Source organism: Lepisma saccharinum, chromosome 2 (assembly GCF_977018435.1).
Source record: "Lepisma saccharinum chromosome 2, izLepSacc3.1, whole genome shotgun sequence".
Classification (NCBI taxonomy): domain Eukaryota; kingdom Metazoa; phylum Arthropoda; class Insecta; order Zygentoma; family Lepismatidae; genus Lepisma; species Lepisma saccharinum.
The window spans coordinates 167,117,491-167,236,393 of record NC_139230.1 but is presented as its reverse complement, the minus strand read 5'-3'; the positions used below and the strand labels follow the sequence as shown (position 1 = coordinate 167,236,393).

The following is a 118,903-nucleotide window of genomic DNA, read 5'->3' as shown; positions in this document are numbered from 1 at the left end:
AATGACATAGCGGTTCTTCTCACATGCACTCAACCCTCCTGCTAATGACCTGCGAAGCGGTCGGTTCATCTGTTGATTTGGTGGACAGTTGATATCTGTCAGATAGTTTGAAGTAGGGTTTGTGGTCCGAGATGTGTAAACTTCTGTAAACGCGAGAAGATAGCATCACGAATTGCACTTTATACCTAAAACCACGGAAAAGGGTTTTATCTACTACTCAATTTTCTTCGAGCAAATTTACAAATCTAAAGATTAATAACATTGTTCTTGGTGTATCAGCCATTAAGCTAATGAGTTTATTCTGCATTTAGTTTACCTAATAATGGCTGTGGATTTCGCGAGAGTATATCCGTAGACTGTTGTGGGCTACAGAAGAAAATGATGTTCCTTTCCAATTTATTGATTGATTGAGTTGGTGTCCACTTTATACACAGTAAGGCTAATCGGGACTGGTTCTACAGTGTAAAGTAGGATCCGAACCACTATGAGCATCCACCGGGTATCGAACCCGGAACCCCTTGATTACAAGGCGACGATCCTGCCATGCGCCACCGAGGAGGCCCTTGCTCCTTTTTTTTCCAAGACTAATATATATATATACATACATACACACACACACACACACACATACATATATAATGTATGTATTATATATATATAGGCCTATATGGTGTATAAATAGTTTGTTAATTTATAATAGTTTGATAGAAAAAATCTTACGTTTGCCCCCCCCCCCCCCAACTGATCAACCTAGCTACGTCCCTGCCTGTTCGTATTTCTATACGTAGGAAAAATGAAAGGTGTATTTCTATTCGTATGGAAAAGTGACGTGTTTTTCTATTCGCAGGGAAAGTGAAAGGTTTAGTTCTATTCGCAGGGAAAGTGTAGTTCTATTCTATTCGTATGGAAAAGTAACAGGAGCTTTTCTATTGGCTTACCCTATTCTATTCGTAGAAAAAATGAGTAGAACAGGTAAAGGCGTGTAAGTGAGGTTGGCAACACTTAACGCAAAATCCATTCCGGCGCAAATTCTACGCGACTCAAATTCCACGGGCGCAAAATCCCCCCACCCTCTTGTCCTCTGCAGATACTATAAAAGCCGAACCCCACCAAATTGTTCATATTCAGGACTAAGCACTCGCAAGTGTTCAAAATTGTCTGTCATAGCTTCCGCAGTCTTGTCATATATCGGCACGAAGCAGAGGAGTCTTCTCGAGTACAGATGGATCGCGAAACAATTAATGCACAGTGAAAACCCTTCCGTTTCCAACACATATAATGTTTCGTCTCCCAATATGTCAAATGCTTAGTCATTTATCTCCGGTGACGTGCCCAAGGGAGGGTTGGTGGGGTCATAACCAGTGTCGTACCCAAGGGAGGGTTGGTGGGGGTTATAACCCCCTTTAGCCCAGTATTCCTAAAAAACGAACGTCAAAAGCAGGAAAAAAAGGCAAAATGTGGGCAGAGTACTAAAAAATATATATACGTAACCCCTCCCTTTCAAAATACCTGGGCACGCCACTGGTCATAACCCCATTTGACCAAGTACTCCTTAAAAACAGAACGTCAAAGACAGGAAAAGATGGCAAAATGAGGACTGACCTCCAAAAATAGTATGCGTAACCCCTCTCCCTTTCGAAAATCCTGGGCACGCCACTCTTTATTTTGGACACATTTTCTAAAATCAACTTACCAGACATTTTTATCATTTCATATTGGAGACTGAAGTAAGATGCGTTCTTCCTGCAGGTTTGAATATTATCCTTTAGGGTGCTGTCGCCTGCCTTTGCACCTAACCTTAACAAAGCCCTAAATATCCATCCTTGTGACTTGGATCTTAAAGACTTAGGAAGATTTCAAACTGAAGGGACATGCGATACATGTCGTTTGGAACGAGACACACAAAATGCAGCACAAACCTACGTTTGTGAAATCCTCAGACGACATGGTGTGAAATCTCCCTTAGTAGGCCACTGTAATCGTCACCTCGAAGCAGCAGCTCATGTTGACTACAGAAGTAAAATGTCTCTTGAACCGGTGGGAATGCCGCTCAGTTTTCTTCTTTCTCCTTTATATTCTGTGCTTGTTCGTTATACAGGCAACATATTACGATTTGACATACACAGGACATGTACTATGTATACATTTTAGCGAAAAATCAGTCGAAGTTAAGGGTGGCTCGGTGGTTCAGTTGGTAGAGCAATGGCACTGTATGCCAGAGCCCTTATTCGGGTCCTGGTAGAGCCAGCAATTTCCGCTAAAATATGCAACATCTTCTTGCTTTCTCTTCTCGACATTCATGAAATTTTCGGCTATCCCTTTATTGTAGTTAAGTGTCTGAGTGTGTGTCGAATTCAGTAGGCTTAATCAAAAGTTTTTTTTTATACCATGAAATTCTCCGACTGCATACACGAAATTTGGTCCGGGCACAACTATATCATCATCACTCAAAACTTTGATTTTCAGTTGATCTATGCACCTTATTTCTTTTTTAATAAACCGCTCCAATACGCGGTACTACTGAAATATTCACTTTAGCGAGAGATACCTTCGATCTCTTCGGCCCTCGACCTGAACTAGCACTACACTGAGGCTCCGGAAGTTCCGCTGTTGTCAATGTCTTCAGATTTGGACCCGAACTGGAACTAGTAGAAGACTGTTACTTTATGGTATTTAGTCCTTTTCATTTTAGAATCACTAGATCTTATAAAGCTACCAATGGACACTGTCTGATCACTAATCGACTGTATGAACTGTCACACTTGCCCCTGAAGTATCATTAACCGATTCTGTTGTAGTACATTGTAGTACATCATGTTGTAGCCATGAAATTGAAGGCGCTTATTTATATCTTCATTATATTCTAGAACGTTCGGTAGATAAAACGATTCGTTAATATTGCCAGTAATTCGACTCCTTTTCTTATTCAAGAACGTTCCCTCTCGCGCTATCCAGAGATTAAAAATTACAACGAATCGTCCTACTTGTGGCGATACCTTTGTTGTGCAGCTTCCAAATGCTGACAAGTCTTTACATAGCGCATAAGTTCGCTGCGACAACACCGAAAGCGCAAGAGAAGTTTACGTGCAACAAAAGGGTTATAGAACATTCTTCGTCTTGTCTTTATAATTATTCCTCTCCTTAAATTATCGTCACATTATTCAAGGAGACAAAAACATAATATTATGTAGTGTAAACTGAAATATTTCCTGGGTGGGCTCCAGCCCCTGATCTCCACCTTGGATACGTGCTATTAACAATAATAGGGTTATAGAACATTCTCCGTCTTGCCTCGATAATTATTTATCTCCTTAAATTATCGACACATTATTCAAAAAGCCAAAAACCTAAATTTATCTAGCGTAAACTCAAAAATTTCCTGGGGGCTCAAGCCCCCTGATCCCCACCTTGGATACGTGCTATTAACAATAACAAGGTGATAGGACATTTTCAGTCTTGCCTCTAATTATTCCTCTCAAAATTATTATCATGTTATTGAAGAACCAAAAACCTAATTTTATTTAGTGTAAACCGAAAAGTTTCGGGGGGGGGGGGGGCTCGAGCCCCATTAGATACGTGCCTGACTGGACCAGTGTACACTGTGTTTCTGAGAGACATCCTCCCCGAGTTATTGGAACATGTCCCACTTCTCGTTCGTCAACGCATGTGGTTTCAGCATGATGGGGCCCCAGCCCACTTCGTAGCTGGTGCTCGTGATATTCTGACGCAGACCTTCCCACAGCGGTGGATAGGGAGAGGCGGACCTTGGCCTGCCCGTTCACCTGATCTGACCCACTTAATTTTTTTTTGTGGGGCCATGTCAAAAGTGTTGTCTACGAGACACCTGTGAGTAATGTAGAGGAACTCTTGACAAGAATCCTTGCAGCCTGTGATCTGGTCGTCCGAACGACTTCTGGGATATTAGAGTGGATGCAACAGAGCTTATTGCGACGCTGTCATGCCTATATCGAGGCAGGGGAGCGTCACTTTGAACAACTGCTGTAATCAGTGTTTCTTTCAGAAAATTACTCCGGGGGCCATTCCAGAGAACCGGGAGGGCGTTGTGAATCTCATCTGCGAAATACGTACAACAGACTGTATGTGCGTTTAACATTGAGAATTGCCAGTGGTCGTTCGCGGTTCGTCAATGAATTTGACGCTGAGCGTTACGGGTGACCTAAGTATACTTAGTAATTCAATGTGGAAAGACATAGATTTTTCTTTTCATTTGTCTCTGTTTCTTTTTAATTGTCTGTTGTCTAACAATTACAAATATTATATTGTCAATTAGCATTACAATAGTAAATAGTAAATTATCACCTACTTTTACATTTAATCATCCAGAACAAATTCCACAATGGTGAACAAGGAAAAATATTACAATTATTAAACTCAATATAACACATCATGCAAAGCTTAACATGGCATGAAGAATTTACAGCAATCTTATCCTGCGAGCTTTCTTCGTGGCATATACATCTACTGGTTTCTCCATCATCATCATCAGTTGGAATCTTAGGTCCCTCAATGCTTATTATCATGCAATGCATTAGAGTTCCTGGTAGCATTCTACTTCTTGTCCTAGTTAGTATCCTATTCATAGCACTGAAAGACCTTTCTACGCCGGCTGTCGTTACGGGAATGGTTTGAAGGAATTCACAGAGTTTTTTTCAACTCGCAATATCCCACGTCAGCTTCTAAGATTTTCAACAATGGATTGTCAGCTTCTGTATATATTCCATTATCAAGCATCGACTTGACAAAAAAATTGTAGGACTTGAGAAAGCCTTGCACCTTAAGCATGGGAAATTTAGCACAAAACCTTTTGACTTCGGTGCCTTGCAAGTCTACTACTGACTGAAAGGTTTCAAACTGACTTGAGAATCTCATGGTATCAACAGATTGATCGTTGAACCTGTTTTCCATTTCTTCAATTACACTTTCCGCGTATTCCTTCATCCCACAGAAAGTTTTCCTAGCATCTTCATCAGCAACCAGGTGCGCTTCAGATCCGATATTCTTCAGTTCGGTCCGAATATTCTTTGCAGATCACTGTTGATGTTTTCACACTGATTTGCAATATCCTGCAAATGCAATTTGGTTGAAGTAATTAGAGGGATTTAATTAGAGTAATTAATTTAGCCAGACTCAAATGCTTCTTTTGCAAAGCGTTGCTGAGGATAGAAAGTGCACTGAGGATTTCATTCATCACATTGCAAGTAATAATGAAACAATCATTCGAGATGGGAGAGAGGAGATAAGGCTAATGCGGTTGCCAGTTTTATTCTGCTTCTTCTGTAAGATTGGACAAGTGTGGGCGTTGTTATTTACAGAGGGAAATATAAAGGCAAAAATATTCGCCACACAAAGTAATGCGGTCCGATGCGAGGGAAACAACGGTAGCAGTAAAGTTTTATACTTTGGTTTGTTGTACAATTTTGTCCGGGGGTGGTAGACTAGGTGCCTGAAAGAAACATTGGCTGTAATGATGGCTGCATTTACTACTCGTTAAAGCCACTACAGTGATTCTTCTGTTTGTTTTCCACTCCCCCTCCGCGTTGTGAGTGGTTGTTTGCCCTTGCAAATTTTCACTGGGGCATTTCCGGACCAGGGATCCCTTTTATTATTCGCAATATTGAAAGTAAACGCCTATTATCTCTCTCTCATTTAGTGCCATTTTGCCTGCCCATTTCGGCAGTATTTTGTGCCTCGAATCCAGTGTCGATACTCTATCTCAGGAGTCTTTGGAGCAAGCGGACGAAAACAAGTCCTCTGCGTAAACAGCAACTCGAGAGGAGTCGGCCAATGAACGTGTGAGAGGGGCAGGGCTTGAATGAAGGGGCAACGCGACTGTAGCTACCATCTCCGCCCACTTGCTTTCTTCCCTTCTCTATCGTTAATAGGCCGTTGCTCCACAGACTCTTGGGACGCAGTGTAGTAATCAATGCATTGTCTATTGTGGTGCAAGCCTCCCTTCTGTAAAGCAAGTAGCGTTCGAGGTTAGTTCGAGTCGCTACCTATGTCTATAGTATTCATCGCAGAGTTTAGACAAGATGTAACCATATTACTATTATTATATTTATTCGATTGTCTTGCATACCTATTTCTGTAATGGATCAGGAAACTTCGACAAGCACCAAATTGTCTGTTTTTCAAAGTATTCCATGTGTGTGTGCAGGCAGGCATCGCTGCCATCCATCTTTGTGGAAGTTCCTTGATTGCTTTGGTGTAGAAAGTTCAGTGCATCTGTCTTGAACTGCTTCCCTCCCTGATGCTCTTTAATGGGCCCAAATAAATTGTAATTACTGGGGGCTAGATCTGGACTGTAAGAGACATGGGACACAACATCCAAGAGCATTTCGGCCAGAGTTGTTGCTGCGAAATTGGCCGTGTGGGGTCGAACATTGTCGTGGAGAAGAATGGAATTTTCAGACAACACCCCAGGTCGTTTCTTCCGACAGGCGTTCCGTACAGCACCCTTCATCAGTGTTCAATAATACTGGGCAATGATTGTGGCCCCCATCTCCCCAAACAATCCACATGAAACACCTTGCATTTCCCAGAAGGCAGCGCCCAAGGTCTTGCCGGCAGACAGGTGCGCTTTGCTTTTCTTGTCGGCCGGGAACCCTTATTTCGCCACTCCATGCTGCTTCTTTTGGTCTTTCGGGTGAAATGGTGCATCCGTGTTCCATCACATGTGATGAGTAACTGCAAAAATTCAGTCGCTTCTGCTATGTGCTCTTCACAGATCGTCATGTTCTGATCAAATGGCAGCTGAAGAGAGACTTTGCGGAAGAGTAAATGCTCGTGAATGATTGTCTCCACACTGCCGACCATGGATTCTGCTGTAGCTAGACTTCTGCAATCCGTGCGCAGAAATTTCTAGCTACAGCTGTGAGTAAAACAATAAAGAAATATTACTATTTATATTTTTTAATGGTTAGAAATCTCAGAAACTACTAACATGAAATTTGGTCTGCAGATAGTTTGATATTTGTGCATTAATGAGGGAAAAAGCCTCAATGGGAAATTATTTTTTCCAGCACATTATTCTTTTTTCTTAAAAAATTCATAGGAGTGACTATGCTTGCAGCTAACGTAAGGGATAGTCGTAAATAAAGTGACCCGTTGTTCACTATATGCATCTCTGCATTCAGCTATCGCGTCCCCGCCCTCGTTAGTGACGTACGATGACGTCAAATGGCACAAGTGTTTCAGTCATGGCTGTGTTCCAGATATAGTGTAATGTTATTTCATAATGCAGATTAGAAGCCGTAAGATTATATCCGAGTTCTGAGCTAACAGGGGTCACATGTGTTTCCATCCTTGCCGTAATTCTAATAAGCATATCGTTTATAGTTGTTGCCCAACGTAGTGTGTGTGAAAAAGTTATCTATACATGTATTTTTGTATCCAACTTGATAATATTAATGATTAATAAAGAATGTCAGTGGGTTAAAAGTTAAAGACACGTTTCATTTCAAGTTATTTCCCAAAGTAAGTACGTAATTGATTAGCTAGACAATAAACACCCACTCAGACACAGGGGTGCGAGAGACTTTAATAATGGTTTATGTGATTAGTAACCAGCTCCATATTCACATATTCTGGTGAATCAGATGTTCTTTCTAGGGAAACTGAGTCAAAAGGAGAGGGGTTATAGTTGCCAACAACGCTCCTTGGGCACACCACTATTATTTGATCCAAATGCACTTTCTTCGATAAAAGACTCCACAAAGGCGTCATATTGGAATCTCTTTCAGTTTTGGGAACAAAACGAAGATATTCAGGACCAGATCTGGAGAGTGCGGAGGATACTCCGCTGTGGTTATAGAGACCAACGACACTTGACTTGGTTTTGATTGATTGTTTTGGTTCATTTTACTTCTCTTTTCTGACACATTTTGATAATCGCGAAGACGAGAATGAGTGATGATATGATGAAGGGAAATTCACAAAAAAAAGTCAAGTCCAGGCCGGGATTCGATGACGACGCTACCACTGCGCCACCGGGGAGACTCGCATAGTAGTTCAGTGAAGTGGTATACAGGGAGCCTCCCTGGTGGCGTAGTGGTAACAACGTCGCCTTGCCTTGTAATCAAGACGTCCCGGGCTCGATACCCGGTGGAGGCACATAGTGTTTCGGATCCCACTTTCACTGTAGGTCCAGTTTCGATTAGCCTATCTGTGCATAAAGTGGACTTGAAACAAAACTTCAAAAAAGTGGCATACAGTGTTTTGCAGTGAGAAGACGTCTTGTGATCAGGACGACCCTCAATCCCAATCACTACTGGAAATATCTGAAGAAATAGTTTCCGTTGTACAATTTTGGGAGAAGCAAATACAACTAAAATGTGCCAACAACCGTGGAAAATGAGTTAAGGAAGCCTTTAAAAAATTGCTTGAGAATGCAATAAATAATGAAAAATGACCAATAAGGCGAAAGGAATATAGCAATGATAATGATGGGTTTCTAAGTAATATTAATGTGTAATGACGATAGTAATTTTAATTATGACTATTACTGAATAAATTTTAAATCAACGACCTGACTTTCCACCAACAAAAATTTCTGGCCTAATAGAAACATTCTGACTCTTCTGATGATAGGGGATTATTGTTCCTCCCTTAAAAAATTCCTGAGGACGCCCTTCCAACGTTATTCTTCTTCATGTACATTAAGTAACACGTACGGTCCAAATATTGATACGAGACCGGAACTTGTCTCGGAAAATGTGTTCACTTTTTTGCTTGCTTGCACGATTTGGTTTCTTTTACTTAGCTTCTCGGCCAATTTTGGCTAATAGCGGATGAGGATGAGTGATGCTACTGTATAATGGAACTGATGAAGACACACCCATGCCCAGTCGGACTTCTGGCCTCAAAGCGCGCTGTGTTAACCACTCCGCCTCGGAGATCGGCTAAACTCACGATGACATTCACTGTCGTATCGTAAAGGTGGACTTAGCAATGAGAGCGTCCGGAAGACTCAAAAGTTGGATTGTGTGAAGTCTTCCATTCTCTACAATGGTTTGCAATTGCAACCCCCGTTTTGGTACACTCGGGAGCTGCAGGCAGGGTAAATCTGGAGTTCTTAACTCATGTCTGGAGATTCGCTCCATAGGCATAACTTGGCGGGGCCAAGGGGGCACTTGCCCAACAATTTTTTTTTACGTTTATTAAAATTTACAAGTTAATGGTATTTTCGTTAACCTCCTGCGTCCTGAGGAACACAAAGAGTGATTTTTATGAATTTTCAAGTGCAACAAGTTATTTAGCAAAATAGTCCTCGGCGCCATTTTTCTGGGATGGCAAACTTTTCGGTTATGCCCCCGAAAAATTAAACCCTAAGTTCGATTCTGCCCCCTCCTTCCCCCCCCCCCCCCCGAAGTTACTCCCCTGATTCGCTCGATTGAGGATCGTGTAAATATGCCCATTTCTCACAATGAATTCCTACTTCTCCGAGATCTCGATGTAATATCGGACGGGCGTGTGAAAGAGGAGCTAAATACCACAGAAGTTGCATGCATATAAGTGAACAATACTAGCACGTTTCGTTGAAAAAAAAGAGAGAACAAAGTTATCCGTCCAAAAGCCAAGACACGCCAGATTAAGTCGTTAATCCGCCATTGAACACATAGTATTCACGGCACTCTTATCTGACCTCCATGGAATGTGTACGGATGTTGAAAACGGGGCATCTAACACGGACGTCACCACGAAAGTGTTGCGTAATCACCACTGGGTGAATCGAGGTGGGTCAAGAAGCACGAAGGTCAAGTCGGGGAAGGTCTATGCTTTATGATATGTACAGAAAAAGAGAAGATAGGCTAATGGAAAGTCGTTGCTGGGGAAGAACATCAACTCCACGAGTAAGAATCTTTAATTACAATAGGTTTCTCCCTTCCTCCCTCTCTATACATACGTAATCACAAAAAGGTGCCACGTTGACCAGTGAAAAGAGGCCACGTGTTGATTGTTTCATTGAGCATGCGCAGGAGCAGATTTCACGCAGACGGCAAATTCTTCAAAAAGGGTCTACATATGAATCCTTCCTGATAACAAGTGGTGGTGACTATACAGGGAAGCAGCTTATAATGTGAGGATTCTGGCGAAAGCCGAGGAAAGACAGGCGTGTCACACAGTGCTCGAAGTGAGGGGGGATGATTTCTTTCAATTTGGATAATTTATATATATTAGCCTCCACCCACTTACTGCATTGTCTCCATGTTTATCCATACAAGCATCCCCAGCCATTGGCGTCTGCAGGATTTTTTCCAGGGAGGAGAAAGTAAGGTATTTTTTCCAGGGGGGGGGGGGCAAGCAAGCACATATTCCCCTACAATAGTGTTGATCCTCTCAAAAAACATTGCTTCAGTTTAAAGTTATCATGTTCCTGCAATGCTCTTTCAATAAATAACATATATTACTGTGATTGAAATGAAATTATTATGCGAGAAATATATAATTTTTGGTTGACTTTCATTTTCCGGGGGGAGGGGGGTGGCCTTCCCTTCTCGACGTTCATGCCCCCCACTAGGTATTGCTACTTTATTGTTACAACAATCCAGTCATGGGATTTGTACTCTCACTTGTTGGTTACTGTTGGTGTGGATTTTTTGACCTCTTGCTTGCCTACATTCAAACAAAACAGAAGCTCATTCTTTGTACTGATAAGAATCCCCACCCTCCTACTAGGTGATTGATTTGGTTATTTTACTTTGCTTTTCTGCCACTTTTGGCTAACTGCAAAGATGAGGATGAGTGATGATGAAATTCATGAAGGGACACTCGCAAAGAACACCCATGCCCATGCTGATATTTGAACCTTTTTTTATCAAACCCTGTAACTATAGCAAAAATGAAGTGTGCTCTTAACATGGCTAGACCTCGGATTTTAGGTTTTTAACCCTATTTTTTCCTTTACAGATATGTAACAAAGAATAAGTTACGTCAGCGTTTCATTAACAAATGCAACAACTGAGAAGTTCTATAGTGCCTAAAAACCTATTTTGCTTGTTAGAACCTATTTTTGGTTTATGCGCCTAAATCAAAGTGTACATTTTTATTGACTGTGACTATACCTAATCAGCATTTTTCAGGAATTTTGAACTATTTTAAGTTTTTTGAACTTATTTCAGGATTTTTCGAGCCTAACTTAAGATTTTTAGGATTTTTAGAACCTATTTTAGGAACCTGAAAGCACACTTTTTAGAACCTCAAACACCAAGGTCTACTCATGGCATCATAGCATGCTGTGCTAACCACTCTGCTCCTAGGTGATAGTTTGGCTCCTAAGCACATTACTATGGAGCCTGGTCCTAGATATGAAAGGATGGGTGGGGCAATGTGCTTAATGAGGAAAAGTTGGAAAAATAAACATCTAAGACCACCATGAGAGTATTGGTATGGTAAGGTAAAGTTCCCCGTGCAATGAATGCACTAGCGGATTCTCAATCTCTACCATTCTGGAGGTGATGCAACATGCTCTGGCCACCTTTATCCCCCAGGGTTGACCCCAGGTACCCATTGATTTCAAACTGAATGAGCCCTAGAGCTGCTTTATGCAGGGACAAAGCTGTAAAAATTCTGACCTTAGATCACACACACACACACACACACACACACACACACACACACCGGGAATCAAAATGCCTGGGTCACCCACATGGCAGTCAGATTCCCTACTGACTAGTTGGATACCTAAAACATTAATATTCAATCATTTAAATATGTTGTTAATGATTTGGTACATAGAGTACTAAATAATTACTAATAAAATTAGCAAGACAGTTTTGAAATTTCAAGAAGTCAAAATGAGGAGTGTGTGTATGGTGTTTGATGAAATGATCATGAAATTGGTACGAGACAAAAATATTTTAATTAATTAATATTGTCAATTAAGAAATAATACTTTGTCCCATACATTTATTTTTCAAGGATGTTTTATTAAAAATACTGTGGTATTAATGGTTCTCTGCTTGCTGCAATAATCATACTCATGGTAATGCATATTTTTTTTAAAAAAATACATAATAATGTCAAATACATATTTGAAAATTTGGTAACAGTAGTATAAGCCGGAGACACGTTAAACTCGTTTATTTTAAATAAAAATCATTGCTACTTACCTCATATGCATACCGGAACATTTTTCAAGCTGGAGATCACTTTTTTTCCATGAAAAAAGCATTATTTTTAACATTATAATCATTTATTGGTCGTTGCTAATAAGGCAGGCAAATTTTGACTCACATTGTCTGTCGTCAGCTGATATGCAGTATCGTCAGCTGATGTGCAGTGTTTCCAAACTTATGAACCGATAAATGCCGCACAAACTATTCACAAAAGGTTTTTAAGCGAAAATTGAGGCTAGACTCTACTTTACGTCCTTATCTGCATGGTGATTGCTTCTTTGCATTCGTGGTGCGGCACCCGGCATCTCTTCGGGTAAGTACCCTTTTCTGTTTACACTTTCTGTTCACGATAGCCCCACTATCCATTCACGGGGTAGAGGTATGCCTATGAGGTTAGGTTAGGCCTGTTAGGTTAGGTTCCATTAGCACTAATTTCACCCCTAAATATGTGCTTAATCATCTAAAAAATTCCTCACTACGTTCAATTACGCATATCCGGACATCGGTTTTTCTCGATTCACTCCTTCAGGAAATTTCTCCTCACTTTGGGATTTACGTTGTTGAATTCCTTATAAAATAAGCTTTCCAATGATATATGTCACGTATTCCTTAGGAAAAGGACGTAAACTAGTCTTACCTTAAATTGAAAAAAAACACAAAAAAAAAACGCTCACATGTCATCTTGTAAAACTACCGCGTGGTTGCTACACTGACAGGGGGTTACATGATCGAATGCACGGAACATTTGATTCATGTAGTCGATGGTAATGGCAGCACGAGCTATCGTACAACGGAGATGCATGAATGACGAAAAATACCTTACTTACAGGCCAAATAAGTTGCACGATTCGAAAAAACAATTTCCCCGGCTTCAGAAAGGCCCCAAGAACGCAATTCCGTAAGTACTTTCTCATCTTTTCTCCAGTAAATTTTAAGAAATCCATCTCTGGCTTATACTATCGTTACCGAAAATTTTTATCACTGGGTAGTTTTTACTTTAAAAAATGAAAGAATTTTGTGTTAAGAGTACACTTCATTTTTGCTATAGTTACAGGGTTGGATAAAAAAAAAGTGTAAACTAGAAGGATAACAGCAGTTGCCACAAACAACAGCACAGGGCAGGGGATGCCAAATTCCATCCCCTGGCCTTGACTTTGTTCTGGTCCCACAAAACTACAACAACGCAACTGTGTGCATGCAGAGGCCCACCCACACAAAAGGCTTACTGTAAAACAAACAAGATTGGTTTGATTTGGTGTTTTAAGTCCACTTTATGCACAGTAAGGCTAATCGGGACTGGACCTACAGTTTAAAGTGGGATCCGAACCACTATGTGCCTCCACTGGGTATCGAACCCGGGACCCTACAAGGCAACGATGCTACCACTGCACCATCGGGGAGGCTAAAACAAACAAGAAACTGCCCTACTTGAAAATTAAATTCCAAATACACCACTGATGGTGTCTCACAAAAAAGACAAGTGCTTATATGTATTCACACATCCACCTAAAGCAGATACAGAGTGGCCACTCTAGGGCCATAATAAAATTCAAGTAAATTCCCGGTTTTCAAGGTGATATATATTTGAACAACTATTTTTTTCTTTTTTTAAAGAGCATTCACTTCCCCATGGTCTCCATAGCTTCTATACCAAGTTTCACTGCAATCTGTTTCTTTGATCGGGCTCTGAGGAGGGCACAGATTGTGGCCACACAGATCTGGTCTCCGTGAGTATATACAGGTTTTCAGTGAAATTTGTATACTATGTTACTGTAACAACTTTTGAGAGATTTCAAAGTCTTGGTACAGGGTTCACACAAGAACTCTGAATGTATTTTTCTCGAGTTTTCCAGAATCTTCTAAATTTTTTACAATTACTTTTTATACATACAGTGTGAGCTATCAGCTATCAGAGTGTGGAGGGTGTCCAGTGGCATGGACATACTCAGAAAATACCACAGATACCCATCGACAGCCTTGTGTCCTGGCGAATAAACACGACCATAAAAGTGTTTGCCCCCACTGCCTTGTGGGCTTGGAGGGATCCAGAAAGACATAAGAAAGAAGCAAGCCAGACTGGAAATTGGGAGACGACACGGGTTACGAATAGGGACATTGAATATTGGAACACTGACAGGAAGGACTGAAGAAATTGTGGATCTAATGGAGAGAAGAGGGATCAACATCTTTGAAATGAACGAAACGAAATGGAAAGGAAGAGGAGAAATGACATTGAGGAAAGACTATAAACTGTACTGGGCAGGGACTGAAGAGGGCAGTCGAAGTGGGGTTAGATTTGTAGTCAGAAGTGGAATAAGTGAGGAAGTAGAAAGGGTAAATGACAGAATTATGAAACTAAAAATGAATGTAAGAGGGAAAGTAATATAATTAATTCAAGTGTATGTCCCACAAACAGGGTGTACAAGGGAGGAGAAAGAAGAAATTGAAGGAAGACTTGGAAGAACACAGGAAAGGAATGGCAAATTGTGATAAGTGATTTGAATGCACAAGTGGGAAGAGACAGGAAAGGGTATAGGGAAGTACTTGGATCAGATGAATGGGGACAGAGGAATGAGGAGGGGTGGAGGATACTGAACGTTTGTACGAGAAATGGACTGTTAGTAGATAATAGCTGGTTTAAGAAGAAATATGACAGCCATAAGATTCCAAGATACACTTGGAATAATGAGGTCTGTAATAGATTATATATTGGTAAACAAGGAAGTCAAGAAGATAATTAACAACATTAAAGTAATGTCCAGTGAGAACTTAGACAGTGATCACAGGCTACTAGTAGGATATGATGAGATGGAAAATAAAAGAGAGAAGGGATGAACAAACAAGAAGGATAAGTGTGGAAATTGAAGGATAAGGTGATAAAAGAGAAATATCAAAAAATATTGCATACTAAAGTGCCAAGAGATGAACCCAAAGGAGTAGAAACAGAATGGATAAGATTTAAAATAGAATTAGTAGAGGTAGCCGAAAGGGTATGTGGAAGGACAAGCAAGAAAAGAAAGAAGAAAGAAACACCACGTTTTAATAAAACAACAAAAAAGGGAGTGAAAAACAAAAATGATGCATTTAGAAAATGGTTTATAGTTAAATCACAAAATGCACAAAAAGAGTATGTGTAGAAGTAGTAAAGAGGCAAGAACAGTAGTAAAGGAGGAGGAAAGTGGATGGAAGATTGGGCCAAAGTGCTAGAAGATGTAAATGTGAACAGGAAAGTATTGTATAGATTAGTGAGAGAAAGGAGAAGAGAAAGAGGAGACAGCTGTAAGCTAAGGGATGAAAGGGGAAACATCGCAGAAGAGGATGAAGAAATAAGGAGAATGTGGAGAAATCATTGAGAAACTGCTGAACGTGAAAAAAGGAAATGAACATGGAAAAGTGAAGGAAAAAGAAAACAGGAAAGAAAAAGTGAATCTCGCATGGAAAGAGTGGAGGAAGCTCTGAAGAGAATGAAGAGAGGTAGAGCACCTGGAGTAGATGAAGTGCCAATGGAAACGATATTAGGAGCAGGAATGATTGGTGTACAGTGTGTTGAAAGTCCGCAGTCGAGAAAGTATGGAGGGTAACCCTGAATTCAACAATTCAATACTGTATATGGCAACGAGCTCTTACTGTGTTTTGACAAGCCCCCATTCTGTTGGTAATAATAACATATCACGCATTTCTCTCTGTATGTACAGTTTTATTTACACCTCTACCCTTCACCGTATATACATCTTTTTCATTACATTCTATTAACAACCTCCCCAGGTTGACTTTTTCCCCATCACAGAGAAATGCACTTATCAGGACTTCACTCTACGAGTGCACTATTTAGCATGGCGCTAACCCGCCCCCACAGTTTATCACGCAGAGGTCCCTATACATATGGCGCTCACTCTCTGTGTGCATCTCTATGCATTCATCTGGCTCAGTAAAAAACTGACTCAATCCATCGGGCCTTGTATTGGAGTATCTGAGAGCGGTGAGCACGTAACTGAGAGCGGTGAGCACGTAACAAGTCGGAACCCAGTATTTATACCTTTGACAAACGGACCACCCCCAACCACTGGGGCAAGGCCCTATTGTTGCCTTTCAAACAGGAAAGCCATTGAGGGAAAACAATGGTTGGGTTCCCTGGCTACTGGGCAAAAGGCAACCTAGGTATGAGCATTTACAAACATTCAAGCTTTTACACATATACTTTCCATTTTCCAGCTGTGTGCATAAAAACCACACAGCAGGTATAACACTTATGTGCCACTCAGCAAAGGTGTATGAGAAAATATTAGAGAAAAGAATAAGAGAAGTAACTGAGCTGAACATGAGAGAGGAACAGTATGGATTTAGGAGAGGCAGATCAACAGTAGCTCTGATATTTACCATAAGGCAAATGCAGGAAATGCACTACAAGTATGGAAATGATTTGATTATGGCATTCCTAGATATAGAAAAGGCACACGATAGCATGGACAAAACAAAGATTTGGAAGATTCTAAGAGAGAAAGGAGTTGAGGAAGGGATAGTGTGTAGTGTGCAGAACACATACAAGGCCAACCAGAGCTGTGTGAAGACACCAGTGGGAAGAATGGAGTGGTTCAGTATAAGTAATGGACTAAAACAGGGAAGTGCTCTTTCCCCCCTGCTCTTCGTAATTACAATGGATGAAATTAATAGAGGTGGGGAAGAAGATAGAAGACAGCTTGATAGTTGAAATGAGGAAATCAGAAGAGCAGGAATGAAATTCAGTGCAGAAAAAAGCGAGGTGCTAATAACAAGAAGAAACAGAGCCAGAAATGAACCAAGAATAAAGATGGACACGGAAGAGTTGAGGGTAGTAGAGAGTTTCAAATATCTAGGGAGTATAATTGAGAGAAGTGGAAGAATAGATGATGAGGTAAACAGAAGAAGACAAAAGGGTGGTGGACTATATCAAACTATTTGAAGATTAATATGGAAAATGAAATGCAAGAATATAACACATACTATGTGCCAATAATTACGTATGGAGTAGAAACTTGGACAATGACAGAGTCAAAATAAAAATGCATGCATTGGAGATGAAATGTTTAAGGAGTATATTGGGGGAAGACTAGAAGGGACAGAATAAGGAATGAGGAATGAGGAGATCCGACAGACTGTGGGGGTGGTGAAGCTTCAGGACAGGATAGATGAGATGTTTTGGACACATGAGAGGATGGATGCAGAAAGGCTACCAGTAAGAGATTACCATGTACAAGGAGTGAGAATAAGGCCAAGAGGGAGACCAAGATGTTGGTGGAAAGAGCAGATAGCGGAGAGTGTTAGGAGAAGAGGACAAGATTTTAATACTGTGGAAAGAAAGGAATGGTGGAAGACCAGAAAAAAATGGAGGCGCTTGACTTCTATGATGACCCAGCCAGAGGCAGGAAACTCTGAAAGAAGATGATGATGACATATTTTACAATGGTCTTTCCAATTTTCCCTCCTAGACATAACATCCTCAACTGCTTCACTATTATTAGTGATTGGACAGATTAATCGATACTCTCATCAGTATTGGCCAATGTGTACATGTGGTGTATCAGTTCTATTAATATTACCAATCTGGTATATTTATAAATATCTGCCATTTTTATTATTTTTATGAATAAAAACATAATATCGACCTCTGTAGCAGAGTGATTATCACAAAACACCAGGGATCTTGGGTTTGAATGCCAGTGCATGCATGGATGTTCCTTGTGATTCTCCCTTCGTCAATTTTATATCATCACTCATCCTCATTTTTGTGATTACCCAAAAGTGGCACAAAAGCGAAGTAAAATAAACCAAGTCAATCAATAAAAAACTAATTATTTTGGCATGGTTTTGTGGAATAAATACAGTGGATTCTCTTTAATTCAAACTTGAAGGGGCTACGAAAAAATTCGAATTAACCAGAATATAAAAAAAAACACCAACACACTGTATTAAACATAAAACTACATTAATACACAAACAGTACACCTTACCTGACAACTGCTATGTTTTATCCATATCTCCAACCAGGAACAGTACACTTATTGGAATATTTGCATCACGTGATTGTTTGAACCACTTTAAAACACACACGTCAATATCGGGGAAGTCGGCGCCTCTAACACGCACATCAACTTTCTTATCTAATGTTAAGCTACTGTACGCACCACATTTCGACATTGTGACTCCACTAAAACCAGTGGCGAAGCCTGACATTTTTACGTAGTCATCACAAGACTTGCGAAACATCAGGGTCAATCTTTCAACCCAGGAAGGGGGAGGGGGCATTCCTACATTAATAACGATGATAACAGTGTTCGTACATAACGTGTGAAGTAGAGATGGCTAAATCTATTCTTTAAAAAAATGGAAAATTTGTTAAACTTCTCTCTCCGAAATTTAGATTGCTTCCGAAATCCGGGTAGTAGCATTTTTAAATCAAGATTTTTAGATTTTCCGGAATCCTGATATTTTTGGCCATCCCTGGTGTCAAAGTAAGATATGTTAGGTTCTGTTTGAGTAAGTATGTCTATCGCCTCGAGAACAAAAATCTTGATCAATCTTATCATTTGTAAGCATAGCAAACACAAAACAGCAGGAAGTACTTAATGTTTTGTAAACCAAGAACATTCCCCCCCCCCAGAAATCGATATTTGAACCGCAGGATAAAAAAAATTAAAAGAAGAAATACTATGAAGAAAATAGAATGGATCCAGAACTGCTTCAATATGTTTTTTTTTCTCTCAAAAAACAAGAGCATTGCATGCTTTACAGTGCTGGACATTCCGATAAGTTTTATCTTCATGTCACAGAAACCCTGCCGTGTTTGTAAACAAGGAGGCTGAAAAAAAAAGGTCTCTTATGACCAGACCTTCAAAAGTGGGGGAAAAGCTGTTGAAGGACCTTGAATTCGCAGACCTGCTGCGATGAGCTGGCCTGCCTGACACCATTGCACTCAACAGAAATGCAGCAGGACAGATGGGCATGGGGGGAGGGGGTGTAGAACTGGTCTCTCCTTTCGATGCGCTAAACTTAGCGAATCTCTTGCGTATTTCTAGCCGTTTAATGGTGTTACTTGACTAATTTGCTCAAATATGTGAATATTCAGATTTATTTTTTCTTCTTCTCTAAAATATTTAAAAAGCAATATTTTTATTATTTTGCTTTGTCATCGCTGTATCTCCCGATGACCAGACGCCTCGCCTCTGACTAAAACACAGACAAATGACCCCTTCTGTTCGGCTATCTGCTCCACTTTCAACTTTTTTCTAAGGGGGTGAAGGTCACATTCCTACAAACAAAATCTCTGGGGATTCCCGCTGCCCTCTCTTATCTGCTGTCAGCACATCTGTTAACCATAAAAACAACCTTTTCAAGAAGAAAAGGGGGACGAGTCATCTGTTGGAATTTCTTATGTAGCAACCACTTTGGTCTTTCTTGGGAAAGATTTATGTTAAATTATTGGAAACCTGACTTCGAATTATCCAAATTTAACATTCAAAATTCGAATTAAGTATTCATTTTTAACATTGTTTTAGATAGGGGTTTCAAGGGAAATGTGCTTTTGTTCGAATTAAAGAGAGCGCACTGTATCTAAGTACACAATTCCTTTTCAAACTCTTTTCGCTCGCTTTTTACATTAATTAAGAGGGTAAATGAACCATTCATTTTCTTCAAGGAACATTTGCTATTTCATATTGCTTCAACAGAATATCAGTTATTGGTGTCGGTAGTTTATTGGTACTGGCAAAAAAATTTGTATCAGTTCACTTTCTGATACCAATAACAAAACTAATAATTGCACATAATTGTTCTTGTATATCACGATCAGCAGCGTATACTCTGGGTCATCTAGTTAATCAGAGATGACCCGACCCGGCAATATATTTTTAAAAATATATATTTCTTCACAATATTCTTCCAAAACAATTTCGATGCAATACATTTCTTTGCTTCCAACATGCGAATGCTTCCAACTGTTTGCCACTGAATGTCCGGAAACCTTTCTCCAGCTGGTGGAATCTCACCTGCTCCATTTTAACCCTTGGCGAGGAGAGAGGGGAAGGAAACACTGCTTCTCAGGCATGATGATTCCATGGCCAGGGTAACCTCCTTCTGGAGAGTCTCCACCAGTCCCACTCTCCACCCCAGAGCCTTTGTAGTTTCCTCTGCTGATGACTATTGATCTCCTAAAACCCTCCTCCACAATTCTCTCCTGAAGGCTTTCGTGTCGTCGCTAAACGTAGAAGCTGTGTTTTTATGGCAGGTAAATTTCTCATGAACGGGAATTTTGGGTTCACAAATTGCCTACTGTAAGGGAAAACATACCCAGTAGAATGCGAAGAACAGGAAAATATGAATAACATTGGCAAACCAATTCTATGCTAATTTTCACTTTACATTTGCTTCTGTCTTGCTGATTTCTGTTATTTGAACAGAAATTTATCAAAAGGAAAAAGCTTAAATATTGAAGATGAAGCAAACTAAATTAAAATTCAAAGCTTAACCCTTAGTTCGCCGCCGTAACACATATGTTACAAAAAAAGTATGTCCCTTGTAGCCGCTGTAACACATATGTTACAAACAGCTTTAGATACAATTATCGAGGGTTTGCCACACTTATATTTGTATATTGAGGTTGAAACACTGACAGTTCGTTCGGGAACTTGTTTTGCAATCTTGTTTCGAAAATTTCAAATTCCCCCCCCCCCTCCTTTCTCGGAATATGTCACGTGTTTGGGCTCACCCAAACACGTGTTCGCTCTTCAGTTGACAGACACAATAAATGCTTGGTATTTACGATGCTGTTTTCCTCCAAGCTTCCAACACTGTGATTTAGTACTGATAAGGCACACATTCTTCTTTCTGGTGATCCAGCTGAAGTAGTGGCGGGGGGGGGGGGGCAAGGAGAGAGGGGATTGGATGAGGTTTGGCAGGTGTCAGCTTTCTGTCGCCTCTCTGTTAGAAATGCAATGAAGCTTGACGATAGCCAGAGGCCAGAAGCATGAGTCTAAAGCGTGCGTCTATCCAGAAGTATAGACAAAACAAACTATTGCAAAGGCTCCCTTCCCTCCTCTGTTAGGAAAGGCCTCACCATAAAACAGTTCGTATCATATAACAGCTCATCGATTTCCCTAACGCACAATCCTTTCCTTCCGGACATATTTCCACAAAGAGCCGAGTCAACAGGGAAGAAAGATTCACAGTAGCTACACAAGATGCAAGTACGAACGAAAAAAAGCAAAAGTTCGGGTTTTCTCCCCAAAGTAGCTGGAGAAGAGGGGGCAAAGTCCACATTTTTATGATTTTTTCATTGAAATTCAGGGGATGCAGCCCCCGCCCGTAACCCCCCCCCCCAATGGTTGGGGCATCCAAATTTTACATGGTTGCATGCACTGATCTTCTGCCTGCAAAACAAAAGTTATCCGAAGTAGATTGGTCCCATGGTATCAGTTATAACAATTTTATGAATAATATGCAAATTGGCTAAAATTTGATCGAGTTTTAAGTTTTGCCTTTATTATTCAAATTGTATTGCACCCACGAACATGAATCAAGTTTCATTCTGTTACGGAAGGTCTATTCTTTGAAGAAAAAAAAGCAAAAGTTCCGGTTTTCTCCCCAAAGTAGCTGGAGAAGAGGGGGCAAACTCCACATTTTTATGTTTTTTCATTGAAATTCGGGGGATGCAGCCCCCGCCCGTAACCCCCCTACGGTTGGGGCATCCAAATTTTACATGGTTGCATGCACCGATGTATTGCCTGCAAACAAAAGTTATCCGAAGTAGATTGGTCCCATAGTGCCAGAGTTATTACGATTTTTCTCCATTATGTATACGAATTCAAATTTCCCGCTCAAAGCCTCGGCGACACTGGGCTTACTTTCGTCAGACCGCGCGGCGTACTAAGGGTTAAGCAATTAACACACTTATATGCTGACTTCCCCCATTCTTGTATTTAAAAATATATGTGATTTGTTTCTTTGCTCTAATCTTCAAAAGCAGCGAGTGTACTTCTTTCACAGAACTGAATATTTTTTAAATGGAAAGATATCAAAAATAAATTATATAAAGTTGCTATTCCGCCTCTTTAGATTTAATAGTGAAGATGATGAACAAATTAAAAATATAAGAAACAAACACATCAGGCACGTAGTCAGGTGGAGGGCTTGGTGGGCAGAACCCCCCCCCCCTCTCCTCAAAAATCCTACATATATTTAATTTAAAAAGTGTACAGTGGTGCAGGGTTAAACACCTTGCATAATATGTTGTATAAAGGTGTTGATTTCAAAGAATTTGCGACATCTACCATGGCTAGGGTTACTAGATCGCTGTAAGGGAAATGTAGGACATGCTGTCCCAAAATGTAGGACACAAAACATTCTCAATAAATAATACATATTTCTATAGAGCACGTTAGAAAGTAGTTGAAAAATTACCATTTTCAGTTTTAAAAAAATGAATTCTTAATGAATTTTTAAATGCAAAATTTCAAGACTTGCAATCATACTAATCAATGCACCTCTTACTACATTATTTAAGTGGTACTTCTCTGAGGAGACAATTTTTATCAAAATTTCTGGTTTAGTCAAACTATCTTTATGTTAGATGGACAGTTAAACTCTTTGAAATTATAGGGACCAGTAACAGACATTTTACAGACTTTATGAAAAAATAATTTCTCTCGTTAGTCTGTTGAGCTGATGGTAATAAAAGTACTCTCTGAACATTTGAATTCTGACCTGCAATGTTAAACAAATATTCAGCAATTACCGTAATTTAAAATTCGAGAAGTTTTCTTTTGGGTAGTCTTTAGTTCAATAAGAGGGTGTCTACCAAAATAACACATCCAGAATTCTTGACTTTTTCTGGAATTTTCTAGACCTTTTCCCATCTTTCTTAACGTTTATTTATCCGACCCCTACTTAGGTAAAATTGGAAATTAGTAATTAAGAAAATATATATTTATTTATTGAAAACCCCTACCAAAGGGCCAGTTAAGATGAAAACTGAAGCTGAATTTAAGAAGAGAATTAGATCTGCTTTCTCGTATTAATGCATCCTGAACTGTGTTTGGCAGACGAGCAAGACTTTGGCGTCTGGACTCAAGCCAGTATAATCTTATGTGGGGCTTGTGTTGGTTGTCCCTATATGTTTGTGACTGTCCCTTCATCCATCTTACCTTACCGTCATTCATTATCATTTTCGCAATTAACCAAAGGGACAGAAAAAGTGAAGTAAAATAAACTAAATCAACCAATCAGTTATTATGATAGCAAAAATTCTTGACCACAAGAATAATTTATTGCCTTTGTATTGACTTTTGACCTATTTGTTGATTTCTTTACTTTTTCTTGACTACCATGACTTTCTTGACTGGTAGACACCCTGAATAACTTTGTTCTCTATACCCCAGTTTTACAATCAAATTATATTGAATAAGAATGGCAATACCTTGTTCCATTAGTATAATCCCTAAGGCAAAAGATTCTGCTCAGGCATTGAACAATAACGTTATCAGAAAGTGGCCGCAAAATTTTGATCATTATGTGCTTCCGTTTTTCCATATTTTTCATAGCAGGACAAACTTTTTTCTTTTTTGGCAATGATTGAATCAAAATAAATTTCACCATTGAGTTTGGAAGTGCAGTCCATAGACTTGTAACTTGCATGTTCTTTTTCTGTTACCTACTTTCCTAATTAATATTATGTGACGCTCAAAATGTAGGACATTTATGATATTTTTCAAATTCCTCCCGGACGCCGGACATAAGGCTAAAATGTAGGACATGTCCGGGAAAATCCAGACGTCTGGTAACCCTAACCATGGCTCGTGGTGAGCAGCAAGTTTTTAACAATAAGTAAGAATATGTGATATGCTTACTTTGATTCGAGTTTCATGAGAGAATTCAGAAATAAACAGTAATTTTTAACTGCTGTACTCTTAGTTGTTACATGGTAGTGGAGAAGTGAAGTTCTGTCGATCAGCATTCTGAACCATTCCGAAACGCAAATATGTTTTTACAGGGTGTCTACAAAAATAACAAACCAAAAATTATTGACTTTTTCCTTTACCTTAACATTCCAAAAGAACACTAGACCGCAGTGGAAGACATTCTGCTATCCCTAAAATCTGAAAATGGACCGGTACTTTTCTGTCGCCTCATTTGAGGATCTTCTTGTGAGCTGACTGCTGTACTCCTCTATTGACATAATACCTAAGCCAATGACATGAAGAGAATATAAAAGTAACACTTATATTAGGTGAAAGAGACTGCAAATAGTGACACTGCCAGAACTCACCTTACAAGAAAACAAAAAATCTTCATAAAACCAGAACAAGAGCATTCTGTATCACTCAACGTTCACAGTTGGCTCTGCCTGCCTTCCCATACATGTGTGTGCTGGTGCCAATAGTGCACCTAATGGAGGACAGAAAATGAAGGGGGCAAAATTATGTGCAGGGATTGTTGCAATGATTTATTATTTTAAGAAAAAAGATCATAGTAAGTTCCATAAAATTTATTCCAAAGTTTATGTACTAATATGCACAAAATAAAAATAAATTAAACAAAAGGAAAAATAAATGTTAGCCTTCACCAGAAAAAGAAATATTTGTTCCCCCTCTATGTAACAATTCACACGGCTAGAATAGACTAAAATAAAAATTCATATCAATTCAAAACAATTCAGGAACAAATGGCATTCACTTATTACACTTGTGGTTTGATGTAAAATTTATATATAAAAATTCACTTCACAAAATTGAAAATATAGTTTTAATTTAATCACATGAATAATTCAGCCTTGATAACCTAAATAAAAGAAAATACTTCCAAAAATTACTTTAAAGCAGTTTTAACAGACATACCAATAAATTACACAACAAAAATACATGCCAGTTATTAGATTAGTTCAATACAACTCATTTCACGATCATCTCATAATTGCAATATAAATGTCATATTCAAAAATGTCCAAAGAAAGTGTAGAAACTAACTTGTATGTCTCATGAAGAAAAATTTAAAAACTTTGATCCACGATTTACATGTATTTGTTTTTACTCTTTATTTCGTATTAACCAACTGCAGTTTCATTCCGCAAGTAGATTTTTATCCACTCTTGCAAATGTAAATATACATCTTTAGACCTAAAACTATTTTTCCTTAATATTTCATTGTCTTGACCAATGCTGGAAATACTGATGTATAAACTGTCATTTGATTATGTCATTCTCAATATAAAATATACAGTAATAATAAAAAGAGAAAACTAAGATTGCATTATGTAGTCAAATTTATCAATTTACAAACATGAAGCTGTAGTAATTACAATTAGAATTTATACAAATTATTTTAACATTAATTACAGATGTATAACCAAAATTATGTCACTTCTTTTTATGCAGTATCAACAGCTTCAGTAACATGAAAAAAATCAACAATTCAAAACTAAGTTATAACACATTGTTCTAACAGCAAGGAGGGAGAACGATTATAGTGGAATGATTTAGTTTGTTCTCAACTGGTAGTCTCCATTCTGCGTTATATACCTTACCCATGGTAGAGCTTGATAACCACTCTTTTCAATGATTTTCAAGTACCGTACCTGAAAAATAAATCAATCAATAAATAAATACAAACACACACATCAGAGCTTGGATACAACAAAAAGTACTCTAGTAGTCCCTGCAATCAGAGAAAGATCAGCTTTGGTGGGAACCAGGTATGTTATACACTTCAGGTACCTGTTCAGATAAGTCAACTTGACACCATGTGCAGAGTTTTGTGTACTACCTGAAACAAAGGAAGAGGTCTCCATGGTAATGCTTACATAGAGTAAAAATTAATGTGCTAGTGTGACTCGCAAAGTGATACAAATGTTGGGATAAAATGTGTAAAAATGTATTTGAAAAACACTGTAGCGGGATTGTTCCACTTGTTTGATCAAAAGCCATGCTTTTCACTTGGGAAGATGAAGGTAGTGCCTCAATTGTTTCAGATCACAGAAAAAAGTATTCCCATCCTGTAATGGCTTCAAGGGGTAGATAGGTAGACTCTCTTGAACATGAGTCTTTAAAATAGTACATGGGTTAAATCTTATTACCTTGAAAGCAAAAAATTCCCAGTGGGAACACAAATTGTTATAATTGTATTGTTAAAATTCTACTTGCCTTCTGTCTGTGCTTTTGCATAGGTTTTTTTTTTTTTTACAAAGAATGTGTATTTTAAAATGTTTCAATAGGTAATTCATATTTAACATATTTATGTATTGTACGAGTTACTCACTGTATAATATAATCAATACAAAATTTGTATAAAATAGTCTTTCTTACGTGAGTGAAATGATATGCAGCTCACTCGCAACCTTTAATTTTAGGTAACATGGAAAAACGTATTCTTATTTTAACTGATAATCTACACATTGAAGTATAATAAATATTCTACAAATGATTAAATACGTGTTCTTGTTCAAGAATGAACATATTTTTCGAGGCAAAAAGTCCCATTTATCTGACACTGTGTTAACAGATCCCCCTTCCCCCCTCCTCTCTCAGAATGACAGCGCCAAAGTTATACAAGAGTGTGAGAGATTCGTTTCAGTAAATTCAAGCCTTTTCGTTTTATTGCTTCCTCTTCCACCAAATTATTGCCCAACATTGTTGACATGTAGAGTATTGATTTCTCCTTTGTGCAACAAATATACCACCAGTTTTAGCAGAAGCTAAACAAAAATAGCCGAGGAATAAAAAGAGATTGTTTTATCTTTCTCTCGGATTCTCGTGCACAAGAAAACAAGACTACTATAATAAGCACATTATTTACGTACGTCTCGTGCAAGTAATGTATTTTCTTATCTTGATTCAGCAGTTCCTTTTTGAACTTGAGGCATTTTCGGCGCTAGACATCATCCTGTCAGAGTACGGTCTGTCAAATTTGCTTCCCAAAAAGGAACTCAACGTGGCACAAGAGGCGATTTAATGCCAACTGCTAAAATTGGGGAGATCGTCATCGATCATCACTATCAACATCTTCCCCACAGTGGACAGGATGGCTCTTTCATTGAAAGAATACGAAAGCACCTCGCTTTGTATTGCACTTATCTCAAAATCGGTGTACTTGTTTATACGAGCAACAACGTGTTTTTTTTTCGCGGGACTCACAACTTGACCGGTCGTTTTCCTTTCTTTCATCACACCGAAAACACAAAGATGCAGACACACAATTACACTTGGACACCAACTTCACTGCTTGCTCAGGATAGCACCGACACAACGTCACATAAACGTTAAGAACAACCTGCTTCTTGCCACTTTTCAAATGGCTGTATTTCCGAAAGACTACTCTAAAAACACGGGAGACCTTCCTGCATGCATGGAAGTCGCCATGTTCGAAACTGGCGCTATTTTCTTGCTGTTCACGTGATAGATTGTAATTTATACAATAATCACGTATTATTATAAACAGAAACCTTTAATGAAAATATATTTTAAAATGTATAATCCAATGTAATTTACACGTTTTTCTTCCATTAGCGTACTTTCATAGAACGGACTACATGATGCAGAAGAAATCCATTATTAGGCTGTTACCAACCTCAATACTTCTCACTAAGTCAAGTACAGAAATGGAAGTGGTATGTCGAATGTCGGCATATGATAGTGTGATTTCACATTGTCAGTGATGATCCTCCGGGGATGGGGGAGGGGGTGGGGTGCAGGAGTCCATCTATAATCCAGAGGTGTCCACCATCCGGAAGGTGACATCCTCACAATGCGGAATACTTTTGCGGGTGAAGGAGGGCAGGCCGTAGGGTGAGGGAGGTTGATTTGAAATGAACACCTCACAACAAAAGAGAAGAAAAATGTGACAATATTTAAAAATTTACCCCCAAATAGTGTTGCCCACAAGACGAGACTTTGGCCTGTCTCGTCTCATGGAAGTCTCGTGGAAATGCTGTCTCGTCTCGAAAATATTCGTTTGTCTCATGACACATGGTCAATCTCGTCTCGTCTCGAATTTTTAAAAGCCTGTCCCTTCTCGTCCCGTGGACAACACTACCCCCAAATATGCATTTTATTTTATATGTAGCTTACAATAAAATGTGACTGCCTCAAAATATTTTTGTATTCTACAGTCTTCTTTCCACACTTTTATGCTTCTCTAAGTTGCCGTTTAGTTTCCCTTGGTGCTGCATAATCCAGCATTTTTGAACGGGATGAAAAGGACATACGAGTGTGTTTTTGGATGAAGTAACTTTAGAGATGTTGAAGTACACTCTGGAGGATACTGGAATGTGTGACATTGATCGACCACGTTGTGACACGCACATTTGTCATTAGTTACGAGACGATGAGGGATAGGTAATATTTGAATTCCAAATTAGTTAGCCGCCCCGTGACGGAGTGGTTAGCACATCGTGCTACGACGCCAGGGGTCCCGGGTTCGAATCGTGGCCTGGGCATGGATTATTTGTGAATGTCCATTCATCGATTTCATCATATCATCATCATTCATCCCCATCTTCACAAATTAGCCATAAGTGGCACAAGAGGGGAAGTAAAATAAAGCAAATCAATCAAACCAAATGAGTTATTTCCAATATTTTTATCTAATTAATATTATTAATTTAGTCAATCAAATCATATGTATTAGCTTACTTTCATTATCTATAATAATAAATCATAACACTTTCAAACATCAAATAAATTTAATGAAGAAACTCCGGTTTCAAAACTTAGTTTATCTCAAAATGTCACATTCTTCTAGCAAGTTTTTTTTTTAGTAAAATATGAGAAAATTTATTGTTTGTGACGGAACCGTCTTACTCCTGGGGGATAAGATGATTGTATTGTATGATTTTTTTTAAATTTAGCGTTGCTTTTCTTCCACTTTTGGCTAATCCCGACGATGAGAATGAGTGATCATCAGATGAAATTGATGAAGGGACACTCACAAATAACACCGATGCCGAGATTCGAGCCAGGAACTTCGGTGATTAATCTGAAAGTCTGCCACCAGGAAAGATGTACATTTTTAATTTTTTTTTTTTTTTTTTTATACATACATTCAATAACTTTGAACAGGTCATCAGTGATACAGTGCTTATTCCGCATCTGTTGACAAATGGAATGTTTTTACACCTTGTAGGCTATGTGGATTATTTTTTTTCATAAGTTTGCAACACTGTTAGGGTACACGTGCTTTTGTTTACAGAAGGTCTTAATTTCTATGATTCTCACTTTAGATTAAAAGGTTTGGTTAAAAAACACTTGTTAAAAACAGGTCAATGTTCCTTTAAAAATGCCCAGTTAAAAATCCTGCTTTAAGGTGTTCCCCATTCTCCGTAAGACCTCTTTTCCCAGGATCCTATTAGATTGACTAAACACATTCTGTTGTTCTGCTTGCTCTGACAGTCTACTCCAAGACGTTTCAAAATTCTGTACTCACTCACGTAAGACTATTTTATACAAATTTTGTATTGATTATAATTCATATTTAATTCTTAAATGAGGCTGCTTTTGATTAATGATGAAAGAGAAAAAAAAATATTTTGATGCTAGAAAAAGAGAAAATCATCACACGTTAGTGTGAGAGAAAGTACTGGTGGAGAAAAGTGAGAAAATGCATTAACCTTTAGCCAATGGCTGGTTTCAAACTAAACCATCCAAATTAGGCACTTTGATATGACCGGGTGAGTTCTGGAAAGGTTACCAAGCTTTTGAGAGCTAATGTCACTCATTTTCAGTGTACAAGTGCAATGCTGAAACTTGGTTTATATGTATTTGGGGTGGTAGGTTCCTGGTGCAAGTAATATAGTAAACTCCAAGTATCTTCACTCCTAAATTATCCTTGGGATTGTGTAGTAGGATCCTGATCTTCGGTGTTTTATGAATGTTTATTATATTCTGTTTGGCAAGGATGTGGTTTATAATTCAAGAGAAGTTTCTGGTGTAGAGTAGGATGACTATTTTCTGGTCCTCTGCTTTGAGTTATCCCAACATGTTCAAATCTACACCGGGATCCTCCCACCCAAAATGCATATAAACCAGGTTGGTGTTCAGAACTTCTGTTCGAATTAAGAGAGAGTCAGTCCACTGTATAACCCAGATCTAAAATAGGTATGATAATTTGTGTGATGTACAGATGTGTTAGAAACAAGAATAGACCGCATGATACACTTTTGTACTATAATGTTAATTACATATGGTGATAGTCCTCCATGTTTGTAAAACACATAAAATTGGTAAAGATCACAACTTGGAGGAAACCATTCACATGTCAGAGACCATACAATTTAATCAAGACATAACTGATATTATATCAGCCAATGCCAGTGCTATCAGTGTCAAAAAGTATCAGTTGAAATGTACATACAGAGAACGGCTGAACTTGTTTCAAGTAAAATATTGCTTCTGCTACAAAATTGGATTAGTTTTAATAGTCTGATTATCATCTAAGTGGATTTGAGAATGTTTTACTCCTGTTACATTGATTAAATAATTAAATAATAATGTAATAAAACAAAAAGTTCTTATAATTTAGTCATTTACGTTTTCCAAATTAAGTTATATGATGTTAATCTCATATTTGGAACAAATTCAAATTATTTCAACACAGATTCTACCAGTCTAAAATAGTTAAATCTACAATATGACATCAGACTTGATTTTCGTTGATATGACCCCGAGTAGTGAGACGGGCATGATAGGATGCCATTTTATTTTAATTAGGCTACACTTTATCCTATTTTTGGCATTTCCAACGAACTCAATGCAGGAAACATAATGCACGGTGCTTAGAATAACGTGGAGACGCAACGACAATAAGGCATCGTTCTTCGCACGGACATTGCTCCTTCTCAGTCGTGATCCCTTGTCCCCTCCCTGGAATGCAGACGCTGCACTCTTGCATCGACGTGTGCCAGATAAGCAGTTGTGCACGCAGCGGCAACGACCCTAAAGAACAAGCAAGAAGGAAACCAATATTCAAATACAAATCTCACGCTCCAAAATTTTATTTTATCTCTTCATGAATAGCAATCAGTGTGGTCACAGAATGCGGCCTTCTTTTGGGCTCCCTGCTCTGGTATGCCAGACTGGGGTTCAGGACTTGTGAGTTGGGTTCTGTGAGTTTGATGAAGAAAATAATCTTGCATATCAAACCGCTCTGGAATGCTGGAACGGAATCCACTGCGACTCTGAGATTATGCATGCCTGTCTCACTGCCCAGGAAACGTTATCGAGAATGTTATTGAAGATGTTCTTCATGTTGTTGTTAAAAATAATAATATTAATGTTGTTAATACTGTCCTACCATGTAAACATAAGAGTCGAAATTAGAAACAGTACAATAATGGAAAATGTTATATTCACACTATTCACAATTGGTTTTTTTAACAAAAAAAAAAAAAAAATGTGTACATGTACTGTAATCTCACTCACGAGGTTCATGTCCTCTGTTCTGCATCCCAGAACAGAAATAATATCACATAAAGTATTGTATACATCAATTATGTCATGTATATATTCCTTGTATAGCATTACAATTTATTATTATACCTATTTTAAAATGCAATCAAATAATAATAAATAGAGGAAATAACCATCAAATTCAGAGCAACTGACATCCTGGTATATTTTTAGGAACCAGGACAATAAGACCATACCCTCGAATGTAGGCGGGAGGAGGCGGGCTTACTTCGGGGGTTCCCCCCTTATTACATGTATTGAATAGCTGTAATACGTGTATATTGGTTGCTTATAGTTGATTATTGTCTAAATTATATGATAATGCAAATTCAATATGTAATGTAATATAATAATGTAATAAAGGGAATTATTATTATTAATATTGTAACTTTAATAGATTACATAGCAAGGTTGTCACATTAATACTTATATTATAATACTGGCCACGTAAAACTGGCCCATGTGCATTTCCACGCAGAACAGTTGGGCCAGTTTTATGTGGGACACCTAGTATATCTATTATGAATACCACTTCAGTGGCCGAGGTTTGAATCCTGGCCTGGGCACAAGTTTTCTTTGCATCCAAACATCATTCATCATCAAAAGTGTCAGAAATGGTATGTGATAAAAAAAATTACACCATTCAGTAAAAACAGAAATCTGTACAAATATTTTTTTTAAATTAGGGCTGAAATTACATACAAAAATATTGTTATTTTCATAATCTTACATACCTGAATTCCTGATGTTGTAAAGTATGGAATTTCAAATCTCACTTGTATTGGAGGTTTGCCTTCTGAATCTTCTCCTTCAACACTTGGTAAACCAAAGTGAGCTCGCATCAAGTACTCTTTACCTCCCTATAAATTCAATAGACAAAAATTTAACACGACTTAGCATATGTAAAGGAGAGATTCTAACAAATAAACATATTCTATGATAGTATTTCAGATGGATATAAAGAATACAGACACACGATGTATTAAGTTATTTATTAATATCTATACTGAAAATTTGTATTACTCACAGGGAATGATTTAATGGTCCATATGATAGCATTCTGTTCAGGAGCATATTTTACACTTCCAATTGTAGTTTTAAACTTGGGTGAATCTGCATCTGCAGGCACAGGAATAACAATCTCAACATTATTTGCTGTTGACCTCCTTTTAAATTGAGACTTTGCCTTGATCATGTACTCAACTCTGCTGTGAGCATGGCGTTCAATTACTGACTCAATCCATATAAGAGGTTTCACCTAAATAGAAACAAAGATGTTTTGAGATCAACATGATAATGAACCCTTTCACTGCTGAATCCATAATAATACACTGTGTGAAATGTGTTGAATTCATTGATTGAATTGTTGCAAGTCCTGCTTTAAGTCCACTTTATGCACAGAAAGACTAATTGAGACTGGACCTACAGTTTAAAGTGGGATCCGAACCACTGTACATGTGCATCCACCAGGTATCGAACCCAGGACCCCTTGATTACAAGGCTATGCCATCAGGGAGGCCCTCTGTGAAATGTGTGCCCACCATGCTGAACCCAAAGATTTCACATAGTACATAATCAATCCATTTTTTTTTAATTGAAAATACAGTGCAACCTTGATTTTACATTCCTGGATTTTAAAATTTCCCGTATTATGCATCTAATCTTGATGTTCCCAACATAGGAAAATATTATAAAATTATCCTCAATTTTACATTTTTCTGCATTTTAAGCTTGGTCCCCTGAAAAACATAAAATTGAGGTTCCACTATATTATTTAAGAATATTCAAACTTTGCAGGCATATAGAGACATCTCTTATGAACTGAACAGAATTAATTTTAAACTGGTTCCTTCCCTTCAGTGGCACCTAGAGAGAAAAAACTGAAGGGGTGCAAGTTATTACTGCTATTAGACCTCACTAACCATGTGAGTACAAGAATTCCAGGGTTGTCAAAGATGGTATCTCCCAGTAAGTTCTGTTATCTGTGCTACCTAACAGAAGCACAAATGGAAGAATTACTAACTACAAACGAATCCGTTGATTAACATTCTGATTATGATAAATTTAGTTCTCAAAACAAAGATTCACATGATGCTGACGTACAAATACTGGGACACCCCTTACAAGTATAATATGCACTTCACTTTAATTAATTCTTTGCGAGAAAAGCTGATCTTCAAGACATCTCGATATTATTACATCTTCAACACATCATCTAAGGCATTTTATTATATTAAACTTATTAATTGCAAAAAAATATTCAACACAGAGCATTGTCACAGAAATATATATTCAGCAGTGACTGGATTAAGTAGTTTTCTAATTCTAATAATTGAACACAGCAATTAATTTTATAAGGTGCAAAATATGAACTCATCATCCTTGATTTACCAAGGCTATGGAGGCTGGCAGCCAACAAGAAAAACAAATATCAACAAATATTAAGTCACAACATGCAAAATGTGGTAACAATTACATGCATGTGAAATGTTAAGAATCTAGTACACTTACATGGGTATTTAGACGATATGACATGAGCTCAAATTCTCCATCAGGTGGTATAAAAGATATTGTACGGTCATTTTCAAATCTGTAAAAAAATATAAAAACAAAACTATAAAAACAATGTGTGAAGATAGAAGTTCATGCTCACTCATCCAACCTCAATCAACTATACAACTATAAATGACCAAATGTAAGATATAACCTAACTCATATAGTTGCAGAATACCATTGTATATTATTGCAAGGTGTGTTTGAAGGAGAGGAGCGTAAGTATAGTTCGATGTTCTGTGTGAATTTCTGAACAGTCTTATTCATGGGAATGAGAATAGACCAGACAGTAGAGTACTGCATTGAACCACTTTCGCTCGCTCAAACTCGAGCGTGATTCGCTCGAATATATAGAATATCAAATATCATTTCAATTGACAAATATATATGTAAAATTCGTGCTGGTAGTTTCAGCCTATAATCATCTATTCATTTTCATATATTGCTAGGTATTGGTAAGATAAGACTAAATTAAAATTTAACATGGAGATGATGACTAAGTTTCAATTTCACTGAGTCTTTCACTTCACGAAGCATACTAGAAGACCCACTACCACAGACAAATTACGGTTATACGTGAACTACTGGGCTTCGAGCGTTATTCGCTCGAGCAAAGAAACAGTAAATTCTGTGCGAACTATTAACCGATTGAGCAAAAAAGCCTCAATGCAACACTCTACCAGACAGCCTTATTGAGGCCAGGCAGCAAATTTGCATTCAGAGCAGCAGATATGTTGATTGATATAATATACAAGGTGTACACGATGAACCTCCAGGGTTTCTATGCAATGTTAAAAATCAGAAAATAAAGTTACGACAATCCAGTCTTTTGTATTTGGTGCCATATATGCTCAAGTTTGCATGTTGTTTTTTTTTAGTTTGCACACATCATGCTTGGCAGCGTTGTTGCTTTTGTGAAAATTGAGTCTTCTCAAGAGAAAGCACATGCTATTGTATGGTTTGCGGAGTCAAAATCAATTGTTACCGTGCAGCGTAAGTTTCGGCGTGTCCTTAACAAAATGCTGCCAATGAACAAGAGCATTGTACAGATGTTTTCTGGAAATGGGGAGTGTGTTGAAGAAGCCAGGGGGAGGAACGCCATGTCTCTGATGAGACAGTTGAGCAAGTTCGTGGCTATCCCCTGACCACCGCGTATCCCAGATATCACTCCTCTGGACTTCTTCCTCTGGGGGCATATTAAGGATGCAGTTTACTCAATGAAGGTGACAAACATGAATGCTTTGCGTGACAGAATTGTTGCTGCCACTGATACCATCCCTGATGACGTGCTGCAGTATGAAGTAGAATACCGGCTGAACATTCTTCGTGTCACTAATTTTGTGTGGTAATTCTTTGTAAGAAATGTTTTGATTTGCTCTTTGCAATAAAATTACCAAAAAATGTGCAGGTGTGTTCGTTTTAACTTCCCATCAGTTCAAAACCCTGGAGGTTCAGTGTGTACACCCTGTAGTTTCCATGTTAACATTTATAAATAATCTGAGCAACTTCATGTAACAATGTTTAGGTACTGGTATCAGTAAGAGAATTACCATCAGAATCAGTTCAGCCCTAGTAACTATCAAAAACCAGTCTAGATATTTTTAGAGCAGCATATCCTGGTGTCGTCCTCCTCCGTAGTCGAGCGGGTTAAGGCGTTCACTCGTCTTGAGATCGTTCGCTGCGGGACGGCATAGGTTCGAATCCGGCTCTGGTCGGAATTTATTCGGCCTACGTATAGGGCCGGTGGCAACCCACCATCGTGAGGAAATTGGGGAGCTCCGAATGAGTGATTGTAATCCGGTCGAGAAGGCCTACTATAACGGCTGGGGATACATCGGGCTGACCCCCCGACTATTCCAATACTGGTTGAAGATCTCCACGCTTAGAGGTGACGCACGTCAAGCGTGGGAGGGAGACTGGCAGTCGGTAGGTATGCCTTGGCCCTTCATGGGCTGTTGTGCAACGGATTATTATTATTATTATTATTATATCCTGGTGTCATGGTCATTATGAAAAATTGGAATAGAGAATTTAAAATTGGCCAATTTTTGTCAGAACGGATGGAACTGGATAACCAATACTGAAGGATTAGCAGATTATGTTGGTCTTAATATTTGTTGTTGAGTTACTAAGGCAAAGGAATAGCCATCGTTTTTATATTCACATCTCTTTTCTGGTACTTTCGGCTAACTGTGATGATGAGGATATGATGATAATTAGATGAACTTGATGGAGAGATGCTTACAAAGAACATGTTCAGACTGGGATTCAAAAGTCAACCACTTAACCAGGTATCCTACATCCATGCATGGTTTTTAAGTGGACAACTGAGTTGTTCTCAAAGAGGTCTGGTTGACTTTCTTGGTGTAGTAAGTGAGGGCATGGATGGCTAAAAACTGTTAGTAACTTTGATATGAATCTTCATCTCCAATGGGGTTTGCTGGAGATGTAAACTGTATATTTGGCAGAATGAGGGACCGTGATTCAGGATGTGAATCAAGACACACACACACACAATACAGAAACATCTACATCCCATACTCAAAATTATAACAGTGTTTGTTGAATGTTATCTGCAAATTCAATCACCAAATTCTAAAAAAGCCATCATAAGATTGAGAACTAAATACAGCTGAATATTTGTCTATTTTACTTAAATAATGGTGAAAAATCCTTTGCATTGCTACATTAAGCAGAATTAAATATTTTCCCAAGTCATAAACATATATTTAAACACAAACAGACTACTAAAGCCATTTTAAATCTATGCAAATCATAGATTTATTTTGTTTCTGCACCAAAAGTAATGGGTAAATCTAAATATTACAACAAACTTACACAAATAATGTGTGTGTGTGTGTGTGTGTGTGTGTGTGTGTGTGTGTATATATATATATATATATATATATATATATCATACCACATGTCCCCGATATGTTGGAACAAAAATAACTTTAAGATAATTTCTTACCTAATCAGGGGCTCAACAGGGAAATAAATAAAAAAAATCAGCTTTAGTAACAGCATGTAACATAAGTATGGTACAAACCAACTTTATTTCTGATCATGAAGACATTAGTGCCAAGACCAAAAGGTACGAATATGTCTTTGCAAGATATGAACATGTGACCTCACTACGCAACAGAGGAAATGATTTGACACAATTATATTATATTAAAATACTCTAGAATTATGTATTTACACTCTTTAAAAAATGTTGACCTTGAATTTGAAGAAATTTTAGATGATTTTCCATTGTATTTTTTTTTCTTTAGAAAGTATTAAAAATAAGTTTCACGTACCTTGACAGCCTAACACACTGATGGAATTTCACATCTTCAAGTTCAACTGATTTAGATTTACCTCGACCTGTACTCTCAAACAATACTTTGTCATTTAGACCTAATCTCAACTCTGGCATTCCAGACAGATAAACACGCATCTTTATCGCACCAACTATTTCACTTCGCAGGACATTTCCATTTGCATTTGCCTTAAAGATAGAAAAAGGAAAGAATTAGATCATTTTGCAAATAACTTAAAGGAGCTGCAGGAAATAACAACAGTAACCAATATTCTATGGTTGACATGGTTGTACAAAGAAAAGAAAGACCATGGCGAACTTGTAAACTAAATTCGACAATCAAGTGTTCACTCCTCTCAGAGTAACTCATTTTGCTTGTGCTTCAGTGCCCCCATGTTGCCAAATTTATAACTTTCCTTCTTCATTTCATTGTCAAAAAATTCAGCATCATTAAATGTTACATTTCTGCTTACGCTGTGTACAGTTTTCCCCTTCATGATACAAACACTTGTTGCTGAATACAGGTGACAATGATGTGTAAAGAATGCCACACATGTTGGCAACATAGGGACAGAATTACATGCTCCCTTAGCTTGCTTAGTGTTGAAAAATTAATGACAGCTCCAATGGGTTTTTCTCTTCTTGGTAGCAGTACATTCTGATGAAAGGCAAATCAATATACAGTTAACATAATCATGTTTATAAAATGAACAATATCTCACATCATATCTTAAATTTTGTGTGGGCTATCAATGACTGTTTTCAACAAAACTGTATCTAAGCCTAGAGTTGCCTGATGACTACTCCACATAAAATCATCAGCATGGTAGCATTGAGCCATATTCTGATGGGAACAAACTCCCATCACCTCCACAAACAACAAAACCTGCCACGGGTGTGACTAGCATCTGACTGGCCTTCAACCCAGGTCCACTTCTTTCCTATTTGCAGTGCTACCTTATTGGAAATTGAGGGAAAAGTCACTGCCCTCTGCCAAACAGGAAAAACGGAATGCTTCTAATAAGGTTTACAACTGGCAGATGTTGCACTTACCTCAGATTAGGTATTATCCTTAATTTTTGGACAACAGTGTATGTAGTAGATGAAAGGAAGGGCCAGAAGGGCTCCCATAAAAAATGAGATGGAAACAGGTAACACTCGTCAGACACTGAAAATGTTTAAATTTTCACAGTGGTGGGCTGCATCTTCAAATATAGCAACATAGTAACATTCCTAAACAAATCCCATCTCCAATCCTCCCCCCTTCTCACACACACTAACCACTCATCCATTTCAACAAGCATGGTGAGAACACCACATTTGTCCATGCCAACTGGACCTGGAAACCTTGCAGGTCCAACACTGTACTTCCCTTCTGCCGTATTTCATATACATCTGAAGATGTGGCCAGTGACTGAGAAAATTTCAATACTTTCAGTGTCTGGTGAGTATTTACTATTTCCTTCTCATTACACACACACACAATCAAAATATAATGTAGGGAACACGCCTGCAATAAAAGATTTGCATTAAATATCAAAACTGTGGAACACAACTCCATAACAAAGTTACTCTCCCTCACACATACAGAAAAAAAAATATCAGCAGAAATAAATGGGTGTACAAACTATGTTCATAACCACTTTCATACTTTTTATCATGTGTTCAATTTGAATGTTAATTTAGTTTTGTTATGATATGAAGTAGATATATCATTTGTGATTAAAATTGTGTTGTACAACAACTTTAAAACTATTCTCACTTACAAAACAAAAATAACAATAACTGTTTCATTTCATAGTACAGTCACGAGAAAATTGCCACTGTTGTGAAATCATTAAACACACCTTAAATTCATGTTACAGTCAACTCTCGATACAACGACCTTTCACAATTCCCGGAAAAAGGGACGTTATTTCGAAGGAGTCGTTATTGGAATTTGCACCAATTTTCAGTTTAAACGGAGCTCAAACGGACACCATTTATCCTGGTAGTTATATAACCAGCCATACACAGAACACGTGTTGTGAGAAGGAAAATTGAAAACGTTTTCACAGAAAAGGATTTAAAATAATGTTATTTTCTTTTATTGTGCATAGTCGTTGCTCTTCCACAAAATTTTTACAATTCTAGTTCATGAGAAACCCGTTTGCACTGAGACCTACAGAAAGGAAAACAATCTAGTTTATTGCAAGCGAAACTCGAATAATCTTGACACCAGTCACACTGGCACCAACAAAAGTCGGGAGATAATCGGCCAGAATGAATGTTGGATTTTAATGGGTCTACTAGAGCATTGTGTTTTACAAGATTAACTTGTAAGGTAAGATCTGTGTAAAATACATCGTAAAAAATGTCACATTTTCTTTTCTTTCAACCAACTTCATATTCATCCCACTCCCCCATTTTAGGGAGCAGTCCAAACTCTTTCTCGACTTGCATTGTAATCCAGCGTGAAAAAGGAAACATGCAAGCAATCTGTTTGCTCCCAATGTGTATTCTAGGACCCATTAAACAGCGTTGCACTCGATAATCATTCGGGTTTGGAATTGGATTTCACTTTAAACTGCATATTTAGTCCCGATTAGCCCATCAGCATAAAATGAACTCAAAACAAGCTTTATGAAACCTGCACATTTTCACATATCTAAATGGTAGATCGTTATTTACTCTCACGGTAATCGACCATTTAATGTTGGATTAGGAGTATTCTCGATGTCAAACACCCGCTCCTACAAAAGTTTTTCCATTGAATAATGTCTTTTTAATCATTTTCAGCAACCATTCCTACATTGAGCACTTTTTTTTCTCACATGAATGGTTCTGAAGAAAAGCGGATGCAAATTAAATTTACAGTTTTGCTTATCAGAAGGTGCAGAACATGAAGTTGTTTTAACTCTTGTTTTCATTTCTGGAGATCAAATTTCGTTATCGTCAAATCAAAACAGCTTTGTGAGATTCAAAATAATAACTTTTTCCTTCACGCTGGATGAGTCATTGCTGTTATCGGCAAGCAAGAGCTTTGCAGACACCAGACAAAACACTGGCGCAAGCTGCAACGTAAAAACAAGGAGACCGGTTGTAAGTTCGAGCAACAGGTGGTGGAAGAGAAAAATCAAAGCATTTTAAAGATAACGCAACTGTCGAAGACGGAACTTTTAACAGCAGTGTGAAGAAGAAAGAAATGACCCTTGCTTTATGTTTTACCATACAACAGACAATAATACGGGCAATATTTCCTATGCAGACAACAGCATAAAAAAAATATAGAACCTGAATTCTGCAATTATCAACATTGCCGTGCACACCAGTGGCGGAGAATGGGCTGGGAAAAGAAGGGGTCACTTTTTTTTTACTTGTTCTATGATTTTTGTTTGTTTTCAAGAATATATCTAGAACAGGTTGCCCCATTTTAGACGTCAAAGGAAAGGAAGAGGGGTGGGTCCACTTCCACCCTCGCCTGTAATCAGCCCATGTGCACACACGAGCAAGAAAATCGTGGCTGAAACAATCTGCATCGCCCCTCCCCTACCCCACATTTGTTGACAGGAAAAGGGGGGGAGAAGTAAGTCAGTGTACGGAACACTTTTTTGGCAAATATTATGACATCAACACAATTAGGAAAACGTATGAAGTGGAAAACAGGAGTTACGATGCACATAAGATCGAAGTAAACTTTTGTGGAAACCTGGATGACAATGCATTAAGCGGGTTGACGATCTTTAGTTGGCCTATGTGGTTTTGATTATTTCTAACAGTTTTACTTTTTTTATGAAGTGTTACAGGGAACAAAGAACACGTTATGAATGAAAGCGGTTACCGGAAGTTGTAGGCTACAAGGCCAAGAGTTGCTCACTCACAGGAACCTGCTGAACTCTAGGTCAGAGCTGGACAGATGGGCCAGACTTTCAGGCGTCACGCGTCTGTATTTTGGAACATTCCTGTGATCTTATCTCTCATGATGGTGTATTTATCGATGAAAGAGCTTGACCTGCCATACACATTGGCAAAGACTACAAGTCCAGCAGTCATTTTGGGCTGCTCCCCCCATCTTTTCCTCGTGAGTTGTCAGCAGCTCTTAGAATAAACAAACAAGTCAAGGTCGATTTAAAATAACATCCAAGCATATTCGATCTTCTCTTCTCACGTATCCAAGAGCAAGCGTGGCAAAACAAGCCTGGCACGTTGGGTAGCAGCCATCAGGTGCAGGGTATCATTGGTGCATTTGAGGGAGGGGAGGGCAGAGGTCAAGTGCTATTAGATATCACTCAAACATGGTGTGGTGGTGTCTATTTTTAATTCAGACCCAATTATGAGCGGTAGAGGGCTCGTGAAGAGAATGAGTGAAAAAAAACGTATTTTTTGGCCAATTTCCTTCATGTTTTCAACTTTTTTTTCCAAATTTTTAAACTTTTTTCTAAATTTTTCATGGTTCCCGGGGAAAGGGTCATTACTTTGAGAGGGTCATAGAATCGAGAGTTGACTGTATTTATATTCCATCTTGGTACATTGGTCACATAATGGGCAAAATATGATTAAAGTTTTTTTGGGGGATAGATAGACGTTGTAGCAATTTCACATTGTTACAACAATGTAGAGAACAAAATGAAACATAAGCACAGATAGAGAGTCCATTGACCTCCAACATCATTATCAGTTGTTATAATTATGGAACAAAAAAAGGAAAAATTACACAGATCTTCTATTTTTCTATTGGGCCTCCTCGATGGCGCAGTGGTCGCGCCTTTGCCTTGTAATCAAGGGGTCCCAGGTTTGATACCCGGTGGAGGCACATAGTGGTTCGGATCCCACTATAAACTGTACGTCATGTCCCGATTAGCCTTACTGTGCACAAAGTGAACTTAAAACACCAAATCAATCGATCAATATTTTTCTATTATTTATCATGCATCCAATATTACTCTTCTTTGTGGATAAAAAGGTAATTTTAATTGCTGCTGCATTCATTTGTTTATTTTTGGGTAGCATTTGGTCACATTAAAGTCAGACTATATATCAAGCAAATTCTGGAAAGAGTACTTGAAAATAATCTGTAGCTGAATATGTGAATTTACATACTTACACCTTCCCACCAAATGTTCATCTTGAAATTTGAAGGTACTTCTTGAAACTGCAATCAAGTGAGATAAAATCTGAACATTGTGAAGTGGACATTATGGGTAGAAGGAACAGTTGAATGTAGTAATATAATTGTTTCCAATAAAACACACATCACAAAACAATGTTAGATACCTCATTTGAAAATTACATTAATAGTTATGATTGTATAACGTATATATTTTGAAAAAACAAAAAGGCTTAAAATAGCTACCAGCTGTTTCTTTTGTGTAGGCTGGCACTGAAAACAGCTTTTATTTTCAAGTTTATTACTAAGGGAATATATTCTGATCCCCCCCTTTCACCAGCTTCATCCCACATATTGCAACATGGTGCCTAGATGTATTTTCTTTTACATATATTTTTATAAAAATATCTGCTGGTGAAGTTGATATTATTTTAAGGAAGCTCTCTGTCGAATAATGTTCATGGCACAATGCATGCCATTATCCCAACCCTGTATCTGACCAATACTACTAAGCTGCTCAAGGTATTAACATTTCAGTGGTCATTGTGTTCATGCTGAAGCAATTTTATCTAAACGACTAAATGTATGGCAGTTGCAGTCATCACACAATTTCTTCCCATGAAAGGTATTGCTTTTACAATCTGTTCCCCACATACATACTATACATGCCTTATTTATGTATGTGCATATAATTATTAATATTATTTTATAATAATTTATTATTTATTAGATATGCATTTCTGACAAATGGCGATAAATAAATTAACCAATCATTGATTGATTGAGTTGGAATTTTAAGTCCACTTTATGCACAGTAAGGCTAATTGGGACTGGACCTACAGTTTAAAGTGGGATCCAAACCACTATGTGCCTCCACCGGGAATCAAACCAAGGACCCCTTAAAATAACCAATCAATTGATAAATAAATCTGTGTTTTGGCAGGTACTATTGTATCATGAAAGTTTCCATGTTTCTATCCACGACTGGTGGGTTACGTTTTTTTTACTACTCTAGCTTCTGGCCTTTCTTTTTGTATCATTCTTTTTAATAACTCTGTATTATTTCAAAAGTAAAATTTATCTGTAGTAAAATGTGGTCCCCTAGGGAGATTTCAGACCAAAGTGGCAAGCAACACATGTCACTTGGAAGTGCAATCAATGCAATCTTTTGGACCAAAGCAACATGACAAGCTGCACATCTTGCTTGTGACTTAGGCGTCACTCAGACTGTTTTTTTTTCAAAGGCGTGCATTGTGTTGCCTCACTCTGTGAAGGGGCCCATGCCACTTGTCACTTTGGTGTGAACCTCTGCTGTCGCTTGGTCTGAAATCTCCCTTACACTAAAACAGGTATATAAACTTTACGAGTTTTCAAAATAAAATCCTTAGAAAAAATAAATAAGAAATAGAGTTACATAATACTGAAATGAATAATCTGTATCTCCTAAAATTATTACAATAAATGACTAAAGAAGACTTCAATGAGCACGCAATGTGGCATATGTGCAAGAGTAAAGAGGAGTTTACATGATCCGTGTTGGGAAACCTTCCAAGAAAAATGGATTGACAATGTCGAGATGGGCCTGAACCAAACTGGTAAGCATGGTCAAAGATTGAACTGGTCTTGCCCAGGATAGGGACAGGTGAAGCTGTGGTAATAAAACATCTATATTTAGGAATGCAAAAGAGTGAGTTCGTTAATACAGTGGAACCTCGATTTTACGTTTTCAGGGGATCAAGCAAATTCAAGAATTTAATCGTGAAAAGTACCACTTTTAAACATAAAGATATCCATAAATATACCTGGTCTTCTCCAGATGGTAAAACTCATAATCAGATAGATCATATTCTCATTGATAAGAGAAGGCATACTAGTATAATTGACGTTCGTACACATAGAGGTGCTGACTGTGCCAGTGACCATTATTTAGTAATTGCTAAATTAAGAGAAAGACTCTCAGTGATAAATCATAAGCAACAAAATCTAAAAATTATAAAATTTGATACAGGAAAGTTTGCTGATGAAAGAATTAAGAAAGATTACCAAATTAAACTGTCAAATAGATTTGAGGTTTTGCAGGATTTTAATGATGATGAAAATATAAATGAAACAGACGTAAATAAGAATTGGGAGCACATACGTAATGCAATAGAATCAGCAGCTAAAGAAACTATAGGATACCATAAACCGAGAAAAAGTAAGCCATGGTTTGATAATGAATGTCATAATCTAATAGAAATAAGAAATCAGGCTAGACTTAGGTGGTTAAATAACTCGGATGATACAAATCTAAGCAATTATAATACAATAAAGCGAGAAGTTAACCGCACGTTTAGAAGTAAAAAAAGAGATTACTTGAAAAGCAAAATTAACGAAATTGAAACAAACAGCAAAAATAAAAATATCAGAGATTTATATAAAGGTGTAAATGAATTTAGAAAGGGGTGGCAACCTAAAGTAAACTTGATAAAAGATAAAGACGGTGATTTTCTAGCTGACCCAAGCGATATTCTAAATAGATGGAAGAACTACTTTAATGACCTTTTAAATGTCCATGTAGGAGATAAATCAGAAGTAAATGAAGTACACACAGCAGAACCTTTAGTTCCAGAACCTAACTTGACTGAAGTTAAAGATGCTATTAAAAGGCTTAAGAATAACAAAGCACCTGGCATTGATTTAATACCAGCTGAGTTAATTAAATATGGTGGAAATTCATTAATATGTCAAATTCATAAATTAATTTGTTTAATATGGAATAAAGAAGAAATCCCTCAACAGTGGAAAGAATCCATAATTGTTCCTGTGTTTAAAAAAGGTGATAAAATGAACTGCAATAATTACCGTGGAATTTCTCTACTCTCAACAACATACAAAATATTGTCTAACATTCTTTTAACAAGACTAACCCCATATGCTAATGAAATTATAGGTGATTATCAATGTGGATTTAAACGTAACAGATCAACTACAGATCAAATTTTTCACATCAGACAGACACTTGAAAAAAAGTGGGAATATAATCAAAATGTCCATCAGGTATTCATTGATTTCAAAAAAGCATATGATTCGGTCAAAAGAGATAAATTATATAATATATTAGTAGAGTTTGGAATACCTAAGAAGCTTGTTAGTATGATAAAAATATGCACCAGTGAAACAGAAAGTAAAATTCGTGTGGGTAATAATATGTCTGACAAATTTATAATTCACGATGGGTTAAAACAAGGAGATGCATTATCTCCATTGCTCTTTAATTTTGCCTTAGAATATGCTGTAAGGAAGGTAAAAGAAACTAAAGAAGGACTAAAATTAAATGGTGTGACTCAGTTGTTAGCATATGCAGATGATGTAGACTTACTGGGGGATGATATAAATACGATTAAGAATAATGCTAAAATATTTTTCAAAACTGCTAAAGAGATAGGTTTGGAAGTTAACAAAGAGAAAACTAAATATATGCTTACAGGCCGAAACCAAGTGTTAGGTAATAATCAAAATCTAATTATTGATAACAACTCGTTTGAACCAGTTTCCAAATTCAAATACTTAGGAGTAATATTAACAAATGAAAATTATATTAAGGAGGAAATAAAAAGTAGGCTTAATTCAGGAAATGCATGTTACTTCTCTCTTCATAAACTTTTGTCTTCTCGTTTAATATCTAAGAAACTAAAAGTTAAAATATACAAAACAGTAATTTTGCCTGTAGTATTATATGGATGTGAAACTTGGTCCCTTACATTGAAAGAGGAACATAAATTGAGAGTATTTGAAAATAAGATCCTTAGGAAAATATTTGGACCTAAAAGGGATGAGGAGACAGGTGAGTGGAGAAGGTTACATAATTTAGAACTACATAATTTGTATTCATGTCCAGATATTATTAGAATAATTAAATCAAGAAGACTTAGGTGGGCAGGCCATGTGGCACGAATGGGAGAGGAAAGAGGAGTTTACAGGATTCTTGTTGGGAAACCAGATGGTAAGAGACCTGTAGGAAGGCCAAGACGAAGATGGAGGGACAACGTTGAGATGGACCTAAAGGAAATCGGTAGGGATGGAAAAGAGTATATAGATCTTGCTCAAGATAGGGAAAGATGGAAGGCCTGTGTTGCTGCAGCCATGAACCTTCGGGTTTAAGAAGGCTAGAGAGTTAGTTAGTTAGTTAGTTAGTTAGGGGATCAAGCTGAAAAAACTTAAAATGCGGGAAAATGTAAAATCCAGGAACATAAAATCGGGGTTCCACTGTATTAATTCAATGTAAAAACTGGAAATATCAAGTTATAGCTGTTAGCAACATCATGATGTATTTAGGTACTACTTAAGTTTTGTTAGGGAACTTACCAAAAGATTAACAGATTCTATCACATCAAGGAATACTTCATTTTTTCTGTACTTGATTCCTTCTGATCTCCAAGACACAGCATTGGTGACTGCCATGGGCGGACGAGGTTGTATTTCTAATTTGTGACCCTCTTGAGTAATATACCTACATTGAAGACATGACTATGATTATTTGCAAATATACCAAATTTCTCTTTCCTACTTGGTAATATAATATATACATACATACATATATGCTAAAAGAAAACAATTGCGACTAATGAAGCTGATTTTACCTCATGTACTGCCATACATCACTAACATTTTTAATCTTTCTCTGCGCTGTGGTATTTTTCCAGATAAGTGGAAAATTGCACATGTTCTTCCTCTAGCCAAGACTGACACCGGCACTTCCGTTGACAACATCCGACCTATCAGTATTCTTCCCACGTTATCGAAAGCATTAGAATACATTGCTCACGACCAAATCAGCAGACATACAAATGAAGTTCTGGTTAATTTTCAATCAGGATTTAGCACTAGCACTAGCACAGCCATGACTCGCATAACCGACGACGTCAGACAAGCGATGGACTGCAGACATGCGACAGTTTTATAGTTTTATTAATAATCCTTTGCGCAACAGCCCTAAAGGGCCAAGGCTTACCTACTGACTGCCAGTCTCCATCCCACGCTTTCCTTCGTCACCTCTAAGCGTGGAGATCTGCAACCAATAGTCCAGGGGTCCGCCCAACATATCCCCCGCCCTTGTAGTAGGTTTCCGGGACCGGATTACGCTTACTCATTTAGTTTTATTGGGCTACACAAAAGCGTTCCAGTCACTCGACCATGATATTCTCATTTCCAAGCTGAAATAGTTTTTTTTATTTTTTTTTTTAATTTCACCTCCTCTGCAACCGACTGGGTCAAATCCTACTTAACTGGAAGTAAACAAAGGGTGGTTTATGATGGCAAGTACTCGGTGCTATCTGAGCTCAGTTGTGGCGTTCCGCAAGGAAGTGTACTCGGCATTTTATTATTTTCTTTATACATCAATGACCTGCCAAATATCTTAAAACACTGCCATTACCACCTGTATGCCGATGACCTCCAGTTATACTATTCTGCACCCCCAGTAATGTTAAACGATGTAATTTCCAAGGTTAATGAAGATGAAGAGAAGATTGTTAACTGGTCGCTAAACAATGGGATGTATACTAACCCTAATAAATCACAAGCTATTTTGATTGCTTCTGATACACTGAAACGTTACATAGATCTTAACACTCAACCTTCCATTCTTGTAGATTTGACTCGCATTCCATTTCAACAAACTGTTCAAGATCTGGGAATTGTATTAGATGGAAATTTATCATGGTTACATCACACAAGTTCCGCGTGTAGGAAAGCCTTCGCATCTCAGTATTCTATAAGATGCATGGGTAAGTTCCTCCCCACCTCTATCAAAACCAAACTGTCAGTCCCTAGTTTTATGTTATTTAGATTATTGTGACATAGAGTATTCCAGCTTAACAGGTTAGTCAGCAAAATGCCTGCGTACGATACATTTTTAATTTAAAATATTGGGACCACTTATCATCTTATTTTCTCAAATTGGGGTGGCTACGCATGCAAGGAGACAAACGTTGCACTCTCTGATTTTACTTTACAAAGTTCTCAACCTCAAGTCACCTTCCTATCTCCTCTCTCGCTTCCAATTTCTTCACGAATTTCACGATCGCAACAACAGATCACGCAGCTCCTCATCTCTCTTTATCCCCACCCACAGATCAAACTTCTTCTCCAACTCTTTCTTCGTATCCGCTGTAAGGCTGTGGAACCAGTTGCCAGAAAGCACTAGAGCAGTAAGCTTTCTTTAGCAGATGTGTTCGACACGTCATGCAGAATGACTAATGTGAAACGTTGGTCAGCTTGAATTGCTTCATCAATCTTTGTCTTCAAGACCTCTGAAGGTGGAGTTTGCTATGTGCTACAGTCGAATGTTCCTTCTTTCCAGTAAGCACTTTGCCATGGCTGATGCACTGAGATATGCTGTCACTACATGGTAGAATACATTGGCGGCAACCGAGTACGATGACTGTATCAACAAACTGGTATCATGCTATGATAAGTGCTTGAATGGGTATGGCAAGGTATGTAGTTCCTGTACCATAAATTTTTTGCACACACCATTTGTTGTTTGTGTTTTACACCAAAATGTTTTTTTTTTCTGGATGACACTCACATTTTTAGTAACAAATAAACAGACAAATAAAAAATGACAGTGAACTCTAATTTTATGTTTTTGTTGTTTTTTTGCATGATAGCTTGAACTGTCCTGTTAACAACACTATTTCAGAAGTTCACACTGAACTTAGTGCAAATCCATGATAGGTTTGTTTAGGATATGGGTTAATTCATGTGATTAAAATGAGTTGATGTGTGTTCATATACAGTATAATGGAAGGTCAACTATCAATTAAAATAAATACCATATATCATTTTTAACTTACTCTTGTAGGATTTTGCTGTCAGTAGTTTGTGGATATCCAAAGTCGATAAACTCATCCAGCAATTCATAAATTACAACAAAGTTGTCACGAATACTTTCCTCCTCCAATTCCTTGAAGTATTCTATCATGACCTGCAAAACAAGCACTCATTTAAAAAAGTATCCACATGTACTACATGTTCAGAAACTAAGTGCAAGGTGGTTGCAGCCAAATCTGGAACTAACAGTCAGGAATGAGAAATTGTTTGGAACATGTAACAATGACACTTCGCATTTACAACACACATGGCATGCCACATTAGAGTAGACATGTGAGAATGAGTTAGCACAGAAGTCTAGCTCCGAGTTGCAGACCTCAGAAGTCTATTTCAGCCTGTAAAATAAAATAGTGGGAAACAGCAGACAGGTTTATAAGTTTGCAATATTGCCAATAACTTTCATCACAAAATTTCAACTGAGCTAAATTGGTTAAGAAAATGGGGAAGTGGTAAGAAGGTGGCCGAATTGTCTAAAAACCACAGGTTTGAATCTTGTGTGCCAACCTCTGTGGCACAGTGCTCTACAAGACCAGGGGTTCTGGATTCAAATCACAGCCTGGGCATGTGTTTTCTTCGTGAGTGTCCATTCATCAATTTCATTATATCATCACTCATCATCAACAAAATTAGCCATAAGTGGCAAAAAAAAAGTGACGTAAAGTAACCTAACTCAATCGAATCTTGTGCAAAACCAACTATTCCTTTGCCTTCCTATAAGTGAGGTGGGTAGTAGAATTAATATATTGTAGACATTTATTAGAGACAGAACATGAAAACTATCCTTGATGTCACTTTGGATTTGTTTTTCCATATAATTTCTCCAATTCTAAATTAGTTATTTAGGCTGAGCAGACACACATTGGTGGAAATTGTAACCATTTGTAGCAAGGTTTTCTTAAATATACAAAGTGAATGTCAGCTGAAAGTAAAATATGAGGTTGATAGGTTTAAAAAAAAAAAAGAAGAAGGAGCCATAACAACCCTTAACTACCAAACTTCTTTAAAAGTTGTAAGGTCATGAAATGAGACGTAAATCTAATAAAGTGTGTAATGTATGGATTTGATGTCACTATATTATTTGCTCAGTGCATTATGGATTTACTGATCTTACCTTCAAATCCACAAACACAAGTGCAACCATTAATGTTACAATTTTAAATAACCTTGTGGCAAGCTTGTCATTTAGAGAGAAAGCAATGCTTAACAAATTTACATGATATGCACTAGTGATGTGAAAAAACACAAAAAGGGAAAACACAAATGTCACAAGTTGTCCAAAATAGTTGAGATATTTACATAATTTGTTTGAAAGTACTATGTACCGTGCGTCCATTTCGATCTGCAGCCGAGAGATCGGGAGAAGCGTGGCGGGCGGCACTGACAGACGCATGGGAATTTCTGTACAAATTACCTACACACGTCTCGACACGAGTTTGTTTTCACGTAGGTACGTGTCATACATAAAAAAATCTTTGTTCTAACGTGAATCTTGCGGCTGGCACTCCAATCGTCTCACTGACACGTCACACATACACACTACAATAACACAAACAAGTAACTGCAAGTAACCAAGAATAACACTCTTGCGCACAGTACGAAATTAACATGCTCTTGGTTTACATTGCTCGCCACTATATTTACAACTCTGTCTTCATCTAGTCGCGAAGGAACAAAAAACTCGAGCTCGGATATTTCGGATTGCGAGGAAGCTCACGAAAACCATTCACTTTTATCGGTTTCGTTTGCAGTGTAATCCTGATACAGTGTTGCACATTCGAAACCTCCAAACGATTCCCATCGCCACAAAACTCTTTCAAGGATATAAACTTAAGCAGGATGTTACTGATCAAAACCATGATTAAAATGCTTTTTTATCTGTGGCTCTTAACATCGTTTCTATAGCGTTTTTATTTGTGTATATAAGAGCAGAACTTGGATGAATTACAGAAGAACTTTTGCGTGTTATAACACAGGTTAGTGCTCGTTTTGCAATATTTATATAAATGTCTGCATATGTCTATAAAAATAAGCGGGCATTACAGGCCGCAAATGTCGGTTTCTCCGTCAGCGCCGCACTCCACGCTTCTCCCGATCTCTCGGCTGCAGATCGAAATGGACGCACGGTAGCTTTGTATTTGAATAATATACTATGGTATAAAGAAAATCATAGAACAATATCATCCCAGATAACCTTAAGAATAATAATAACCCATGGCTCAACAGCCCTTGAAGGGCCTAGGCCGATCTCCAAAATGCCAGACGCTCTCCCACAATCCTACCTAGAGGTGTGGAGATCTTCAACCAGTAATGGGGTGACGTGGGTTAAGAACGTCAAACCCTTGGCCGTTACAGAGATTTCTGAGACAGGGTTACTCACTCATAGCTCCCCAATTGCCTCAAGATGATGAGTTGCCACTGGTCCTACACAGAGGTTGAAAACGTAGAGACTGAACCCAGGCAGACTCGAACCTATGCTGTCCTGCAGTCAGAGTACAAAGCACAGCATCTTAGACCGCATGGCCATGAAGGAGGACACCAGATAACCTTACTGTGTTGATATACTATTTTAAAAAAATAATAAATATTCTATTGATTCATATATCCAAGATTCCATAACAATTCTAATAGGAATATTTATTTACACATTGGAGCTTGCACTGACAAGTGAAAAGAAACAACTTCCTTGTGCAAGGGGAAGTCAAACACACATTGTTCAGATTGTGAATCCATATACTATATCTGTCGTGAAATTAGTTTGGTATTGACGCGTGTGAAGCAGGTGGAGAAACCGGATCTACATCACTGTGGCAGGGTGGGTTGCTGCCATGCAAGCCAATCAAAATCTTCCCAGTGCTTCACCCAAGCCCTGGTTACCTAGCAACAGAAAACATTTATCATGGTATTGCCACTTTTGGGCCATTGTTCCTGCGATCCGTTTTCATGTTGTTGGGAGAGGACGTGATGTTTGTTTGTTGTGTTGCATTGCTGTGATATTTTAACCAGTCTGTTTGTTTATTGTTTACTGAATTTAGCACATTCTTTGTTGAATATAGCATGTTGTTTTAGTGTTTTTTTTTGTTGTTTTTTTTTTTACATAATTTTGTGTGTTCTGCTTGTGTGAAGAAGGTCAAACACAGGAGACAATACTCAAGATGACAATGTACCAAAGAGGCCATGCACTAAAAGAAAGAAAGCCTTCTGTAAAGGAATTCCTCTCAAAGGCTAAACGCAGGAGATGCTTTGTTCAGTGTGCAAATATTTTGAGCAAGAGAAAAATAATGGCGGGTCCAATCATTTCTGTAAATAAAGTTCTGGACAGGACTGCTGCTGCTGTCAGCGTGTCTAAGAACACTATTGTTACCATAGGGAAAGAATTGATTGAGTTGGTGTTTTAAGTCCACTTTATGCACAGTAAGGCTAATTGGGACTGGACCTACAGTTTAAAGTGGGATCCGAACCACAATGTGCCTCCACTGGGTATCAAACATGGGACCCCTTGATTACAAGGCTACGACACTACCACTGTGCCATCAGGGAGGCTCTCATAGGGAAAGAAAAACATAATATGGTGGAAATACATCAATGCGAGGCTTCAAAATTGGAAACCCCAGGAAAGAAGAGGAATATCAGTAAACGCGTGACAAATTTAGATACCTTTCAGCAAGATGCTATTCATCACCATATTTACTCTTATTATAGGAGGAAAGATAATCCCACTGTTGTAAAACTGCACATTTCGTTGAAAGATTTGGGACTTTATCAAGGTGGGAAACATCTTTAAGAACAGCCATAAAATCTCTGGGATTCTCATACAAAAAAATTAATGAATGCAAAATACTGATGGGAAAACCTAACATTTATTTTTATCTTTTTAATTCATATTTTAAACAAATGTATATAAAGTAAAGTATGGAGGCATATGGCGATGTAGAGGTAGGGCTCCACACATTCTCAACCTAGGCCATATTATGGAGGTGATGCGGTTCACAATCTGCTTTTACCCCAGGTTTGCCCCAGGTACTCACTTGGGCTGAGTCAAGCCCGGAGCATCTTGGGATATTTGAAAAAGTTCCACAAACCTCCGTGGGTATCCCGTCTGAAAGTCAGACCAATTGGACTTTTGTGCACTTTAGTTGCAGTATAATTGAAAGATGGGCAGACTTTAGCAACGACTTCGGAAAGAAATTGTTATTGCAAGTGTACATATTCAATATTTTCAGAATGCATTGAAAAGGTAACCAGTAAACAATGCTCATTTGGTTAATTCGTTCATGTTGTAAGGGAGATGGAAATGAAGAGAGAAAACAATAACACATTTCATCATTGTTGTACTTTTTCATAACACGTTTTCCTTGACACAGCGTCAAATGGCTGCACTGCGTACCGTACCGTACCGCACGATATGGCAACACCATGACGCGTTTTCCTTCAGCTCTCAATACTAAACTAATTTTGTGGAAAGTTTATGACCAAGATTTCTGAAACTCTGAAAATAAGTGAACTACAGGCTTCCCTTTGACCCAGCAATAGGGTTTAAATGTGGTGGTGGATCTACAGCACTAACTACTCACCCACAGTTTCTACATTACATGCTAGAATTTACGATGTTTACTTTGAATGTTTCATCACAGATGAAGGGTATCTTATTCTACTTGATAAGTTTAATTTTAAAGCTGCCATAACTTTTGACTTTCTACTGCCTACAAGAAAAAAATTCTGGCTTTCAGACATCCCCAAGGAAAGCAATATTTGACGGTCAAAGGAATTGAAGTGAGGAAGACATGTGCAATTCATACAATTTCGTATTAAAATTTTTCATATTTGAAATTTCCCTCATGCCACCACCAAAAACAAAGCATTTAGTTTCTGAACATGAGATTGTCACAACCCAGAAGTGTTCATGATTGTACACAGGAGGCTGTTATAAAAGAAGTTATAAAAATTTGATCAGACATGAGTGAAGTACAATACAGAGGCAAACCAATACCATACAATGCAAAGAGGACTGGAAAAAATATACACCAACTAAAAATGCACGAACATTGCCCTAGAAAAAGAAACTACATATTCACACACTACATATTTACTTTACGGATCAGGGCATGTGAATTACATCTTTATATTCATTGCAGAAATAACAAAATGCAAATTTTCAACTTAATTAAAGGCTAATTAAAATGATTCAGATTGGTAAAAATAAAGTGAAACATAGATTTTACATTTTTCAGGCAATCAAGCTGTAAAAAAATTAAAATGCAGAGGAAAAAGTAACATTGAAGAAAATTTTATAACATGTTGTTCTATTTGCGATTAAAATTACCACCCGAGTGCTAGTGTCACTTCCAATATGGCCGGCCACTGTATGTGAGTAGGATACATCACTTCATTACTTTCAGTTAGTAGTAGGTAGTAGTAGCATGTGGTAATGGCTGTTATGGAAGAAGTCATGTGAAAATTTTAAATATTGCTAAAATGATGTGAATAACTGGAACTCTAATGAAGGTGAAGAGGCTGTGCTGAAAAAGAACATTTAATTATGATAGGCAAAAATAACAGAAAACGCAGACGAAACTAATATATATGCACTGGTCCTTCAAAGCAGTGCTGTATCACCTGCACCTCATGTTGAACTGGGGCTCTCGGAAATGATTTGCAATGATATTGAAATGTAATATCCGGGAACGTAAAATTGGGGTTCCACTGTATGAGCAATTTTATTGATAAACTGTAAACCAATGGTAGAAATGGAATGTATTAGTCACTGCTTAATCAGCATCGGTTGAAATTTTCAAATTCATTCATCCCTAATATACAGTTGTGATACAGATTAAAAAAAAAAATCTGCATACACCATCTAGTCGTTCTTAGAATTTCAAAAATCCTTAATACACACCATCATACTTCTCTCTAAGAATTATAGCTTATGATATTTATGGGCCATGTAACAAAATCTTAATTAGTAGTCAAGGACAAATATAAAGTACTGCAACTTTTCTACATCTAAATGGGTGTTCGTAAGGGGGGCCATAACCCCCCTGGAAAATGAAAGTCAACCAAACATTATACATTTCACACATATAATTTCATTTCAGCCACAATAATATATGTTAATTAATGCACGAACATGATAAATTCAAATTTAAGCAATGTTTTTTGAGGGAACAACACTATTATTAGGGAAAATGTGGCTTGTTTGCCCCCCTGGAAAAAAATACCTTCCTAGCCCCTCCCTGGAAAAAATCCTGTGGACGTCCATGCATATCTAGGTTAATTGTGATGATGAAGTTGAATGGTTAACTGATGAAATTGATGAACCGGGATATCTGACTTCACAGAATGCTATAATAAGTATTCCACAATGGAGACAATCAATTTTATATATCTATTTACCTGTACAATCTTGTGCAGGAAAACAAACACAAGTGCTATATTAGCATTCTTCTTGGTTATGGACACAATATACAAATTATTATACTTTATGTATGAAAATGTGCATTCTGTTGTTTGCAATATTGGTGTAAGCATTCCTTCCTCTTCTTTCTCCATTAGCAATGGCATAAACTTTTCTATAACACCAAGGTCTATGTCTCCCCGATAGTTCCTTGAAATAAGGACCTACAGAAAAAAAAAAAAAGAGAGATTAAAGATAGCTTTACAACATACACACAGGTAACAAGAACTTATACATCAAAATTTTAAAAACTACCTGTAAGGTATTTATTAGTTTCACATTTTCCTAAAATTTCCATGATGAGTTCAAATGTAATAACTAATGGGATAGGATTGGCAATTAGAGGTCCAGTAGTGGAGGCTTGATTTTTTAAAAAAATATTCTTTTTAAATTTTCAGTTTCCCTTCATTTCTTTCTTTTTTTTTTTCTTCTTTCAAAAATTGGGGATGCAAATGGCATGTCTTCGAAGGGTGGTGTTTTGTCTTGCTTCCATACAAATTTCAAGACAATTAATTGCCAAAAGGTTAGTGCCACAACTGATTAGTTAGAACTGTATTCAGTAACATTGATACACTGCATTTCTTTTAGGTGAATTATACATTTTTATTATTTTTTCCCAAGAAGTACATAACAATTTTCAAAATGACTTCACATAATAGTGCAAATTACTATTTTTTTTTTACTGTAAGCTGCACAAAATGAATTATTGTGTAACATTTCAATTACCATGGGAAGCATGTCATTCAGAGGGGGAAAAACAATCTCGCCTTTCTACAACACACAGTTCTCCTGCTATGAATTATTTTCTATTATTTACATAAGAACGCTGGATGAAATTTGGACTAAAGCATGATAAAACATTGTTAGAAAGGTACTCAAAGCAAAAAAACAAGAAAACAGTTGTCCTGTCATATGAAAAGCTAGAAAATGGTCTTCAAGCTAGAAAGTGATATATGATTAGGGTTCCCAGACATCCCGTAAAATATGGGAACATACCGTTTTTTGTTAGGGCATCCCTTTGTCCCAACAAAAGTAATCGGGACAGATTTTTGTCCCTTATTTCAATGATAGGAATTGTGGCGTTGCCATTTTCAATTTTACCATACTGGAGAATATTAACCCACTATACTATGCAATCGACCCTTGTGTTTTACCATTTCGAAGTAAAAAAAATATATGTTCACTAATAGTATGTATTTTCGCACTTCGAATTGGCACTGTACATTTCTCAATGAGACGTTCCAGTTCTATGAAATAATAAAAAATACTACTACATTACTTGCCATAGCTGCTTTATTTAACCAAATCCATGTTGTAAACACACATTGGAGTTTGGTTTTCAACATGGATATATGCGAATTTCCACTTGAACTTCTTTTTTTCATGTTTTCATTTGTATTTATGATTTTTATTTTATTTTTGGATATTGAGGTTTCTATTTCTTTAAAACTGCAATTTATTTTTGTTAATTTAACTTGTGTTTCTTCAATTTGTGTGTGAAATATTTGTTTTTTTTGTTGTTCAAGGTTGTCCTAGCATTGTGAGATAAGGGGGACCTTGCGTTGTGACATCACTCAAGGAATGCCTACATTGTTAGGTTAGGTCTGTTAGGTTTGGTTCTCTTAGGATATGTAGACTGTAAATGAATTACTTATGCTAAGATAAGTAAACCCAACAAGCCTAACATAACAAATTAGGCATTTAACTTACATCTGCACATAAATTAGGCTCATTATGAACCTTTCAACATGGGCCAACTTGAAGCCAAAAATGTTGAAACCAGGGGGATACTATCATGGCAAGGAGTGTAGCTTCATATTTCCACTTGCAACAACTATCTTTAAGATTGTGATTTGTTGCGTAACACATAAGATTGTAATTTTCAAGTTTACCAAGAAAGATATAACTATACATTAGGTTCACATGATGAAATCTACAATCCTTCATCTTCCAGGCTCAAATCAAAATATACTTCTCCGCCACATTTCTATCTCCCTGTGCTATAAGCGAACCAAGATGCCCAGCTTCAAACAAAAAAATGCATAGCTTTCAGTCTGTAATTAGATGTCTGTGGTTTTTAATGTGGATTTCCAAGAGGAATCAAATTTCTTTATTTCACATTTTCATCCGTATTTATGGTTTAATTTGAGGAATCTATACCCATCATCAGCAAAGTTCCTGTTCAGCCAAATTTGGAAGTTCCTTGTAGTGTGTTATTTTTAAGGTACCTTAAGTTCAGTTATGTTAGAATTTCTTATGTCACTTTCGCTTCTTTTATCTTAGGTTAGCCCTCGTTACGTTATATATATTACGTTTCGTTAGGGTAGTAGGTTAGATTAGATTAGGTTTGGTTACGTAAGGTTTTCTTAGTTTATGTTAGCTTAGGCTAGGTTAGGTGTTGTGTGGTTTTTACGCACATAGCTGCAAAATGGAAAGTATATGTGTAAAAGCTCTCGCCTAGGTTACCTCTTGCCCAGTAGTTGGGGAAGCCAATGGTTGCTTTCACCCAACGGCTTCCCTGTTTGAAAGGCAACAATAGGACCTTGCCCCGGTGGTTGGGTTTGGTGTTTTAAGTTAACTTTGTGCACAGTAAGGCTAATCAGGACTATACCTACAGTTTAAACCACTATGTGTCTCCACCGGGTATCGAACCTGGGACCCCTTGATTACAAGGCAATGACGCTACCCCGTGGTTGGGGGTAGGGCATTTGTCGGAGGTATAAATACGAGGTTCTGACTTGTTACTGGCTCATATTCTCCTCAGACACAGATTCTCAGGCTCTAAGATCAGAAAGTGGCCGTCCCTCAATGGATTAAGACAGTCTTATGGATGTATCGATACACACAGAGAGTAAGTGCCGTATGTGTAGGGATGTCTGCGTGATAAACTGTGGCGGCAGGTTAGCGCTATGCTAAACAGTGCGCTCGTAGAGTGAAGTCTTGATAAGTGCATTTCTCTGTGTGATGGGACAAAAGGCAACTTAGAGAATGTGTTATTGGATCTGTAATGGAAAGAAGGTATATACGGAGTAGGGGAGGTATGTGTAAATAAATAAACTGTACATACAAGAGAACTCCATGAGACGTAATTCTTTCGTAACATAGGTTAGCTTAGGTTAGGATTAATTAGATTACACTTTCTTTACCTCCAGTTTCATTTATTGTTTGTGATTTTGTGATGTGATTCCTTAAAAAGAAAGAGCATTCTGCACATAAATTAAGGTCATTACGTTGAATTTACAATGGAGGTGTCAGACACTTAACAGCACATTTCTCCCCCTTCCCATTGTTTCCTCACCATAAATTCTACATTTCTGAAATCCTTGATTCATACCCTTTCCAACGATGTATCATACATATTTATATTAGGAAAGGTCGATTTGACATCCTTATCATTTAACCCACTGTGGTAAGCTACGGGTGTGCATAATAAGAAACTCTTAGAGGCATTGCAAAGAATCTAATTATGAGTAAACTAGAAAATTGCATTAAACAAATTAAAAATTAATGCCATTTTGTGTGTAAAGCCCCATAAATACAAGTTTCCTTACCCTAATATTTTCATAGAAGATATAATCAGTAGTCAATCTTTAAAACAAGGTATAACACGTTCCATTAGGACATATTGTGCACTGATTATGAAAAAATAAATATGCATATGTAATGAGTAATGTTTGTGTATATATAATGCCCTGTTTTTGTATCTTGTTACTTTTGTACTTGATACAGAGTCTGAAGAAGACCTTGCTAGAAGGTTGAAACGTTATGTTTAGTTTATGTTTTTAATAAAATAAATTACTGCCTTGGTCAGCATATTTATTTTTTCATAATCATGCAAACAAGGCTTAATGGTGTTATAATATTGTGCACTGTAGCCTTGAAAAATAAGTGTCCCATATTTTTTTCGAAATATCTGGGAACCCTACATGTGAAGGCAGCCCTCACGGTTTTACCTGATGTGCTGGATTCCATACTGATACAGTGAACTTTCTACATGTGGTCTTTTTTTTCCTTTCTTCACTGCATATTCATTTAAATTTTTTGATGTTAGGATATAATGATTCAATAGATCTCCTAATCACTTTAATGAATTTGGATTATTTAAATAGGGGTTTCCTGTGTTCAAATAAAAGTTTGGACAAACTTTTATTTCATTCATTGATATGATCCTGGATCCTTGTACTACTTCAACTTACTCTTCAGCTGAATTATTTACTGGGTCACATATAAAAAATGCAGTGTAAAAGTATGGAATCGAGCACAGTATAAACAAATTTACACTCACCTTGCCCTTGACATCAAGAATGTAAATTGCAGATGACGACATGATGAGAGATTAAAAGTCATCTGCAACACTTCTACTTCAGGAAACTATCTGTAAAAGAAGAAGAAAAAACAGAAATGAAAAGAAAGGTTGCATAAACTAATACATGTGTGCTATTAAAAAAATGGAACTGTCCTTTTTAAGAAACTGCGTGAAACAACCACATAAGCTATTTTCCTGAAATGCTTGGAGATGTAGTACATGTATTAAATTGACTTTCTTGCATGAAAGAGTTTTGTTTTTATTTGTAATTAAAAACCATTCGGTTTAGTTGCCGGACCCTGTAAGATGTACAAGATTGGCAGAACACCCAGTTTTTCATCAAGGGACATTGAGATGGAGCTTAGTAGGTTCTATTCGGATTCAGAGGGTGTAGGGGGTGGGTGGGGTTAAATCGATGTCATAATGAGTGTGAGGAGTGAAGACATTGATGATGCCCTCATATGGCAGCCAAACATGATGAAGGTAAGAAAAATATTTATTTCTGTGTTGTTATTGTTTTGCTATACTTTGCAAAATATTCATTTCTCCAGAACTATCAACTGGGTAATTTTTTGCAACAAGAATGCTGCATCTATGAGAAAATATGCAGTTTTGAACCACAGCCAAATTAGAAATTTCATGACAAAATAAGTCTTTTTTTATAATTTTGTCTTCTAATGGGTAAAGAAATAATGATTTTTCGGCTACAGGCTTATAGCTCCAACTGAACAAAACAAGATATGGTTTGTAACTCAATCATTCATAGTTTCAGAGATATTAACTTTTATTTAAAGCATTAGAGGATTTCAATTTCCTGCTAGAAACATAGCTGGCACAAGTACAAGTAAAATATTGTTTCTCCATAACTATTAACACCAAGACTAATTTTTGCAATGAAAGTGCTACACATATCAGGCAGCATGCACATACAGTTTTGAATGCTCCAGTTGCACCATAGCCTAAGTGGAGGCCAACCCAATTAGAAATTTCTTGAAAAACATCAGTTTCTTTACTTTCTTCTTACTACTTACTAAATAAGGAAAAAAGTTTTTCAGCTATAGGTTTAGAGCCTGCTCCATACTGAACAAAATGAGTTATGATTCATTCATAGATTGCTGCAAATAAACATTCCATATTCAGTGAGGTAAAAGGTAAGGTTCCTCCTGCATGCAGCACAATGCCTTGAAGGTGCATTTATGGCATGTGTGGATAGGGCCCCACATCACCTACATATGCTCGATCTTGAAGGTGATGTGATCAGCACCATGCTCTAGTCACCTTTACCCTCCAGGGTTGCCCCCAAGTGCACATGGATTTGAGGCTGGGTGAGCACCAGAGCCACTTTATGCATGGACTAGGCCAGTAAAATTCTGACCTCAGAACACCCACCCCAAGAATCAAACCTGGGTCTCCCGCATGGCAGTCAGACACACTACCAAGTAGACCACAAGTAGCAACTAAAAATTTCAGCCTGGCAACTGTGATCTTCTGCAGTAATATTGCCATTTTTTAAGTTTGCATGTACGAAATTTTGAAAATTCTAAGTTCAAATTGCAGTACAGCGTAAGTTAGCAAATGATTTTCTTATCAACGTTGTGAACATCCCATAGAATCAGCAACAATTTCTTACTCTTTGTTTCCCAACACCCATTTTCCCCGCTTCCTCACATGATTTAGTGATGTTTTGAATACGATGATGCTCAGCGTCTTATAGATTGATTGATTTGCTTTATTTTACTTCGCTTTTTGTGCTACTTTTGCTAACTTGCGAAGATTGGGATGAGCAATGATATGATGAATGAACACTCACTAACATCCATGCCAAGGCCAGGATTCGAACCCGGGACCCCTGGCATTGTACCGCATTGTGCTAACCACTCCGCCACGGGGCCCGACTCAGCTTCTTAAAGTATGCACAATTGTTAGCAGGTGGTTTCCTGGCTCCTGATCTTCAGAGCTGGCGCCTAGCTCTGAAGAAGATTTTTTAAGCACTGTCAGTAGCCCACATAGACTAATAATAGCACGAAAAAGTGGTGTCTATAAAAATGATTTGCCGCAATACAAGAACCGTTAATTTTGAAATACCATCTATATAGAGGCTCCTCAAAAAAGGCCTGTGGCTTTTGAGAACTTATCCCATCCATAAACTGCAAGTGTTTCTCATGTTTAAAAAAATTCTGTGCGTGTAATGGAGCAGAAAGAAAGTTCAAAATTACAGAGGAGAGTTTTCAGATAATATCCAAGTGATATGACAAGCTCTACATGATACTTGCATGTCACTGGAATTGGGTCATTTTCACAACAGGAAGCACTGTCTCCCATTCGATCCATTCTTTACACATGCACAGTGAAGGTTTCTTCGTAGACTGAATGGACACCTGTCACCTTGGTCTGAAAGCTCCCTTAGGTAAAACAAAAATATAAAGCAATCTGAAGTGGATCTGGTCTGTTCTCAGCAGATAAATGTTAAGACCAGCATCAAAAAGAAATTATTTTCTGAGCCACCAAGTCTTCCTTTGGTAACTCACAATGTACTACCGGCTCTCTTATCAAGAATTCTCAAAAACAAGCATACAATTTGAGCGCTTTATTTCACTTGCAACTGGATACTCAAGTGTGAACTATCCATTACAAAAATCAGAATTAACATCCATCAACTGAGCCACTGGTGCTAAACATAGTGTTGCCAAATGGCAATGTTAAAAACACATGAGTGTGTCACAAAATGTGAGTGTAAAATACAAAGCAAGCATAACTTTCATGCATAAATGTATCTTCCCATGGAGGTACAAAATGTGAAAATGTGAAGCAGTTTAAAAACAACACTACTTGTCGCTCAATAATTCCCCAAATGCAGCGGTGACACAGATGGGTGGTTGATTTAAGACCTAGATCAAATTCAAGCATAAATCCAGGATTTCAAGGCAAAATTTCTGAAAATTCAAGTCTAAAAATAATAACTGTTAAAATAAAGATTAAATTACATTGACACTTTGCAACAAACTTTTACGATTTGTTCATTGTACATCTTACCAAATGTGAATAATTTATGGACACGAAAAATGTTAATAAGAATTTACAATACCGGAAGTATCTTCAATTGCTTTCAAATTCAGCATACTCACTAATTTTGGCCTCAATCACGAATCTGCAGTTAAAAATTGGCGGTCACGTCTAGAAATTGCAAAATAATCTTGTCAATTACCGCTATGATTCTCCATACACTAACATGGAAACCATGTTTTCTGATATGAAGAAGTCTTCCTTTCCGCACAACGGTCTTGCTACCTTGTGTTCTGACGTAGTCATAACACAACGTTGCTCAAGTGTTGTGTAATAAGTGAGACCTGTTGCATGTGAGAAAATGGTGTCTTACATAAAGGTAGAAAACAAGGAGTATTAGGAAGTGTTTGAGAATACTGGGAACAATTGTGGAAGGAAGTTTCAAGCTTAAAGAAACTAATAAGGACAGTTAAAAGCTTCAATAAGTATTATTTACTGGAAAATTTATGATTTGAAAAAAAAAGTAGCTTATGAGAGCATCCATGCTTTGTAGTGAGCAGTCATTCTGTGTTTACAGTTGTCTCTGACATGCAGTTCTAGAAGATCAGAGATTTACTACCAACAGATTTTCGTGCAAGGCTCAAAGAAGGTTTGAGACCAGATAGTATGTGATCAGGTGTTGGAAGTATTTATGGGTGTATTTTAAGAGCCCTAAACCTGACCCACCTAGCCTAACAAAAGCATTTCTGGATTTTTATTAATACTAAGCACAGGAGCGTATCGAGACTCATGGGGGCCCAGGGGCAGACTACTCAAGTGGGGCCTCTTAGTTACTGCCATTATAGTGGCTGGATCTAATAATTTAAAAAATGTGTAATTAATTAATACAATTCTCTTTGTGATTAAAAATGTGTTTGTTGATAAATGCTAGAGACAAATAATACAAAATAACTAATAAAATAGATACTCAGCCGTATTTCTAAGAGAGTGTTCCCAAGAGATCATGTGCAGTCATAATATCAAGATATTATGCTTGTAATGAGTTAGAAGTGATATTTATCTGCTTCAAGACTTTACAATGAACAGTCAATAATCAAATGAAACTGAAAATTCAATTTTCCACTGTTAATAGTATATAAGGAAAACTTTCAAAATATCAAAAGCCTCTCTTTAAGAACAGACATTGTGTTGGATTAAGTGTTGTGAGAGTTGGGTTTGACTTATTTTTTGTTCAAGATTTTAACTCTTGCTATCGCAGAATACTGTTACCAAAAAAAATATGGACATTCTGAATTATTACAAAAAAGGGCTCTTTCCCTGTTACCTACTACAGTATTAAGAACGAAAGTTAAATAATGGCTAATGCAAGCTGTTGGGTTCTTTTTTTGTGTGTACACTAATTTCACGGCCAGCGTTGCAATTCTTACTTGTGTTATAACCTCTATGATTTTACTCTGCTGGCATTCTTTGTTTAGCATAGTGGGGAATCATGGCATAATTACTGCAGATGTGCAACTATACAAAACCATCAGCTTTGGGCCTCCAAGTCACTATAATCTGCCTGAAGCAGGCCAGTCTAACAAAAACAGAAGTCAGGAGAATCAATTACCATCTTCCGTGGCCCTGGCTGCCCCAACCTACTTACGCCCCTGGCTAAGCACCATAAACATGGCCTGCCTAACCTAACACTGAAAGAATTTACAGACATAATACCCCTTTCCACACGTGAAGTAGATGGAAGTAGCAATCGATAGTCAGGACTACAGTAAATGAATGACTGCTCTCAAAGAATCATATCAGAGTATATGGAAATTCTGCATAATCACTTAGACTCTGAATTTGATGCACTTACAGCATTTAATATTAGTCTTCAGGAAAGCATATGCTGTTATTATTACCATTTGACAACAATGCTGAAGTGGAAGAACACAGAATTTTTCTCAGAATGACTGATACAGTGGTACCCCTCACTGTCAGTACCGCTTTGGGAAAGTAAAATATTTTGCATGGTTTATGAATATCACGTTGTTTATGAATGTTCTCAGTTGTTTTTTTAGCTTGCGGAAATGTGTTTTCTTACCATGAACCAGAACAGGCCAAAGGCTTCGTACAAGTGAATATAGCACCTAATATGACTTTCTACAACAGCTATAATTTTACGTCATTAGGTTAGGAGCTGAAAACAATTTCCAAAGTGTTCTTTCACTATTTTAGTGTGCATACAAATGGTTTTTACTCCAAGATGATAGGTTTTTACTGATGCAAACCATACTTTGGGATCAAATATCTCCATCATTTGTGTTTTCCGCATGCTATAACCAATTTTATATTACATAAAACATCAAAATCTGTCCATTAAAAAACAGTTAACATGATTTTTGAGGGAGAATGGTCCTGATACAGTTTGACATTACTTTCATTTGATTAGAACAAAGTACAGGAATACATCAAATGTAAACTAAAACTACACTGGAGTAATTCAAGAGTTCATAGAAAGAAGTTGAGCAGTTTTAAATTATGAGTACTGTTTACAAGGAAAAGCAGAGTCAATCAAAACATGTATTCCATCAAGATTTCTTATAACACATGTTTTAGATTACAGTATATACACACAATAACTCCTATTTGCACCAATTTGGAATTTAAATTTGGGTTAAAACTTCGTACCTTAAATTTTGGTACAATTATGTCTGCAAATGAACATTCTTCCTGATCTATTTTTCAGCAATGTAGGTGTCCGTGCATAAGTAGATTTTATTTTTTTCTCACTGAATGCACTTGCACACAAACAATTAAATTAAGGAATTTGGTAACTTCTTTATGCCAACTAGAATTTCACACCATAAACTGGTAGTGAGTGCTGTACATCTTCGTTCACAGCTTAAGTTTGTTACTAAGAAATATCTTGCATTATGCACGTGTGTCCCACATATTATACATGTGCATAATTAATATATAATTTATTGTATGAGAATTATTTCCATATGCTAGCTTGTTTGATTTAGTGGTACTAATTTACTATTCCACAAACAGATTTCTTCATTTTTACACAAGAAACTACTTACGGTAATAAGTTTCTTTAGCACAGTCTAACATCTGGAAGGTGTTTTCTGTCATGTGGGAATGTATCATAGCGGAAATTCATTATTTTTGTTGAAAAGTAATTCTCCGAAGCACAATAGCCTTAGGCGCATACACATCCATAGATTATCGTGCGTCAGGCTTGTGTTTTGTCGATTGCAGGATTTAGAACCAAGCCATTGTTTTCCGAAAAGATGACGTGTCGTGGATGCGTGGTGAAATTTATACCGGGTGTGGAAGATCCACTGGATTTTGTAATTGGGCACTTGAAAAATGGGTAGCCCCACAAACCAATGACGGATAGCCCCAAAAAACCATTCACGCATAGCCCCACGAACCATTTCCGCCAAATTTAGGTTAAGCAAGCAAAGTTAAAATTTTGTTTGTAAAATAATGCAAAGAAGCTTAAAAAAAAATCCACTTGGACTATTTTTTGTGTTACGAAGTTTGGAAACACTGCATTGACAAAACACAAGCATAACGTGCAATGATCTACGAAGGTGTACGTGCAATACTGTTTCTTATGCAAATGAAACAATGCAAATAAAGAAGTACTCGTAATGTGTAAACTTGAAATTACCTTCATCAAAAAAACGTGAATACACCTTCAAGAATGTTCCGCGAAGCAGATAGGTAAGTACAAATGTCAAAAGTGACGAAACCAAGAAGTTACATGTGTTTGTGGAATAGTAAATTTTTACCGGTTTAGTTTAATTACCATCGCATTTCGGACACATTTAGCTAATCATGACGAAAGGGATTAATGGTGATGAGGTAAATGAAGGGACACATACATATGGGTGATAAAACACAAGCCCCACGGATTATTATAGAGATAGTTGAGCCCAGGCACAAGAGCCTCGTTGGCATGCAACATTGTACATAGTACACTCCTGCAGTTACTGGGGTGTACTATGTGGAAGTGAGGTTGAATTTTGGCTGCCTTTGCTTTTGACATATGCATTCTGAAAGGTTCGACTGTTTATTTTTCGTATGCACACTTCAAAATGTGTATGATTATGATGTACCATTACAATGTTTAGTTTCATTTAGCTCAAGACACATTCTATTCCACTTGCAGCACAACACAATCATTGTTTTAGAAACATTTGGAAAAACGTTATGCCCTAAATATGACCTAAGGTTTATAATGGTAAACATGTACTTAACGGACCAACAGAACCAGCACTATCGTGTTTACAAAAGATAGAAGCGTCATTGAATTAACTCGGGCACGGGAAAACAAGCCAGAAAAAAATATGACGTTATAAATATCAGAGTTCTATCTAACTATTAATCAGAAACCCACGTTAGTCAATTTACCTTCGTACGACTGCCAACACCTCTTTAAAATGTAAAAAAATACAAATCACAAAATATTAAACATAATTGCTTAAGTACATTTTACTATTTATATCTTGAACGACAATAGTTTGCATCATGTGTTCTTCCTCAATCGCCGGTAGGAAATCTGGCAAAATTACAACACTGCAGATTCTGCCACAAATATACAGGTGTGCAGGGACGACAGAATAAATTGACAGACAATCTATTTATTTCATTGATTTCTCACCTGTATGCGAATTTAGTTATTCATTTACAGGAAACCTCCATCCCTTGATGTAAAAAATGCACACCTTCCCAAAGTAAGATATTACTTCAAAAGTACGACGGTAGAATCAATGTTAGCATAATTATTTCAAGGAGACAACCTGAAGGAATCAACTATACACAGATTATAAGCAAAGCAACTACACCTAAAAATTAAACAGGGAATAGTATGTGGTTCCACCAGTGATGGTGCTAGCAATTTCTGTCCCTCTGTGCAGATAATGAATGGCCTAGTTCGAGGCGTCCGGTCATCGGGAGATGCGATGATGACAAAGCAAAAATAATAATAATAAAGGCTGTGTCCGAAAGCTCCAAGACCATACTTGAAGCGAGCATACTTCGAGAGCGTACTCAAAGTGCGGTCTTGAAGCCTGGAAGCGGAAAGCTTTCGAACTGCACTTCGACTGCAGCGCCTAATACGATCAATAGGTAAAGCTAAGAACAAATGACTCCAGATACTGCGTGCTAATCTGTCCTGCGTCCTACGCGGTAAACTTTAATCAGAAATACCTTTGTCTGCTTTGTTTGTGTTGATTGTGAGTTTCGCAGAAGAAAATGGAAGAGGAAGGTAATGGACGCAATGCATTAGTAAACATGCGTTTGCGTATTCTAATGATGACCACCATTCTGTGGAATAGGATTACGCTTAGGCGTAGAAGGAGACGAATGAATGTAGCAGCTTATCTGATGGTAAGTGTCGACATAGGTATATCTATATTTGGAACTACTTGAGATGACCGGACCCCTCTGCGATTTTCTTCATATTTGGCATACTCACTAATTGAGGCCTCCTAATCACGAATCTGAAGTTAAAATTTGTCGGAAACGTCTAGAAATCGCAAAATAAGCGAAAATAAGGCGTTAGTTTTCGGAATGGAAACTGTCGATTTTCGTGAAATTTTTTGTTTCACAACCAAATATATATATTCCTGATACTACCACAACACCAAATTTTAACTGTTTGCCTAACCTAACCACGTGCCAATGTTTCGCAATTATTTGCAATTTCTAGATACTGATACTACCACGACACCAAATTTTAACTATGTTTGCCTTACCTAACCGAAACTAACCTAACCACGCGCCAATGGTTCAGTAAGTATAAGCAGTACTATAAATATCGGAGAGCGGTCCGGTCGCGAAAATTGATTCGCTTCTTTTGCAATTTCTATACGTTTCCGACAAATTTTAACTTCAGATTCGTGATTAGGAGGCCTCAATTAATGAGTATGTCAAATATGAAGAAAATCGGAGAGGGGTCCGGTCATCTCAAGTCATACCCTATAGTTAACATGACACATAATTTGTTCCAATATTCGGAAAGAACAAGTAACCCAGACATTTAACATTTTTTGTTTTTTTCGTTTTCAGTAGTATCGCCGTTTTGGTATAATTTTCAAAGCCGGGAAACGTCTGTAACTAGTTTATTCTGTAATTGTTGACATTCGTACTTACCTATTCTGCATTGCGAAATATTGTTTTAACGAAAATAAGGCCCAAGTTCCTTTTGTTTTATTGCGATTTCATCATGCTACGAATGCAATTTTTACATGGTTCGATTTCTATGTACGTCTGTTAACACATACTGCGGAGTTTTAGCGATTACTTAAGGTTTTTGTTCAATATATGCTTTCGTGATTAGGTTTGGTTTCCTTAGCATTAAAATAAAGGTAAAAGTTTACTATCCATCGGACACCTATAACTTCTGAGTTTTCGTCAATTTTTGACATTCGTACTTACCTACCTGCTTCGCGGAACATTCCGTGAATGGTTTTTGGGGCTAGCCATCCTGGAATCAGTGCAACATTGAAATAAAAAAAATATTTTAGTTTGAAATTTTTGACTCAAATTTCCCACCGATTCTGTGCTACGCCCCCTGGGGTACCACCCCCAACTGCTAACGCGGCCCCGCCTCCGCTCCACTATGCTCCACTCCGGCTCCCCGGCTTTTTCTATAGACTCCCTGTTAAAGGCATGTTAGAAATTGGCCGGAGTCACCTGCCCCCAAATGAGCCCCAAACTTTTAAATTTGAAGAAAACCGTTTCCAGGATACGGAAAACTTACCTGAATTTCACACAAAACACCTTCCCGATGTTAGACAATACTACAGGAACTTATTACAGTAAGTAGTTTCTTCTGTAGAAATGAAGAAATCTGTCTGACGGATAATAAACAAGTACCTTTACGGTCTCTTGTAGACTGAGAATATCCTATCCATGAGAAGTGCGTAATGTAATTTTCAAGTTGTTTTTTTCAACATAAATTACTTTTTCCCCCCCGAGTCCAAACAGTGCTCATTACTTTAAGGAAGGTTCAAATTTTGCGTGACAATGATTTCCATAATTCTACGATAATTAGTCTTTGTTCTAGGGGAAATCATAAAACAATCAGAACAGTTATCGCCCCCAAAAACCATCCACAGGTAGCCCCACGAACCATCACGGGGACGAGGTATGCCTACGAGGTTAGGTTCCATTAGCACTCACATACAAACATGAATTAACGGTGAAATAACTTGACCGATGAGAGAGAACACTTGTAAGACCTATCACAAGTCTACAGAAACTCAATTATGTAAGTACTTTCTCCTGTAAATTTGAAGAAATCTGTTTCCCGGCTTTGAAAATTTTACCGATATATTAAGTGCTAGTAAAGTTAAATATTGAATGTAATTTTTTTTTCAGCAACAGAAGAGAGGGCCATATTGTGGACTTCGTAGCTACAGTGAAGATATTCTTCGCATTTTTAACGGGTGCAATGATGCAACGAAAAAGCACCTGAGAGTGAACCCGGACACGCTAAGGTTGTTGGCCATGAAGTTAAGGAGGAAAGCACAAGGATGGTCTAAAGAATTTGAAGTAAGTTTGTTAAGAAATAGATTTTTTTTTACCTTATTGCATTTTTTTGGTCAAAAAATTATAATTCAAAAAGCTTGAATGAGGTTGAAATGCCTCTGCTTTCATTAACTGATTAATGCTGTTTAATTATTTCTGTCAACTTCGAAAATAAAGTTACTCATTTTTTAAAATCTACTGAGCTCTACTATGTTTTATGTAACATAAAGTATGTTTGAAAATGGGGATGCAAAAATAACCAAGATCTTTGGTCTTGAAATGTTGACTAATGTAAGTGAAATACGATACATGCAAAAGTTGTTTGACAATTGGAGCGATTTTACAATACCGAACACTTCCCCAGTTTTTTTCATATTTCGCATACTCAATAATTTAGGCCTCATAATCACGTATCTGCACTTAAAATTTGGCGCTCACGTGTAGAACTTGCAAAATAAGCAGGTCTGTGATCACAACCGACACCCTCGATTTCTCAGGAAAACCAATATTTATTGCAAGATTTTGTGTTTTGAATATTTAAAGAATGAAATATATATTCCTGATATCTATGACCCCAAATTTTAACTATGTTAGCCTAACCTAACCTGACCTTACCATGCATGGTCCGTGAGGCTATCCGTGAATGGTTTGTGGGGCTACCTGTGCATCGTTCAAGGGGTGTAAATATATATTCCTGATATTAGTACGACCCCATAATTAGTGAGTATTCAAATTATTAACGAAATTATGGCTTTTTCTGGTATTGTAAAATCACAACCTTCTACACGTTATTTTGCAAGTTCTACATGTGAGCGCCAAATTTTAACTCCAGGTTTGTGATTATGAGGCCTAAATTATTGAGTATGCAAAATATGAAATAAATTGGGGAAGTGTCCGGTATTTTAAAATCATACCTCACAATTTTTCATGAAATACCATTGCATACACATATATGAAGCCCAAAAGATATATTATCATTAAACTGGAATGCTTCAAAAAATTACAGAAAATGTATGAAAAACTTGTAAATTGCAAAACTTTCACCTTTATCTTCATGCAGAAATCATGCCCATTCGGGGTCTTGCTTCTCACTTTGCAATGCATTACACATCCTGGAATGTGATATTAAAACAACCAACTCCAATATGCCTAACCTACTATGAAAACATTACTGTAACTGAAAATAATAGTAATTGAAGAAAAGGCAAAAGTAGTATGTAACACATGCCGTGGCGTAACTTGGCGGGAGCTTTTCAGGTTTGTTAAAATTTACAAGTTAAGGATACTTTTGTTGACAACCTAAGACCTGAGGAGCTAAGTAATAAATAATAATATTGATGATTTCGCAAATGTAACAGCTATTTAGCAAATAATCCTGGACCCTATTTTTTTGGGATGAAAATTTGTTTGACTCCCCCCCCCTCCCCAAAGTGTCTCAAGTTCATACCTGATGCCCAAAGTTAAGTCCAAAGTTACACCAATGACGTGCCCCACATAAAATTATACTGGCTGAGAGTCCAAACGCCAGAGACTCACTACTCTGCCAAGTGCAGTCCAGAATGCATTAACAGATAAAGCAAGTCTAATTCTCTTGTTAAATGCAGCTTCAGTTTTCATCTTAAGTAGCCTTTTTGGTAGAGGGTTCATCATTAAATAAATATTTATTTTCTTAATTGCTAATTTCCAACTTTACCTATGTAGGGGTTGAATGAATATATGGTTAAGAAAAAAAAAGTCAAGAATTTGGGATTTATATTGTGGTAGACACCCTGAAAGGAAGTGAAACAATTCATAGTGCAATTTAAGTTGAAATATCATTTCCGTGAGTATGCATACATGGGTAGGTTAGTATGCTGTAGGAGTTACAATTTCCAGTCCTGAAGCACTTTTTATATCTCATTACAGGTAATGGTGTTTCTGTACTGGTTGGGGTGTGGAGCTTGCTTCAGAGTTGTTGCAGCAAGTTTCAACATAGCAAGGTCAACAGCTCATGGGATAGTTGTCACCATACTGAATGAATTAATGGGAATTCTGTCGCAGGTAATATGTTTACCCGCCAGGGAAGATTTGGGAGCAATTGGTAATGGATTTGCCCAACATGCCAACAGTGATGCATTTCAAAGGGCTGTTGGAGCACTGGATGGCTGCCACATCAAGGTAGTCGTAAAAAATAACCTTCACGAACAGTACATTAACAGAAAACTTGCCTATTCTGTGATATTGCAAGGATTGTGTGACCACAATGGTATGTTCATGGACATATTTTGTGGCTTTCCTGGGTCTGTACATGATTCCAGGGTATTAAAATATAGCAGACTGTACAGGAATGCCTCGTATCCTCCACCAGGATACTTTATCCTCGCGGACAGTGGTTACCCATGCAGGCTGGCTCCAATTTCGATTGTAACGCCATTTAAACAGATCGGAGGGGTGCCATTGTCTGATGAACAAAAAAAATTTAACAACAGCCTCAGCAAAGCCCGGGTGACAATAGAAAGAGCATTCGGCATGATGAAAGCCCGATGGAGGGCTATATTCACCAAGGCTCTGGAAATAAAACGAATGGATAGAGCTGTGAAAGTCATCGCAGCATGTGCAATTATGCACAATATTTGTCTCAGTGCAGGTGACATCATCATGGTTGATGAAATAAATAATGAGGAACGTGGACACCGAGGTAGGGAAAATGGAAATGAGGAGAATGGAGACGAGCTGAGGAATCTTCTCTTCGAAATGTATTTGCAAGATCTTGAGAGATGAAGATAAGTAAGAACCTGTCACTGTGTTTGAGGGAGCACCTTTTCTCTTATCTTTCGAGTGAATTTTTCTCCAGTGGTGGTAATCGAATCAAATGTACTTACTATAAATTCACCACAAATTCCATGTTATCATTCAATCTTACCTGAGAATGGCTTGGGTGTAAAACATGGTAAGTGACATTTTGTTGATTTCTGAGTTCATCATGAAAAATTGTTATTGGAAACTATACTGTAGATAAATTGTTTTCTTGTGTTTACCAATTTCAGAATGCTTCACTGAGTTCAATGCAAATTGTATTACATGGCAATTTCACTCGAAAATTGAAGGATTGCACATTTTACATTTACCAAAATGTCACTTACCATGTTTTACACCTGAGCCCTTCATTTGTTTGATCCCATAATGGGTTGGGTTTTTGGGCCAGAACTATGAGGGCAGTTTCTTTGATTTGTCTTTGTTTCCAATTTGATTCTTGATATATTATTACCATTATGTAGTTTTGTTGTGTTATATGCGAGACATTCCTTTCATGTTTGATTATATTTGCCCTATCTATTTCTCCTATTCCTGTTTTTTTTTTTGTGTATATCTATCCTCTTCTCTACGGGGCATTCACATTGTTCGCTGTGTATGCAGTTTGTGCTATTTTGTGTAAGGTTATATGGTTTTGTGTCGGGTAGTATGTTTCTTAATGATTTCTTTCTGCTGAATGTTGTAATAAGTTGGAAATTTTAACTAATTCTGCATATCTTTTTGGAGAACCCTGGAATATAAAAAGGTAAAGTTTCTCATGCACTTTGTAGCATGCTATGATGTAGGACTTCACACATTCTATCAGTCTCAGTCATGTTGGATGTGATGTGACCAGCATCACCCTCCAGCTACCTTTACCCCCAGGTACCTATTTTGTTGATACTGGGTGCACCGCAGAGCTGCTGTATGCGTCAAGGTTGGGAAAATTTCAACCTTACATCACCCAGCCCAGGAATCGAAACAGCTATTCTATGTGGCAATGAGATGCCCTAACCTTGAACTCTATTTTATCTGTCATATGCCCTTGTTCTTACATTAGTTATATGTTATTTGAGCAGATATTCCAGACTATTTGATGGTTGATGTTTATATCTACCTATTAGCACATCCAGAAATGTCAGTTGCTTGCTCAGTTCCCTTTCCATTGTAAATCATAGTGGAGCATGGATGTCATCAAAGTGTTGAAATAAGTTACAGATTCATAGTTGGTTCGTTCCCCACCACCCTCAAAATGTATGTTATGCACCTAAAGATAGAGGTGCTCTCTCAACACATTGTGATAGAATTGGGACAATTTGTATTGTATGATATTAAAAGATGAATATTTAGTATGTATGTTTGTGTAATTTGCCAAGGTATTTTCAATTAGTAAGCTGTAATTATTTATCCTACACATTTTATATCTGGGAAAAGGCTTTAGGTTATAAATGGTGAAATAATAAGTACACAAATATCAGTTTGTCACCTTAACTGAAATGTGAAATTATGCTCGTGGTCAAGATTTTTTTTTCTTTTCAGTATAGTGAATTTACATTGTTTTATACCTGTACCGGGATTTCATAAAATTGAAAGATTTTTTCACTTTGTTTCTTAAGAATTGCATTCTTGTATGCATGAAGTTTTGTAAAAAATATGTTGCAAGTAACATGGCCATTTCACATCCAGGATGAAGTTTCATGCATTAAGTTTTACATGTATTAATAATTAAAGCATGTCTAAATCTCTTGTTAAAGTACAGCTTCAGTTTTCAACTTAAACAACCTTACCGGTTTTTCATCGAATAAAAATATATATTTTCTTAATTTTCAACTATGCCTCAGTAGGGGGTGATTAAATAAATGTTAAGAACAAGGGGGAGGAAGTCATGAAATAGTCAAGAATTTTGGATTTATTATTTTGGTAGACCCCCTGTATAAACATTGTGCGCATATTCATTTCATGTAAGTGTACGTTATCACCATTTACAGTTCCTCACTTAGTGTATATAAGTATTGTGTGCATATTCATTTTATGTAAGTGTACGTTATCACCATTTACAGTTCCTCACTTAGTGTATATAAGTATTGTGTGCATATTCATTATATGTAAGTGTACGTTATCACCATTTACAGTTCCTCACTTAGTGTATATAAGTATTGTGTGCATATTCATTTTATGTAAGTGTACGTTATCACCATTTACAGTTCCTCACTTAGTGTATATAAGTATTGTGGGCATATTCATTTTATGTAGGTGTACGTTATCACCATTTACAGTTTCTCTATTTGTGATCTCAAATATAAATAATTCACATGCCAGATTTTATTTAATTTCTTCCAACATAACCATATGAATAATGTGATTATATGGTAGTAGTAGGGGTTGTACATGCATGCAACATAATAATAATTTCTTGATTGTACAATGATTTTCTTCAAAATTAAGAAAGCAAGCCTCCATGTGGTGCTAGATGTCCTAGGTTCAAACTCTGGGTAAGGCATGGATGCATCATTGTGTTCATCCAATCACCTATTTTGTCAATTTACTGTTTATCCTCATCATCATGATTAACCCAGAAGTAGAAAAGCCATATAAAATAACCAAAAGAAAATTGACTACATAGTTCAGATTAGTTGTTTGAGGTTCCATCTATTTAGTCTTATCTGTGTTTAACATTACTTACAGTACCAAAACTGTACTTGAGATTCTAAAGTGGGATGCATAAATATTCTCAAGCAAATTGCCATAACCATGTTTTTCCCTTTATTGTATGCAATGAGAGCTTCAAGATGTAGAAATTTGTTCCTTAAAATGTAGGATGAAAGAGAAAAATTACTGAAATTAGTCATGGAAAATTTGGCAAGCAATATTTTAGCATCCTACTGTATTAGCTTTCTCTGTACTGCAGTGGCGGTCCGTGATTTCTACAGCTACGAAAGCACATGCCGTAAGAAATTAAAGAAAGCTCCCTTATGAATTCTTCCATCACTATAATAACTTTTCACGTTTTTTTTATCAACAAATTATTAAAAAAAAACTTTAGCTTCTCAATTGGATTCATTACCTCCGGTGTCTGAGCATAATTTCGGAGTGCATATGAGATTGTGTTTGGTGATGGTCCTGGGATGCTTAAGTAAGCTCTATGTCACCAAAACGTGAACTGCTGCGCACACACACACTATTTTGATGGTGTAATGATGTAGTCTGCTTACAATCTAGGGGTCCCATGTCTTTACCTGTTGGAGGCACATAGTGGCTCCAATCATACTTTGAACTGTAGGTAAATGGACATGAAATCAAAACTGATAAAAAAAAAAAATAGGATGCAAATCAAAGATGTAGGGTATAACTACTCTTGTGCAGCTTACCTATTTTTTCACATTGGTCTGAATCTCAATGAAAATATTTTTCATCCAGTAAATCAGACATTGGTAAAAAAAAAAAAATATCGTCAAAACTTCTTGATCTTGGGATTTGGATGAAGTGTGTTTCCAGCATGCACCTACACACTCCCCGGCATTTGATAGCTGCTTAAACACACCAAATGAGTTCCGAGGATTCATTCCCTTCGTGTCAATTGAACCACAGTGATTTGGTCAACTGTTAAGGGTGTTTTTTAAACACATTACGATACAAATTTCAGAATAATGCAAATAAAATTGACTGTGATAACTCATAACACAAAGTTCACTGTAAACAAAGAAAAAAATATTACATTATAAATATTCTTTAGGCAGCTTTAACTTGAAAGAAGCTATCAGGCTGGAATGAGTAGTGCTCATGCATTCCCTTTGCCAAAGATCTACGAAGAATGACTGTTCTTTTTCCCCAAAGTTTTAGAACAACTGTATTGAATATTAACCTCTAGTCTAGACTTCATGAGGATAACATGAAACTGAAAATAAATTGACCACATAAATACAGTTAATGAATAGCATGTGTTCTGCTTTGAAAGGGAATGACTCATTCCACGGAATATCCGCCCATGCTATACTGTGAATATTGAAAGGAGAAATATTAAGTTGTGAACCCTTTGTTTTTTCTACTAGTCTTGTATAATATCTAAATCAGATTTGAAATACCCATACTATTTGCTTTGTAGAAGATATCAAGAACTCCGGGTTTACACACATGAAATAAACTTTTTTTGAGACTTTGAGAAAAAAAAATTGTAATGTTGTAAATGATTTCATGTCCAGTGAATAATTGCTTTGTATGCATGCTTGGGTTCAAAGAACTATGAACTCAGAAGTTAAAAAAATGTTGAATTGACATTATAAAGACAATACTTGAAGAAAAAAAATCAAAAATTTCAAAACTGTCTACCACAGTTTTGTTAGGGTGATGTGATTCCAGAGTCCACTGATACGCCAATATAAACAGTTATCAGGGTGTCTACCAGTCAATAAATCAACATTGGTGAAGAGAGTTAATAAATTATGCTTTTGGTAAAGAATTTTTGCTTTTTGCAGTACAGTGAATTTACGTTATATACCTGTACTGGAATTTGATAAAATTGAATATTTGGAAATTAAAGTCTTATCATTTGCTCATTTAGTTAGTTAAGCACTTCTTGGATGTGAAGTTTTTTTAAAAATATTATAGTATTGTTGCCACTCTCTCTCAGAATGAAGCATTAATTTTTACATGCATTAATAAGCAACTGTACCGAGATTAAAGTACGGCTTCAGTTTTCATCTTAATTGGCCTTGTGGTAGGGATTTTTCATTGAATAAATACATTTTCTTAATATCCAACTACACCTAAGGGAGGAACGATTAAATATAGGTTTCGAAAACGGATCTCATAATAATTGCCCAAATATTCAAACTGTGACATTGGAGTATACAGAAGAACAAGATGAAAAACAGGTATGAGTCATACAACTTTATTACTCAAGGATCAGTACAAATTGTGCTTTCCATCTGCCTCTTCGTCTGTCATTGTTATTTTGGCAGACACCCTGGCTATGCACAAGCATGATTTACCCTTAGGGTTCCAATAGACTGGCTACCTGGCTGGCTCTTTGTCTTTGATGACTAGGCCATGTTCTAATTGCAACTGGCTAGATTCCATGAAAGAGCCAATCTGACAGTTTGGCCATGTGAAAATAAACAGTGTTTGGGAAAAAAAGTTATGTCTGTGGTTTCAGTGTTGGTTGTTCGCTTCCCAATAAAAGAAAACTGACACAAGGTGCATTCGCGTTCAGCTCATTAATACTTAGGTACTTATGCAAAATGATGGGATTCGTACATGACAAAAAGTGGTTAGCCGGTAATGAAAATCCTTATTATTACAAGTGCATTAAATGTTTGACATATTTAGGTGAACAAAATATTTATTCACTTCTCAACAAACCCAGCCAGAGGCAGGAAACTGCAGAGGATGATGAATCCTGAAAATCTCATGTATGAATATGCATACCTACCCAAGTTCATTAAAAAGCTTGTTTGAGATGTATTGATTACGATATTTTCTTTTAAGTCAATCTCTAGTCCATACTTTTCTATTAATTATTTTAACTCTTAATAACAAACTAACTCTCCAGCTTTCTTAAACCCGAAGGTTCATGGCTGCAGCAACATAGGCCTTCCATCTGTCCCTATCCTGAGCAACATCTATATACTCTTTTCTTCCATCCCTACCGATTACCTTTAGGTCATCTCAACGTTGTCCCTCTATTTTCGTCTTGGCCTTCCTACAGGTAACTTACCATCAGGTTTCCCAACAAGAATCCTGTAAACTCCTCTTTCCTCTCCCATTTGTGCCACATGGTCTGCCCACCTAAGTCTACTTGGTTTAATTATTCTAATAATATCTGGACATGAATACAAATTATGTAACCTTCTCCACTCACCTGTCTCATCCCTTTTAGGTCCAAATATTTTTCTAAGGATATTATTTTCAAATAATCTCAATTTATGTTCCTCCTTCAATGTAAGGGACCAAGTTTCACACCCATATAATACTACAGGCAAAATTACTGTTTCGTATATTTTATTCTTCTACAATCAAATCGCCTGTCCATCTATTTATCATCTCTGGTGTGCGCAATGTATTTTGAGAACAAAAGTAAACCGACAAGTATGGTAACCAGTATGAGAGGCTAAAACTAGCAGCTGGGTCAGTACCACACAACTAGTGCAAGTCCAACTGGAATATGCACCAGGTGGTTTTGCCTTGTATGATTCAGGTATAACGTTAAGCATCCAGGACCATTTTATGATATCAACTCGATCCTGCCAAGTACGAGCAATAGATAAAACTAAGGAGACGTGTTTTTTTTTCTTCCATAGAAATCACATAGCATTTTAAATATTCCTTATATTTACATTTCTACACATTAGAAAAAATACAGCTGGCTGACTTTGGACTCCCAAGATTTCAAACAAGTCTGGAATGATGCATTCTTGATTGCTTGTTAAATAGACACTTTCAAACTGCACTAGGTGATGTCACTTCCGACAATTCTGTACTTCAAATCTGCTTTTGCACTATCTTGTTGCCTGGTTGGGACACCTTAATGCAGTGATCAGGATGCTGCATTTTAAAAGTAGCTTTGCTACAACTACATTTATCGATAAAGAAGCTCGCTATTCTACTCCTGTTCGATACTTCACTAATTTTTCATTTAAAAAAATGGATATTAAAAAAAGCCCCTAGCAGTCGTACTTACTAGAAAATAGATTTCGATATATTATCATGATACCCATCATTCTATTCCGATATATTATGATATCCATCATTCTATCATTTTGATAGTAGTATTTCCGCAGCAAGCTATTTTTACTAGAATGTTTGAGAATAATGTGTGCGTATATAAGTGGCAAATTAATTCAAAATTGATAGAGTACAGTAGACTCGCGATTATCCGAGCTTACCTCGGATACGGAAAAACTCTGATAATACGGAGATAATGTGCTAATGAGTCTTAAATGATGAAACAACACTTACAACTGTATAGTAATTATTTATTACTAGTACAACATAAATGAGGTTACTTTTTCTGCTTAGGATAGGCCTATACAGACTTAAACACCACCGTAACAATCGGATATACCGGCAATGTAATCAACACGTGCAGCGTGGATTGTGACTTGACTTGCCTCGGTTAATCGTGAGTCTACTGTATTAAAGGTACTCAAATTTGACATATTTTTCAAATTAACAGTTTTATTTATGTTTTTATATCAACATTTTTCTTGACGATAGGCTATATCAGGACCATTTGCATTGCAATTATCTTTTAACCCTAGAAAACTAACCGTTATTTTAGATTTCTTCGTCACTGGCAACCAACAAGGGCTGTTAATTGTTTTTCACCAATGACAATTTTATATATGTAAGAGATTTAAGTATAAGACTTAATAATATCTCAACATGATGCCCAATTTTCCTGTAATACACAGTCATAAACAGAGATAATACCAGAGAAATATACAATGCAATGTTCAAAATAAAATTTGATACTAAAACACCACTGAATAGGTGAACAACTTTCATAAAAGCACCATCAAAAGTAAATAAAAATAGCAATGTAGCGGTATTGTATGTACTGTACAGCAACAGCCTGGTATTATCTTTGCTTATGCCTGCATGAACAAGCAATATCAGAGTTAATATTAATCATTTTACAGAATATTTCCGAACATCTCAGAATATTGGTTTGCCCAGGGAGATAAATAGGGTTGGTGAAACAAAAACTCATGTATCAGATAACATGCTTTTACTTCTTCAATTCTCCAAGTATGTCCTCCATTATACACAGCAGTTTCTGCTGCTGCTCCCTATCCTCTTCATCCTTCTCCTTCAAATATTCTAACAACATGGTTGCAGCATTTTCTTTAAGTTTTCTCTTTTTCCTTTTAGGAGTAGGCACAGTTCCATGCGAAGAAGAGGGTAAGAAAGATGATGCTGGAGTGTCTTGCTCATGAAAGGATGTGGTTGGGGTGCGTTGCTGAGGACATGACATGGGTGAATGTGCACGGGGATATTCAGGGGTGCAGGGGGTGGGAGAGGAGGAAAGGAAATGTTGAAGGAAGAAGGAGGAGGAGGAGAAGATGAATCTATGAGCAGCACAGGAGATATTATATGGCTATCTCCCATGAAGGCATCTATCTCTTCATAAAAGGGCCAACTTTGTGGCCCCAAGTCCCCATCCTCTGTACTCCTGCCACTAGGAGGACATTTAATTTCCTGTAAAACACAAATGAAAAACAAAACCTTGTAATACAGTCCTGGCAAAATATATGTCATGCAATTTAAACAAATAGTAGCTGCAATGATGAAACTTTGAGTCTATATTTTGTCCAGTTAGACTCCATAAATTTCAGTACCTACCTACGCAGTTGATATTTAGAAATTTTAATGTGAAATATAACTGCCAACATCATTTTAATTATTCTTTACAATGAGTTATCAAACAATTTCCAAGAGGAATTCACTATACTGTAATACAGCCTTGAGCGAAAAAAAACACCCACCATCGAAAATATCTAAGTCGAAATCTGCATGTTGTGACAAGGCAGGGGCAGTGTAGCAAACCTCATGCATGAGAAAGTAACATCACCAGTACATTGAAGTCTTACAATATACAGGGGATGGACAAAAATATTGAAACACCATATCAGAATGGATGATATAGAAGCACAATTGTTCTACTTGGAAATCTGACAAGGTGCGACATTTGTTTGTTTTGTGCCGTGAGATAGGGCCCTGTCGCACTGGTAGGAGTCTACAGTTGCGCTGTAGATAGCGTGGACTGCAGTTGATACTGAATCATGTCCGAGCTGACAGTGATTCAAAGAGGGCAAATTGTTGCTACCAAAGTAGCCATGTTATTTGGCATATCGAGAGGGACTCTATCCAAGATCATGACAACATAATAATGTGTCCGGAAAGACATCAGATAAACACTTGCACCGAAGAAAATGTACATTAGAGTGACAGGAGGACACTGAGGAGGATTCTGACCATGTTTTGCATGAAGAATGGTGCAAGATCCCATTATCCACCATCCAGGACTTGTTTTTGTCCATACCTCGGAGACTGCAGGCTGTTTTGGAAGATAAAGGCAGTCCTGCACCTTATTAGCTACAGCATTCCAGCTTTTCTTCGCAGGTGTTTCCATATTTTTGTCCATCCCCTGCATGTATTTACTTATTTCTGAAGAATAATTACAAATTACAAACATACCCAAAGTAGGTTTGCAACAAAAATGACTCATCGCATCCTGTGTGTGGCTGGCTTTACGCAGTTTCAATATTTTAAATTCCATTTTTCGAAGGGCAAAGTCATGAATTTTCACAAAACACTTCCCCCTTACAAATCCACAAGTTCAAAAAAAAATGTGTGGATTATTACACATAGAATTGAATGTAAATGTAACAAGCAAAAAACTTTGTAGGTCAACCTGAATAAAAAATAATTATAAATCTCCAAAGAGTCGTACATGACACAAACAAATAGTAAACACTTGTATAATTGCGTAATGAATAGTGTGAAAAAAAAGGAGGGGGAGGGGTTGTACTGACTGTTTAAAGATATTTCGTGAAATTTAATAATATGAAGATAAAGTACCTTGTACTTCTGCAGAAGGTTCTGCCACTTCTTCCTTAGGTGTCCAGTGCTATCAGCATGAAGACCTAATTCTTCAGCTACTTTCCTGGAAGAAAAAAGAATTTCTGTCTTATATCTTGTCGTCTGTGTATCCAATATAAGCTTTTCTATGACTATGGCACTTCCAGCATTGTTAAATTGTTATCGGTTAACTTTATTTTACTTCGCTTTTTGTGCCACTTTTGTGAAAATGAAGATGAGTGATGACATTTATGAACGGACACTCAGAAATATCCATTCTCATGTCAGGATACAAACCCGGGTCCCCTGGCATCATAGCATAATGTGATAACCACTCTGCAATGGAGAGCTGGTGTAAAAGAACAATCAACAGGAAGATAATTTTTAATCTTAAAGAAGAGATTCTACATGATTCTCAGAAAATAAAATGCATAGTGTACTGAAACACACATTCTGATGTAAACACTTACTCTTTTAATTTTCTTTCTGAATCAATGCCCACTAACACTTCATGAATAGCATAAAGAATTACTACCCAATTTGAAATAGCACTGCTTTCTGATTTTTTTTCAAATACCATCGAGGACTGCACAATATTATAAAAAGGGAAAAATGTTCATTGGATAGCATATTAGAATGAATGAGTGCACTCCTCTGCCTTTAATCAGAGTAATTTATCCACGCACCCCTTAATTTTTACAAAGCCAACTTTTTAGTAATTTTGGTGCAAAAATTTACTTCGACTTGGATAATTCAGAATGAAATTGAGAAACATTTCTGGGCAAAGCATAAGTGAATTAAGTTAATTTACAAGCACTCACAAGCAGGGTACGAAATCACTGCAGATAGGTTGGGGAAGGAGCAGATGACACACACAAACACATACATATATAAGCAAGGAGGGTCATAAGGGCTAAATAAAAATCAAAGAAGGAGAAAGGAAACACCAGGTGCATGGATAAAGTTGCGAAAATTCAAATTTTTTCACTGTCTGAGGAGTGTTTCCTTTCTCCTTCTTTCATTTATATATATATATATATATATATATATATATATATATATAATATACACACACTGGTCAAAACAATTAGGGGAGCAAGCAAGAAATCCCAAAACCAAAGTTGGAAAGTCAAAAGTAGCAATGTATGTTGATGAAGTGAGTGTGTCCTCAACCAGTACAATTCATCTGTGATGAATCATCAGCATGAAGAGCTCTCTAGCGACACCATAAGGCACGTGGCAGAATTTGTGATATGAGAAGCAATCACGAGGTCACTTGGGAACACCGGTTGTTTGGTGCTGGCAGACCGTAAGTGCAGGTCGGATTCAGTTGAGTAGTGTTGAATAGGAACGATGGCAGAACAACACGATTTAGGGGAATCTAGTGCATGGAGAGCCATCGGGAGGATGGAAGCAGGGCAAACACGTGAGGTGGCTGCAGCCCTTGGTGTGTCACGAAGGAGGCCTGGGCAAGGTCGCCCACGGTCAACAACAGTTAGGGAAGACCGGTACTTAGCATTGTCGGCTCGCAGGAATAGGCAGCAAACTGCAACTGACTTGCAACGCAGCCTTGTTTTGGCAACAGGGCGAAGTGTCTCGGGCCAAACTGTACGAAATCGCCTGCGGGAAAGGGGTCTTTATGCAAGAAGACCAATGGTATGTGCCCCTCTGAATGGCGAACACCGTAGGGCCCGCAGACAGTGGGCTGTGGAACATCGTGAGTGGGGACATGGAGATTGGAGTTCAGTTCTCTTCTCGGATGAGTCGCGTTTCAGTCTCCAGTCAGATAATCGACGCATTCTCATATGGAGGGAACGTGGGACTCGCAATTATCCCGCACATTTGCGCGAAGTGTCTCAGTATGGTGGTGGTGGCTTAATGGTGATAGTTTCATTTTTGTGGACAATAATGCCCGACCTCACCGAGCACGTCTGGTTGACGCCATGCTACGGGATGAGGGTATCGAATGAATTGTATGGCCAGCATCCTCCCCAGACTTGAATCCCATTGAACATGTGTGGGACACACTCGGAAGACGCATTGCTGCTCGGCCAGCGCCGCCTACAACTCTGCAAAAGTTGGAAATGGCCCTTCTGGAGGAATGGGTGAATATCCCGCAGGCTGTCGTTGATAACCTTATTGACAGATGTGCAGCTGTCATAGCAGTTCATGGTGACCACACGCCTTATTAGAGGTATGGATCTGTTGCGTATCTGTCCATTCCTGTTGTCTTATTACCGTGCTGTTCTCGTGATTTTGTGCAGTACCTTGAAGAAATCACCCCTAGAACTCTGTTGTGCTAATGACTCAATAGACATGTATTGTACTGGTTGAGAACACACTCACCTAATCAAAATACATTGCTACTTTTGACTTACCGTACTTTGGTTTTGGGATTTCTTGCTTGCTCCCCTAATTTTTTTTAACCAGTGTATATTTAATGTAATATATGTAAGATTAGTGAATAGAAGCTCTTTCTGTTAAGGGATACATTATATATCACAAAATATATTATATTATAAAATACACAGTATATTATATCGACCGTCCTTCATTTAAAATTCTATTGCTAATTGAAGATTTTAATGTACTACCAATGATATGAACAGCAGTGATTTGCGTGACTAGGGGCAAAAGTTAAGAGCCATTAAGAAGATAAAAGCTTCTTATATAAAATCCACATATAAATGCTATTAGATGTATTATAAACATTTGTATACTTTGCAGTAGCTGACAAGTCGATGAGAAATTGAGAAAAAATAACAATAACAAGTCTGACTAATATCTGTGTTCTGAGGATTGCTGGGTTCAGTTCAGTTACCTTGGAGACTAGGCTTTTAGTTGTCTATTTTTTATGTATGTTTCTGATATTATTCCAGCAAAGTATACAAACCACTCCCAAACTAATTGTTTATGTTCATTGTGAGAACAAAAATCCCCCCACCCTGGAAAGGTTTGGTGGGGGAGATTTCAGGACAAGATCATTGGTCAGGGTATTCCCCCTCCCCTGCAAGTTCGGACCCTGCTCACAAGAATTACAATAGTACATGGTGAAAAAATATTACAAGTTTGAATCTTTGATTGAATAACTTCCCTGCAGAATGGATTCCAATCAGTAGTTTAAATACAAGATAAATAACTGCCCCAAAAATTATTTTGCCAGAACAACAGGATACCTTAAAAAAACTGATGTTCCCGGATTTTACAGGACATCTGGGAACACTTGGGCCAGTTCCGAAGTCGCACAACTTTAACGCGTTAGATGAGGTACGGTAACTTGCCGGCCCATAAGTGCTTTGTGAGGTTCGTCATGTTGTACCAAAAGTCTCATACCGTTGAGTTTCGTGCAAGAACGAGATCCACCAAATGCACTGGCCAGAAGGCTGGTTTGCAGCTTGCAGACAACGGGCATGCATGATGGCTTCAAACTGCACTAGTTCGGAAAATTTATTATAATCTTAACAGAGAGCGATGTGAAGCAACATGCACAAGGTGTGTGTGCCTTAACTGTTCTTGCAATGTTTATTTCGGCCAGAAGGACATGCCTTCCGCTGGATGCAATGCTGAAACTCTCTAAAAAAAAAATTCTGCACCTGCGCTTTCATCTAGAGCGTCCCATCTGTCATCTAGAGCGTCCCATAAGTCTGTCAAATAACCCATTCAAGAGTCCAGTTTTCTTCGTTCCATTCGTAAATACTTTCAGAATGCACCACCCCTTGTTAAATACATTCTTCCAATTGCCTTCCTATTAAAATGCACAATGTAAATGAATTTCCCATCAAAGGAAATTCATGAAATTGATATTCCTGAAGTAATACTTACATCCAACCCAGTTTAGCAGAACCTCGTTTCCCCGTAAAGAGATGCTGGTACTTCCTTCTCACAGCAATCAATTTCAGTGTCATTTCATTAGACCCTAAAAAAATTAAATTTGTATTGTTTACTTTCCTGGCATGAGTGCAAGTTAATGCACCTACTGTAATAAAAATCTATCCAATACAAGAATTTAAAAGGTAATTTACATCTGTATGAAAACAATTATGGAATAATTTAATATAAATTACACACACACGCACTTGTATTTAATCAATAACTATGATAGTTTGTATTTTATCCTAACCTAACTATGAAAGCATATATTAAAAAAAGTAATAGGTTGGGGAATAATCTATACTGTGCCCTGCTAGAAATCCGCATTAATACCATGGTAGAATCATGGTTAGAAAATCTCTCTGCATTTGGTTCTGGGAAAAATTCTTAAAACAGACACTACAGCTTTCATGCTTCAATGAATAATGTTATCAGCTAGTTGGAGGAGAGGTTAACTTTAGATAAGTTTAACCAAATATATCAAATCTTTCAGAAAAACAAGAGAGTTAGATACCACTATTCTCACGAAAATGATTTAGGGCAGAATAGGAATCGGGATTTGAAAGCTAATGTGAGCATATTTTATCCATCCACTTACCAGTTACATTTCTAATAGCGATTATTAACATTTGTGGATAAAGTTATGGTATAATTACAGAACACCGGGAGTATCTCAGATTGCTTTCAAATTTGGGATACTCACTAATTTTGACCTCAAAATCACGAATCTGCAGTTAAAATTGGCAGTCATGTCTAGAAAATGTGAAATACCATGCATACATTACCACTATGATTGGCGATAGTAATGGTCGCCATTTTGATTTTGATTATGTGAACAAGTGAAGTTCGCTATCTGTTAACATTCAGGGTGTTCATAAACATAGTTTTTGAACGCTAATCATTGCAAAAAATTGTTGTTTCCTTCATAAATCGCCGGTGTTTACTTCTTTCACGGACCCCCTTATTTCTACTTATTTCGTATTTTCTAGACGTGCCCACCAATTTTTAGCTGCAGATTCGTGATTAGGATGCCAAAATTAGTGCATATGCAGAATTTGAAAGCAATTGGAGATACTCCCGGGCCACAAGTTCCTTTTGTTTTATTGCGATTTCATTGTACTATGAAGGCAATTTTAACATGGTTAGATTACAATTTACTTCTATTAACACATACTGCAGAGTTTTAGCAATTACTTAAAATATTGTTCAAAATATGCTTTCCTCGTTAGGTTAGGCAGTCCAGGTTTGGTTCTCTTAGCAGTTCCTAAATACTTCTACATTAATTCCCACTAGTCTACGATACTTACAGTCACTTGTCAACGGAAAACACATTGTCTATGGCAAGTGCACATGCTTGTGTAAGGTAATTTTTGATGTTTTAATTTTCAACATAAATAACTTTTCCAAAATTCAAACAGTGCTCATTACTTTAAGGAAGCTTCAAATTTTGTACGACAATGATTGCCAAAATTCTACGATAATTAGTCGTTACCCTGGCATGCTTTACACTTGAAGTTTCATAGAATTAAACAGCCGGGAACGGTTCAGATTGTTTTATGATTTGTCCTAGCACAAAGATTAATTATCGTAGAATTTTGAAAATCACCTTATGCACTTCTCATGGACAAGATAATCACTGTCGACAAGTGACAATAAATATCGCAGAAGCATAGGAATGAATATAGAAGTACATCGGAACCTTTGTAGAATGCATTTAGGGACTTGATTGTAATGCTAAGAGAACCTAACCACAAAAGCATATATCGAACAAAACCTTACGTAATTGCTAAAACTCTGCAGTATGTGTTAACAGACGTACATCGAAATCGAACAATGCAAAAATTGCATTCGTAGCATGAAAGGTATGACTTGAGATGACCGGACCACTCTCAGATTTTCTTCATATTTGACATACTCACTAATTGAAGCCTCCTAATCACGAATCTGAACTTAAAATTTGTCGGCCACGTCTAGAAATTGCGAACCATTGACACTAGGGTACTTGTTTACTATCCTTTGGACACATTTATTTATTTTTACAGAAGAAACTACTTACCGTAATAAGTTCCTGTAGCATTGTCGAACATCGGGAAGGTGTTTTATGTGATGTGGGAATGTTTCATAGCTGAAATTCATGTTGTTCGTTGAAAATTAATTCTCCGACGGAGAATAGCTAGCCCCACGAACCATTGGCACGTGGATAGGTTAGTTCTGTTAGGTTAGGAAACATAGTTAAAATTTGGTGTCGTGTTAATATCAGGATCTAGAAATTGGAAATAATTACGAACCATTGGCACGTGGTTAGGTTAGTTCTGTTAGGTTAGGAAACATAGTTGAAATTTCATCAAAACAACGTTGATACAACTTCAGGAATGTTCCGCGAAGCAGATACGTAAGTACGAATGTCAAAAATTGACGAAACGAAAAAATTAGAGGTGTCCGAAGAATAGTAAATTTTTACCAATATTTGGTGTCGTGGTAGTATCAGGAATATATATATATATCCGGTTGTGAAACAAAATTAAAAATCGCGAAAATCGAGAGTTTCCATTCCGAAAACTAACGCCTTGTTTTCGCTTATTTTGCAATTTCTAGATGTTTCCGATAAATTTTAACTTCAGATTCGTGATTTGGAGGCCTCAATTAGTGAGTACGCCAAATATGAAAAAAATCGGGAGAGGGGTCCGGTCATCTCAAGTCGTTCCATTTGCTTATTCAAGTTAGGTAAACTCAAAATTTCAGCAATCATATTGCTTCCATGCATGAAATTGACGAAAAAAATAATAAAATATCCTGATGCTTACTGGTTAGAGGTGAATTGTCAAACTTATTTTCACCACGTGGTAAGGTAAAGAACAAAGAAGCTTGTTTCCGAATACTTGCTGGACCGAATTACCGTAAATCCTCGAACACAAGCGAAGAATGCAACAAGAGTTGCTTCAAAACTAAAATTATCAAACCTCGACTGAATGAACTTTCATTACATACAGAGCACCAATATCATTGTTTATGCTCAAATGGCTCAAGTTATCACCACGTGACATAAATGAGCTTGTTCCCGGATATTTTCAACTACGCGAAATAATGCATCGTGGTTCCCTATATTTATATTCCAGTCTTTGGTAAAGAGGTATAAATGAAAATATTTAATCATTTCTTAAAAATATTAGCGATTAAATTTTTTGCATGCGATGATGTGAAAAAAAAAGACACAAACTTGCAAGAGATGGGACACCCCCACCTATTGTTTTCCGTGAGCAACACACACGACTCGCCGTGAAGTTTATATAACACAGCACGTTATGAATTATAGAAATATGAAAGAACTTTGCTCTTCTAAGTTAATTTTCACACAATCTGCAACATGGTTTACGATTGCGGAAAAAAGAAAAATTGCTTTCTCACTTTTCACTATAGAAGAAAGAAACCATGCACATATGAATAAAACCATTAAAAAAAATACATAGTATTTTCAAAACTTGTTATACTTACATTTCCACACAATGGAAGGACCAGCTGGCTGACTTCCGACGTCCATTTTTTCAAACAAGCGAAAAGCAAGCACAGAAGTACAGATCGCAAGTGTGCACCGCTCGTGTACTGCGTGCTCTGGTCTTGTAGGCTCGTTTGCTTGGCGCTTTCGAACTGCACTTGGTGACGTCACTTCCGTAAAGACTGTACTTCAAGTCTGCACTTTGTACCTTTCGGACAGAGCCAAAGTCATTGCTTTTTAAATATTTTAGAGAAGTTAAAAATAAGTCAAAATATTCTCATATTTGTGCGAAATTAGTCAAGTGACGCCATGAAACAGCTAGAAATACGCAAGAGATGCTGCAAGTTCAGTACAGTGGGATCCATGAATATTACCGTGCAAATTGTCCATCACCATGTTCGTGCACTTTATTTGACCCATAGAGCTACAAGAATTAAAAGAAAACCCAAAACAAGCTGTTGACAACTTCTGCACAAGCATACATAAAAATCCATTACTTAAAAACACAATCGGATGCGAGAGAAAAATTAAAGAATATAGTCATGGTCAATTTGCACGGTAATACTCATGGATCCCACTGTCAGGGTTGGCAAAATTTGTGTTTTTTTTAAAAAGAACAAAACAAACTGTTTTTTTTGTTTAAAACATGTTTTTTTTGTGTTTTAAACATAGTTTTAAACAGGAGTTTAAAAAAACATGTTTTAAACATGTTTTAAACACGTTTTAAACAAAAGAAAGTCAACCTTTTCCCAGTAAATTATAGTTAAAGTCGTTAAAGATAAAATACTCATTTTTATGAGTACAGTGGCGGCAAGGACAGTTTATTTCCCTTTGGAGATAAGGTTTACCATACTGCGGGGCAGAATTTTTTGGGTCGGGGCGGGAAATTCTTTAAATCCCGACATTCGGGACGGGGAAAATTCTCAATTTCACGACAAAGTCGGGAAATTCTCGGAACGGGATATGTTCGAAATTTCCCAACGCTCTTGAAATCTCGAATTCTACACGTAATTTCCATCTTAAGTGCTTGTTTTTGCACTTCTGGTACAAATACTAACAATTTCCGATAAGTTCCAGACATTTACAATCCAGAAAACATCGAGAATTGACGACTTTTTAAAATGACCATTCGCATTTCTCCGACTGCTTGGGATCCCGAAAAATCGGGAAGTCATTTTTTTTTTCCGATCCCGACTTTTCGAGATCCCGCACACCTCTACTGCAGGGACAAAAGTTGTGGGTAATAGCCCCCCTTTTTTCCGCCACTGCTGAAGTAGGTTAGGATTCATATTCATCTAAATTTCAAGAAACTAAATATTATAGAATTACTATCTTCGTCCTGGAAAAATCAGAGTGAAATATTTCTCTCTGCCTGAACAGTTTATATAGCAGAAAACAACCTGCAATGTGATAATAGATTCTCCAGATCAATTTATCTTTCCAAGTACAAAATTATGTTACCAAAAGTAAGCATCTGCGCTTCATTCAGTTATACAAACCAATGAATCGTATCCCAAGAGAAAAAAAATTCACGTCATGATCAAAATCACGCATTGTGTATTCAGATATTAGTTTCCAGCTTCCACCAGTCTCAAATTTATAGGACGGTACGAAACAAAGAACTGAGAAGTTTCGAATTCTACAGTAAAGCACGGGTCTTTCTTGTCGCGCAACAGTTTTGCTACCTTGTGCATACATAGCTAGCCTGCCTAACCTAGGGTTACCAGACTTCCGGTTTTTCCCGGACATGTCCTACATTGTAGCCTTATGTCCGGTGTCCGGGAGGAATTTGAAAAATATCATAAATGTCCTACATTTTGAGCATCATATAATATTAATTAAATTAGGGAAATACATAACAAAAAAAAATCATGCAAGTTACAAGTCTATGGACTGCGCTTCCAAACTCATTAGTGAAATTTATTTTGATTCAGTCATTGCCCAAAAAGAAAATTAAAGTTTGTCCTGCTAGAAAACAAACGATAAAATGGAAGCAATTAATGAACAAAGTTTTCGGACCACTTTCTGATGATGTTACTATTCAATGCCTAAGCGGAATTTCTTGTCTTTGGGTATATACTGATGAAATAAGGTGCTTCCCATTCTTAATCAATATTTTGATTGTAAAGCAGGGGTATAGAGAACAAAGTTATTCAGGGTGCCTGCCAGTCAAGAGAGTAATGGAAGTCAAGAAAAAGTAAAGAAATCAATAAAACGGCAATAAATTATTCTTGTGGTGAAGAATTTTATCACAATGACTGATTTAGTTTATTTTACTTCACTTTGTCTACCCCTTTGGTTAATCGCGAAGATGAGGATGAACGGTGTTAAGATAAGATGGATGAAGGGACAGTCACAAACATATAGGGACAACAGACACAAACCCCACATAAGATTACACCCGGTGGAGAATCATAATGGTTCGGATCCCACTTGAAACTGTAGGTCCAGTCCCGATTAGCCTTACTGTGCACAAAGTGGACTTAAAACACCAACTCGATCAATCAATCCAGATGCCAAAGCATCGCTAGTCTGCCAAAAACAGTCCAGGATGCATTTATAGATAAAACAGATCTAATTCTCTTCTTAAATAGTTACAGCTTCAGTTTTCATCTAGGGGGTTTCATTAAATAAATATTTATTTTCTTAATTACGAATTTCCAACTTTACCTAAGTAGGGGTCGAATAAATAAATGTTACGAAAAACGGGAAAAGTCTAGAAATGTCCAGAAAATGTCAAGAATTCTGGATGTGTTATTTTGGTAGACACCCTGTTATTGAACTAAAAACTATCCAAGATGAAACTTTTGGAACCATTTCAAATTACGGTAATTGGATGAATATTTTTTTGCCATTACAGGTCATAGTGCAAATGTTGAGAGTGTGCTTTCATTACCATCAGCACAACAGACTCACAAGAGAAATGCTTTTGGTACTGGTCTCTATAATTTCAAGAGTTTGACTGTCCACTCTAACCTAAATATATTTTGACCATGATTTTGACTAAACCTGAAATTTTGAGAAAAATTGGCTCCTCTGAGAAGTATTATTTAAATCTTGTAGTAAGAGGTGCATTGTTTAGTATGATTGCAAGTTTTGAAAATTTGCTTTTAAGAATTCATTTTTTAAAACTGAAGTGTCATTTTTCAATTATTTTCTAACATGTTCTATAGACATATGTATTATTTATTGAAAATATTTTGTGTCCTACATTTTGGGACAGCATGTCCTACATTTCCCTTATAGCGATCTCCTGCGACGTCAGAACATAAGGTTGCTCAAGTGTTGTGCGATAAGTGAAACCCGTAAAGCACGGTTTAATTGACACAGATTCAATGAAAATACAGGGTTGTCAAACAAAAAAATTAACACAGACTATGAAATATCAAGTACCAAAATGTGTTTTAAACACTTCTAAAAAAAACATGTTTAAAACACATTGTTTTAAACGTTTAAAACAATTGTAAAAAAAACAAAGCCCTGTGTTTTAAACGTTTAAAACAAAGTGTTTTAAACACTTTTGTTTTAAACATGCCAACCCTGCCCACTGTACATCGAAATACACGAATACAAGAGCAAGGAAAGAACACAGAAACACGTTTCCCTTGCTAGAACTAATGGATACCAAACTTTCCCCAGCGATCTTTCATCGCTATGACGTCACAGTTTTACAACCACCTCAACTTGCCAAAAAGGGGCAGTGGCGGAGCGTGAACTTTCTAACAGTGTAAGCCTAGCATGACGAAGGCTATTTCCCGTTGTGCTTATTTTTGGGCTGACATGGTTAGTGATTTATCCACACACATCGAACCCCCCCCCCCCCCCATTTTTTCAGAACACTTCCCTGGAATTTTTCACTAAATTAAAAATTCTGGATATCTGATAAATAAGTCAGTGTTATTCCTATCACAATGAGTAACGTATCGATAAAAAATATGCAAAGTTAGATAAAATTAATAATAATAATAATAAACAAACAATAACAGAAGGAAACAGAAAAGTGCTGAATACGTTTTACAACCGCATAACCAAGTATCAGCTCCGTACCATGAATCGCAAAATCGGCGCACTTCATTTTTCGTTTCTGTTACTACTTTATTTTTCGTTTCTGCTAGAGAAGCAAGGGGTGGGCCTACCTATATCCACAAGTTTCTTCTTGGCTAAATCCTTGCTGAACAACAGCGTCTTCAACAAGTTCTCCACCCCACCGCACAATCAAGCTCATTTTATTCCATAATGCACTTCACTATCACACAACAGCACAGGGACGGACGACAGTCCGCTTTTCAATAGATGGAATTCGCAAAAGCAATACCTCAAGACTTTAACAAACACACAACAAGAAGGAAGAAACAAAAAGAAACCAGATCCAAAATCGGTCACTGCTCAAAGCAGTGATCTTTCGGACTGTGAGGGGAATATCCCTTTCGGATATAAATAAATTCCCCTTTTGCCTTAAAATTCCCTATATTTAGTAAAAAAAATACAATATAAAATATAAAAGAAATGCTCACAAATTGTAGGGATATATCCAGAAATTTATATCAAAGGACATGTAAGTGCTTTCTTAGGATAGTGTAAAAGCAAATCTAGCACCTAAAAGATCATAAACAGAATTTTCGTAAGTTGTTCGAAGAGTGTTTGAATCACGGACTATGTAATTAATAATATTTGGTTCACATTTGACATGAAATTTGTAAAATTGGTTCAATCTTCAGTTTATATTAACATTTATTTATTTATTTCACTTTTTAGCTAAATTATTACCAGCTGAGTTCATACATAAACGGAAAACAGAGATCTTAATATTTCTAATGTTTATGCTCTCCTACAAGCGAAAAACAGAAAGCAACAAGAATTTAGCACATCAATGTGTATCTAGTTTTCCCGTATCCGGCTCATTTCTAGGTTTCTCCTTTTTCCCCTTCCTGTTAGATTTTTGCTTCAGAATTCCCTGTTCCTGAAAAAAAAACCTTCTTGAGGCACCACCGGCTCAAATTTCCTTTGCAGTCAACTATTCATACCCGACAACGCTGGAGCCCCTCCTTTGCAGGACCTGTGTCTCGCTGGCGCGTATTCAGTGAAGCCAACCCAAGCATAATGGTGCTAAATCTCGCACAAGTTTAAAAAGTCGTTTGTAAGTTGGAGATATAAATAAAACAACAGGCCGCTTTTCGTTGTGGTTGAATTTTCTCAAACTTTTCACATAACGTCGAACCCATGCCGTTGGTTGAACCATTCGAATTTATATTTGTTTTTTTTTATAAATTAATATTTATAATATGAAAATCCCAGAAGGATTTAGTAGTATGTAGCATAATTTCGGAGTTTAAACGACACCATGGATGTCCAGAAGGGGAAAAGGGGAGGAGACACTTCCTGAAAAATGAATGCCCACCATTTTCACACATATAATTTCATTTCAGTCACATCAAATTGTTAATTATTGTAAGGGCGTTGCAGAAAAATGTTGACTTCAAATTGAATTTTGAGAAGGGAAATATACCTAGTTTACCCCAACCCCTGAAAAGAAAAAAACTTTGCTTAATCCTCTCTGGTGGAAAGAAATACTGCGGACGTCCATGAACAACTCATTTTCTAAACATGAGGTTTGCAACGCTGCTGTAATCCTCTGTCCGTAGGTTTACACACCTAGGGTTTCGACGCGCTCTTCTCCCTATATTCCTTGCTCTTCTCCATCCAGATACGGTGGGCGACGATAGCACTGGTCCTTCGCGGTCAGAAATTTGTAAGGCAACATTCAGACGGCTTACAACTTTGCCCAAGCTAAAGGCTGGAGTTCTCATGTGCCATCTGGTGCTGAAGTGTTGCAATCTAACAAACAGGATCTCGAAGACTGGTATCGGGCCGAGATGAACTTTGAAGTTTTTACGAATTTTGCCATATAATTACATACATTTTACTAGAACTAATAAAGTGTAAGCCCGGCTTACACGGCTTACATGGACGCTCCGCGCCTGAAAAGGGGCCTTATGAACAGACCTTCCGAGGCAAGTGGCAAACAATGTCCACGGACCTTTGGAAATATGTAATTTTAGAGTGACATACATTAACCAGGGGCACAGCCAGTGATGTGCCGTAGACTATAAGTTTACGTCTACATGCGTTGTCTACGCGTAATCTACACGAAGATTACATTGACTTATAGTTTACATAGTCTACTGTAGACAATGCAAACATCAGGGAAGAAAGAAATCCCAGTGGTCTTTGAAAGAGAAAGTATATTTTTCTTCAAACATGTCGATCGATAGTCTGGGCCTAAGACTTAAGACCATCCGACGTAATCAAAGTTATCGAATTTTCACTAACGAGGGGAAAAGGGACTACCGGAAGAAAAACAAATGATAGCCATAGTGAAAACTGACATTATATTTTACACTGACAAAAGGAAAGACTAAAAATATGTTTTGTCTTATTACTGCATAGGAAAGTGCATGTATCTCTAAACCAGATTTTTCCACGTGTGAAATGGTGGAAATAGAAGTAAAACAAATCTTGTCATTCTACGGACATCGATTTTTTTATATATATATATATGTCGCGACAAGTTCATTTTGCAGTTCAATTAATACTTAGTGAATTAGTTGAACGTAAATAAACACTTACAACACTTATTTCTGGACAGTGAAATATTTTACGCTCTCGATGTCCACCTGCTGATGCTGGTTGCTGCTTCTAGAACGATGCGCGTGCCTTGAACGGAGAACGCCGAGCGTCATGTTGTCTACGTTGATTACGTTGATTACATAGTTTACATAGTCTACATTGTCTACACGTAGAATGTAGACAATCGTTGTTTACGCGTAGACGCACATCACTGGGCACATCCCCCTTGACCCTCCTCCGTAAGCCCATACAAACTCCCTTACCTCATATTTTTTTCGTAAATTGCGAAATTTCCCAACAGCGAACAAGCGATAGAATCGCATCTGGAGAAACACATTTGTCATTGTGGATTGACTAAGGGAAATTTCAGACCAAAGCGACACGCGACACTAGTCGCTTGAGAACGAGCCAACCAACAGCAACGTTTCATCCATTAGCGACATGACAGGCCGCAGAGGCGAATGTTGGGTTGTTGAAATCCTTACAACAGATTTTGTGGTTTATTAATGGTCCGTTCCAGGATTCAGCCAGGGAAGCTAGGGGAATTTATGAGCCAAGAGCTCGACCTAACATTACCTGGTCTTGTTTACCCGTTGCAGTTACCAATGATCAGATATTAATTTCTACCTCTTGTACATGAGGGAAACAAATATAGATTTTAACATGTTTAATTAATAAAGACATAAACCTAACATACTTACACAAGAAAAAGGATACACTTGTTACACATGATTGGCACTTATCGCCACACACGATTGTACACTTATAACACAATACTGTCCCGGGTTCGAACTCTTATGCACACACTCTACCGTGTAAGTTACTCTATTCCAAGTCTCGTCACGCACTTTGGAGGATAATGTTCCTTTTCGAGCCTCGTCGCACACTGTCCTTTCTTCAAAACTGTTTTCAAAAAACTGTAGCTTTTGGTTGATCACGTGTCCCCCTGGCCCAATGAAATCGTTCGGCGTTGTTTTTACCAAACCGTGAGAACAGCATCTCCTGGTCATTCCCTGGATCCTACAGTTTCTGCCACATGTTACATAAATTAGTTCGGCGGCGATGGACCGTGTCCAGTCGAAGGGATACAGGGCTCATTTGTCACTTCTCGCATTCCTTCGTCCTGGTCCCTCCCTGGCTGGGGAGGGAAGAAACATAGCCCACACAGAAAGAAACATAGTTCCCAACTTATGGAGCAACATAAAATTGCTATATATTCCCGTTCCGCCGGGGAAAAATTTCTGAACTTGTGAAGAAATTTTTCATCATTTGTCCTTCACTAGTGGAACACCCTGTATATGATGAGATGAAACTGTCTTTCACTCGTGGAACACCCTGTATACAATCACACTAAACTTTGTTCATTCACTTGGTGGACACCCTGTATAAAGTTCAGCTGAACTTTTGTCCATTAAGTTCTGTAACACCATGACATCTTCTTTTTTCATAAGGTTGGGTAAATTTAACTTAAGAAGGTTGAAGGGTATATTTGTCTTCTCGGTTAACAAGGATTAATAACTGCCGATGTCTTCGCAAGTCGTTGGGATGTGAAGGAAAGAAGGACCTGTTATTCTCTCTTCTTTCTATCTGGAATGCCAAATGTCACTGGGTTTGGACTTCATAAACTTTTGGTGTTCTCAGGTGTCTACAGAGGAAACAAATCTTTTGTCACTTTGAGTCTATGGGGAACTTCTGGAAGCTTTTCACAAATCACATCACGGTATGTCGATTAACTGGATGTGTGGGTAAGGGACACGTGATTTCTTCTGCACCACTGATGAGAGTTCATCTCCTTGGCGAAATGTTCAGATTGTCTCCGATGAAATGTTCTATCACCATCACTTCACTTAATGTTTGTTTAGCGTTTAATCACATTGTTATTTAATGTCAATAATCGTCTATCCTAAATACTTCATCACCATGCATTACGAATATACTCGTTTTCATTTACTTCATTTTTCCAAAAATTGCAGGATATATTATACACATACATTTTACTTCTACCATTCACACATAGAGAGATAATGTTATTACACGTATCATGATTACACTTAGTAGAGAATTATCCACTCGAATATATTTATTGAAAATCAGAAAATGAATAATGTGACCATATAAGTTATATTAATAATATGATAATGGTCATTTTGGAACCTGAAAAGTACATGAATAAATGCTGAATAAAAGAAGTAACATGAACACGAATTGTATACAGATAATTGTCTTTCTCTTTAGTAATTATCTGACCATCATGATGATAAATTAGACAGATTTTTATAACCCATTTTTATAATACCTCATACACGTAAACATAAAGAAAAAGATCAATAAAATACACTAATAAGCAAATGAAATTTCAACGTTGACCTAACATCAGTAAATTCTAAGCATAACATATGGGACATTTGAATATACTAAAATGAAATTAAAACATTTTGAACTCAATTACCTCATGAACATAAGAACACAGGTGTTGATTCTCATATACATCCACCTATAATTGAAAATAAACAAACTTCTACTTAGGTTTCACTTTTGAAACTACCAGATAACATATTTATTTTGAAATTGATTAGAATTATGATATTGAACATAATAAACAGACAAGAGTTCAAGATGTCATTTTTTCATGAGTTAAAAGTTGACATAATACTCATATTTTCAAGACATAATCTATCAGTAAAATACTTTTTTTTTTCTATCTGTTAATTAGATTTTTATATGATTCTTCATAGAAACTTAAGAACAAAATGCCAAAACATGACAATATGTAAATACTTTTTGCCCTAAGAATATCATCCGTATAAAATAGATTTATAAAGTATAAAAGTGCCAATGGCATGACCTCATATTGGCCTATCAACATGTTAATAGTGATTAGTTCATTTTTATTCAATAAGCTTGCAATCATCACATTTATATGTATAGTTTTTCTTTTATAATAAGCAAATAATATACGTTAAATACAAGTTTGGTCTTTGTAAATTATTGAGACCATCATTAATATTTTATTCTTTGAATAAAATAATCTTCAATGCTATCAATACTTACTAAACACTATACCATCATTGTCATTTGAAAGTTACTAAATTACTACTTAAATCAATAAAAGGTGTTAACAACAGAATACATAATCATTACTACGTATATAAATTCTCAAATATCATAGATTTTTGTTAATTGTTATTCGTAATGAAACCATTGTAATCGTTCATCTTTCTCAGACAATAATCCAGAATCACACCTTAATATTACGTTGATCACAAGTTTATCAAGAGTACTGGAAAAAAGTATACATAACTTAGAACTAAAAACCTCTTTCTACCATCTATTAGTTTAAAGACAATACCTATATATATATATATATATATATATATATATATATATTATTATAAATTGACACATAACTAAATTTTCATAGATACGAGTACAATAGTATGTATTAGAAAAATATGTGTACACATCCTTAGAATATTTTTTAAGTACTTATAACTTAGAATCCGTACTTCACTAGTTTGCAAATAATAACGTATATGTGCATTTATTAATCAATAAAAGTTACGTAAATCATCTTATGGACTAAATTTCATAACATCCTCACACAAATTAAGTGTTATAAATATCAAGTGTAAACACACATCAACTCATTTTCTTATATATAAGAAATGGTACTTTGAAATGAATATGGAAACTAATATGCTAGCTTCATTGTCATAAAACTCTATAAAATTCTCTTGATCATTTGATCATTCGACCTAAGAATAAATTTGTCTTTCTTACTTCACCTTCTCTCTCACCAATTAGTAATTAATCACGTGCAGCTCATGCTTTGAGAAACGTGTCAGGAAATGCATGCTCATTTGGCATAATGCAGCATAGGCAATGTTAGTTTCAATACAAATGTCTAACATAATCTTATGTTCAATTCCTATAACTACTTATACTTAATAGCTTGTAATAAATGCAATGAATACAATATACATTCCTATAAAGATATGAACTAATACACAAGCAATAATAATACGCCAAGCAATCCCAATCGATACTTGTTTATAAAGTAATAACTGTAGCACTACTGAAATACATTCTTCTAGCTACTACTAACTATTTTCTAGAATAACCCTTATTATTTATTTCCAAATCAAAATACTAAATTAATATGATTACCTACAAAATTAAATTACCTTCTATCTGGAATCTCCTCTCTCTCTTTTACTGACCGACTTACTGATTACCTTCTTTCCTATTTTTCAAAATGTATAGAATAAAATAGCCTGGTCGCCAGTGAAAAACCTGTTCCTTTCACAACTCCTAGAAAATCGATCTGAATTATAAACAAAAACAAATGACACTTGTTGCAACACTAAGTATAGTCAACTAGATCAGAAGAGCTGTTCTGACATAATTTCCTTAAAATTAAAAAGCTAAATATGAATATCCTTATATTGAAAAATTAAATATTATAGCACAATTAAAGACACTTTGATTATATGTAACTATGACACTTGGAACAAGAATGCTATCCTTCGAGCCACATGTTCTTCAAAGAAACTGTGTCACTAGGGTAGACATCCCTCTTTTTTCGTCGCTGTGACCTTCACTCCGGCCACCCCAGCTGACTGACCATTCCTACCCTTCAGGGGGAGGGGTAGTTACTAAACGGGACACGTCTCCTCTTTTGCCTGAAAAGCCATAAACCTGGCCTTCTAGGACCATGATATTCCTTTACACACACAATAGTAATAAAAATCACAAAAATAAAAGAAAGTAACTAATTATATAATAATCTCAAATATTTACTTGTGATATAGTACGTACCAACTGCGTTATATATATTTTTAACAACTAATAATCATTTTCCTTTCATGTGGTGTGAGTAGGAGTGCGTTGTGAGAGAAAGAAAAACATTGACTTGCACGGGATGGTTCCTAAAAGACCCTTTCCTCTTCCTCTTCCTTTCCCTTTCTTACCAATTTATCCAACACCTTTCTTCTTCCGAATCTTTAAATAAATAAAACCTTTGCAAGGCTGACAAATTTATTGGTGGACCCTAGACCTTCTTAGTGTATTTTTAAAAGTAAATTTGCATTAATTGACGCTGCAGATAAGTGACTAAAAAATTATTTCAACTTTTACATGGCACTGCCGAGCATACCTCAAGAAAAGTAAAACAAATTACATTTATCTTATGACATTGTGCACTGTTCAAATTGACTAATAATATAATTTTCCATTTGTGACATTATAATTGAAGCACATTTCAGCATGCAACTCATTCATCCTGAAACAAAAATCGTCGTATGTCCCCCCTACTCTAGTAAAATATCCCTTCTACTTAGCATCGTTCCTACCAGCGGAACTCGCACACAAAATAAACTCATCGCCTTCCTGGCGGACACAATAATAATAATAATTCTTCGCACTCTGGCGGTACTAATAAAATCAACTTCATCGCTCATTGGCGGACCTAATACAATAACTTCATCGCTCATTGGCGGAACCATTTAAAAAAATCTTCGCTCTCTGGCGGACGCAAAAAGTAATCGCTCTCTTGGCGAAACTAATAAAATATAATCTCTACGCTCATTGGCGGACACAATATAAAAACTTCATCGCCCATTGGCGGATACAATTAAATAAATCTCATCGCTCTGTGGCGGATTCAATAAAATAAACTCATCGCCTTCCTGCGGGCACAATAAAATAAATTTGTTGCTTCGTAACTATGTCACATCACGTCGTCTCACTTTAAACTTAAATTTTACTTGAATGTCAAAGCATTAAATTTTTTCACGTTACTTCAGCTTTCAAAAATGAAAATGTGCATACATTTCTTAACTCTTAATCGAAGTTCACTTATTTATGTACTGAATATTTCCTTTTTCACAGCGTTTAATTATCATACTGTTGGATTACGGGTCACCACTTAATAGGTTAAATCTTCATTCATCGTATAAACTGACGTATTTTAAATAATCTTTACTCATTATACACATTACGACACTCTCACGTACACTCACTATCAATTGAACAAAACACCTTAATCACTCACTAAATATAACTTTTCACGGAACACATTAAACATTTAATTAATTTCACAATTTCACTGATGAAATAACGCAATTGGCACATAAAAAAAACATTCTATACTAAGCTTAACTAACACTTCATGAATTATTTACAATATTTGTGTTGGCTCCTCCATTATTACTGAAATGGGCGGGTCCTTTGGTAGTTTAATAAAGGGCTATTTCTGGTTAGATCATGATCATGGAGTGGCCCACCCGATGCGTTTTCAGATATGGGCGGTTTCTTAGGTGCACTCACTGTTGCTTGCCTATGGTTATAGCCACCGCGATCAGCCTCAAAATGTCTTTGTGGGGAAATAGGGCGCCGCTCTCTTGTCTGCTGCAAATTGTCATATCTCCTTGGCGAAGTCCACCTATTCTGTCCATCAGTTCCTCTGAAATTCCGATCAGACTGCCTGTCTCCGAAGTTTCTCCCCCATTGTCTACCATTATTCTGTTCTCTTACCCCCTCTCTGCTGACCATGTTATACGGTGGAAAGCGTGAATTAACCCTAGGGGAGCTTGGAGGGCTACCTGCCACTGGGCCAGCGCCCCTTTGCGGTTTTGACGTTCTTATGTTTATTCGCCTGGTTCCCATCTCTTCATTGTCCATCAAGTTCCTATCCCTATCGTTTGCTTTGTAATAAACCATTTCATTAGTAACCGCTCCTAACTGGGGAACATCCCTGTTATTAATAGTATAATATTTACTTTCACTAGGACTTCTGCATCCACATGCTGACTTCTGAGCAGTGTTGTTATCCAATTCATACACATTTACTTGTGTGTTCATTAGCGGAGAATTTTCTGGCTCCTTTTGAGTTTCAATTTCGTTTATTAATTGAAAACATTCGCAGATCGACCCATCTATATGTTCAATTTCACTGGCAAGTTCCAATAAATGTTCACTTTGTTTGCTTTGGCATTCTTCCAATGTGGTTACTTTTGTTTGAATTTCCTCGTTGGTGTCCCCCTGCTTTGTTAATCCTAATTTTAATTCCTTCACCGAATCATCAATGACATCTAATTTCCGATTCAATCCTGGATTATCATCCTTCCCTGTAATGTTCTCATGTATTTCATTTAGTTTAATTTCAATCTCTTTGATTTTTGTTTCCTGATTGTCAACTTGCTTCTGTACTCTATTCTCTAACTCTTGAATCCTTTCATCCTGTTCTACTCTAGAGCCCTCGACTGAACTGCGCAATTCGGAAATTTGCTGTTGGATAAAGTCTTTAAGTGGAGAGAGAGAGCAGCTTCAATTTGTTCCCTGATAAGTTTCGCAAGATCGGCGTCCATGGTGCGAGTTCTGAGCACAACTAATAAATCATCAAAAAATGAGTTTTCCTTAAGAGCAACAGTAAAAAAAATCCCTTTTAGTCAAACTTAAAAAGTTACCACATCTCGCGAATTATTAATATTTAGAAATTTAGAAATTCCAATTGGGGTTGGGTCACTCCCTACTCTCATTCCTATCTTATCGCCTGTTTTATTCCTCTACATGCTGTGAGGATGACGCGCATGCAACACTCCCGAACAGACGGTAAATTAAGATCTGATCATGTTAATTGCAACGGTCGAATTTTGATTAATTTAGGTCCCTGTTCAAGGGCATAGCCATATACAACAGATTTGGTGGTTTATTAACGGTCCGTTCCAGGATTCAGCCAGGGAAGCTAGGGGAATTTATGAGCCAAGAGCTCGACCTAACATTACCTGGTCTTGTTTACCCGTTGCAGTTACCAATGATCAGATATTAATTTCTACCTCTTGTACATGAGGGAAACAAATATAGATTTTAACATGTTTAATTAATAAAGACATAAACCTAACATACTTACACAAGAAAAAGGATACACTTGTTACACATGATTGGCACTTATCGCCACACACGATTGTACACTTATAACACAATACTGTCCCGGGTTCGAACTCTTATGCACACACTCTACCGTGTAAGTTACTCTATTCCAAGTCTCGTCACGCACTTTGGAGGATAATGTTCCTTTTCGAGCCTCGTCGCACACTGTCCTTTCTTCAAAACTGTTTTCAAAAAACTGTAGCTTTTGGTTGATCACGTGTCCCCCTTGTGACAGTCAGATTTACCGTCATTATTATTATCATTATTATTCATGTATGTAGCGGTAAAAAGACGTGTTGATTCAAAGTGTTAAGTGTTTTAATTTGTAAGATTACATATTTGATTTTTGCCAAGCCGACGGGAGGAACGAGACATTCGCTTGTGTTAAGGGTGAGCACCTGAAGGGTCACGCTATGCGTCTAAAGCTTAGGAAATTCGACCGTAATGACAAACATTTAAATATCTCGGTTTCCAACTTTCCGATTCATGTGAAACTTATACCAGCGCAGCGGCATATGTGCAAGGACAGATGTGTGGAGTTTCGTCACGATCAAGCGACAATTACGGACGCCAGATCAAATCGGTTCTAATTGATCAGTTTGTGGACAGCGATTGCAATTGAGCTATGGGCGACAGCCAGGCGGAAGCTTAATCCGCGCAAGTCAACTTCGGACACGGTACGTCCTAGTTTGGAGACAATAGAGCAAAGTGGACTGACCTCTTCGGAAGCGTCGCTTCAACGATCGCCTAGCGTCGTTTTTCAAAATCTAAATAAAACGAAGGACATGGTTTTTCGATACACACTCTTACCGCGATCCTTGTAGCGAGAGGAGCTCCGTGCTACCTCTCCATATACAGTCTTACCGCGATCCTTGTAGCGAGAGGAGCTCCGTGCTACCTCTCCATATACAGTTTTGCCGCGATTCTTGGAACGAGAGCACTTTCGTGCTACCTTTCGTGTACAGTGGACTTTGTTGTGTCGTGCGAACACCAGTGTGTGTGATAGGCAGTAAGTCTACACGAGTGCGCCTACCTCAACCGCTGGGGGAAGTTGAAGCGAAACCGTGTTTCCGTGATTACCTTACGCCATTTATAATTTTTGAGAAACGAGGAACACCGGAAACTATGGCTGGCTAGAGGAAGAAGAGAGATGGGGGCGTTACATCGATTCGCCTGATGTCAGAAGAAGCTACGCCGATGATGCCTATCCGCCGCCATGGAGAGAGAGAGAACGTCGAACGCCGCCCTATTGATACGCCGACGATGCCTACCGTCCGCCACGTTGACGCCCCGACGACGCCTACCAACCGCGACAGAGAGACGTAGAGAGAGATGTTGACGCCCCGACGACGCCGACGACGCCGACGACGCCCGCTCAGATGCGACGTCCGAACCGCGCCATACCACGGAGATCCACCGATCCCGAGAGGAAGAGGAGCCGGGGAACTAGGTGTTTGAACCCTTTTTGCATCTTCATCGTCACGACCAAGGAAACCTTTCGCGTGGATACTATGTGTTTTCAATCGCCCATAAAGACGCCAGGATGCACCCCGGAAGCTGAGAGATGGTAAAGTATTCATCTGTGTGAACCTTAACACGTGACGGCCCGATTGATTTAGAGAACGCCCTTGAAATTCGTCGACATTTTGAAAACGCCCACTCAACTCGAACTTCATACCAAACTCCCGTCGCGCTTGTCATTTGTAATCTATTCGTCTCAGGTCAATTTTTCGTATTCCTTGTGATATTTTTTTTATGATCTTAAATTCATTGTTGTTTGTGCTCCTTTGTATTTGTTTAAAGTGCGTACTATTAGAGTAAAGCGCCGCCCGCTTAATTGCATATTCTACTTGAGGTTTGTTCATTTTTATGTGTCAGCGCTGTGTCGCTGCTAGCTATGTCCGGTCGCATATGTGATTATTTGTTAAAGTATTTGCCTGGTAATGTGAATTGCTCGTCGCGGCGAAGTGTTTAAGTCCCGCCTGCTAGAGAGTATATGTTTGCGCCACTCAACGGAGGTTATTTGTTATGTTTGGAACCACGTGAGGTCTTGTAAAAGGAAAACGTCCGCCCACGTGAATGTAATTGCCGTTGAGAAGCCTTTGTTTATACTGGTCAAGTAATGTATGGTCACCGCGCCGACTAGTTTTTTTTTTTAAAAAAACAAAAGGTGAACTTAAGTAAGGGCTGGCTAGGATTTAAGTAGCACTGGAGCAAAAAATCACAAATGACCTGATTAGACAAAAAGTAAGATATAATTAATTGAGAATGCAATAATTAGGGCTTGTCGTCATAAAACCTGTACATGTCATGTATAATTTCTTGTGTCGATGACCCCATGAGGATTGAATCTGAGAGAGAATGTGAGAGTGCAAGTGTGGGGACCTGTAATAATTCCATTTTTGTTGGTTATGAATAGAATATACTTTTTATTTTCATGTTAATTTTGGGCTATATCATTTTCGTATACATGTCGCTACCCGTGATTTTCAGGTATGCAGCTAGCCGCTTCCCGGCTACAGGTAAAGAGGTGGAAATTTGGAAGTACATATGTCTTTGTTTTTATTCGATATGGCTTATTACTATGCACTGTTGGTCACCGATTCCTACACACGAACTTAACCTGGACCGTAACGCTATTTCGCTTGTCCGAGGGAGATTTTGCCGCCTCTATCTAGGTAGTGGTAGCATTTGTTTTCCCGGGCAAGGGAGGGCGTAGCATACATTTTTGGCGCCGCGAACAGGGGACCGGTTTTTTTTAAAATCGAAAGCATCATCAGTGCAGGTGCATATACATTTTTGGCGCCGCGAACACAGGGACCGGTATATTTTAAATCGAAAGCACCCTCAGTGCAGAGGTATATGTCGTTTTTGTAAGGGCTACGTCAGGCGTATTTTGGTGTCATGTAACTGTGTTTCATTGTCAGATTTTATTGTTTTATTTTGACGTGAGGTGGTAATTTAGACATTAGGCGTTTATTTTTGTCAAGGTAGTAGGGCAGCTACTTAAGGCGTTAGGCATTTTAAAATTTTTGTTTGGCATATGGCATTAGGCGTTAAGTTGAGTTCTGGCAAAAGGGGAATCGACCGCCCTTATCTTTTTTCGTTTGTGAATTGTTTAAATACATATATTGGTATATATTGTGAGCGCTCACGTTTACGCATGTCAGCGAGCATTGAGAATCGACCGAGGGTTGAATATTTGATTTCATGAAATTGCGCAACCGCCGCATCGAGAACTTAAACATGAGTGACGTAAGGGTGATTTGCGATATCTGCAGCGAGGAGTTCCCAGAAAGTGAATACGTCGGCACAGCTAGACAGGTTTGTTCCCGGTGCGATCTCCCGTTAGGTCCACGTGAAGGAAGCAGTCTACCGAACAGCGGGGGGCAAGCCAATGAGGTCAGCGCGCAACCGGTTTCTCCGGGAAGTGCGGAACGGGTCAACGAAGCAGCTAGCCTCAGTGGTACCAACTCCCCACAGATCATCGAGATGCTACTACGGATGGAAGCCAAGATGGAGGCCACGCGAAGCGAGATGAAGGCCACGCGAAGCGAGATGGAGGCCACGCGAAGCGGAATCGAAGCTAAGATGGAAGCCACCCAAAGGAAGATAGAGGCCATCAGCACCCAGATGCAAGTGACGGAAGACCGCCTCCAGGAGACCATCCGTACTTCCGGTGAGGTGATAACGCAAGAACTCGTCACTCGGGTACAGGAATGCGAATCCCGTGTCGAAGCCAAAATCGCCGACACCAACGTGCGGATCGACCGGCAAGAGGACCAGATGGCAACACTGTCTCAGAGCGTGCGCGACCAGGAGGAAGGTATGCAGCAGATGGCCCGACAATGCGTGCAGCTGGAAGCGACATGTGACCGTGGCATAGACTCCCTGGGGCGACATGTGCGGGAAATTTCAGTTAAAGCCGAAGGGAATTCCGAACGAATTGAGGACCTCGAGATGAAAGTGCGTCAACTGAGCATAACTAGCAGCGGCACTTCACAATCGTCGCGGGAGCCCAGATTGACGTCACCACCGGCAGCCGACGTCGCCACTTGTTCGAACGGGGAAAGCGACCAGCTAGCCCCAGGAACGCCCCGCCCCCTTCGAAGAGAAAACACTGCGTCACCACGGTTGAGTCCGCGCCGCGAGCAGAGGGACGAGGATTTACAGTTACTACAACCGTCCGCCAGGAGAGCTCTGTTTCCGCCCGAATACCGGAAGCACTTCAAAAAATTTTCGGGTGCTGACAGAATTCTTCCTTCCACGTACCTCGAGGAATTTAATTCTACCGCCCGTGAGTTAGGTCTGACGGACGAGGATAGGCTTCTGATTCTGAAAGGTTTAATGCAGGACCGGGCCAAGAACTGGATGGACAGGAACGAGGGGAACTTCAATTCATATGAGGAGTTCAAAGAAGCGTTTCTCACTTATTTTCAACGTCCCCTGCAGGTCGAGAGGATGCTAATGCAGGTGCGAAACGAACGATACGACAGGGGCGGAGGACTCACGTATGCCCAGTACTTTTGGAAACGGTACAATGAGTTCAAGTCTCTGCAACCCCAAATGACTACGGCGGAGATAATAGCCGCTCTGGTGTACCATTTTCCACACGAGATTCGTCGTCACCTCAATGGAGCATGCGTGTTTGACGCCGACGCGATGTCCCTCACACTGGAAAACCTGTTTCAGTGCGAGGAGGAGAGGCAGAAAACCAGGGGTGAGAAGTTTAGCAAGCGGCGCCGACCGGAAGATGATTCGTCGCACCGGAATAAACACCCGAGCGTTCATCTAGTCCAGCAGGGATGGAGAGGACAGCACCACGCTCCAGGGGCTGAAAGGAACCGCCAGCTGCAAGATCCACCTTCACCGCAACCAAGACGCCCGTTCAGAGGCAGGAGACGGCGTGGAGGTCCGACTCATGCGTCGCCAAGGAGAAACGACGGCTTTTTTCAGAACGGCCACGTCCGGGATGGATTCTATCAGCGCAACGCACATAGCAGGTCGGTCAGCCCGGAGTCAGATCGGGGAGATGCAGGACGCCGTGGAGCAAGAATACCATGGAGCCCAGCGAGAGACCTGAACAGGCCAAATTCGAGACACGGTTCGCCCAGATACGAGAGAGCGAGCGACGTAAGAGTGCAAGCTGACACGTAAATGCTCACATCTTGTTCTTGTTTTGTATACATACTCTTCGTGTTATGTTTATATTCAGGGTGTTATTATATATGTTATGTATCTGGAAGGTCACAGTGTCCGTGCCGTTCAGAGAGTAAATTTTTATATACAGGGTGTTCATGTATTTGCTTGTAAATTTTTATATACAGGGTGTTCATGTATTTGCTTGTCAATTTTTATATACAGGGTGTTCATGTATTTGCTTGTCAATTTTTATATACAGAGTCTTCAAGGATTTGTAAACAAAAAAAATTTCCGTCCCTGTGTAGAGCGAATTTTTCACGCTTACGAAATCCTTGTAAGAAGGAGAGGGGCGAGGTTGTGACAGTCAGATTTACCGTCATTATTATTATCATTATTATTCATGTATGTAGCGGTAAAAAGACGTGTTGATTCAAAGTGTTAAGTGTTTTAGTTTGTAAGATTACATATTTGATTTTTGCCAAGCCGACGGGAGGAACGAGACATTCGCTTGTGTTAAGGGTGAGCACCTGAAGGGTCACGCTATGCGTCTAAAGCTTAGGAAATTCGACCGTAATGACAAACATTTAAATATCTCGGTTTCCAACGGTCCGATTCATGTGAAACTTATACCAGCGCAGCGGCATATGTGCAAGGACAGATGTGTGGAGTTTCGTCACGATCAAGCGACAATTACGGACGCCAGATCAAATCGGTTCTAATTGATCAGTTTGTGGACAGCGATTGCAATTGAGCTATGGGCGACAGCCAGGCGGAAGCTTAATCCGCGCAAGTCAACTTCGGACACGGTACGTCCTAGTTTGGAGACAATAGAGCAAAGTGGACTGACCTCTTCGGAAGCGTCGCTTCAACGATCGCCTAGCGTCGTTTTTCAAAATCTAAATAAAACGAAGGACATGGTTTTTCGATACACACTCTTACCGCGATCCTTGTAGCGAGAGGAGCTCCGTGCTACCTCTCCATATACAGTCTTACCGCGATCCTTGTAGCGAGAGGAGCTCCGTGCTACCTCTCCATATACAGTCTTACCGCGATCCTTGTAGCGAGAGGAGCTCCGTGCTACCTCTCCATATACAGTTTTGCCGCGATTCTTGGAACGAGAGCACTTTCGTGCTACCTTTCGTGTACAGTGGACTTTGTTGTGTCGTGCGAACACCAGTGTGTGTGATAGGCAGTAAGTCTACACGAGTGCGCCTACCTCAACCGCTGGGGGAAGTTGAAGCGAAACCGTGTTTCCGTGATTACCTTACGCCATTTATAATTTTTGAGAAACGAGGAACACCGGAAACTATGGCTGGCTAGAGGAAGAAGAGAGATGGGGGCGTTACGTCGATTCGCCTGATGTCAGAAGAAGCTACGCCGATGATGCCTATCCGCCGCCATGGAGAGAGAGAGAACGTCGAACGCCGCCCTATTGATACGCCGACGATGCCTACCGTCCGCCACGTTGACGCCCCGACGACGCCTACCAACCGCGACAGAGAGACGTAGAGAGAGATGTTGACGCCCCGACGACGCCGACGACGCCGACGACGCCCGCTCAGATGCGACGTCCGAACCGCGCCATACCACGGAGATCCACCGATCCCGAGAGGAAGAGGAGCCGGGGAACTAGGTGTTTGAACCCTTTTTGCATCTTCATCGTCACGACCAAGGAAACCTTTCGCGTGGATACTATGTGTTTTCAATCGCCCATAAAGACGCCAGGATGCACCCCGGAAGCTGAGAGATGGTAAAGTATTCATCTGTGTGAACCTTAACACGTGACGGCCCGATTGATTTAGAGAACGCCCTTGAAATTCGTCGACATTTTGAAAACGCCCACTCAACTCGAACTTCATACCAAACTCCCGTCGCGCTTGTCATTTGTAATCTATTCGTCTCAGGTCAATTTTTCGTATTCCTTGTGATATTTTTTTTATGATCTTAAATTCATTGTTGTTTGTGCTCCTTTGTATTTGTTTAAAGTGCGTACTATTAGAGTAAAGCGCCGCCCGCTTAATTGCATATTCTACTTGAGGTTTGTTCATTTTTATGTGTCAGCGCTGTGTCGCTGCTAGCTATGTCCGGTCGCATATGTGATTATTTGTTAAAGTATTTGCCTGGTAATGTGAATTGCTCGTCGCGGCGAAGTGTTTAAGTCCCGCCTGCTAGAGAGTATATGTTTGCGCCACTCAACGGAGGTTATTTGTTATGTTTGGAACCACGTGAGGTCTTGTAAAAGGAAAACGTCCGCCCACGTGAATGTAATTGCCGTTGAGACGCCTTTGTTTATACTGGTCAAGTAATGTATGGTCACCGCGCAGACTAGTTTTTTTTTTTTTTTAAAACAAAAGGTGAACTTAAGTAAGGGCTGGCTAGGATTTAAGTAGCACTGGAGCAAAAAATCACAAATGACCTGATTAGACAAAAAGTAAGATATAATTAATTGAGAATGCAATAATTAGGGCTTGTCGTCATAAAACCTGTACATGTCATGTATAATTTCTTGTGTCGATGACCCCATGAGGATTGAATCTGAGAGAGAATGTGAGAGTGCAAGTGTGGGGACCTGTAATAATTCCATTTTTGTTGGTTATGAATAGAATATACTTTTTATTTTCATGTTAATTTTGGGCTATATCATTTTCGTATACATGTCGCTACCCGTGATTTTCAGGTATGCAGCTAGCCGCTTCCCGGCTACAGGTAAAGAGGTGGAAATTTGGAAGTACATATGTCTTTGTTTTTATTCGATATGGCTTATTACTATGCACTGTTGGTCACCGGTTCCTACACACGAACTTAACCTGGACCGTAACGCTATTTCGCTTGTCCGAGGGAGATTTTGCCGCCTCTATCTAGGTAGTGGTAGCATTTGTTTTCCCGGGCAAGGGAGGGCGTAGCATACACCCTGGCCCAATGAAATCGTTCGGCGTTGTTTTTACCAAACCGTGAGAACAGCATCTCCTGGTCATTCCCTGGATCCTACAGTTTCTGCCACATGTTACATAAATTAGTTCGGCGGCGATGGACCGTGTCCAGTCGAAGGGATACAGGGCTCATTTGTCACTTCTCGCATTCCTTCGTCCTGGTCCCTTCCTGGCTGGGGAGGGAAGAAACATAGCCCACACAGAAAGAAACATAGTTCCCAACTTATGGAGCAACATAGAATTGCTATATCCTAAAGCAACACGTGTCGCCTCAGTGTGAAAGAGTAAGTCGTATGTTTCCAAGTCTATTGCAAGGGAAGAGATGCAATTAGTAATTTTAGATGATGGTGATTTTTTTTTTCTGTTGTACTAATCTAGGATGCCCAGAAGCAGGCAAATTTTAGGAGAACTAAAAACAAGCCTTTCACGAGCTGAGCGAAAACTTGTTTTGAACAGAAAATAGATATTCCTCACTAGCTAGTTATAAAAGTTCTATAATTTATTTATTGGGACGCATTGGATGTGCCCTTCCAAAAATAGCATTGAAGTGAATCAAACACATATGAAGAATGCTTGAAAAATTTGGCACACGCAACCTTGAAAGAGAAACTATAACAACTTGTTGCGCAGGGATGTCGTTAGGGGGGTCACGAGGGGGCACTGGCCCTGGCAAACGTCCGCGTGGCCCCGGGAAACTGTTCTGTATTTGCTGGAAATTTTACTTTGATGACAAATATTGCAAAATAATTATTCTGTAAATTTTGCTTGCAGTTTGAAACACTTCTTCAATTTTCAGTAGCACGAACCCAAGCAAGGCATTTCTTTCTTATTTCCCTGTTTCTTGCTTGTTGAACACAATCAGATGTATTGGGAGGGGATGCAGTTAATGGTTTTGTGGTCCTCCCCGGTGAGGGAAGTCTGAGACCTACTGAAAATGCACTTTTCCTCCCTGCTGCACACCAGATCAAGGATCCCCCCAAAACCCCCACTTTCTCTTCATCTGGCCCTGCACTGGCTCCATGGGCGCCGAAAGGACGACACAAACAGGAAGATTTAGCTACGGGTGGCTAGAACTTTCTGGGTTAATTATTTTATGGTTCAGAAAAGATATCCCCATTTGTTTCAAATTCCAAGAACAGAATTCTATTCGCGATTAAAATTACCACCTGAGCGCTAGTGTCGCTTCCAATATGGCCGCTCTAAGTAGGATAAATCTTTGTTTACATTCAGCAGTAGTACAAAATAGCAGCGTGTTGTCATGACTGGTATGGTAGAAACGTTTAAATTACGCATTATTTTTAAATATTGCGAATGCGATGTGAATTCCAGGTACTCTAACAAACGTGAAGCTGTACTGAAAACGAAGCATTTAATTATGATAGGCAAAAGTAACACGGAAAATGCAGACGAAACTATGTATACGCACTGGTTGTCCAAAGCAGTGCTGTATCATCTGCACGTCATGTTGTAACTGGGGTTCTCGGAAATTATTTGAAAATAAATGAATTGAAATTGGCCTGTACTTGAAAAGCTGGGACAGGAGAAAATTGCAAACACATCGTTGCAGTTCTTTCTCGAAAGAGAAAGGCTGGTTTGATAATAATATTCACGATTTCATGACCAGGCTATACTCACTGAAAAAGAACATCGTACTGAATGAAACAGTAACATTAGCATGTCCACCTTTTTTTTTTGTTACATTTGACATTAATTCATTCTCAAACTATTTTCATCTTCTCTCTTAATCGACTAGCACCTGATCCAAATTTCACACATACGTAATACCGGTAATACATGAACGCATTGGGTAAGACGCTTCATGATTTTTCGAAAGAAAAAGCTTTATTTATAAAGTACACTTTAAAACTTTACTTTCATGGTAATATATATTTATCTCTCGAAAAATAAAGTAAGCAGACTCGTGCATTCTTCGTAATTTCCTTGCCGAATTAGAGTGTTATATCCCCCACACCAATCTTCTGTCAATTACGTTTTCCCTGATTTATTAACAAATTTCATTTTGTTGATTCCACGGGGTGGAAACACTTGACAACTTTTAATTTATTCTGACCCATAAAACGATTTAGAGCAAAAAAAACCCTGAACAGTAGACCTTACTCTCTCGCACATTCCCCATGTTTTAAACGACTTCAACACAACGTATCCTACTTAGAGTACTTCCCTGAAATCCCACCAGATGGCATATCGGTTAATTTTAATCGCGAATTGCTTGTTCCTTTTTCGGCGCGGGAATGAATGGCATAGGAGTTCTTCTCACATGCACCCAACCCTCCTGCCAATGACCTGCCCTGCAAGGAGGGAAAGACCACTTTCTGATAATTCGGAGAAACATCGAAGCGGTCGGTTCATCTGTTGATTTGGTGGACAGTTGATATCTGTCAGTTTGAAGTAGGATTTGTTGTGTTGTCCGAGCGGTGGTAAACTTCTGTAAATGCGAGAAGATAGCATCACGAAGTTTTTGCGATCTCGTTTTCCTACATTGCGAGTAAAATGACGAATGGGAAGCTGCCAGATTATCTTCCTCTGGAAACAATGGATCAGGATCGACTGATCGACCAAATATCCAACATATTGGCATTCTAAAAGAGAGTCTGACTACCACACAAGATCCTGGGTTCGACTTCCAGGGTGGTTGATCTCATGTATAATGAAGAATAAACCACGTTTCAATTAAGGAAGGAAACTAGGTATGTAGCAATTGTTTTTACAGCCGTCTGCATGTTCTATAAGTATTATGTTACAAAATTTTATATCTTTTTGACTTTCTGCGATTTTTCTTCATTTAGCCTCCACCTGCAAATGCGGAAGCTACTGCTGCTTAGGTGGCTAGGTTGGCTAGACATACAAATATATTAATCCCTAGTCATACAGCGAATAATACTTATAATATAATCTTGAGTTATGGAGAAGCAAATAACTTATCAAGCATTTTCTGTTTCTATTGTTGTGCAGTGGTTAACAAGGTGCATTACGATGCCAGGAGTCCTGGGTTCGAATCCCGGACTGGGCGTGTGTGTTCTTTATGAAGGTCCTCTCATCAATTTCACATCATTCATTGTCATCTTATCACGGTATCTAGTGACATGTGAAACGCAGTTCGATATAAATTATTTTTGTTTATTGATTCATTTTATGCACAAACATGAAAGTGTGAGGTTTGATCTTATTTTGTGAATAAACTTGTATCCGAGCCAGACGTCGGAAGCTGGGGACGGGTTTTTCTTGAGTGACAGCGGAACTGTCTTTTCGGCTTAGAACATGACATATTTGCACCAACGCGAAGATAAGGGAAGATTATTTTCGCCGCTACCGGGCTCGAGTCGCAGCAGGCGTTCGAACCCATGTTCACGGATGACCAGGAAGATCAGCTGGAGCTCAAGCCTGCAAGGATCGACGACGCGCACTTGACCGCGTTTCTAGACAATGGAGAGAGGTCATTTCCATCCCCTGAGAAAGCGAAGCCAAGCCACTAGAGCGTCCTGTTCAACGGAAGAATTCGAATCTCTTATATATAGGCAGTACTATGATTCCAGACACAGTTTTTACCCGGATTTCACAGAGAAAGCATCTCCGCGCTACACTCTCGCGTGATCATTGTTTTGTGTCCGTGAACTTTGTTTCCTTACGTACTGTGGGCGACTTGCGGATAGGGAGTTACCAGTGTGCGCCTTATTTTGGTGAAGATTACGCGGTGATTTGTTTTTGCCAAGCGTGGACTACATAAGGATGGAGGGCTAAAGAAGATAGAGAAGGGGGGCGTCGCTTCCCTGACGCCTGCGACGACGCCGAAGCCAGTCAGACGACGCCGAAACCAAACACTGCCCAAAGCCCGAAGGACGCTTTCAGATCGACGTTCCAACCAAAGCCCGAAGGACGTTTCCAGATCGACGTTCCAACCGAAGCTAGTTACCAGAGAAAGAGAGGGAAGGATGATACCAGAACGACGCCCAAACGAAGCCCAGCACCAGAGAGAGATGATTGCAGATCGACGTCCAATTGATGCCCGACACTAGAGATATTCCGAACCGGCGCGTGACCACATACACCCGACGCTAGTGACAAGAGGAACGCCCGAAGTTCTGAGGAGGTGCAAGTACACCTTATCGTCGCAATTATTCTTCGTCGCGATCGACCTTGGAGGACAATTTCGCCACAAAGGAACCGTGTGCAAGTCCCGCGTCCATGAGAGATGAAGAACCACGCCATGTAGCAGAGTCTGGTACAGTATACTTCAGAGGGTCTCATATCCATGTAATCGTGCGTCGTTAGTATCAACACCGTACAGTTAACGCCGAAGTCTCACTTATTCGCAAAGTTACTCAGGAAACCCCGAACCTAACTTCCGTCTCTGACAAATTTGTGGTATTGTTATAAAAAAGGGTAATTTCATGTTCAGATGTTCTAATTTAATTGTCTGCATTCAGCGTTAGAAGCTCCATTTCATTTCTTTAATATTTAGTATAAATGGTCAAAGTGTGCTCCATTTCTTGTGTAACCGACCGCCCCGTCGCGCCATTTAATTTGTCAATAGTTGACCGATGAGTCCTTTTTAATTGTGGAAAGCGTAGTTGTTTTTATTGCAAGGTCGTGTGCGTGAAATAGTATTATTTGTTGCTTAGTGGTTTTTGATGTAATTTTCGCTCGCGCCGACGATTGATTTGTGTATTTCCGGCAGCTGGAGCCAATTAAGTTTTTGCATCACTATGTAATTGAGTAGTTGTTCTCATTGGACGAGAGAGGCTTATAGGTAATACCCCCGTCCGAGAAACTTGTATAATGTCGTTCTTACGAGTCAACGCATACGTTCATTCGAACGAAAGATTTAACCACGCCGACCCAATTGTCTTAGTTAACCGCTTTCCGAGGGCTGGCACTTAAGTTAATTTAAAAGAGCACGGGAGCTGGCAGACAAATGCCCTAAATTCACATAAAGGCTTAGAAATTAAAAGGAATGATATGTTAACGAGATCCATGATTTGTATCCATACTTCACATGTAAAAATACCTCATGTGTGTGAAAGAGAGAGAGAGAGTGAATGAGTGAGCGTTTGAGGAGGCTTTGTAAACAGTTGTTGATTGCAATATTTCTTTGTTGTTACAATATATATTCACTTTTTTACCGTTCGTCAGTGTTGTTATTTGACGTTTTTCAGGTACCAGATATTATGCTATTAGTGTTTTATGATTGTTCGAATCTACATATCAAAGGTAAACAAAACAGTGTAACTTTTCAAGGTATTAATCCCCGCCTCGCAATAGTATGACAATAAACGACCGTCTCAGTACCGAACTTGATAACTGGACCGTGAGTCACGACCGATTTCCCGTACGCATAACGACGTTTGGCCCCGTGCCGGGGTATGATTGACACGTCATTTCGGGAACCGTGAGTGCACTCGTTACATTTTGGCGCCGCGAACAGGGACGGCAACTTTTGTCATGTCTTTCCAGGAAAGCCAGGTTACGAGAGCGGTAGAAATTTCATTGTTGTATACGTCACGCATAAAATTCTTGTGTTAGGTTCCTGGTTATTTGTGTGTTTTCCGTTTTGTATTTCGAGGGTTATCTTCATGTATTTGTCGTAGGTTCACGTGTAAGGACACGTTATTGGGCGTAATTGGTAACAATAGGGCAGATATTTTTTCGGCGAAAGCAGCAAGGGCAGCTGCATAGGGCATTTTTTATGTACTTTTTGTGCATTTTTTTTGGTTTTTGGCGTAATTTATGGCATCAGGCTGAGTTGCGGGATAAGGGATTCCCGACGGACCTCCTTTTTCTTTTCATGTATCGATTCGTAATTCACATTTTGTGTGAGCTCGCGTAAGTTTGCGTAA

The 118,903-nt window shown here is 38.0% G+C and overlaps 2 protein-coding genes across 3 annotated transcripts; both read right to left on the bottom strand.

Moving 5' to 3' along the window:
• Positions 1 to 24,636: 24,636 nt before the first annotated feature.
• LOC145984177 (AP-1 complex subunit mu-1) lies at positions 24,637 to 67,992 on the bottom strand. 2 transcript variants are annotated; one of them, XM_083117668.1, is made up of 10 exons: positions 67,834 to 67,992; positions 60,156 to 60,245; positions 55,810 to 56,034; positions 49,383 to 49,513; positions 46,891 to 47,035; positions 37,456 to 37,646; positions 34,112 to 34,190; positions 32,628 to 32,858; positions 32,335 to 32,460; positions 24,637 to 25,737 (listed from the first exon to the last, which is right to left on the bottom strand). In XM_083117668.1, the coding sequence occupies exons 2-10, from the start codon at positions 60,195 to 60,197 to the stop codon at positions 25,639 to 25,641; spliced, it is 1,269 nt and encodes a 422-aa protein (XP_082973794.1). In that variant the 5' UTR covers positions 60,198 to 60,245; positions 67,834 to 67,992; the 3' UTR covers positions 24,637 to 25,638. The 2 variants fall into 2 exon arrangements, with proteins under 2 accessions (XP_082973794.1, XP_082973796.1); XM_083117670.1 differs by having other exon boundaries at positions 60,156 to 60,241.
• Positions 67,993 to 81,296: 13,304 nt separating this feature from the next.
• On the bottom strand, positions 81,297 to 90,491 carry LOC145983750 (uncharacterized). Its single transcript, XM_083116799.1, has 4 exons — positions 90,420 to 90,491; positions 86,880 to 86,973; positions 83,058 to 83,142; positions 81,297 to 81,674 (listed from the first exon to the last, which is right to left on the bottom strand). The coding sequence occupies exons 1-4, from the start codon at positions 90,463 to 90,465 to the stop codon at positions 81,297 to 81,299; spliced, it is 603 nt and encodes a 200-aa protein (XP_082972925.1). The 5' UTR covers positions 90,466 to 90,491.
• Positions 90,492 to 118,903: the final 28,412 nt, after the last annotated feature.

What these genes read in the sequence shown, in the direction of transcription:
- LOC145983750 (XM_083116799.1), bottom strand. Translation starts at nt 90,465, where the DNA reads ATGGACGTCGGAAGTCAGCCAGCTGGTCCTTCCATTGTGTGGAAAT. An exon ending in TCCTTCCATTGTGTGGAAAT is followed by an intron (nt 86,974 to 90,419) that starts GTAAGTATAACA and finishes TAATTTTTTTAG; the next exon opens with GGTCTAATGAAATGACACTG. An exon ending in TCTGCTAAACTGGGTTGGAT is followed by an intron (nt 83,143 to 86,879) that starts GTAAGTATTACT and finishes TTTTTCTTCCAG; the next exon opens with GAAAGTAGCTGAAGAATTAG.
- LOC145984177 (XM_083117668.1), bottom strand. Translation starts at nt 60,197, where the DNA reads ATGTCGTCATCTGCAATTTACATTCTTGATGTCAAGGGCAAG. An exon ending in TAGAATCTGTTAATCTTTTG is followed by an intron (nt 37,647 to 46,890) that starts GTAAGTTCCCTA and finishes TCTATCTTTAAG; the next exon opens with GCAAATGCAAATGGAAATGT. An exon ending in CAGTGTGTTAGGCTGTCAAG is followed by an intron (nt 34,191 to 37,455) that starts GTACGTGAAACT and finishes ATTTTTTTACAG; the next exon opens with ATTTGAAAATGACCGTACAA.